We start from the raw sequence: 144,179 nt of genomic DNA, 5'->3' as shown, positions 1-144,179 counted from the left end.
AAATACGATTAATATAACATTGTAGTTTGTGGTCCGTATCCAAAACATTATTATATTAGTGTTTGTTACGAATACAAAGTTTGCAAAAATTTATTAATACTTTTTAAAAGAGAAGACTTGTTTAAAAGAAAACTATTTTCCTCTTTTTGAGACAAAACAATAATAATATTTAAGCATCAGTTGATATTTTAAATTTTAATTCAATTAATTTAAAGGTGTAAAATATTCTATTGTTAATGTATGTAGATTGGACCTAAACAATACTTATTATTTTTAATTTTGATTTGGATAATTCTAGTTCAAATTATTAAATTAATTTTACATGTTTAAAACGTAACAAAGTAGAAATTTGATTTTCTATTTAAACAAAGAACTACTATTTTTTAATTTTTGGTGAATGTTCTTGGTTTAGCTCATTTTACTTGTCATGTTGTCCTTTGCACATTTTTTTTTAAGGAAACGTCAATTAGAATTATATTTTGACTAATTTACCTTATTTATTATTTGATCTCCATTTAATATTATTTTTTCTTTTACGACATTAATCTCTTTTCGCATTTATTAGAGTAAGAAATATATATGTGTGTGTGTGTGTGTGTATATATATATATATATATATATATGCATAAAAACAGTGCAAACTTATGTATGTTTATTAGCAATATAAAATATATATATTATCATTATCCAAACACAACTACACACACATAGATACACTATAATCCAAAGTGTTGGACCTGTGCGCAGCATGAGCATACGCCGTTTAGTAACTTATAATATCAACTCCTTAATTATGAAGGAACATTAAGAATTTATGTAGACTTTTCCATAGCAACGTGTTAACAGCATGTAATACATATCCAAATATTGCCACCTAATCAATTTCAAGAAAAGATATCAAAACCAAATTGGAAAACAAAGAAAGTAAAATAGGCATCCTTCCATTAGCTTACACGTAACTAATTGTACATGTGGGCTTGGCCCACTTCATTTATCACCTTTATAAAAACAAATCACAAAGAGGCTTAGGTTTTTTGTCATAAGGAATTTATGTCCAAGCTTTAAGGCTTATAAGCACAAGTGTGCAATGTATGAATTTTTGTGAAATGACTGTGATGCCCCTCAAAATTGCCAAGCAAGCATGTTGACGATCCTGCTAGGTGTTCATAAATTCAAGCTAGTGTTTGGCTATAAATTTTGGATCATATTTTAAAAATATATCTTTAAATATCTGTTTGGTCATAAATTTTGGATTAAATTTTGAAAATCTTGTCTTCAAAAGAATTTTAAGTCCCCAAAACTAGTCTCCGCTCAAAAAACTGCAAAATTTTCCAAGTAAAATGCATGTTTACACAACTTAAAAGTTTAAAAAACTCAAATTTTTCAATTTCAAATTTCAAATTCAAAATCTATGGTCAAATGGAAGCCAATTTTTTTAAGCGGAGCTAATTAAATAATTTTAAAATTTATGTTCTAAAATAAGTTATATATTTGTGTGCTATTGAATCATGTCGTTAAGAATCAAACAAATATCTGATAAATATTATTAACATTGGTGAAAATATTATCCAGAACAACAACAATTTAATAATCAATACAAATTTATTAGTTGCTTCTGAATAATGTGTGATAAAGATTTTTAAAAAATTGGGTTAATCTGATTTATTGAATAATATAATTTGTACTATTTCTGAGCTGTCTACCTTGAATGTTGTGTACTCGAGCAAAGCGTAAATGAGTTTGTTTCTTTAATCTATTTTTTTATGAGTTTTTATTAATTTTTGAGAATATATAGTTAGTACTTTGGTTTGAGAAGTTAAAAAAGAAGAGATATGCACTGTCATTACAGTGACATCAGCAACTTAGGGGAATGAAACGAAAAAGAACAAAATGTGGGCCCACCATAAAATGTGATCTTTCAACGTGCTAAATGACGCTAAATGACGAAAATGCCCCTTAGATATATAGAAGGACGGACGACGATCTCTGATACCAAACCCATGCTTCTATATAGTAGAAAAGTAGAAAAAAGGAGAAATGGCATAACATAGCCGACCTAAGTAACTTCCTACTATTATTTCTCTTTCTTTCTCCATTCAATTTTTTAAGATTTATCATTTGACATCTGTAGTCTATTGTTTCAATTGATCCATATTCATGTTAAATAGGTTTATTTTATTTTAAGAGAATAAGTGAACAAAATGCACTTTATAAAAAAAATCATTACTCGAATGCAAAACTCCTAAATAAAAATAAAAAACTAAATGAACCATGACTTTCACCCTTTTCTCCATGAATTTATGGGCTGCTAAAAACTAAATGACACATAAGCAGACAAATTTGGCACCGCTGAGGCCGTATTTGTTTTCATTAAGATTAAGACGTCTGAAGTAATATACATTTGAATATTAAAATGTAAGATCTAGATATCTGAATTTGAATACACATCTGAATGTTAAAATGTTGTAAAAATTTGTGAATACTAAATAATTGATACTGTTTACTTTTTCAACATCAGAATGAATAAATTTTTATTTTTATTTTAAAATTAATAAATATAAAATTTAATAAAATACTAAATTAACCTAGTTCATAACAAAAATATTTTTAAAAAATCATATGACAGTTGGTCGTGCGGATGGCTAGTGGTGGTGGTTGTAGGTGTTGATTGAGATGATGTTGGCTAATGGTGATATTATGTATAGTAGCTAGTAGTGGTTGATAGTAATGGTTGAGGGCGGTAGTTGGTGGAGGAGGCTGAGAGGTGTGGTGGATGATAGTGATATCTAATGATGGTGGTTGAAAATATATAGTGGTGACTAATGGTGTTGATTGTCAGTGGTGATTGGTGGTTGTTGTGTGTAACACTCCATAAATCCGGATTAGGTGTGAATGTGTTAAATGAGTGTTAACGTGACATTTTAGCCATATGAAGTCCCATCGGAATGAGTTTGGGTGGAAATAGTTATTTTGGAATCAAGACGGATAGTGAGGTGTATAAGACTCGATGCAAGGTCTGTTTTCTAGCCTGATTTCGTGAAAATCTGTTAAGAATTTGAGAAAACTTAAACTTGAAAGTAGTAGACCTTTGAAATGCCTTTCCAACGATATATTGTGAAGCACAAACGGAGTTCTTTACAAAACGTTATGTCTATTTTACTGAAGCACACTCGACAGGCGCCAATGCGAGCTGGGAGCTCATTGAGCAAGGACCAAAGCAAGGTTTGAGCTCGCCCTGGAGCTCGTTCAGCAAGGTCCAAAGTGAGGGGTGAGCTAGCTTTGAAGCTCGCTCAGCGAGCCAAGGGGTACTTCACCCCATGCCTATAAAAGCGCATTTAGACGATTTTATGTCATTTTTGATGTTCCAACTTCATTCTAAATCCCTAAGCAGCCATTTCTCCCCTCTTCTCATCCTCTAAAGTCAAGGTAAGATCTCTCTAGAAATTCCTAAGCAATTCTAAGATTAATTTATTATTAGTAACATGATTCTTCAACCAAAACATAGGATTTCCAAGGTAAATCCTTCTCAAGCGATTCAAAGCTAGAGTTTTGGTGTTCTTCGTCAGAGAAGCAGTTTAGTTCGTTAGATTGGAGCGATTACAGGTATGTAAGGCTAACTATCTACGTGTGAAAATGTTCTTAATCTTTCCCACGCCACGTTCTTCATGATTATTACTGCATCAGAAATAGAGATTATGCCCTAGTTCATGAAAAGTTCAGAATTACTATCCTTTGAGAATATAGTTTCGTAGTTATTCATGATTATCATTTTGAATATTGTGAACTCAGTACGTATTCAATATAGACTTGTGTTTGTTACCCATGAGTCTCAGTCTAAAATACTCAACACGTTTATAAATAGTTAAAGCTTCAAGTCACATAACCAGTTCATGAATACATGTCTCAGTGAGTCATTGCTCAGTATGTTAGTGTTGTACTTTTCAGCATGATTCTCAGTTCTTTTATGTAAATTGTTTTATGTTAAACACTTGTGTTTTGGGCCTGAGGCCACAGTTATGTATATGTATACTTGGGCCCGAGGCCACAGATTTGTGCACATATATTGGGCCTAAGGCCACTGGTAACGTCCAAATTCACTCTTCAAAGAGAAAGTGTACACCGTCATATGCAATATAATTTACCCAACTATGAGTCGGGATCGATCCCACAGGGAACAATATGTTAGGCGATTTAAACAAGTAAGGACTTATCACTTTCTACGCTGAGCCAAACACTTGATAATAGTATTTGGTTTTTGATTATAATTATAACTAATGCAAAAATATAAACTAACCTAGAAAACGAGTAAAATGATCAATGACCACAAGTTTGGATACAAAGGAAATTACACTCAAGTAACGATCTAATGTATTTCACGATTTTACAACTAGGAACGGGTTTATGTTAATAGATAATGATTTCTAAAATCTCATTGAAAGTCTGCCAACCAAATCAATGAATTTCACTCTAAGATTTTCCAAGCCTTAGAGTGTGATATTGGGCACAGTCAATTTAACCTCAAGTAACTATCCTCTTCCGAGCTCAAGTTATTAGATGGGTTTAATGACCCAAATTCTTGCTATTAACTCTTTTCCTAACCTCTACTTTATTTTCCAAGCAAAGTATGGGTATTTAGGCACAAATAATGTTGTACACCATTAAATGACATTAAAGCTTGAAGATTTAATAGAGAAACAATAAACCCACTTCATTAGAAATAACAATCATTCAATGCATAAGCATAACAAGAGGTTTCATCCAACTTTGCAAATGAATATTTTCATAAACAAGATGAAAGTTATGGAATAAAATTCTACACACTTAGATATACAATACAAAGCAAGGAATTTAAGAATTGAATTAAAGGTTTAAGAAATGCTCAACCAAATCTTCAACCCCAAAGTGTGGTGTAGGAACCTAGTCTCCAAAACTTGTATGAAAATGGCCAAAGATGAGTTTTACAAACCCTAGCATTCTATTTATAGAAGTGCCAAAACGGGAACAAAATTTGGACAAAAATACCCTGCGTGCACAACATGCTACTCGCATCTTGTGTCGCAGGTGCAACATGCGAGTCGCATGTTGTGCCAATTTCTCTGTCAGCACATGCTGCACAACATGCTGCTCGCATGTTCAACATGCTGCAGCAAGTGCTACAAGCATGTGCTACCAGAAAGTTCTTCTTGTTCTATTTTTGCTCCGTTTTGCTCCGTTATGCTCTCTGGGCATCTTATCCTACAAAACAACATAAATACACAAAAAGTAACAACAAAAGTGCTTGAAGAGTCACAAAAGCTTAAGGAATTAACATCGAATATCCCGTAATTTCACGGCACATCAGCCACAAATTTTGATTTCAGATAAACAAGTGATTCCATATTCAGAATAGGAAGTATTCTTATCTTTGCTTCTTTTGTTCACTTCAGTTATCAGTTATCAATTCAATTTCAGTTTCGGTACTCACAGTTCTTTCTTTCAGTTGCTTTACATACCAGTACAATTCAAATGTATTGGCATCCCTTTTTCCCGGGGGCTTGCATTTCACGAAACAGGTATAGATTTACAGGACGACGAATCTGCTCGCTAGGAGTCTCGTATCAGCTTCTTCGTGAGCCCTAGTTCCTTCGGGGAGTTATCATATTTTCAGTATTTACAGTATTTCAGTCAGTGAGGTATGCTGGGGGCCTTGTAAACAATCAGTATTTCAAAACACTTTAGAGGCTTCATAGACTGTAGTCACAATCTTTTATGTTAGCCATGTTGGGCTACAGTTTATGTTTCAGACTTATATCAATGTATCCGCACTTATGATTCATTTCATTTTGACTTTAGTTGATCAGCATGTGTTAGTTTTATTTCCTTATTCAATATGTTTTGATATCACATGTTGATTCAGCCAGCCAGTTGGATCGCTCGATCACATGGAGTCAGACACCGAGTGTAGTATTACGTCCAGTCCCAGGTTCGGGGCGTGACATTGTGATGATGATAATTGGCAGTGATGATTTTAAATGGTGGCTAATAGTGGTGACGACTGATTGTATTGATTCGTAAGCTGGTGGTTGAGGATAAGGATGGTACTTGTAGCTAGTGGGTGGTGGTAGTTGATAATAGTGGGTGGCGCGGCGGCAACTGTAGTTGATAATGGTGGGTGATATATGGCGGTAATGGATGAAATTGGTGAATTTCTATCTTTATTGAATCCTTAAATGAACATCTTATTGACATTAAGACTTTGTTACAAATTTTAGTCATTCACATAATGGGTAAGTTCTGAATGATTAAGATTCAGATCTAAAACATAAACTAATTTAATGACTAAAATTTAAATGATTAAAGTTACGACCTTCATTAAGTGCAACAAATGAGGCCTTATAACCTGTTTGACCAAGCTTATTTTTCCCCAAAAGTATTTATTTTCTTCTATATGTGCTTACTTTAAAAAAGGTGTTTGACGCAGTTTTTTGGAGAAAATAAGTGCTTCTGGAGAGTAGCAGAAGCTGTTTTTCAGAAGCTAAAAAAATAGTTTTTGCCCAAAAGCACTTTTAAGAAAAATACATTTAGAAACACTTTTTAAAAGCTTGACCAAACACTAATTGCTGCTCAAAAGTATTTTTTAAATAAATTGGTCAAACACAAACTGTTTTTCGCCAGAAGTACTTTTCAAAATAAGCTGATTTTAGAAGCTTGGCCAAACATGCTAGTCTCGTTGACGAGTGTTATTGGCTTTGATAAAGATCAAATAGAGGAAACTCGAGAAAATATTGAATACTTAGAAGGCTAAAAAAATCGAGGAAGCAGAAATAAGTAATAGAAATTAAAGAACAATCACATCAATGATAATTTAAACACTATATTTTTCATGGTTCAATAAAATTGTCTAGCTTCACCAAAATAGTACAAATTTTGTAAGGGGTAGCTATTTTATTTAATAAAGACGGATCTATAATTTAAATTTATAAATTGTTATAGTAATTTTGTTAATATCTAAATTTATAAATGCTTGTTAATTTTTTTTAATACATATATACTTGATCTAGAAAAGAGTAGTTGTATTTACAAAAATTCATTAATTACATTGTGACCTCGCCTCTAATTATCTAGGGAGGAGAGAATTTTTTCTTTCTATTTTTCATTAATCTTTTATCTTTTCTCTCCCTTTCACCATTAGTTTCTTCCATCGTACATCTTTTCTCATTTCTTTTTCTTTTTGTCTTTTTTTTCTCAGAGCAAACATTTTGGTCATTTGGTTAATGATTAGTGTTATGCAAGTATTAGTTATATAAAAATTAGTTATGTAAGATTAATTATATTATATGATTTACTTACATAGGAATAAGTAATATTGCATGTATTAGTTATGTAAAAATTATAATGCTAAATTATTCCTTTGGATATCTGGTTTGTTGTATTAGAAATTAATATGCGTTATATAATTTTAAAATAAAATGTTTGCTTATAATTATCCAGAACGTTGCATATAAATGAATCTGATAGTTTGTTTAGAAAAGAAAAGCCTTTAAGTGTGGAGCGGTATAGAGTGAATTTGTTATTTGAATATTTTTACTCATGTATTAGTAGTAATCACTAATTCCATTATCGTTTATTCTATTTTCTAGAAATAATACATAAGTTGACTCATAACTTAAACCTATTTGATTTATATGAACCTGTAAATTGATGACAAAATACCATTGGTGTTAGGGGTGGGCGGATCGTACGGATAACTACACTTAACGATTCGGCTTATCGGTTATCGGCTATGAAATGTACTAATCCGCTAGCCAACCGATAAGATATCGATTTGTTCAGTTTTGAATTAGCAATTATCGGGCAGTTATTGGCGGTGTATCAGTTAAAAAATACAGAAATATTGGGTGCCACAAATTTGGTACAAATTAAGAATTATAGGTGAAGAATATAATAACATATAAACTAACTGGGAACAAATAAAAGTTCAAAGAGAACTGAGCCATAATTGGATAGAATTTCACTCTGAAAACTTTAGACAACATAGTAAAATAGACTCATTTGCACTGTCCTGCATTTTCACGATGACAAATCGAAACGAACTGGATCACCAGTATCAGTTAAAAGTAGAAGATTTCACCAACCTGTTTTTTCCCGGGATCCAAGTACCCGTAATAGAATATTGAATCTGAATGGGACTTTAGCTTTAGGGTACACAATAGATACTTTATATACTTAGGGGTAAAAATGTAAATAGAATAATTCTTAACGGGACGGTTTACCCGATAAGGAAATTGAGTAATTCACCCCCACACGATAAACCGTTAACTATAAATTTTTAATCCGTCGCCAACCATTAATCCGATAACCCATTACCGATAAGTCAATTTTGCGGTTGGGTTATCGGTAACGGTTAGATTTTGAACAACCCTAATTGGTGTGGGGAATTATATACAAAGCAGATAAAAAGCTAACAAACATTTCTACTATATTAGAAGAGCGGGTTTGGTCGTCAACCACCCACTCTTCTAATATAGTTAAAATAATAATTAAAAAAAAACAAACCCACTCTTCTAATATAGTTAAAAAAAAATTAAAAAAATTTAAGGTAGGGTACACGTAAAGAATTAGGAGACAATTGGAAAAAAAAGTGGGATCCACGTGAAGAAGCAGGAGACAATTGCAAAAAAAAAATTAAAAAATAGGACATTTAAATAATGATAATAAGTTCAGAAAATGGTAAGGGTACACTTAGAGAAAATTTAAAGAAGGAAAATTCAGGAAAAAAAATAGCGATTTAAATTGAACACAAAAACCGCTAAAGAAGTCATAAAATCAAAAGATTTAAAACTTATACCTTTGGGTAAGGATAAAAAAGCACTAATTTTAGACACATACGTCTCACACAAATAATGAGGAATAACATCAAGAAGACGAAATATAAACGGTCAAGAAACGTATACACATATTTTCTTAAAATGATGAAGTTGGTCTATACTTAAAAATTTAAGACTACAACAGATGCTAACACATGAAAGTGTTTTTCAGTGTTGTTGAGTAGAAAGAGACGATGACATGAAATTCGGTAGGAGAAGGTATATTTCAAATCTTTCAATTGGAGAACCAAACCAGAAAAGTCATAAATGGGAGAAGCAGTTTAAGTAAAATAACTTATTGATATTTTCAATTAATTGAATTATAATACCTTCTATAATAAAAATTTCATAATTATATTACTAAAAGGTACTCTCTTTGTCCTAATTTATGTGACATAGTTTGACTAGGCATGGAGTTTAAAAATGAAATGAAAGATCTTTGAAACTTGTGGTCTAAAATAACTCATAGATATTTGTGCGGATTTAAATCATTTCATTAAAGGTAAAAGGAGAAGTTTCAAATTAAATGATTTCTAAACATAAAAATATATCATTCTTTTTTAGACAGACTAAAAAAAAAAGTGTGGTACTATTTTTTGCGTTGGGCCCGTGCTTTCATCATCTAGTTATTTCTACTATATTAGAAGAGTGGTTTGGTCGTCAACCACCCACTCTTCTAATATAGTTATATATTAATTAAAATAATAATTAAAAAAAATTAAGGTGGGGTCCACGTGAAAAAGTAGGAGCCAATTGTAAAAAAAAAAGTACATTTAAATAATGATAATAAGTTCAGAAAATGGTAAAGGTATGGTTAGAGAAAATTTAAAGAAGAGAAATTCAGGAAAAAAGAAAAAACGATTTAAATTGAACATAAAAATAACTAAAGAAGTCATAAAACCAAAAGATTTAAAACTTATACCCCTGGGTAAGGATAAAAATGCACTAATTTTAGACGCATCCGTCTCACACAAATAATGAGGAATAACATCAAGAAGACGAAGTATAAACGGTTAAGAAACGTATACACATATTTTCTTAAAATTTGAAGTTGGTCTATACTTAAAAATTTAAGACTACAACAAATGCTAATACATGAAATGACTTTTCAGTGTTGTTGAGTAGAAAGAGATGATGACATGAAATTCGGTAGAAGAAGGTGTATTTCAAACCTTTCAATTGTAAAATCAAACCAGGAAAGTCACATATGGGAGAAGCGGACTAAGTAAAATAATTTATTGATATTTTAAATTAATTGAATTATAATATTTTCTATAATAAAAATTTCATAATTATATTACTAAAAGGTACTCTCTCTGTCCTAATTTATGTGACATAGTTTGACTAGGCAAGAAGTTTAAAAAATAAAGGAAAGATTTTTGAAACTTGTGGTCTAAAGAAGTCATAAATATTTATGTGGATTTTAATCATTTCATTAAAGGTAAAAGGGAAGTTTCAAATTAAATGATTTCTAAACATAAAAATATATCATTCTTTTTTAGACAGACTAAAAAGAAATGTATGGTACTATTTTTTGTGTTGGGACCGTGCTAGCACGAGCTTTCATCATCTATTTCTACTATATTAGAAGCATGAGTTTGGAGGTGGTTTGGTCGTCCACCTCTAACTCATGTAAAAAAAAAAGTGGACCGCATATTAAAAAATCAAACAATATAAAAAAAGCGTGGACCCCATATTAAAAATTCAATTAATATATATAAAAAAAGTGGACTCCATATTTAAAAAATCAAGCAATATCAAAAAAAAAAAAAGTTGGACCCCATATTAAAAAATCAAGCAATATCCATGTAATTCCCAAGTATCCCCCGTTCAGTCAATAATGGTGGATTTATTCAGTTGGATTTCTATACCACACGCTGCATTTGCAGCATTTTTGAATGACTGTAAAAACAAAAGTGGCCCCCATTAAACTTTAATGTGGCAGTCTCTTACTTATCTCTCCCTCCAATCTCCATAGCTTTTTTAGTACTCCGTTAGTACTAATATTCAATAGACAAAGAAAGTACTGGTAAGGATTAATTTTTCAAAAGTAGTTCTGAATATATTATTATCAAGCTTCATTTTTTAAAATTTACTATTACAACTTATTACATTTAGTAGTTCGATGGGTGATATCTTACCTCACCAACTGTAATTCTATAATCAAATTAATTGAATATTGTTACAACTGATAAAATAAATTACTCGGATGTTTATTGCAGTACTGTTTAATATCCTAAAAAGAAACTAAGATGGGTATTACATTCTCAAAAGGCATTTTCCAATGTATTAACTTTCTAATTATATACGAAGCACCATAATAGCCAAAATAATTTATTAGTACATACTTATGATAGGTTAAGTGAAAAAAAAAGGATAGAAATCTTATACCGCATCTATGCCCATGTTATATGACACAATATACATATTCATCATATGTATAAAAAGTTTCACTTTTTAGCCTAGGGGAATGGTAGTTCAAAGGACTTGGGCCCGTGCTGGCACGTACTCTAATATATCTAGTCTCTACTATATTAGAAGAGTGAGTTTGGTCGTCAACCACCCACTCTTCTAATATAGTTACAGTTAAAATAAGAAATAAAAAGTAAAAAATAAGGTGGGGTTCACGTGAAGAAGTAGGAGACAATTGAAAAAAAAATTAAGATGGGATCCACGTGAAGAAGTAGGAGACAATTGTAAAAAACAAAAAGGACATTTAAATAATGATAATAAGTTCAGAAAATGGTAAGGGTACACTTAGAGAAAATTTAAAGAAGAGAAATTCAGGAAAAAAGAAATAACGATTTAAATTGAACACAAAAACAGCTAAAGAAGTCATAAAACCAAAAGATTTAAAACTTATACCTCTGGATAAGGATAAAAATGCACTAATTTTAGACACATCCGTCTCACACAAATAATGAGGAATAACATCAAGAAGACGAAGTATAAACGGTCAAGAAACGTATACACATATTTTCTTAAAATTTGAAGTTGGTCTATACTTAAAAATTTAAGATTACAACAAATGCTAATACATGAAATGGCTTTTCAGTGTTGTTGAGTAGAAAGAGATGATTACATGAAACTCGGTAGAAGAAGGTGTATTTCAAATATTTCAATTGGAGAACCAAACCAGGAAAGCCACATATGGGAGAAGCGGACTAAGTAAAATAATTTATTGATATTTTAAATTAATTGAATTATAATACTTTCTATAATAAAAATTCCATAATTATATTACTAAAAGTACTATCTCTGTCCTAATTTATGTGACATAGTTTGACTAGGCACGAAGTTTAAAAAATAAAGGAAAAATCTTTAAAACTTGTGGTCTAAATAAGTCATAGATATTTGTGTGGATTTAAATCATTTCATTAAGAGTTAAAAAAAAGACAAAACTTCTCTCTAACGACGCTTGGTAACGTGCTCCGTTGGTCGGAATGGGGAGGGGCAGAGCGAAAAAATAGACTACCACGACTCTGGCAGAACCCAAAACAAAAGTCGGGTCAACAGTGTCGCCTATTGGTCAAGGATGTGGTGGATACCTCACACCACATAATCAAATGCCTCTGAATGTGCAATCTCTGACAAAGGAGCATACAGAGGAGGAGGGGATGCAAAACAAGGGGGAATCACAGTTAATTACAAACCCTAATAACACAGAGGCAAACGGCGACGAACACCATGGATGCCGTGGTGACAGTGCTCGAGAACCCTACCCTGACAACATCGGCTACTGTAGCAATGGCAGTGGAAGAGCAGCAGGACATGAATAGCACCCAGGAAACACAACAAGTTGGAATAACTTAAGGGAAGAATGGTCAAACTTGGGCAAATGTAGTTGCAGGGAACCAATTTACGGCAAGAGGTATGAACCTAAACTACTACGCCCCAGTATACAAATATGGGAAGTGTGTTGTAGAACTGGAACAGGAGGACATTGAAGAAGAATGTGTGACATGGCAGAAATCCCTAATCCTGTACGTGATAGGTGATTCACCAATATTTGGGGCAGTTGAGAGATTCCTCAAAAGTCTTGATATATGCAAGGAGAGACCGCACATGTACTACCATAATGATAATTATTTCATCATTCGATTCCAAACATTAGAGGAACGTGACCAGGTATTGTTGTCTGGCCCCAATACCATCAATAACAAACCAGTTATAATGAAGCCTTGGACATCAACATTCAGCTTTAAGGAAGAGGTGTTGAAAAATATGCCAATTTGGGTGAAATTCCCAAATTTACCGGTAGAATGCTAGGGGATAAAGGCTTTGAGTAAGATTAACAGTGGCTTAGGTACGCCCATATACGCAGATGATTGCACTACCCATATCACTAGGATCTCGTATGCTAGAGTCCTAATAGAAATGGATATAACAAAGCCACTTCCTAAGACAATGCCAGTAAAAACCCCTAATGGAGAGATGTTTGATCAAATGATTGCTTATGACTGGGAGCCACAGTACTGTAGAAAATGTTTGCAAATTGGCCATGACTGTCATGCCAATCCTAGACTAGCAAAACAGCCAATAACACAACCACAGCCAAATAATATAAAACCAAAAGCTCTCCATAACCAAAGAGGAGGGAAGAATGTGCAACATTGGAGGAACAAGGGGAAAGAGCATCACCGGGGTAGAGTGACTGCCAATACAACACAATTACCTAACAAAGAAGGATGGGCAGAGGGAAATAACAAGGCAGCTACCAGGTCACCAACCAAAACAAGAAGAGATGGGAAAGGGTTATCCATCGAAAATGGGTTTCAAGCCTTGACAGACCATGAATTGGTTGGGCTAGATGAATTGACACACATAGGAAAGAGATCAGAACAGGGGCAAAGTAGCAAAGGAGATGGGAACTATAACAATGCATTTCCCCCAATCCATAAATGAAGATCATCACTTGGAATGTGAGAGGAATAAACAAAGTCTATAAGCAAAAGGAGTTGAAGGAATTTATAAAGGTAAACAAAGTTAATGTCCTTGCAGTAATTGAACATAGGACACAAGATACCAGGGCTAGGAAAACCATAAATAACATAGAACCCGGATGGGAATGGATCACCAATGCTGGTACCAATTCTAGAGGAAGACTTTAGCTGTTATGGGACCCCAGAACAGTGGTAGTAACAAAAGTAAAAACTGATACACAAGTTATACTGGTGGATATTATGTTATATCCCGTATTTTTGAACGTCAGATTATTTTCTGAGGTGGGGCCCACACATCGAGATTTTTTTTTGGGACATCTGAAAAGTCATATGAATCACATATGTGAAGTTAAACACAACTCAAGAAGGACCCTTGGGCCAAATCAAAGTGGAAGTCCTCCAAACGAATATTTTTAAGAAAACGTTTTCGGGTAATCTGACTTCTAGGGGCAAAAACTGTATTATAAGTTTGGAATTTGGAAAAATACCAAGAAATATAAGTTGTAGATAATTGAATTATCTTTCCAACCATAGGTCGTGGGTTCCCAGGTGACGTCGGGACAAGGATATATGGACGTTTTAATGCAGAAAGGTTAGTGGGCTAGGCCCAATCCGAGCCCAACCGGGTTAGGCCCATTACCCAAGTTTTTATAAGTGAAAATTTCGGCCTTCCTCCTCATTTTAAGACCTGTAACAACCAGAAAATTCTGGAAAGAGAGAGAGAGAGAGGAGCTTTGGAGAGAAGAAAAACCAATTTTGACCAAAATCCGAGCCCCGAATCCCGAAGCCCATGAAGGGAAAAGTGTTGTACGCTGCGTTGTCTTCAATTTAAGCTAAAAATCAACCAAGGAGGAGGGTGATAACGTGGTGGCTGAATTCTTAAGGTATGGATAAGGTTCCTTTTCATTGCTAACAAGTTTATTTAAAGTTTTAACGGATTAGAACGGGAAAATAGCGATATAAATTCGTCCGTTGGCATTGTGAATTATGGAATGAGATTTGAAGAGAATTTTGGATGAAAATAAATGTAGTTCACTTGTAGAATGTGGAGGAAAAATGGTTTAAGATGGCATGAAAAATTGTTGGAAAATGATTATAGGAACTTATGTGATTTTAATGTAATTTTATGTAAATATGGAAATGAAGTTTTAAATGTGAATGGCTATGTTGGTTGGTGGATTTGGAGGGATGTAAGTCCATATTAACATGAAAGGTTGGTTGTTAAGTTGTTATGGGAAGTTTTGTGATTTTATGGTAGATTTATGTAATTATGAAAATGAAATTGTTAAGGTGCAAATTATGATTATGGTTGATGAAATTGGAAGGTGGAAATATGTTATGAATATGTATGTTGAAGATTAGAAGTTTTGGATGGATTATGGTTTGGTGGGAAATTTGTATATTTTGTGAATATTTTGTAAAATGATATGAAATGTTCCGAATTGTATTGGAGTGATTTTGATTAGTAAATGAATATGAGAATGTTGGTATTGAATTGAAAATGTGAAGTTGGAATGAAAGCTATTGCACTATGTTGGAAAGAAGACTAGTTATGCTATATTGTGTTTTGTAATGATTGTTGGTGTTGTTGTTGAATTATTTTGGCCGAGTTAAATTCTCGGGGATGCTATATGTATAGGGGAGATGCTGCCCAAATTTCTGTAGACAAGTATTGGTTAAGATTGAACTTTTAAACCTTATGATTTATATTTGGTAAATGTGACCAAATGTAGATTTTGGACGAAACGGGATTTGAATTTGGAGAGGCGTAAGGAGCGAATAAGGTATGTAAAGCTTTACCTTTCCTTCTCTTGGCATGTCCTAGGTATGATAGGCTTTGATACGAGCCTCGGGGACGACTCTACTCTTCGGAATCTACGTTCGAATTTGCCCCTTTTTCATTCAGTAGGATTGAATTGAAAATGTTATGAATAGTTAGAAAAGGTGCCTAAATGTCTAGAACTTGCACAAATAGGACCCGACTACCTTAGAACTCTCACGGGTAACGTTATGAAGTGTAACATACGTAAATCATGTGCGCCACCTCATTTGACCCGAGGTGGGCCCACTTTCCCGGATTTTTCTGATTTGTTCCGTTTGACTTATTTTGGAAATTCAAAGGAAAACTCTTGGCTACTCTTCTAACTACTATATGCCATTCGTTTGACTCATTTTGTTAAGTCCCATAATATATTTTGAAACATGAAAATGATTTCAGAAAGCTTATTTTGACATATGCTATTGTGATATCCGAAAGGCATACGCTATGACTACCGTTCAATCTCTTTTATGTGATATGCCGTCTGAGTTATGCTATCGAGATTCTGTAAATGTTTATATTTTGACATGTTCAAACAATCCCAAAAGCTTTAATTTGATATAAATCCCCTGCGACATCCGAAAGGTACGTGCTATGATTATCGTCTGATTTCTTTCCTAAATGATCTGTCATTCGAATTATTCTGTCGAGTTTTTGTAAATATTTTATGATGCATAAGTTTCTCACTACTCCATTCGTGGATGCCTTAATGTTTCCTTCACTGAGCCCGGGCCAGGATATGTTATCACGCGTATTCTACTGCATTGTTCGCCGTGCCTCGATGTGAGGGGGTAGGTATACATGTACATGGGTTGTGGAGTATGTTGTGCCATGTACACACATTCTGATATATGATAATATGATATGATATGGCCATCTGATATGTTTGATATGTGCACATTCTGATATGATATGATATGTTACGGAGCTATTCCCTACTCTGGAGTATGCTGTGTTGTGGCGCCAGTGACGGGGTGGCGACCACGTTCTGTTCACCGAGTCCCATGACTGGGCCAGATATGGCATATGTTTTGACATGCATTGATAGTTCTGTCCACCGCGTCCCTCACGGAAGGGCCGGGATCTGTTATACGCACATATACGACATACTATCCTGATATGTACGGTTTGTGTTTGGAAAGTAAGTTCTCTGGCGTTCTGTATCCTCTGTAATTCTTCTGACCTATGATATTGATATACATGATCTGTGTCTGGAAAAACGAGTATTCTGACATTCTGGATCCGTACTTCTTCTGACATACGACTTCGGCTTATATGATCTGTGTTTAGGAAACAATCATTCTGATATTCTGAGTCTGCACTTTTCTGACATATGACATCTGCTTACGTGATTAGTGATCGGGAAATAACGCTTTGATAATCTGGATAATGTATTTACCTTTGTACTGTTGATCCGGTATGTTCTGTTTTCTGTATTTCATGCTTTACATACTCAGTACATATTCCGCACTGACCCCTTGTTCTTCGGGGGCTGCGTTTTCATGTCGCGCAGGTACACCCAGATGATGCGAAGTTATTATAGAGGATGTTCCATCAGAGTTGGTAAGCTCCATTTGTTCCTGGGGTGCCACTGAGTTAGAGTTTGTATGTGTACTTTTCTGGTTTGATGTTAGAGACTTTGCAGACAGAGTCGTGGGTATAGTATGTCAGTTGTGCATGCGGCTTCATCAGCCTATATGTCATTCTGCATTATGTGTTAAATTCTGTATGATCACAGATTCGGTTTGATTTGGAAAGCATTGAACAAGCATATTTTGAGAGTTTATTGTATATTTTACTTTTATTTGATTTAAAAAGTCTACTAAGATTATGTGTGTCCCAAAGGTCTGTGGGTTCGCTCGGCTTCGGATATGGGGTCGGGTGCCCATCACACCCTAGCGGAATTGGGGTGTGACATATTAGATGTCCAAGAACTGGTGAACAATTTTTCTTTAGCGCAATATATGGGTTGCATACTATACAAGACAGGATGATTATGTGGAATGAGCTAAGGAACCATGACAGTACAATAACAAAACCTTGGCTCATGATGGGGGATTATAATACTGTGCTTGACGTGGAAGATAGAGTAATGGGAATACCTGTTCAAGACTGTGAAACAAGGGATTTCCGAGAGTTCATGGAAGACACTGGAATAACTGAACTGCAGACTATGGGAAGAGAGTACACTTGGACAAACACTCATGTTTATAGTAAGATTGATAGAGCCTTAGTAAACTCTCACTGGATGCTCACAATGCCTCTAACAATTGTCCAGGTCTTAGAACCAACCTTCTCTGATCATTCACCCTTATGCTTAGAAATGGGCAGACCAGAGATGAATCGTGCTAAGCCATTCAGGTTTTTTAACTGCCTGGTAAAACACCCAAAATTTGGTGAACTGGTAGAAGAGACATGGAAAAATGCAACAGTGGGAAGGAGCTCAACCAAACTACAGGTGGTGTGGATCAAAATGAAGCAGATTCGGGTGGCATTAAAAACTCTTAACATGGAAGAGTTCATTGGGGTGAAAGACAAAATTCAACAAACCAGGGAACAACTACAAAATATACAAGAACAGATGAGGGATTTCCACCACCATCCTGACCCGTTCATAGAAGAAAAAGGACTTAAGCAACAATTAGAGAAATGGCATTTGATCGAAAAAAACATTTACAAACAGAAGTCAACGGTTCAGTGGCTGAAATTAGGTGATGACAGGACATCCTACTTCTTTGCAAGTATGAAAAATAGAAGAGCACAAAATCAGATCAGTACGTTAGTCGATGAATCAGGCAACGCGCTGCATCATGAACAGGAGGTTGAACAAGAAATACTGGGGTTCTATAAACAACTCCTTGGCACGACCAGTGAAAACCTACTATTAATTCAACCAAATATCATGAATAGAGGCCCTACACTATCAAGGAACCAACAACTCCAACTCATTGCCCCATTTACTGAGAAGGATGTATACCATGCATTACAAGGTATTGATGACTCAAAAGCCCCGGGGGTGGATGGATTTAACTCAGTCTGTTTCAAGCAATCCTGGCATACTATTGGTACTGAGGTAACACAAGCGGTTCTACAATTCTTCCACTCAACAGAGATGTGCAAGGCTATTAATTGCACATCTGTCACCCTAATCCCTAAGATAAAGAACCCTACTTCCATTAGGCAATATAGACCTATCTCATGTTGTACCATCATATATAAATTGATCTTTAAAATGCTTACTACTAGAATGCATAGAGTGATGAACAGTATTATAGACAGTGGTCAGGCTGCATTTGTCCCAAGTAGAATAATCCAAGATAACATCATTTTGAGTCATGAGTTGGTAAAAGGATATGGGAGGAAGGGGGTCTCACCTAGATGCATGCTCAAAATAGACAAGCAAAAAGCCTACGATTCTGTAGAGTGGGTGTTCCTGGAACAAGTACTTAGGGGTCTGAATTTCCCAGAGATGTTCATAAGATGGATCATGCAATGTATTACAACTGTGTCAATACTCCATACTTATAAATGGACAACCTACCACCTTTTTTCCGGCTAAGAAAGGAGTTAGGCAAGGGGACCCCATGTCCCCCTTCCTATTCATAATTACCACGGAATACCTTATCAGGCTTATGAAGACATTGAAGGATGATCCCAACTTCAACTTCCACCCAAGGTGTGAAAATTGGGATTAATACACTTAAGCTTTGCTGATGACTTATTGCTATTTTGTAGAGGTGAAAAGCATTCGGCCAAAATGTTGTATGATTATTTCCAACTGTTCTTCACTGCTTCTGGCCTGAGAGCAAACCAAGGTAAAAGTAATGTGTATTTTGGAGATGTGGCACATGAGGAACAACAGGCTATACAGGAAGAACTAGGGTTCACTATAGGGTCTCTTCCATTCAGGTATCTTGGAGTTCCATTAAGCTCCAAGAGACTGACCATTGGACAATGTCAACCATTAATTGAAAAGATGATAGGGAGAGTCACCACTTGGACTGCCAAATTCTTATCATATGCTGGGAGGCTTCAGTTGGTGAAAAGTGTACTGATAGCAGTCTAGAACTTTTGGTCACAGATTTTTGCTCTGCCTAAGGAAATCATAAGCAAAGTTGAATCTATTTGAAGGAAATTCTTGTGGACAGGTAACACTGAGTGCTCAAACAAAGCTTTGGTGGCATGGAACACCCTATGCTTGCCAAAAGTTGCGGGAGGGATGATTATTACTGAATTACATACCTGGAATAAAGCTGGCCTTATGAAGCACTTCTGGAAATTGTGTATGAAAAAAGATGCCCTGTGGATAAAGTGGGTGCACCAATACTACATAAAGGGTGCTGATATATGGACAAAGATGGTTCCACAGGCTTCCTGGATTATTCAGAAGATATTGAAGTCAAGGCAATACTTGGAGACTACCACACTTACAAGAGAGGAGTTTCTCAACCAAGAAGTCGATACTATCAAACTAATGTACAGGGAACTGAGAGGAACATATCCAAAAGTCATGTGGAAAAAGCTCATTTGCAGCAACCAAGGCAGCCCTAGATGGATATTCATCCTATATCTGGAACTGCAAGGGAAGCTATACACAAAGGACAGATTGATTAAATGGGGGAAGCAATATAGCCCTACCTGCCGACTATGTGTAGCAGCTGATGAAAGCATACAACACCTTTTCTTCTTATGCCCAATATCAACAGGCATATGGCACCAGGTACTACAGTGGCAAGGGATTATAAAACCAGTGCAAGGATGGATGGATGAGCAAGCATGGGCCAAACAACATGGTACGGGTAACAGCGCAAAAGCAGAGCTATATAGGGTTACCCTTGCAGGATGTGTTTACTATACATGGCAGGAGAGGAATCAAAGGCTATTCCAAAGCAAACAAAGGACAGAGGGAAGTATACTGAGGCAGCTAATACAAGACATTCACTACAGAGGAGCAAGACTACCTAGACTAGCTAAACAACTTGATGTACTTAATTTCTATCCCTAAATAGAGGGCATAGGTTCGGTGAGAGAAGAACTAGAAGCTAGGTATTACACGATTGGAAGCTAGAAGTACTAGAACTGGGGCCATCTGTCCAGTATCTAGCAGTACAACATTGAACATTGTAATTATTTCCCTGGTAATACAACAAATCAGTTACAAAAAAAATCATTTCATTAAAGGTAAAAGGGGAAGTTTCAAGTTAAATGATTTCTAAATATAAAAATATATCATTCTTTTTTAGACAGACTAAAAAGAAAAGTGTGATACTATTTTTTGTGTTGGGCCCATGCTAGCACGGGCTTTCATCATCTAGTATAGTACTATATAGAAACGAGAACGCCAAAGATTTGTCGTCCTTACGGCCTTCGCAGGGGTAATATTGAAATTTCATCTCTTTGATGCTTATATGTGGGCACGTGGCTGTTGTACTTGGCTATTCTGTGTATTGCCTTTTTTGTCCTCATTCATTTTCTTGAAATGCCTTTGTGATTGGACTAGAGTGGAGTAGTAATTTTAGTTCATACATATTATATACTACCTCCGGATTAAAAATAGTGTCTACTTAGTCATTTTCACAATCCTTAAGAAAATACTAACTTCTAGATAAAAATAGGTAATTTAACTAAATTGGCCCTAATTAAATAGGTATTGAGATTTGATCACATAACACTTAATAGGGGCGAATTTGAAAAAAACAAGGTTAATTCTTTCTTTATTTGATAAGTGGACACTCTTTTTTACCTAAGAAAAAAAGGCTAAGTGGACATTCTTTTTTATCCGGAGGGAGTATTCCCTCTACCTCAATTTATGTGATACTTTTCGCTTTCCGATTTTCAAACTGCATGAACTTTGACCTACAGTTTAAGATGTATTTTTTCACGAAATTGATATGAGAAAAGTTGCGACTTATAGTGCTTTTCTTGTAGTTTCCAATATATAAATTTTAATCTTAATATATTGAGTTAATCTAATGCGATTTAGCTTCAACATTTAGTCTAATTGACTCCCAAAAAGTAAAAAGTATCACATAAATTGGAACGGAGGGCATAATAACTTTAGCTTGGCACAACCTTTAAGAAATCACCCACCTCTCGAAATTAAAAAGTATTCAAATTATCTTAATTAAATAGTATATAATTTTTTGGTTCTATAAAAATTCATTTATCTATAATAAATATAGTGTTAAAATCTAAAAATGAGTTCAAAATAAGCAAAAGTTTGAAGTAAAAATTCCATCATCAGTAAAAGTTTTTTAAACATACTTATTTGAAATTGTAATTATTATATAAGATTGTTAGTTTATGTGGTTTTTAAGTATTTATTTCATCCACGACTAATTTCTTGATGCACCTTACTTTATGTTTTCCTTTAAAGAAAATCAAAACCCATTCTTTTATGGGTTTAATAAAATAAAAAATAGTTGGGAAAAAATACTTGAAATTACTTAATTAAAATATATTATCATGAATAAGATTTTTTCAAGAAAAATATATTTCAATTTTGGTTTTGGTTTCAACTTTAATTCCTTTGTATGCACAAGCCAGTTTGTTTTTTTCTTCTTTTGTAAAATTTGAATTAAGAAAGGTTTGTGCAATGAATTTTAGTAGATTAACCTAGAGCGTATAAAATGTTATCAAGAATCAAATAATTGGCATCTTTCGGGGGAAAAAGTACACAGATTTTTTATTTTTTAAAAAATATTGTTCAATTACATTGGGAGTGAAGAAGAGGTTAAAACTATATATCCTAAATTTTGATAATTGTATAGTTGTATGAGGTTATATATTATTCATGTTGAACCAAGTACAATCCTCACGTAATTAGTTGTTTTTATCTAATTAATTTTTTTTCAGAACTGAATTAAAAAAAATTATGGACAATTTTATCCCCTTTCCTTTAATATATTTAAGATGCATTACAAATATTAAAAGTCGAAATTATTGAATGGTGCGGTATAGTGTTTGAAAATGAAGGTAGCGTCATCGGTCAATATCAAATTGTTTTTGAAATCTCTTATTTGGTAAGAACGAAAATAATTTCGAAGGTTTATTTTAATGAATATAAGTTTTTTCTTGAATTTTTCTTAAACTAAAGCTTAAATCACCACATTTAACTAGCATACTCCATGACACATAAAATAATGCGCCAAAAATTTATAAGTATCAAAAGAAATTTTCTCTATCTATAAGAATCGCATGCTCACAGGTTCATAAAAAATGCCAAGTTGCAATTATCATAATATACCTTGTTGGGTTATACAGTATCAAATCACTTGTGTCCTTGTGGTATTTTGCAAATTTTCCTGCTAAACTTGCTTACTTATGAATAATGTTTTCTTTTTGAGACTTATCCAATTATTTGGCTAAGGAAGTTTAATAATTATGAAATTTATCAAAAAACCATGATTAATCACCACTAAATTAATTACGTGGTAGAAAAATATAACATAGCATAAATTATACTTGCTTAATTAAATTTTTATTTTTATTTTTATATATTGAGTTAAGCCCGGGCCTCGTGCAACTATTAGTAGTATATGCTAGTTTTAATACATAAATAACTCCCTTCCTAACTAGCAATCCAATTACCCCTAAGATTATTTTTTAATGCTTAAACCAAGCTGGCTTAAGGAATATTTTTAGATGGAATAATAATTAATAACCTTTCTAAGCACATAAATTTGCATTGAGGATTGGAGTCACGTGATCAATTTATCGTTATTGAATGCTAAAGTGAGCGAGGAGACTTTTGTTTTTCCTATAAGATCTTTTTCTTTGCACCACTCATCTCCTTAAAATATCTTTTCTCTCATACTTTATTTCTTTTTCTCATTTTCTTTTTTTTTCTTTTTCTTTTTGTCCTTTCTTTTTTGTCCTTTTGACTACGAAAAAATAAAAATTGTTACAAGAATCTATCACAATTCAGTCACAAATTCAACTTTGTGACCATTTTGTGACAAACACAAATTCGCTGGTCGTAAAAATTTAGTGACAGAATAATAACTCTGTTACAAATGTTTGACGAAAAGTCTGTTTCAATTAGAGAAGGATTTACTAATCGGACATAAAATATCTGACGTAACAAAAGATAAATCCGTCACAAATTGTGACAGACTAGAAATAGATAAGTTTGTCAAAAAATATATAATATTGTTTAAACATATAATAATTAATATTATATTATGATTCCATAATATTTAATAATTTATTAAATAAAACAATTATTAGTTATTATAAAATGGTAATTAATAATTAGTAATTTAATTACAAAAAGTCATATTTCTAAAGTTTTCCTCACACTTTTATACTAACCACTACTTGGGCTAGATATTTCATTGCCTTCAGATGTGAGACGCTTGCGCGCCAAAATTTAGCCATCAATCACATAGACAAATGAAGATGGACCCCAACAATTAATATGGTTGATAGTATTTCAACACAAGTACCTATAGAATTCATTTATTGCACTGCCACCACTCCTAACTTCTTCATAAATATTTGCAAGTTAGGAAGCAAAAAAAACACAATAATTTCCAAATCCATGGCTTCGACATTCTTACAAGTTCTTGCAGTAATTGCAGTGCTATATTTTCTTCAAGAATTACATAACAAATTCATGAAAAAGAAGAAAAAACTTCCTCCTGGCCCAAAAGGGCTTCCAATTATAGGAAATCTCCATATGATTGGCAAAAATGTTCATCAAGATCTTCAACAAATAGCCAAAAAGTATGGTCCTATAATGAGCATGAGACTTGGTGTAATTCCTGTAATTGTTGCTTCATCTCCTCATGCTGCTGAACAATTCTTGAAAAACCATGATGTTGTTTTTGCTAGTAGACCAAATAATAGAGCTATGCAATTCGTCGCGTACGATCAGAGAAATTTGGCATTCGGAAAATATGGTCCTTATTGGCGAAATATGCGTAAATTGTGCACGCTAGAATTGCTTAGTACTCTCAAAATCAATTCATTTCAATCCATGAGAAAACAAGAAGTTACAAATTTTGTGACTTTTATCAATCTGGCAGCTTCTAGTGGTGTGGAAGTTGATATTAGTGCTAAACTTTCTACACTAAGTGCCAACATGGCTTGTTTAATGGTATTTGGGAAAAAATACACGGATGATGAGTTTGATGAAAGGGGGTTTAAAGATGTGATTCAAGAGAGTTTGGTTATAGCAGCAACACCAAATATTGGTGAACTTTTCCCCTTTCTTGATGTGTTTGATTTGCAGAGAGTTGTTCCTCGTATGAAGGAATTGACAAAGATTTTTGACAAATTTTTGGAGAGAGTTATTGATGAACATGTTCAAGATTCTAAGGAGGAGAAGCAAACCAAGGATTTCGTTGATACTATGATGAATATCATGCAATCTGGCGAAGCTGGATTCGAGTTCGATCGTCGCCATGTCAAAGCTATTTTACTGGTAATGTTTTCTTCATCATAACATGAGTAGAGTTGTAAGTCAATTTAAGTTGAGTTAACGAATATTTGTCGATGTGTAAAAAGATTTTCCTAGCAAAATCATCTTTATTTGTTATAGTAGGCAACTTATAGTATTTTCAAAATCACAAATTCCACTTTTATGTAGGGCTACTTGTAGATATTTTTGGATGACTTGACAATTCTTTTACTCCATCGTGTGATATATTCTTAGTTAAGTTTAACTTATATTAACTGAAGGGTAAAAGAAGTTTCACTCGCAGTTCATCTTGATTTATAGTAGCAAGTAACTTGTCTTGTTTTTAAGATTACAAATCCTACTCTTTATGCGCGTTACTTGTAGATATCCTTGGATGATTTTACATGCACCATCCATATATTATTTTTAATAGTAATTAATATCACCATCATTGAAGGCGGTTAGGCCATGATCCCTACATGTATATTAGAAGCCAATCGACAAAAACATGGAGAAGGAGAACATAATTTAAAAAAAAAAAAAAAAAAGAGAGAGAGAGAGAGAAAAGGAGAACATAATGGCTAACCTCTCTATCTGTGTCAAGTAAGTTAGACATCCCTAACTTTGTAGGAAATTTGCTTGAATCCAAAAATTACAAGTAGTGTATACATCCTTACCTATGTAATATCCATACTAATACTTGATCCTATTGTGAGAAAAACTTGACAAACACAACTAAGCTTCCAGAAAAAGAAAAAAAAAAACTTCTAGGAGGACACCTTAACTATGTGCAAAACACTAAACCAAAGTTTGTCCTTTTTTCTGTCTCTTAATTCTAGAATTAGGCATTTGAATTTGGTCCATAAAATGATCTTATTCCCTCTTTAATTTTTTTATGCCGACGGTTTATATAATTTAAATTAAACTCAATTTTAAGTTATACACACCGTTAATATAAGAAATTTTTACAACGTCCAACCATCTTTACCTATTATAGCAGGAAACTTGTCTTATTTTCAAGATTACGAATCAAATTTTAAGGAAGCTTGCCTGTAGATATCCTTTGGAGTGACTTAATAGTGTAAAAAGATCCTTATTTTAATGATGCACATAACTTTTTATGTTAAAATTTTATCCTTCGTAGAGTTACTAGGTAAAAGTACTGATAATATACTTAACTTAGAGTAACATAGACGTGAATGTTATTAATTTAGCAACTGAAAAAGAGCTCTCTATGCAGGACCTGCTAATAGCTTCAATGGACACCTCATCAACAACGATTGATTGGATTTTCTCTGAACTTTTAAGGCATCCAATAGTAATGAAGAAATTACAAAACGAATTGGAGCAAGTAGTTGGAAAAAATAGATTGGTGGAAGAGTCAGACTTGGAAAAATTAGAGTACTTAGACATGGTCATAAAAGAAGGCTTTAGGCTTCACCCTGTTGCACCACTACTGATTCCTCATGAATCCATCGAAGATTGCACAATTGATGACTTTGGTATACCTAAAGGTTCAAGAGTTCTAGTAAATATTTGGGCAATCGGAAGAGATCCAGAAGTTTGGTCCAAACCCGAAAAATTCATGCCAGAAAGGTTTGTTGGTAGTAACATCGATCTTCGTGGACATGATTTTCAACTTTTACCATTTGGCTCTGGGAGAAGAGGGTGCCCCGGATTACAATTAGGGCTCACAATCGTTCGTTTGGTGCTAGCGCAATTGGTTCATTGTTTTAACTGGGAGTTACCAAATGGTATGATGCCAAACGATTTAGACATGACTGAGAAATTCGGTTTAGTTTTAGCTAGAGCTCGGCATCTAATGGCTATTCCTACTTATCGATTGCATGTATAGTTAATATTAGGATGTCTAATGAGTAGGTTATGCTGAGTTGATATTAAGATTAATTAAATGAGTTTGGGCTGAATTTAGGTAGATCATAATGGATTAAGTTAAGTAAATGAGGTAGGTCAATGTCGGTCTAAACAATGATTCATAGCCCGACCACCTTACTCTTACCAAATTTATTTTCTTATAATTTGAGTGAGTTAAAATGGATTGAGTTAATAAATGATTCAAGATTATGTGTTTGTGTTTATATATTGTGTTTTAATCTCTTCTATGGATGGTAATAGGTATAATTTCTTACGGTTCGTATCAGAGTCACCATAATTTGAGAATAAGATCAATACTTAATCTTAAATTTGAGCTTACAAAATTATTCTTGTTGTAATTTTATCGTTGGCAGCGACCATAATTTGAGAATAAGATCAATACTTAATCTTAAATTTGAGCTTACAAAATTATTCTTGTTGTAATTTTATCGTTGGCAGCGACAATTATTTTTCCAATTGTATTTTTATGTTAAGAAAAATTAAATGGAAAGAGGTACACGTTTGTATGAAAGCAGAGCTAGAAGAAGCCTCAGGGTGAATCCATTGTATTGCAAATTTGCATAAACTTATCCATTGTGAGGTCAGCTATTTATTCTTGCAAAAGGGGCCTAACTGGAAGCTAAGTTATTAAAACAATAAACTAAAGCAAGAATAATTGTAGAGAAAGAGATAACAGAGTTCTTATTTCTTTTGAAGGATGAAATACAATGAGGGAATATCTCTATTTATAGGAGAAAATTGACTTGATCCCAAAGTTATTAGCCCTAATATTTCTCTTAAAGATAAACATCCACAATTTATTATAATATCTATAACACTCCCCCTTGGATGTCTATTTTGATAGATAATATGCCTCATTAAAACCTTAATAAAAAAAACCCAGTGGGAAAAATTCTAGTGAAGGAAAAAGAGTACACATTTCTAATAATACACATTTTGGCTTCATTAAAAACCTCACAAGAAAAACCCACTGGGACAAATCCTTGTATGGAAAACAAGAGTACAACATGTATTAACTCCCCCTGATGAGAACTTCAGTCCAAATGCTTGAGTCTTCGCATTCCAATCTTGTGCACCATCTTCTCGAAAGTTGCAGTTGGTAGAGACTTAGTGAACAAAACAACCATATTATCACTTGAACGAATCTGTTGCACGTTGATATCACCATTCTTTTGTAGCTAGTGTGTGAAGAACAGCTTTGGTGAAATGTGCTTTGTCCTATCACCTGTTATGAATCCTCCCTTCAATTGAGCAATGCATGCTGCATTATCTTATGCTGCATTATCTTCATATAAGATTGTGGGTATTTTGTCACATTTCAAACCGTGCATTTTTCTCGAATGAGATGTATCATCGACCTCAGCCACATAACTTCTCGGCTTGCTTCATGAATTGCTATTATCTCAGCATGATTTGATGAGGTAGCTACAATAGACTGTTTTGTAGATCGCCAGGATATAGCAGCACCCCCACATATAAACACATAGCCTGTTTGAGATCTAGCTTTGTGTGGGTCAGATAAGTACCCTGCATCGGCATCACCAACAAGATTGAGACTAAAATTATTAGAATAAAATAAGCCCAAATCGATAGTCCCTTTTAGATACCGCAATATGTGTTTAATTCCGTTCCAGTGTCTCCTTGTAGGAGCACAACTATATCTTGCTAACGCATTAACTGAAAATGCTATGTCAGGCCTTGTGGTATTGACAAGATACATTAGCGCACTAATTTCACTAAGGTATGGTACTTCAGGACAAAGAATTTCCTCATCCTTTTCTTGGGATCGGAATGGATCCTTATTCACATCAAGTGATCGAACAACCATCGGAATACTTAATGGATGTGCTTCATCCATATAAAATTGTTTCAACACTTTTGCTGTATAGGCAGATTGATGGACAAAGATACCATTTGTCAAATGTTCAATTTGTAAACCAAGGCATAATTTTGTCTTTCCAAGATCTTCCATCTCAAATTCCTTCTTTAAATAATCAATTGCCTTTTTGAGCTTGGCAGGAGTTCCAATGAGGTTTATGTCGTCAACATATACAACAAGTACAACAAACTCCGATATTGTTTTCTTTATAAAAACACATGGGCAAATGGAATCATTTGTATAGACTTCCTTCAACAAATACTCACTAAGGCGGTTATACCACACACGTATGGATTGCTTCAATCTATACAATGATCTTTGCAATCTGATTCAACACATTTCACGAGAGTTTGAACTACATGCTTCAGGCATCTTAAATCCTTCAGGAATTTTCATGTATATTTCATTTTCAAGTGATCCATAGAGATGAGTAGTAACCACATCCATTAAATGCATCTCAAGTCTCTCATGTATAGTGAAACTAATGAGATAACGTAACGTTATTGCATCCATAACGGGTGAGTACGTCTCTTCATAATCCACACCGGGCCTTTGTGAAAATCCTTATGCAACAAGGCATGACTTATATCTTTGTATCTCATTTTCTCATTTCTTTTACACACAAAAACCCATTTATAACCAACAGGTTTAATACCATTAGGTGTTTGAACTACTGGTCCAAATATTTTCCGTTTGGTAAATGAGTTTAGCTCTGATTGAATTGTCTCTTGCCACTTTGGCCAATCACATCTTTCTCGGCTTTCTTTAATAGATTGGGGTTCAAGATCCTCACCATCTTGCATAATTCTAGTTGCAACATTATAAGCAAAGACATAATCCACATTTATTTTGCAACTGATTCAAATTAGTCCCAACATCAATAGGATTTATTGATATTTCCTCATTTTCTTGAGTCTCGGGCTCATTGATTTCTTCATAAACATTAGAATTTTTCAAATCTTGCATTTCTTTATAAGATTCTTTCGTAGTGTCATCTTGATCATTTATTTTTCTTTTTCTAGGATTCCGGTCCTTAGAACCCAATAGTCTACCACGCTTCAGGCGTGCTTTGGACTAATTTGCTATGACACTAGTAGATGGTCCTATAGGGACATCAATCCGAACTGGGACATTCTCTGCAAGGATATGTTATTTGGTAATCCTTTTCAAATCTGTAAATGCGTCTGGCATTTGATTTGCTATTTCTGCAAGTGAATAATCTTTTGGACCTCTTGCTCACAAATAGAATCACGTGGATCAAGATGAGACAGTGATGGATTATTCCACAAAATTTCCCTTTTTATTTCATTATTCTCTCCCCTAATTTTGGGAAAATTGTCTCATCAAAATGACAATTTGCAAATCAAGCAGTGAACAAATCTCCTGTTAATGGTTCAAGATAGCGAATACTGGAGGGCGATTCAAACCCAACATATATTCCTAATCTTCTTTGGGGACCCATCTTGGTGCGATGTGGTGGTGCTATAGGCACATATACAGCATATCCAAAAATTCTTAGATGGGATATATTAGGTTTTTTGCCCAAAACCAATTCAATGGAGAAAATTTATGATAATTTGTCGGTCTGAGACGAACAAGTGTTGCTGCATGCAAAATAGTGTGACCCCAAACGGACGTGGGCAACCTTGTTTTCATAAGTAATGGTCTTGCAATCAACTGCAGACGTTTAATTAATGATTCTGCAAGGCCATTTTGAGTGTGAACATGAGCTATAGGATGTTCAACTCTTATCCCAATTGATAAAGAATAATCATTAAATGCTTGGGATGAAAACTCTGCAGCATTATCAAGGCAAATAGACTTTATCGGATTATCGGGAAACTGTGCCCGTAATCAAATTATTTGTGCCAATAATTTTGCAAACGCCAGGTTGCGAGATGACAATAGGCACACATGAGACCATCTAGAAGAAACATCTATTAGGACCATAAAATATCTAATTGATCCAGTAGGTGGGTGAATAGGTCCACAAATATCCCCATGTATGCGTTTCAAAAATTCAGGGGATTCAAACCCAACCTTTGTAGGTGATGGCCTAATAATTAACTTGCCTTGATAACAAGAAGTACAAGAAAATTCATTATTTAAAAGAATCTTCAGGTTCTTTAATGGATGCCCATTTGAATTTTCTATAATTCGTCTTATCATTATAGATCCAAGGTGTCCAGTCGATCATGCCTAAGTACAGACGTATTGGAGTCAGTGCACTTCTGGTTTACGACAGAATAGGCCTCAATTACACCAATTTTTCTCCAATATAAGCCAGAAGACAAGGCAGGAAACTTTTCTATAACAACTTTCTGGCCAGAGACATCCTTGGTGATACCAATATATTCAAGATTCATCTCATCCATTGTTTTAATATGGTATCCATTTTGACGGATATCTTTAAAACTTAATAAGTTCCTTCGGGACTTAAGAGAGAATATGGCATCGTTAATAATGAGTTTTGTTCCCTTAGGCAAAATTATGGTGGCTCTTCCGGAGCCTTCAATCAAATTGGCACTATCAGAAATGGTATTAATATTTGTCTTACCCAGAAGTAAATAAATGAGATAAATATTTTTGTTTTTGAATATTATGTGTGTGGTAGCAGAATCAATCAAACAAATGTCTTCATAATTAGATTTTAGTCCAAACTTGTTTTGAGAGATATCCATATCTTCAAATCACATACACAAATAGAATAAATACACTCTAAATATTAGTAAAGTACCTTGTCCCCAAGTACCGGCTTGTAAAGCTTAACCATCTATAATGCGAACGTGACAAGTCCAAATAATGTACAAGGAGCAAATAACAACGGTAACCATAATTAACATGCAAATATACATATATCATATCATATAACAGTCTGTTGTATCACTGTACTTACACTAAAAATTAATCTTAAATAAGAGTCAATGGAACACACGCCATATAGAGTACTTACCCATATCTCCTTTATTTTAATTAGAAAAAATAAAGACTTACTATTGTAAAGCAAGTAGGATATATAAAATAAAATAAATTTTATATATGCAGCATTCCTAAATCACATGAGATTCTTTTCCCTTTTCATACACATAAGATTATTTTCCTTTGTTGTTTATTCTTAATAAAATACATGCAACAGTGAACTATTCAAGTAGGAATCAAATTAAATTAGACCATGCATGAAGGAACAATAAATATTAAAATATTTGGAAAAGCATAGTTGGTTTTTTTTATCCAACTCAACCACTTTGTAATCTCCTGAAGCCATTCAAAAATGATCTCTATAATATTGTTGTATACAACTTTAATTACCTTTCACTAAACGTTCCCCTTTTCTTGCCAATTAAAACTAACAATACAATATTTATGTGATTTCTTTATTAATTGCCAACGGCATTTGCTGAGTATTAGAATATTAACCTTAGACATGGTCAGTACAAAATAAATAAAAGAGGTTTACACGTAATAATTCAAATGGTCTTTTGGCAACAAAAATAAACGTCCTCTGCCTTGTAAACAAGCAAACTAACTTCAATATTAAACCATTATTTAATCAAGATAAACCAGATTAAAATCTTATTAATAACTAACTATAACAATGGGACTAGATCTAGACTAATTAATACTAATTGAAATACTAGTACTCATGTAAACAACTATAGTTACATGATCTTTTGTTCACTAAAAACTATGTCTAGCAAAAATTAAAACAAACTATTCAATCATCTCTCACAATAGATCCAACACCAATTAAGTGATCTATCTTTCCTTCAGGGTGCTCAAAGAAATCTGCTACATCCAAGTGTGTGATGTCAACTTGATTTTCAGAGATAAAATTAGCTTCGGGATTTTTCTCTTTCCCTTTCATTGATGTCTGATAAAGCTCAACCAAGTGCTTCATCGTACAACAGGTACGTGCCTAGTGTCCACTTCCACCACATCGATAGCATTTATTTTCCAAGCTACGTGCTTCTGGCACTTCATGCCTCTCATCCTTCTTTTTCCCCTTTTGGCAGTGATTTTTCTTTGATGAATGATTAACACCAAGAAAAGAAGTTCTTCCTTGACCATTATCACGACCATGACCACTATCACGACCACGACTATGACCATGACCGGAGCCACAACCTTTTCCACGCCTACAGTAGTGGGCATACACCTTATTCACTTCGGGGAGTGGTGTAGCGTCAGTAGGTCGATTCTTGTGATTTTTCATCAGCAAATCATTATTTTGTTCAGCCACGAGAAGATGCGCAATCAAATCACAATACTTTGTGAAACCTTTCTCTCGATATTGCTGCTGCAGGAGCACATTCGAGTCATGAAAGGTGGAGAACGTCTTTTCCAACTTATCAGAATCACTAATCGTTTCTCCACATAGTGTCAATATAGAAGTAATGTTGAACATCGCAGAATTTTACTTCATAACTGACTTGAAACCTTGTAGTAGATCCATTCGTATTGTGCTTTTGGTAGGAAGACCATCTTCAGGAGGTCATACTTTCTTTCAAATTTTTCCATAAAATGAGCAGATCCTTAATTGTAAGATATTCAATCTTCACGGCCTCATCAAGGGGATGACGCATGAATATCATAGCCTTGACATTTTCTTGGTTGGATGCTTTATTTTTTTTCTTTAATGGTGTCTCCAAGACCCATAGCATCCAGATGGATTCCAGCATCTAGCACCCATGATAGGTAGTTCTGGCCTGAAATATCGAGGGCAACGAAATCAAGTTTTGTAAGGTTAGCCATAAAATAAAGAGAATAAAAATAGTACCGTAGCTTTCGAGAATTTCTTGAGACGGCAGAGTCTCGTGCTGATATCGCGTTATAAAATAATAAACTAAAGCAAGAATAATTGTAGAGAAAGAGAGATGAGAGTTCTTATTTCTTTTGAGGGATGAAATACAATGAAGGAAACATCTCTATTTATAGGAGAAAATTGACTTGGTCCCAAAGTTATTAGCCTTAATATGTCTCCTAAAGATAGACATCCACAATAAATGATAATATCTAGAACAAAATATTTATACTTATTTATATATAGGATCAGAGCCAAAGATATTAAATTTAGGTTACACGAGGGAGGAGATAAAAGTTTTCCTTTTTTTTTTTTCTTTTCTTATCTCCCTTTTACCGTAAAACTTTTTTTAGTTTAAGCTAAGCTTTATACACTGTCTAATTTTAACACCATCAAACTATTCACTTGATAAAAAAATATTTAAACCGACAAAATATATTACTTTATCCCACATGCATCTTCTCTTCTTTTGTCTTTTATTTCTTGTTCCTTTCACCATTCATTGTTGTTTATGGGTTGCCCTTCTTTTTCTTGTTCTTCTTTTTTTCGTCTTTTCTTTCTGGGTTTTTTTCTCATTTACACAAATGAAGATGCCCCAACCATTAATATGGTTGATATTTCATAACAAGAACCCATAAAATTCATTTATTTCAGAACCACCGCTCTTAACTTCTTTATACTCCCTTCATTTTAAATGATTTGTCGCTTTTTTGTTTTACACGTCTCTTAAGAAATATTAATTAGGAGGTGTATTTGACTAACGTTACCCTTATTTATGTCTAATTTATAATCTTGCTCCATTAAGTTTTCTTTATTTATGTTTCATATCCAATAATGAAAAATTCCTATTAAGGGTAAAATGGGAAAAAATAATTAATTGTGCCTTGAACTTCTAAAACAACAAATAATTTAAGACAATTATTTTTAATAACCACAACAAATAATTTGAGATGAAGGGAGTATTATTTGCAAGTTGGGAAGCGAAAATCACAGCAATCTCATTTCATGGATTCACTATTCTTACCAATTCTTGCACTACTCGTAAGATATTATTAGGGCTCACAATCGTTCTCTTGATGCTAGCACAATTGGTTCATTGTTTTGAGTGAGAGCCACCAAATCATACGATGTGAAATGATTTAGACATGACTAAGAAGTTTGGTTTAGTTACTGCTAGAGCTCAACATTTAATAATTTTTCCTACTTATAGATTGCATGTATAGTTGATATTAGGATGTCATATGGCATGTTGAGTTGAATTTAGGTGGGATAAAATGGGTTGAGCTTAACAATTCTTTGTTTATTTTCTTATAACTTGTTTGATTACTATAAGAAATTAATAATACAATTTGCTTTATTATAGCTACATATAATATATCAAACAAAATTAAAAAATTTATTTTAATTTTTTGAGACTTTTTATGGGTCAATTTGGATTTCATACTTAGCCCCAAATCCAACCTTACTTTTAGATGGACTGAATTTGAATGCGTCAAAATGAATTGAGCTAATAAATGCACGGATCAATAACCCACTCCAATATAAAGGAATTAGGTGAACCATAAGGTTAATATTGTTACGTCTAATTGATACGAGTCTTACTATAAGCTTAATTAATGAAAACATGAAAGGAATTATCTATGGGGCAAATACATATATATATATACATAAATAGAGGGTATATTTACAAAAAATACCAATACTTTCAAGTTTGCAAAAAATAAGATTAGAAAACTTACAAACCCTATACAAAATAACAAATACAGTAAAAGAAGTTAATATACAATACAAAAAAACCCAAAGATCACGGTGTAACCGATTAGTATCCTGCTCCCCAGAATTTCTCTCCCCTATTTTTTCTCCCCGATTTCAGCAATCCACGACAATTTTAAATAGAAACCATATTTTCCCCATCACGGTTGAAGAGTCTTGAAAATTCATTTAACTGTAGTTGAAAATTTCAGAATTCATAAAACATTCAATATCATCAAAAATTTCGTATGTTTCAATAGCAGATGACACAATTCATTCAATAATGATACAACACAATGGAAGATGGGACGCATCAGGTGTTCATATGTTAATGCTAAGTTTCTTATTAATTTTGTTTTTTTTTCATGTTACTTTTTTATTTTTTTGCAGTTTAAAACCATATGATATGTATAGTTGTGTATAAAATATGTATGAATGATGAATCTAGTATGTATATATTTGATTATGTAATGTGTCGTTACTATGTATGCACTTATTATATTTGTATCATAATCGTCGTTCATATAATGTGTATTTTTTTTTTTTTTGACAGGTAGATACGTAAATTTTGAAGTTGAAGGAATATTATATGATTCCAAATCAAAGTTCAATGGTTTGGTCACAGTGATTGCTGCTCAACTAGGAATAGATACAACAATTCAAGGATTGGAGATTAAATACATTGGTAGTGACAGATGCCCGCCAATGACCATACACAACGATATGGGTGTCCATGTATATTTAGACCAAAAAAAGGAAAACAAAAACTTCTTCAGTAAGTATCCTTTATGTATTACATTGAGGGATGCAGCTTTGGATTTAATTGAAATTCATGACGATGGAGGCAGCGGTTCGAATTCTATACAATCCGTACCTTCACACAATGGAAAAACTCTTCAGTTGAATGCCATGGTTCCCAGTGTTGATTTTGAGGCTGTGGAATGTGAAGGAAATGGAATTATAAGCGACAATCGATATGAATTTGTTGCTGAAAAACAAATTTATAAGGACAAGGAAACAATTGTTGCGGTTATGAAGAACTACGCCTTTTCTTAACAATTCCATTTTCGGGTTAGAAGATCTAGTTCTAAAAGGTATGAAAATTAATGTTATTTCAATATGTTGAATAATATGTAAGATATAACTTTTAAACAATCCTTTCAATTATTTAAGTTTAGGATTGTTGTATGACATATGTATGAAAACTGTATATAAAATTTGTTTCTGATTTTTTTCTTTCTTCCAACAATAGCTATTGTCTTGAGTGCCTTGCAAACGATTGCTCTTGGAGTTTTAAATCGTCAAGTTTGAATGATTCGGGGCTTTTCAAAATTAGATCATTTTATGAACAACATTCATGCTCATTAAAGGATAGGATTTATTCAAGACGTCAAGCAACTACGGTGGTTGTTGGAATTATGATAATGGATAAGTATGAAGATCCAAAAAGAGTATACACACCAAAGGATATAGCATCAGATATGAGGAAACAACATGGTTTAACAATGACTTACATGCAAGCTTATAGAGCCAAGGAAAAGGCATTAAACATGTTGCGAGGGGATCCAACTGAATCATACAATAAGTTACCCAACTACTTTTACATCCTGGAAAAGATATATCCGGGGTCAGTTGTTAGTTTGGAAAAACCAGCGGAAGACCGTTTCTTGTATGCATTTGTAGCATTGGAACCTTATATTAGGGGATGGGAGCATTATAGGCCTATAGTAGTTGTTGACGGCACTCATCTAATATCAACTTACGAAGGAACTATGCTAATAACAAGCACACTAGATCCAGGAGGTTTGTAATTTTTTTTTTATTTTATGCTTAAATTTCAATTATATATGACCGTATTGATTGTGTATAATTTTTATACAAAAACATGTAGTATACTGCCACTAGCATATGCAATAGTTGATTCGGAGAATGCTGCATCTTGGACATGGTTCTTTGAGAGATTTAGGATAGCTTTTGGTGAAAGGTAAAATATGTGCATTGTATCAGATAGACATGATAGTATATGGAAAGCTTCTGCATTAGTATATCTCGGGCTGACTCATTATGCATGTATTTGGCATTTGTGGAATAATTTTCTTAAGAAATGCAGGGGAAATAAAGAACAGGTCAGGAAATTATACTTTGCATTAGCTAAAGCATACACTCTTCAAGAATTTAGTGAACTCATGGGAAGGCTGGACACAATAGATAAGAAGTTGGGCGTATACTTATTTGATAGTGGGTATCATAAATGGTCTCGGGTACATGCAACAGTGAAGAGGACATGGACGTTGACTTCTAACATTGCTGAATCTATAAACAGCAGTATTGCCAAAGCTAGAGAATTTCCAGTCTGTAAGTTAATGGATTACATGAGACAATTGATTGAAACTTGGAATGAAAAACACAGTGAAGAAGGGAGAAATACATTCACTGATCTTACTAATGAGTACAATGAAGCTTATGAGGATAACAAGGAATTATCACACCGCATGACTGTAAGTATTTAAACTGTATGAATAGGGTATGATTTATGTATTTATGTTGTATGTTTTTTGTTAAATTTCTGAATTTAAATTGTGAACCAACTTTTTTATGGTAGGTAAGGGCTTCCACTTAGGGGTGGGCGTTCGGTTTTTCGGTTCGGTTTGGCTATTTCGGGTTCGGTTTTTTGAAGGTGGACACCAAACACCGAACCAAACTAGTTCAGTTCGGTTCTTTCGGTTTCAGTTTTTTAAAGTTCGATTCGGTTCGGTTTTGATTTTTTCAATTCGGTTTTTTTAATATAATATTAGAAGCAATTCCATTGACACTAATTCATATTCTCAAAAGCAATAAAGCATAAATCTGATAAATTGAAATCAAAATCAAACAAACAGGATACACAAGAACAGAAAACTATAATCATGACATAGGATTACTGTGTGTTATATACATACTGCAAGAATAATTAAGAAAACACATAAAGAACATACATTAATCCTAAAGAGACATCCTAATTACCTTTCTTTGTTAAGGATATTTGATTTTTTCAATTGAAGTGGAAAATTAGGGATACAAATGCAAAAGAGGACTTATTACAATTGGATTTTTTTTTGCTTTAAACTAATGGGCCTAGACTATTTTAATTTTTTTGGGTAATGTATTAAATTTCGGTGCGCGTTCGATTTTTCGGTTCGGTTTTATCAAACTTCGTTCGGCTATTTCGGTTTCGGTTTTTTGACGATGGACACCAAACACCGAATTCCTACTTCCACTGAATTCCTACATACAGTGACAGATGGTATGAAGAGATTTAGTGTGTGTCTTCGAAGTAAGATTTGTAGTTGTGGAAGGTTTCAACTTGATGAGATACCATGTGGACATGCTTTGGCTACTATAATGTACAGACACCAACATGGAGAGGACTACTGCTCTGCCTACTACAGCAATAAAAATTTCAAAGACACATATGCCATACCAGTGGAACAAATTGTTTTACCACCAAATTCTAAAAGATCTCCAGGGAGGCCATCATTGAAGAGAATGAAACCATTTTATGAGGTGAAATTTAAGAGGGCAAAGATGACATGTAGCAAGTGTGGCATAGAGGGGCACAACAAGAAGATATGTAGCAATTTGCCCAAATGAAATTAAATTCCATATAGCCAATTTTCTTATTTTTTTACATTCACTGTTAGTAGACACTCATTACTTTATAAATTCTAAATTTATTTTGACGCTGCATTGTCTATATGAATATGGCTAGCAAGAAATTATTTTTTATTTTATCTGACATACACATGAATATGGCAACTTGCACTGTTTGTTCATGGCTGGAATTTATTTTATTTTTGTTCCATGTTGTTGTAGTAATAAACTTGTTTTTCAATGTAATTTGTTGGAGGTTTTTTTTTTTGGCATATTTAATGTATCAGATATTATTCAATGAGTTAACTGTATGAAATAGCTTGACTGTAAAATTTGTATCAAAACCAATGAAATATCATGGCACTCTATTTAACAACTCAATATTGTATAAATCTTCAATTGGTAGAACTTTAGTTGTTTAGTGTATCAATATTGTATAGATAATGTATGAAGAGCTTTAGTTGGTAGAACTTTAGTTGTTTAGTGTATCAATATTGTATAAATAATGTATCACATAACATGTTTCATATAAAAGGAACGTGTTATGTTATTGAATGATCAAAATTCTTGTTAGTGTATCAATATTGTATAAATAATGTATGCACCATATATATATATAACACGTTTCATTATGTATAAATCTTATATTGTTTAGTGTTTCAATAATGTATGAAAATGCAGTTGGTAGAATTTTATTTGTTTAATGTATCATTATTCTATAAATAATGTATGAAATATGTATGGAAATTGTATACATTATTGTATAAATAATGTATGAAACATATGTATATATAATGTATGCAACATTATGTATGGATATTGTATCATTTAGTGTATCATTATTGTATAAATAACGTATTAAACACAACAAGTTTCATATCTTTTTACTGTATCAATATAGTATAAATAATGTATGCAACATATATATATATATATATATATATGTATATATATATATATATATAACACTTTTCATGATGTATAAAATCTTATATTGTTTAGTGTATCAATAATGTATAAAACTTAAGTTGGTAGAATTTTATTTGTTTACTGTATCATTATTGTATAAATAATGTATGAAATATGTATGGATATTGTACATTTTGTGTATTAGAAGATCAAATTTGGTGGATCATTGGTTTAATGTCGTTTATATACTTCATGTGAAAACATGTGTATATTATGGATACTGTATATTTTGTGTAGTAGAGAACAAATATGGTGGATCATTGATTTAATGTTGGTTATATACTTCATGTGAAAACATGTGTATATTAATATATTTAAAATTAAGAACTGTATTAACATACCTACATTCGTAAACAAATTAAAAACTAATGATATAAAGTGTAAGAATAATAAAAGTATCATATTAAGCAAACTTAATTCACCAACAAAAACAGTCAACTACTTAGGCCAACACCAACAAAAATCATCTTTCTTACACTAACAAACTAAAGACTAGTCACTAATTCTAAAAATTCTAAACTTTTCGTTTCAGTCACGGTAATTTCTCCCTTTCAGGTACTGGTTCCTTGCAAATTTTTGGACCACCCAATCTGCCGGTAACATTTCCTGTTACTTCACTCTCACTAATAGCTCCATCTGCCTGCTTTTTTCTTGCATAATCCCACAGCAGGGCACCATACCTCCGACGATGAAGAGCGACATCAAAATCGTCTTCAGAAATTTCAAATACACCTTGGCTGATATATTCAGCAAATGCACATGTGTGTAACCCACAATCACTATAAATACCCACAAACATAATGTATGAGTTAAATATTTAATATGTATGAACACTATTCAAATATGTTAAAAACATTATATAAAGTAGAGATACATACTTAGACCCTGGATGTTGTTCTGGCAAATAATCCACAAAGACATATTCCAAAGGATCATCAAAGCTCTTCCCAATATATGCTGGTTCAGTCATCCAGTTTATGTCATTTCTTTTCCCATAAAATCTAGTGCAATTGAAACAAAGAGGTATCATGGTGGCTAGCCTTTCAACAACTTCTCGAATTGAATTAGTATGCATAGCCCCCACCCGGTTCCGTTTAGAGACTTTAGCATATACCCAAGATGTAAATTCATTGAGCAGTGCATCATCAACTTCGAATCCATTGTAATTTGCAAAAGGATGTTTTATGTTGAAATATATAGGTGATTTACCCGAGCTGTTACCAGCTGAACTAAAACCAACATACGAAGATGATTTGTATTTTCCAGTCTTTCTGAGTCTTGGCTATTGTTCAGGAGTGACATTGTTAGAATAGTAATTGTTTTCAATCGCAACAATCTGGGTCTCGCTATATGCAGGCAATTCAATGTCGTCTAGAGTAGGGGTTTTGGAGACAGAATTGCAGAAACTACCCATTTTATCAATTCCAACAACCACATCATCTAAAGAAGTATTTGCAAAATTCAAAATTTCAAAAAATTTAATACAATATATTTAATAAATCTTTAGAAACTGTATGAAACTAACAGTGTTAGCATCTATACAATTTATCATCTCCATCATGCACAATAAGTTCATGATTCAGACAAATCACAAGTCAAACATGAATGTACATGAAAGCTATCAGGTAGTATTAACACATATACTATCAGATATATATATGAAAGTAAATGGAAAGCTACTGCATGAAACCCTCTGTCAAACAAATGCATTCAATTAACAGTGAAGTCCTTACCTAAATTAGGAACATGTTCAGTATGAATCATTGAGGCTTCTTGATGAAATAGACAATTAACACCGGCTCCATCAAACCCGTCATGCACACCAACTACATTTTGCATCAATAGATATGTCCAGAAGTTAAATACTGATTTGATAATTAAATACTTTTTTTGCTACACTTTTTATACAGTTTTCATAAATGGATTTATGGGTGAGAAATATGATACATACTAAGATAATTAACACCGAATGGACTACACTCAAAAGATTGAGCTAAAAGTCTATTTAGATCATACATTCATACAAAGTAATTTCAATTGTCATGTAATTAAAATGAAAAAGCCTAGAGAAATGATGCCAATATGTTCTCTACTAATTAAAAGCTATGTTGATATATACACTTTATATATAGTTTTCATATATGTTTTTTAGGATGTAAGTATGGCAAATTCTAAGAAATTTATATGAAGCAAAAGAATGACCTTGAATCTTCAATTGTTCTTGATCATGTAGAGTCTTCAATGCTTCTAGATCATCTCGATCATTATCACATGCTTCACCAAATGCATACCAGCTACACATTTCATACAAAAATATGTATGATAATTAAGTAAAAAAAATATTAACTGAAAAAAAAATTCATACACATTTTATACATCTATGATATATCTATTTAAGGATGTGAAATATAGACATTAATGTAATTTACTTGACATTAAAGGATTACTTTGGGTCTTCAAATATGTTGCAGCTTGACCAGATATTGGCACACTTCCATCATGCCCACCAACCGCACCCTTAGCCGCTTGTTCATCAACCTCAGCTTGTATGTCATGATACTTGTCATTCTGGTCACCACTATAGGTTCTTTTTCCATCTACAACCTTAACACCTCCGGTACCCTGTATATTAATGTATGCTTTATTAATTTAAAATTGGATTGATAATATAGAGGAAACCCCATCTAAGTTTTTTTTTTTAAAAAAAATACCTCATATTCATTATTTTCCGTCTGCCTGCCATGTGAGGACTTGATCTCTGTAAGTATGTCCAATATTGATTTATCCAAGTGTTGCTTCAACTGTTTAAAATCATCCTCTACCTGAAATAAGCAGTAAACAATAAATTTATGATCATTTGTTTATTTCAATAGAAAAAAAATAATGAACTTTATAATTTATAATATCCGACAAATACCTTCTTCTGAAATAGTTTCAAATCTTCACGAACCTATAAAGAAGTAGAATACAATTAGTGACTGTGTTAACCGAATCATAATCATTCCATACCTTTAAAAAAAATAGTGAATTCGATACGTACATTTACAACCTCATTCTTCAATGCCTCAAACTCAGAACCATGTACAGATGGTGTATCACTTGTGGTAGTATGTGGTCGTGGCACATCTGGTAACTCAGTGAGAAGTGGCAATTCATCGTTTGCTGGTGTGATGTTAGAAAAAAACCACCTAACAAAAACAGAAAATTACACATGTATTCATACAGGTTAGCAAGTCTATTAAAACATTTAGCAAGTCTATTAAAACATTTAGATTTAAAACGTGTATTAAAAGTGAATGAAAAATGTATGTATGATGTTGAAAGTGTTCTTGTTTACCTGATTCCCATAAGTTTCGAACATCCCCCTCTTCAGATAGTCAAAGTACAATATATCCCGAGATGTTTGCCAATTAAGAATACGAAGGATGTGGTTTCCAATACGAATAGCAACAAAAGGATCAACTTTCGAGCAACATTCATAAAACCAAACCTTCAAAGCAAGTGGAAAGCCCCCAACCCTATAATACGATGGATCACCACTCAATTGGTGACTAACAGAACCAAGTGTTTCGTTAAAACAATCGTTTCCCCAAGGATAGTTCCTATATTCACCACTCTCAACTAAGTCAAAGTGCAGCCTAGATACGTAAGATTTGGAAGGCTCAGTTGAGAATAGGAATGTGCTAATAAAATACAGAATGGAGATTTTTACAAGATCGTCATCATCCACGCAAATGCTTCCTTCATAAAAACTTATCAACTCACTCTTTAGTACTCTTTGTTGATTGGGAAAGTAACTATTCATTAACCTATTTGGTGAATTATGGTCCGGAACAAATTCACTCGGCATGCCGCATTTCAAACCACTGATAATGGCAAACTCGCTTATCCCAAAATAGATCCTTCTCCATTCAACTTGATGATAAACATATCATCTCTATCATTATCAGTCTCCGCATACATCAAGCTGCGAATGAGTTGTGGGTGAACCTTGATATTCGGTAAATCAAGAAAATATCCAAATGGGGACTCCCTAAACATCTGCAATTGCTTCTTAGACTTTAGTCGCGACTTTATATGCTCAATAGCTTTGATGTTGGTGTAAGTACAAAATCTCGTTTGCACCTTCTTTACCTAAATATATAATAAATAACAAATTACTAAACAAACTCGAAACTATGAGAAAATCTGATACACTGAAAAGGTCTTAGAATAGTAGCATTTTATTCCTTTTCATAGGCATGTTATTCGACTCAGAATTAAGAATATCGATGCATAACTTTCCAAGAAATGATTAAATAATACACAATTAAGCTTAGAACTTTATATTTATTTAAAGGTTACAACAGTGAATGTATTTTAAATGTGTATGAAAAGAATATGTATTACCACAAAGGAACAAATACTGAAAATTTATAAAAATTATGTTTGTTATATATGGCTCAAGTATATATGCAAAAAAAAATACCTAAATTATACAACATTCATACACAAATAATAAAACCCAAGTTTAAAAATGAAACATACCATTTACTATACACAATTCATACCAATTATTTTGCCCACAAACAACAATTAAAGTATATGTATTTTAAGCTTAGTACAGTATATGTATTTTAAGCTTATAACAATGAATGTATTATTGGTGTATAAAAAGTGTATGTATTAACCAGATGAACAATATACTCAAAAAATATAACAAAATTATGTCTATCATATATGGCTCAGGTTTATATACAATAAAAATACCTAAATTATACAACATTCATACACCAATAATAAAACCCAAATATAAACATGCGAAATACCATTTTCTATCCAAATTTCATAACAGTTAATTTGACCATAAACAACAATTAAAGTAATAAATAATTGCTTTTTACCTTCAATTTCGGTTTTGCACGGGTCCTCTTTGATGTTTGGCCTTTTTAACCTCTTTTTGTAAAACAATAGGAACCTCATTTTCTTTTTTTGGATTTGATGTTTTACCACTGTCAACCTTATTTTTCTTAGAAGAAGGAGAAGCGATTTCATCTTCAAAATTAGAATCAGAAGCGATTTCGTTTGACATTCCAAGCGAAATTTCTTTCCCCTTCCTTTGGCTTTTGCTTCGTGTAACCATTTTTTGTTGAACTACCTTGGGGGTAATAATAAGTTGTTTTCCAGCTTCCTTAACAGGAGATTGAGTGAATGCATGCAAGTCGAAAGATGGATCCGGACCAATCTTCGGGCTTGAAGAAGCAAAAAGCCTATTGATTTTAGGAGTTGGAGTCCCCATTTGAAGCTTTTTACTATGTGCTTCAAACAAGAAAGATGAATAAACAAAAAAAAACAATGTGAGTTGTAGAAGATTTGATATCAGCAAAGAAACAACGAAACTGGTGTATAATTTTTCATCTGGAAGTTGAAAATCGATAGTTACTAGGAAACAAAGAATAAATTTTGATTTTTAGTAATTATTTTTAAAACTCAGTATAAAATAGAAGAGAGGGAGTTTGTGTGAGAGAGAGAGAGACAAAATAGACCTTTTTGAAAAATGTGAAAAACTGATCGTATGAAAGAGAGTATCTTTTTGATAAATGTAAAAACTGATCGTATTCTACAATAAAGTTAAAAATTTTAAATACAGATTCTTTCCTTATTAAAAGCCTAAAATCAAGGCACTACACATTAAACTAAAATCTGGTATATGTAGCAATTAAAATTGTATATTTTGTAAATAAGGAAAAGTATTAATATAATTTATAATATTTAACCTCAAGTGGTATTATTATGTGATTTTCCCATTATCCATTTGTTTTTCGTTGGTCTAGTGTTCTATATAGGACACTCGATGAAGGAGTTCCTTTTTTCTTCTTCCATTTTTGTAATTTCTCTCTCTCTCCCCCCGTCCTATACGAACTTTTCATTGGCATTTAGACTTATGTAATTGACTGTAGCCTGAAAAAGCATAGTAACATGGAGCAAGTAGTGGATAAAACAGAAGGTCTAATTATGTTCTAGTTGTGTGTGGGGGTAAACAATGCCTAAGATTAGTGGTGTACAAAGCAAACCGACAAACCGCACCAAATCGATAATTCGAATCAAATCGAGAAAAAAACTCGACTAGTGGTTTGGTTTGACTTGGTTTGGTTTTAAAAAGAAAAACCCGAACACTATTGGTTTGGTTTAATTGGTTTTAACTAAAAAAAGTCAAATCGATCAAACCAATCCGACATTACATTTATAAAATTTCAAACACATTTTATACATAAAAATATTTATTTATAATGTAATTTATAAATGTTTCTTTAACTTTTTCATAATTTTTTGTCTTTTAACATATTATTTCAAGCTTGGAATTAGACTTTTGAATGGTTTAATAAGTTTTATAGCCCAATGTTATTAGTAACTCAAATAAAACTCAACAAAAATCAAATCAATACTAATGCTAACAAAAGAAATTCATATCTAACACTGGAATGACAACAATTTTGATCTCTATTCTTTAGTTTTATATTAGTTTAGAAAGTGAAAATGCATAACTTAATTTTATTTTTTTCTTTAATACTTAGTCATGTAATTAATACTTAGTAGCCGTACTTATTTTAGCATGACTTAGTACTTTTAGATTATGATCATTTTTTTTACATGCCTTATAAATTAGTTGTATTTATTGTAGCATGACTTAGTACTTTTAGATTATGATAATTTTATTTTATGCAATTTGATTAATTTTTTTCGTTGAATATTTTAGTACAATGTCATCTCACATCATGTTTTGTGTTATTTTCTTAATAAATATCTTAATTAGATCGTTGTATCTTACTAGGACTAAAGAAATATTTGAAGTATAAGTTATATATTTTGTATGAAGACTTTACCGGAAAAAACCCGAAAAAATCGAGAAAACCAGAGGTTGAAAAACCCAACTTTTGTTGGTTTGGTTTGGTTTATAGATTTAAAAACCCGATGCAATTGGTTTGGTTTGGTTTTTAAAAAACCCGAACCAACCCGGCCATGCACACCCCTACCTAAGATAGTGATGAATAGACACTCTTTATGAAAAAAGGGTAACCTGCCTTTTCCGGCTATTAGAAAAAAAAATCCTAGGGTATGCTATTGCATCACGAGTAAATTACCTAGAGCCCGTTTGGATTGGCTTATAAGCTGTTTTCAGCTTTTTTGAGTGTTTGGCTGGCCAGCTTAAAGTCATTTTGTGCTTAAAATAATCTCAAAAAAATAATTGGGCCTATTTGACTTAGCTTATCTAAAGCAGCTTATAAGCCAAAAAAAAATAAGTTAGACTACCCCAACTTATTTTTTTTTAGCTTATAAGCTGCAAACAGCTTATAGGCATAAGCCCATCCAAACAGGCTCCTAAGAAGTCACCCATGTATGAATTTCCCTCTAATATCACTTTTGTTTCTTTTAGACTAGAATATCACCCAACTTTCATTATTTTTTTCAGAATGTACTAAACACACAAAATTCCCCTTCTCTTCTAGTTGATATGCCACATCACATAAAATTCTATTTTTTAATGATAAATTTATTTAACTCATTCAATCCATTTAACGCAATCCAGACCCATTTTAACCAACCAACCCATATCTTATACCCATTTAACCCATCAAACAAGCATAACTTATAGAAAACAAACTCAAACACCTAAAATTAGACGCGCTCTTACGACTGAACCAAAGCCTAAGGACGGACTGAACTTATTATTAATCGATAACTTTGTATATATTTGAAGCTTAAAGCTGACTGAAATTATTTAATTCAGTGTGATTTTAAACTGTGGGCCTTTGGTAGTAAATAGACATTAGTGAATCTAAAGTTTTTATTCATAACGGTACTACGTTAGTGTCTGAGTCAGTTTACACGTGCATGACTAATGTCTGCTTCATAAATATAAGACCAAACTCATCGGGAGCCACCTGAAGTGGTTAAGATTTTTCACTTAAACATCTCAAATACCTCATGTTCCATTTAGACACCTGAGCTTGAGTTAAGATGTGTTATTAGACACTTTTTGTTGATGTGCCAATGTGCGTGTACTTCACATTTTTTGAAGCACGAAAGAGAATAATTTTGTTTTTGTTTTTGTTTTTATTTTCTTTCTCCTTCATCCTCTCCCCCCTTCCTACCTCTTTCTTCACCATATCCACCGCATCTTTCAAAGCCACCAAATGGATTCCCAGTCACAGCCATAAAAATCACAAGGATTCTTGTAATTTCAACCCAATTTCTTACACAAGAACCATCAAATCTCCATCCTTCTAATTGAGACCCAATTTCCCTCAACACTATTCTGGTATATCTGAAAATAATGTGCCTGGTGAACTTAAACCTCAATTCACTACAATCCAATACACGTTAAACCCGCAAAATCCGGATTCGATTTCGGTTTATTTGTTTGTTTTGGATACCTGTATGCTTGAAGAGGAATTGGGGTTTGCGAAATTGGAGTTGAAAAGGGCTATTGGGATGTTACCTGATAATGCTATGGTGGGGTTTATATCGTATGGGCACAGGTGCATGCCGATGGTAAGGAATTTTGCTTAAGAATTACCTCGTCGGAGTTATTGGTAACGTCGGCGGAAGACAGACTGAAATGCTTGAGGAATGGAGATTGAAGAAAATGGGGGCGGAAGCATTGACAGATTCAGGATTTCAACTCTATGGGTTTAATCCTATAATTTGTAGTATTAAACCCATTATATTTTTAAAGTTATGGGTTCATATCTACTATTTATAATAATTTTATTAATTTTTTTACACATAAATTTATACTTCGCGTCGAAAGTTAGGAGTTCAATGAACCTCATCTAACACGCTAGATACGCCTCTAGGTGGAAGGGGGCAGGGTGGGTGTGGGACGCTTAGAAAATAGGATTTTTTTTTAATTAACTAAATAGTTTAAATATTGTTTCTACTCATATTTTTAATTATTTTGAATATAATGTGTTATACTCACTTTACATATTTGGTTGATTATACAAAAAGTGTCCAATTGAAACAAGTTTCAAATAGTATAAGTACTCAATAAAAATAACCTTTAGTTGAGGTGTCTAAATGAAAGATCTTGACCACCTCAAGGGCTTCCGATGTGTTTGGCCTTAATATAAGGCAGTAATTCTTCACACAAAATTTGGATAAAATGGAGAAGTCACCTACTGTCGTTTCGGTTGGAATTTGAACCATAATTTTCCAGATTGCCATTCCAATTCTTTGATAGTTTAGTCACCCTAGGGTGTTGGGGCTATGCTATTTAATGACCCTCTTTCTAATGTTGTTTCTTTAGATCGTATAATCAATCTACCATTGGTTACAAGCTAATCCCATTTTACTGTTATTGCTGTTACTCAGATCTTCCAAAAGACTCAGTGGAGGTATGAAACATTTCGGTCCTTAACAGACAGTGTGTGTATTGCCTTTCCTAAAGGTCCAAGTGCTTGTATGAATTTAGCAGAACTGATTTTTATTTTCTATAAGTTACACTTGGTTGATGGGTTAAATGAGTATAAGATACGGGTTGGTTGGTTAAAATGAGTTTGGGTTGAGTTAAATGGATTGGATGAGTTAAAAATTTATCATTAAAAAAATAAAATTTTATGCGACATGATATGCAACTAGGAGAGAAAGAAAGTTTTGTGTGTTTAGTATATTCTGATGAAAATAGTGAAAATTATGTGATATTGTAGTCCTAAAAGAAATTAAAGTGGTAGTAGAAGAAAATTCTCAATATGTGAGTGACCTTTTAGAGACTTCACTCTCAACACAGGTGAACGGTACACTACCATAACTCGAAATTATGTATCTTATCGATATAATTTATTATTAGTTGTATCTATGCCACCATAGTTTCATATGTATTTATTGTTTAATTTTGGTTAAATGATATATATTTTTAATTAACTATTAAATTAGAAAAAGTCTAATTCATATAAATATTGAATACGAATAAGTATTTAATGAAATAGCACTTCTCCCAAACGACAACCCTCGCTTCACTACTTTTATCCATCATAAATTGGACCAGGGGAGTAGAGGCAAAGCAACATTTGGACGTTATGCGCCATAAGAATAACACATCAATTGTTAGTAATTTAATTTTATATATATTTGATAAATTTCTTAAATATAAAATTTGAACTAAAATTAATGAGTTCAGTCGAACCCTTACGTCAACTTCCAGCTCTCTCATGTAAGGCTACCATCTTTATGAAGTTCATATCTATGTGGTTATGTCTTCATGGGTCCTTTTGGTACGATAATTTAGGTGAGATTGCTACAAAATTTATGGCAATTGTTGACCTACTAGGTGACATCTCTTGTATATCTATATAACTAGACGGTCTATGCCCGTGCTGTGCACGGGCCCAACACTTTAGATTATAATGCATTTATGTGTATGTAATTGTCTTTGAATAGTGGTTTGTTACGAATACAAGCAATATTTAAGCATCAGTTGATACTTTCAATTTTAATTCGATTAATTTAAAGGTGTAAAATAATTATTATTTTTTATCAAATTTTGATTTGGATAATTCTAATTCAAATTCTCGGTTTAGCTCATTTTACTTGTCATGTTGTCTTTTGCATGGTTTTTAAGAAAACGTCGATTAGAATTATAATTTGACTAATTTACCTTATTCATTATTTGATCAAAATAAAAAAGTAATTAAATTCTATGTTATTTTAAAATATAAATATTTTAAGTATATTTATTTTAGTGAACATAACAAATAAATGACATGGTGGAATAGCAAATGCAACAGTTTAATATCTAGATTAGATCTCAGGCTAATATAAAAAAAGAAAGAAAACTGTATGGTTTGACTACTTAACTTTTTGAAGAAAAACAATTTTATTTGCTCCCACTAATGGATTGATACGCACGTGGCAATGAATCCATCATTATTGACTTAATGAGATACTTTGGAAATTACATGAATATTGTTTGATTTTTTAATATGGAGTGCACTTTTTTTTGACATTATTAATTTGCACTATTTATATATATATATATATATATATATATATATATATATATATATATATATATATATATATATATATATACACACACACACTATGTTCAAAATACGATTAATATAACATTGTAGTTTGTACTCTGTATCTAAAACTTTAGTATATTAGTGTTTACTACGAATATAAAGTCTGCACTTTTTTTTTTTACATTATTTTTTTTAAATATGGGGTTCACTTTTTTTTTTTTTGTTAATATGGGGTCCACTTTTTTTTTTTTTTACAGTGAGTTTGGAGATGGTGGGTTCTAATTTTTATTTTTTTTATATTGGTTGATGTTGTTTAGTATGATGTCCACCCTTTATGGGATGCACTTTTTTTTTTGACATTATTAGTTTGTACTATTTTTATGCATATAATAATATACATATACTATGTTCAAAACACGAGTAATATAACATTGTAGTTTGTGCTCCGTATCTAAAACTTTATTATATTAGTGTTTTCTACGAATACAAAGCCAACACTTTTTTTTTCTAACATTATATTTTGTTTAATATGGGGTTCACCTTTATTTTTATTTTTTTGATATTGCCTGATTTCGATAATATAGGGTCCACTTTTTTTTTTCCATGAGTTTGGAGATGGTGAGTTCCACTTTTTTTCTTCCTTTTTTTATTGTTCGGTGTTATTTAGTATGGGGCCCACCCTTTTTTTAAGGGACAACGGACGACGAAGTATGGGTCTAAACCCATGCTTTATATAGTTTTTTTTTTTATATTGCTCGGTGTTGTTTAGTATGGGACCTACCCTTTTGGACATTATTAGTTTGCACTATTTTTATGCATATATATATATATATATATATATATATATATATATATACACATGGGATACTATGTTCAAAACACAATTAATATAACATTATAGTTTGTGCTCCGTATTTAAAATTTTATTATATTAGTGTTTGGTACGAATACGCACGTGACAATGAATCCATCATTATTGACTTAATGAGATACTTTGGAAATTACATGAAACACGATTAATATAACATTGTAGTTTGTGCTCCGTATTTAAAACTTTATTATATTAGTGTTTGCGACGAATACGCACGTGGCAATGAATCCATCATTATTGACTGAATGAGATACTTTGGAAATTACATGAATATTGTTTGATTTTTTAATATGGGGTGCACTTTTTTTTTACATTATTAATTTGCACTATTTTTTTAATATTAGTTGTTAGTAAAGTAAAATTTATAACTTGCACCCAATGTTTATATTAAATCAATAAATAAATAAAAAAATATTTTATATATAATATATTTATCATGTAACTATAGCTAAGTGATATATATCCTTACTTTAATCTTTAAATGGTAAAATTAAATTGCTTGATTAATTTAAATATTTTATTCGTCACCATAAAGAGTTTGAAGTACTTCCACGGGTGATATTCATTCTCTAAGATAAGATTAGTGATCGGACGTAGAGACGGATTTAGATTTAAATTGGAAGGGTTCAAATTTTAATTATTTTTTTTACTAAATTCATCGACTTTTGAAATTGAGGATTCAGATTTTATACTTATTACAGAAATAGTAATTTTCACCTTTATATTTAAACTATATATCAAAAATACTAAGTTTGAGACGCACGACACGAAGGTTGCATCTAGTACTATTTGGACGTAACGATGTTTTAAAAAGCCACAACAATTTGAGAGGTTCTCTCTGACTTGTTCAGAGTTTTAATAATATTTACACATCAAATGTGTAAAAAATTATTACATTATTTTTTAAAAAAATTATATGTAATTGTCCATAATAAATGAAATTATCAACTTAGATAATAAGCTAAACAACATATTATAACATATTAAGTTATACTACTACAACAACATATTCAGTTAAATCCCATAATGTGTGGTATGGGGAATATTAAGTTATACTAATAGTATAAAAATTATAATGATATATATAAGTTCACTTCCGCACAAGTATATCAATATGGACAAGCCGCTATCCTGAAAAAGAAAGATTTTGAGGTTCCAAAAGAACGAAGAAAAAAATAGACTAAAGATCTTTCTATGCATTGGTTTCATCACTTGATGTCTTGTCACTCGTAAGACAACACCAAATTCTAAGTCATACGTACACACTGATCTCCACTAGAGGTGTATTCAAAATTTTGAGTTCATGAGTTCTGAATTTTTGAAAGGATGATTTATTGAATCCTGAAAAAAAGTATATACAATATACATATTGGGTCAATTTTTAATTCGTAAAAATTACTAAATTTTGCCGAATCATAGTTAAAATTGTTGGTCTGTCGCGGATTAACTCCTCACTAAGCTCTTATAACCTTTCAACACTATGTACAAATCCAATTCCTTTGGTCCTTGAACCTAACACCTAGCTACCCATGCTTTATTTTGGACAACATTGGCAATTTTGTCAGCAATATTAATTCTACATTATAATTTCTGCATTACTCATTCCAGCTTAATTTGTCTTCCAATTAAACGACCCCTAAGCTCTTATGACCTGTTAACACTATTAGTAAATCCAATTCCCTTTATCCATTGAGCCTAACTCTTAGCCATGGCTTTGTTTTGGACCACATTGGAAAGGTAAAGTCTTCATTCGAATTTCGAAGCTAAGGTCACTATTCGGTCATTCACAGGCCTTACCTGACTCTTTACTCTTTAGGGGTTTACTGTTCTACTTAATTAGTAGTTTTAGTCTTTTCCACTTCCTTCATGAGCTATGGAGGAACAACAAAAGAAAGTCACTTCCACCAAGTCCAAAAGATATCCCAATTTTGGGACATCTTCACTTGTTAGGCGAAAACCCTCATCAAGATTTGAACTTAGCCAAAAAAAAAAAAGGGTCCAATCATGTACTTAAAATTAGGATTTGTTGACAACATCATTATTGCTTCTTCTTCTCATGCAGCTGAGCAATTTCTCAATACATATGATCATACTTTTGCTAGTAGACCACCTCATGAACCTCCAAAATACATTATGTATGACCAAAAGAACTTGTATATCGGTACATATATATGGTCCTTATTGTCGAAATATGTGAAAATTATGCACATTGGACCTACTTAGCTCTCTAAAAATCAATTCATTTCAGTCCATGAGAAGGGAAGATTTGAATCTTTTGATTGAAACACTCAAGAAAAAATCTCATTAAAAATTTGTAGCAGTTGATTTGAGTGTTAGTGTAACACGTTTGTCGATCGATATGAGTTGTAGAATGGTTTTGGAGAAAAATGATAGAGATGATGAATTTGGTGAGAAGAGATTTAAGAGTGTTGTTAATGAAGGGATGCAATTAGCAGCAGCTCCTAATCTTGGAGATTTATTTTCATTTTTCTCATGTAAATTGGATCTTCAAGGATTAACAAGGAGACTGAAGGCTGTTAGCAAGGTGTTTGATGAATTTTTAGAGAAAATTATTGATGAACATGAAGAGACAGAGAGATATTTTGTTGATATTAAGGATAATAAAATAAGGGAGTCCCATTTTTTTTCAAAAAATGGTCAACTTTTTGTTTTTTGTTTTTAAATGAGGGAGTCACTTTCCCCCCATTGCCCTCCTGATGAAATTTTATAATGATCAATTTAAATACCACAAAATGACTTCATTATGAATTGTTTTTTTCTCTGAAAAATGACTTCAGATATACAAAACACGCCAACATTTTGTCCAATAATATCCATATACATAGCTAGCCCACAACTTTCTAATTAACACCTTCTTCTTTTTTTTCTGTTTCTTTTTAATTTGTTAACGGGTTATGCTAGTAGCTTCAATGGACACTTCAGTTATATGACCACTCATATTTCTTTCATTCATATGATGGGAATCTATAAGTTCCTCATCCAACAATAAAACACAAACCAAAGATAAATTCGGCAAAACAAAAAATTATTTAATTCTGAGCCCTGGTCCCGGCGGGGCTCGAACCCGCGACCTTCGGCTCATAAGACCAACGCTCTAACCAACTGAGCTACGGGACCATTTATTGTTTGTCATTCATATAAAGCATATGCTTAACATATTACTAATAAAAGATTCAATAAGGATCCACCCGTACTCATTTACACTAAGCCAATTGATGCATGACATGTATTTGTAAATAGCTTTTACACTTAATCGTGATTAATTAACATGCACGCTCACCTCATCACATCACTTAACTATAGTAAAGTTTACATGGTTTGATGTAAACACCTCATGTAAATAAGTATTTACAAGAAGATTTTGTGTTTAACACGAAAAGAAATAAAAGAAAAAATTGGGTAATTTCTTTGGATTGACTTTAACGAACATTAACCGAAAAAGGATAATCAACCATTAAGTTTGAATTTGTTAAAAGTTATGCATAAATAATACATGAAAGATGTGAAAAACATAGATATATGCTACATCACAACAATTGTCACCTCATTTTTCGTGGATTATAAACCTCAACACCCTTTAATAGACATAAATATATCTTCTTGGTGGTAACTACCAAATTGACATAACAATGGTCGGGTCTACAACAGGGCTACACTGATGAAACTTAAAGATGTTGCCTTAGTGAACTACCAAATCACAAGGGAGGCTAGAGGTACAATGATATATATAGCACATAAAACATAGTACGTAACATTGAGTTATATAAAGAATCCACTGTTATTGAAGTTTTGTTGAACCCACATAACAGCAAAGGGGCTCCTAACAGTGTGCTTTTCACTTTCCCATGATACGGAGCCAAATGCCATTTGCTCAGCTATCCTCCTGCTGGTGTTGAAAACATAATGGCTCTCAAATTTCACCATATAGCTTTGTTTCTTCAAAGTTTCATTGAACATCAGCTTCATTGGCTCTATACTTAAACTAATCTTTTCGGAATTCAGATTAACTATCTTGACTCTATACTCCTCTGGCTTAGTCGCCGCGACGTGTGTTAACGTCCGCTTGAGTACATGAACAGAGGAATCAGGCCTGAACATAACGGAGAACGATGGATAGTTAAGATCTAGTGGAGTAATTCCACAAGAACCAGAGCACGGATTTGCCTCATATGAGAAAAATTTCATCTGTTTTTCAGTGTAGTTCAAGCTGCATAGAAATTTGACGTAGTCTGATGTATCAGCATCGTATATTAGCCCTGGATCAATAGCTGATTCAGGGTTCACGTGACCAGCTCCAATGCTGATTGGAGTTGCTAGCTCCATGTCTTCGTGTTTCACTATAGGAAGTTGTCCATTGTCAAATGATATGGATGTTGTCATCAGTGCTGATTTTATAGCAGCCGGGGACCATTCTGGATGAACGGAGCGGACTAGTGCAGCCACCCCGGCGAGGTGAGGGCATGCCATTGACGTACCCGAGAGTATGTTGAACTTCACTCTCCTTGGATCCATCTTGAGACGTGTCGGGGAAATGTCACCTGCAGAGATGGATGGAACAATGAAAAATCACTAGAACAACGATATACTAGTGTGATCCCATAAGTGGGGTTTGGGGGATGGGGTGTACGCAGACCCTACTCTTTCCTTTGTGGGGTAGAGAGACTGTCTCCGATAGACACTCGACTCCAGAAAACCGTTTACAAATCAGGTTTGAAAAATAAAACGTGAAAAGTTACTAAGGTTTAAAAAATAGCAAACTCTAAACATATAATTTTGAAATGACACGAGTTCAATAGTAAAAAATTAAAGATTGAATGCATGAAGTATAAATCCTAGATCCGCTTCTGCTTACCTGGCCACGCTGCAAGAATGTTCAAACCCGGAGCAATTAAGTCCGGTTTGAGGACTTCAGGAACAACACCTTTTGGCCCTCTTGAAGAAAAGCTAACAACACTTGGAGCTCTCTCTGTTTTCCCAACAACAGTACCCTTTCGACGTACGAATCTTGCTGTTGGATAAGCATTGGATTTAATGAAAGAAACAAGTTCTATCCCTTCTTTATAACCCAATGTTGCAGAAGGTAATGTGTAAGCCATTGCTCTCAGGCCCTGTCCTTCAGTGGCAAGATTTAATTGAATCAATCCAACACCATCTGCTTTCTGAATTAAAATCCCATTTGTTGGAGCTTCAAATTTACTAGTGTTGCAAACTACAATCCTTCCTTTAACTTTATAACGAGCGATAGTCATTCTTGAACAATTCCCAATATAAACAAGAGGGTAATTTTTACCACTTATTTTCCCTGGATAAAGAGAAGAACCAACAAAAGTCTTGTTGTTTGATAACTTGATTTCAACGGGGAAATCGCGATCGAGTGATCCAGCTCCAACTGTTGTCATCCAAGGTGCTGTATTGTGAACTGAAAAGTTATATGGTCCAATATTTCCAGCTGAACATGCAACAAAGATGTTCCTTTTAACAGCAGCAAATGTTCCAATTGCCACTGGATCTTCATAAAACGGATCGCGCCCGTATCCCAATGAAAGTGAAAGTATGTCTACACCATCCTTTATAGCACATTCAATAGCTGCTAAAACATCAGACTCTGCGCAAAACATCTTCCCACAGGCTTTATACATTGCAATCCGAGCCTTGCTCGCAATCCCTCGTGCTTTCCCCTTTGCAAAACCGAATACATTGGCACCAGCAACCTGTGCAGAAAATCGGAACGAAAAACTCTCATATAAATTTCAGGTAGTCACAGGTGCTTTATGTAGGCACATAAACAAAGTAGTAGACTCTTCCTACAGCTAAAGTATTACTCTCATTAAAACAAGGAAACTGAACATTCTACTAAATAGTAATTATTCTACAGATACAACATCCAACACCTACCTCTGCCCCTGCTGCAGTTGAAGCAGTATGGGTTCCATGCCCGTCTTGATCTCGTGGCGATTGGATATTATTCCCTTTAACGAAATTCCTAGAACCAATAAGTTTTCTGTTACAACTCCTCGTGGCATTGAACGCGATTCCATCGACACATTTGCCTTTCCACCTTGATGGAATAGGACCATCATCCTTGAAGCTCTCACTTTCAGGCCAAATTCCAGTATCAACAAGGCCAATTATAACATCATCTCCAAAATTAGACTCTGGCCACAGCCCATAATTTGTGTTTAGTCCAAGAAATTCGGACGAATGCGTAGTATCAAGCTTAATCCTAAAATGGTCTTTGAAAATGCCATTGATTTCTGGGAAGTCACTTAATTTTTTGGATTCTTGATCAGTCAATCTTGCTGCAAAGCCTTGTAAGACTACATCATATGAGTAGAACATCCTTGGAGAAGTAGAATCTGAGTCTATTTTGTTATCAAGAACTGATTCAATCATTGAATTGTACCATTCATCATGAGTTAAGTAATGAGATGGTCTTGTTTTGGTATCAACATGGACAACATAAGTTGACAACAGAGGCTCAGATGCAATTGGTAAAAATATAGATGTGAAGATTATGAAGAAAGTGAGTGTAGCCATTGTTAGTCAAATAGTGAACTTCACTAGGTAAATTATTTGGCCATGAAGAAGGGAGAGAACCAAGTGCAAACACTAGGGAGAGACTGAAGAAATGATTTCCTATAGCACTTACAATTTGAAGAGAAGAAAACGCTCCTTATAAAAGATCTCATGGGTCATTTTACTTATCTCTTGTGTTATATTTTACTGATCTTCAGTGGAAAAAGATCGAGAACGTAATAAAAATGATCCCTTATCTTTGGTAGTAAGTTCAAAATGGTCCCATAAATATTACTTGAGCAGTTTTGGTCATTTAATTGACAAAGGTGAGCATGTTTGGACTCCCTTAGATATTTACCAAACTCTGATCATTATATTTAACCAGAATTGCGAAAATAAAAACATTTAATGGGACTCACATTTGGAAGTATTATTTTATAATTAATGTTACTTTTGATCTATTTCAAGAGTCTAGTGCAGTTATTTGAGGTGGGATTTATGTTATTTTTGTGTTTGACATTGTTTTTTATGTTGCGGTTTTTGGGATTTTGACAAAAAATTTAGTGTTTCTGGTTCAATTTTCTTCTTCACATTTTCAGTTAAATTTAACAATCAGAGTTTGGTAAATATCTGATGAAGATCAAAAGTGCTCACTTTTGGAAAAAAAAAATTATTCAATTGATACTTAACGGACCATTTTGAACCTTCTACCAAAGATAAGGGACCATTTTTTGTTATTTTCTCGAAAAAGATCATATAACTAAAATAATTTTTGCAACGAGACTGATTAGAGTGTATGTGAGGCCGGGTTAAAACTGAAAATTTTATTATAAATAATAATTATTGACCCCATTAAATTGAATAAGTTATGGTAAAATTCTAAACTCGAACATATAATATTTAACTACTAAATTCGCCTCTGGGACGAGATACAGATGAAGCAATGGTTCATGCATTCACGTGACTTCTTTTTATGATATATTGCACTTAAAGTCGGTAACTTTTGCTGGTCTGATTCAAGAAAAGCTTTCAACACTCCAAAGTAACCACCTTGTCCACATTCATCAACTACAAAAGGCCAAATATTTGCTAATGTAAGCTGAACCTTTCCTTTGTTTGTTTGCTTTTATTCTTTTCCATAACCTTCCAAGAGTTTTCATTTTTTCTGCATTTCTGGCGTATCAGTTGCAGTAGATGTTCGCCCCAAAAAGTAAAGCAGACAAAACACTGTTCTTGTGATAAGTGCTTAGTTTCATTGTGAAAACCAACGCATGCAAATGTCATATGGACTTTCTCTAGCGCTACTTCTAAAGATAAGATAGAAAAGGTCAAAGAGAATGACTTTATGAAATTCTTCTTTCTAAAGCTGCGCAAGACGGCTCGGTTGACGAATGAATGCTCTGATTGTAGCAGTGTTGAATGAATGACTAATTTGGAACCAAACTGGGTAACTTTAAAGGTAGTCCCAATGTTGAGATAGTAAATTTTAGCATTTTCGAAGAATCATATTGAGAAAAAGAAAGAAGCCCCACAAAAAGAGTTGAGCAAGAACTAGAACGTTTACCTCGTAAATATGTAAAGCGGAAGAGTTATCTAAAAAGCCTTACTTGATCATGATGTTTTTAGCATGTACTCCTTCCTTTTATATAGTTCAACGGATTCAAAATTTAAATTTTATGAGTTTGAAATTGAGATTCTACCATAGATAATTTAATTTATTGGGTCTGCAATTTATTATTTATATGTACTAGTCCGGTGAATCTTTTAAACATATGTATAGGTCTAAGACACAACTGCAGCTTACCGACCCTAAATAGGAGGATATGGAGGTCGAGGATTAGGGTAGAATATTAGTAGGTAGTCGAGTGTTGTATAATTTTCTTTATCAGTATTTGTCACTTGTTGTTTCTTTTACTTCAGTTACCATATTATTTGTAGTTCCACTGTATTTCCTTTTCATGCTTGATTTTAATATGTTTTACTTGAGCTGAGAGTCTATTGGAAACAACCTCTTACCTTCACAAGGTAGGGGTAATGTTGCGCACACACCACCCTCCACAAACCTCACTTGTGCGATTACACGGGGTATGTTGTTATAATATATACAAGGTCTGAGCCCAAAGTATATCCATACTACATCCACCTCTATTATTAGTTAATGTCTTTTTCATACAATAACGACTAATATGGTTCTTTCTAAACAATATAATGTCGACTATGCAGGTGGGCTAAACATAGTTAATGTAGAGGTGTGGAATAAGGCAGCAATTGCAAAACTATTGAAGAAGGGGTGCCAGAAAAAAGATAAGTTTTGGGTTCGTTGGGTGCATGCCTACTATATAAAAAAAGATTCTGTATGGGATGTTAGTCCCTCATGGATGGTTCGAAAGGTGTTCAAAGCCAGAACATACTTAGCAGCTGCTGGGATAACACAAGATGAACTGATTCATATGACAACATACTCTATCAAAGCAGTGTATCAATGGTTACAGGGCAACTTCCTGAAGGTATCATGGAGGAAAATCATTTGTAATAACCAGGGGGCGCAAAAGTGGATATTCATACTATGGTTGGCTATACAAGGTAGGTTAACCACAAAAGATAGGATTGGTTCATGAGGCATAGATATTGATCCAATCTGTCCGCTATGTGGACTTGCTGATGAGACCATCCAAAATTTGGTATTTGAGTGCAATGTTAAAGGGGCCATTTGGAGGTGCTTACTAAGGTGGCAAGGCATCCCAAGAGCCAATTTATTATGGACAGAAGAAGTGAAATGGGCTGAGAGGTACTGCAAAGGAAGAAGCTTGGGTGCAAGTATGCACAAGATCACACTTGCTGCTACTGTCTATCATGTGTGGCTTGAACGTAATGGGAGAGTTTTTAAGCAGAAGCAAAGATGCCGGGAGGCAATAGTGCGATTGATAATCCAGGAAGTTTACTATAGAGCTAGCTTATTTCCAAAGTGAACTAGCCAGTTGGCTAAATTAGATTGCTATCCAAACCTAGTATAAGGGAGGTATATGCATAGGCGAGTGGTATAGAGGCTTGGTAGATGAGGACAGTGTGCACTGGAAGCTGGGGAATGTCCAGTTCCCGTGGTGATTGACTTGTTTTTCTTTTCTTTGAGCTGTATATACTTGGTAAATAATACAATGTAAGTTACCCAAAAAAAAAAAAAAACATTTTCACAGTTTATGAGTTTGTTTCTGTCCAATGTTAATAAACAAAATTGTTTTTCTATTAGCATAAAAATCTCTAAGAACATTATACAACACCTAAGAATTATCGGGAACTAAGTGAACGTACATAATCATTAAAAGACCTTTAAAGTTGCAAACATAAATGGTACATGACGAAACTTGGATTAACAAGTTACCCTTAGAATGAACACATGAGGAGATTTACATACGTTAGTTGGTGTTTTAGGTGCAAATATTCAAAGTGAAGAAGCAAGCCACCTCCCGCTAAATTGCAAGATGGCTACACCATTGTGAGAAGGCTTATGAAGTGAATTTTTGCTCCATCAACAAAGTAATTCACTTGCCAAATATGAAAAAGGAAATGTAACTACTAGAAGGGAGAAACTTAGATCAATGTGCTAAAACTATAGCTTTATTTTCTGGTTCCTGGTCTCTTCTGACATAACACAGGCATCATTTTCATCAAAGCAACAATACAAGTAAAATTATGAAATACAAATAGATTAAAAATAATTAAAAAAAAAAAAACAACAACAACAACGACGCCCCTATCTTTGCCACGCACTTTTGAAGCCTATAAGATCAAAAATGAAAAAAACTGGCAGCAAATTTTCAAGTAAACGTTCTTACTCTTCTTCTAAATCTATAAGATGGCCCTTGTAGGCCATCAATATTTCCTCTGCATTTTCTTTAAACCTCGATACATACTTTTCCAAGAACAGACGCTCTGTTAAACACATCACGTAATAAAAACTTGGGTCTTTCTCCAAAAGCTTTTTTGACTTTATCAGCTGGAAAACTTGATATCTGGGAATCACTCTATCCTCCATGCTAAACATCAAAAGTGTAGGATGCTGTACTACAGTTGACTTCTTTAACTTCACTGTTTCCAAGAAGAACTCTAGTCCAAGCCTTATTTTCTCCTCTGAAGTTCGGAATAAACCCGGCGCCCTCCTAAACATTTCCATGCACTCATTTTTGGAGAAACCAGTACTCTGAAACAATAGCATTTTCTTCGAAAAAGACTCCTGACTAATACAACCAAGAGTATGAAGGCCATGCATTAACATTCTTGAATCAGTAGAAAACCCAATATCTGTTAGTCTAGACACAAGCTTTTTAAGCTCAGGTTCAGGCACAACAAAAAGATGAGGTTGCCTCTTCAAGAGTGATGATAGTTGAGTCCCGACAATCCCAACGCTCTCCAGATATGAAATATTAGGAATCAGTCTCAAGTGAGGGGATTTATGAATAACCCAATCGCACCTTCGTAGGACCCTTAACCAATCGCCATTCTCAATACCGTTTATAAGGACTTTATTGAGAACATCAATGGAAGGCTTTAGTATTTTCTCCAGGCTACGCGTTAATATAATCGCCTTTGTGGACATAAGCCTACCCAGATCAGAACCAGTGATACCCAATTCTTGTAATAACTGGATCTTCGGCTTCAGTGTCTTTTCAACATCAGCAAGGAGGATTTGTGGGACGTTACTAACAGCGGATTGGATTTGTGCATCTGTGAATCCAATGGACTTGAAGAAATGTACAGCCAATTGAGGTTTTTCAACACTTCTTACCCAAGGAAAACGATTGGATACTGCCAGGGCTTTAGGTTTTGGAAGGTCCAACGTGTTTATTAGGTAGTTGAGGAGAACCGGACTTTCTCGGTTTGCACTTTGAGCGGACTTTTTGGTTACTACCTTTGGTAGAGAGGAAAGAGAGACGCGGAAAGAAGAAAAAGGACCAGCAGATAGGGAATGAAAATGATGTAAGTGAGTAGATAAACAATGGCCGCGTAGTTGGATGGTGATCATGGGTCCTTCTCAATCTGTTCACAGGCAACGCCCAGAAAGACTTAAAGAGACAAAAGAATAAACGAGTTTTAAGGATTTAAGAGAAAGCTTTGAACAAAGCTATTAAAAGTCACAGATAGGCAGAGGTGGAACACAGAAGCAACCCATGCTTTTCTCCAAACTTCATTTCCCTAGAAAGAAAAGGTGAATAAATATTAACCCCTCAATTAATTTAAAGAAAGGAGTAACCTATTGTGTTGTGTGAAGCCATCCTTCTCTCAATGAGTGGAAATTTTTGAGACCTACAAATTTGAATATAAACAGTAAAGGGAACTGATCTGTAAATTAATTCGAATGGAGTAACATATTGCCAATAAAGTTCACAGATAATACAAAGTTACTCCCTCTATCTTAATTTGTGTCCCCCTATTCATTTTGGAAAGTCCCAAAATGTTTAACATTGTCTTATTTAATAATGTTCGTACTTTCAAGAATTCATACCCCTTACAGGCTTAAACTACTCAAATTTAAGTTTAACAATATGTTTTCCCAATTAAACTAACTTTTCTTTGAGAAGCTATTAAACTACTTTTTATCCATGAATGTAATATTCTTCCATCAAAATTTCTATCATGGAGGGAGTATTTATTATTAAGATAATAATCATCACGTTGGTTAACACACCAACTTCAAACTCAAGCAACCATGTGGATAGAGTTGAAGACAAAAGCATGAAATTGTAAGCAACTCCAAATTGAAAAAGGCCAAAAACCCACAATTTACAAGCCAGTATCACATAGAATACAAATGAGAATGCAAATAAATTGCTTTAAAAAAAAAAAAAAACGAGAGGCATTCACTGAAGTTCATAATCCGTACTACATCACTAAAAATGATTGTAAAACAGGGGTTAGGGTGTTTGTCTCACTAGAAATAGAGAATACGAATCCCAAAGAAGAAAGAGAACGAGACCCTGAGTGAATTTACTACTAGCTTTCGACAGGGATAGATATCGCCGAGGAGTTCGCCGGAAAAATAGACGGATTGAATAGTAACAGCGCCAAAAGAAGAGAACCCAGTGTACTTTGACAGTCATCACACTAGCATGACATTTTTGCAGTAGGCATCTTTAAACTTCGAGGAAATAGTAGGGCAGCTTGAAGCCTAGTAAGATAGCCAACATGTTTTACGTTGAAAGAAAATGAATGCTGGTAGATTCTCAAGGAACATGCTTATTCTTCTCCTACATCTAGAAAATGGCCCTTGTAGGCCATCAATAATTCCTCTGCATTTTCTGTAAACCTCGATATGTACTTTTCCAAGAACAGATGCTCTGACAAACGCATCATGTAATAAAAACTTGGGTCTTTCTCCAAAAGCTTTTTTGACTTTATCAGCTGAAAAACATGATACCTGGGAATCACTCTATCCTCCATGCTAAACATCAAAAGTGTAGGATACTGTACTAAAGTTGACTTCTTTAACTTCACTGTTTCCAAGAAGAACTCCAGTCTGAGTCTTAATTTCTCCTCAGAAGTTCGGAATAAAGCTGGTGCTCTCCTAAACATTTCCATGCACTCATTTTTGGAGAAACCAGTACTCTGAAACAATAGTAATTTCTTCGAAAAAGACTCCTGACTAATACAACCAAGAGTATGAAGGCCATGCATTAACATTCTTGAATCAGTAGAAAACCCAATATCCATAACTCTAGAGACAAGCTTTTTAAGCTCAGATTCAGGCACAACAAAAAGATAAGGTTGTCTCTTCAAGAGTGCTGATAATTGAGTCCCGACAATCCCAACGCTCTCCAGATATGAAATATTAGGAATCAGTCTCAAGTGAGGGGATTTATGAAGAACCCAATCACACCTTCGTAGGACCCGTAACCAATCGCCATTATGAATACCGTTTATAAGGACTTTATTGAGAACATCAATGGAAGGCTTTAGTATTTTATCCAGGCTACGTGTTAATATATTCGTCTTTGTGGACATAAGCCTACCCAGATCAGAACCAGTGATACCCAATTCTTGTAATACCTGGATCTTTGGCTTCAGTGTCTTTTCAACATCAGCAAGGAGGATTTGCGGGGCATTACTAACAGCGGAATTGATTTGTGCATCTGTGAATCCAATGGACTTGAAGAAATGTACAGCCAATTGAGGTTTTTCAACACTTCTGACCCAAGGAAAACGATTGGATACTGCCAGGGCTTTAGGTTTTGGAAAGTCCAACGTATTTATTAGGTAGTTGAGGAGAACAGGATTTTCTTGGTTTGCATTTTGAGCAGAATTTATGGTTACCACCTTTGGTAGAGAGGAAAGAGAGACGCGGAAAGAAGAAAAAGGACCAGAATTTAGGGAATGAAGATGATGTAAGAGAGTAGATAAACAATGGCCCCGTAGTTGGATGGTGATCATTAGTCCTTCTCAATCTGTTCACAGGCAATGGCCAGAAAGACTTGAAGCGAAAGAACATATGAGTTTTAAGGATTTAAGAGAAAGCTTTGAACAAAGCTATTAAAAGTCACAGATAGGCAGAGGTGGAACACAGAAGCAGCCCATGCTTTTCTCCAAACTTCATTTCCCTGGAAAGAAAAGGTGACTGAATATTAACCCCTCAATAATTTAAAGAAAGGAGTAACCTATCATGTTGTGTGAAGCCAGTCTATCTCTATGAGTGGAAATGTTCGAGACACTTGAATGGATATAACCAGTGAGGGGAACTGATTTGAAAATTAATTCGAATGGAGTAACATATTGCCACTAAAGTTCACAGATAATACAAAGTTACTCCCTTTTATCTTAATTTGTGACCCTCTTTTCATTTTGGAACGTCCCAAAATGTTTAACATCATCTCATTTTATACAATTTTCGTATTTTCAAGAATTCATACTCCTTAAACTACTCAAATTTAAGTTTATTTCAGTAATATGTTTTCCCTATTAAACTAAATTTTATCCATGAATTTAAATTTTCTTCATCAAAATTTTCTATCATGGATGCAGTATTTATTATTAAGATAATAATCATCGCATTGGTTAACATACTAACTTCAAACTCAAGCGCCCATGTGGTTAGAGTTAATGACAACAACATACCCAGTGTAATCCCACAAGTGGAGTGTGAGGAGGGTATAGTGTACGCAGACCTTACCCTACCTCGTGAAGGTAGAGAGGTTGTTTCCTAAAGACCCTCGGCTCAAAGTTGATGACAAAAGCATGAAATTGTACACAACTCCAAATTGAAAAAGGTCGAAAACTCACAAGCAATGGTAAAATATACGGCTTTTTTTGTGATAAGGGACGACATCTATATCTTTGTTTTCATTCCCATATAAGTTTGCAGAAACTTTGCAATAATCAAAAGCAGATAAATAGATCAATTTACAAGCCAGTATCACATAAAATACAAATGAGTAGGCAAATAAATTGTTAAAAGAATTCACCGTACTACATCACTAAAAATTATTGTAAAGGGAGTTAGAGTTTTTGTCTCACTAGAAACAGAGAATAGGAATCCCAGATAAGAAAGCCAACGAGACCATGAGTGAACTTACTAATAGATTTCGACGGGGATAGATAACGCCAAGTAGCAGTGCCGAAACAAGAGAATTCAGTATGATTTGACAGTCATCACACTAGCACGTCATTTTTGCAAATAGTAGGGCATTTTAAACTTCGAGGAAATAGTAGGACAGCTTGAAGCCTAGTAATATAGCCAACATGTTTTAATTTGAAAAACAGAAAAAGAACGCAGGTAAGTTCTCAACGGACATGTTTATTCTTCTTCTACATCTAGAGAATGGCCCTAGTAGGCCATGGCCACCAATAGTTCCTCTACAGTTTCTGTAAACCTTGATACATACTTTTCCAAGAAAAGATTATCCGGCAAACACATTACAGAATAAAAAAATGCTCTGGCAAACACACTGATGACTTCCTATCAAGATTTATTTTCTTTTTGGAGTCAACCTGAGGCTACAGTCGCAGATAATTGGTCCGCTCAAGGATGAGAGATCACCTTCAGAAGGCACCTGAATGATTGGGAAGTGAACAGGTTGGCACAACTCTTGCAAGAAATCAGCAGTTTCAAAGGCACCGCTCTAACTCCTGACACAATCAGATGGAAATATGCAACTGATGGGATCATCACAGTGAACAGAATATATAAAAAAGAAGTGAGGGAGCAACCAGGATGTGAAATATGGCCTTGGAAGCATATCTGGAAAAGCATAGCACCTTCTAAGGTTAAATGTTTTTCTTGGTTGGTGGCTAGGAAGGCTTGTTCCACTCAGGAAGCTTTGAAAAAGAGGGATTCCAAATTGTGTCCAGATGTTTTCTAGCAATGAAGCAGAAGAGACCAACAGTCACCTTTTTTTACATTGTAAAGCAACTTCACAGGTCTGGTCTTTGTTCATAAGCCTAATAGGAATCAGATGGACAATGCCAGAACATACTGCTGACCTTTTGAGTTGCTGGATTAGAAGAGGGGGAAGCAAAAGTCAGAATAAGTGGTGGAGAATAGTCCCAGTCTGTATTTGGTGGACAGTGTGGAAAGAAAGAAATGGTAGATGTTTTGAGGATAGGTTTAATTACATCCAGAAAGTGAAATGGAATTGCATTGTGTCTTTTTATTTTTGGTGTAAAGAAAATAGTCTAGAGGATGTAGAATGACTTTATCAGCTGAAGAACTTGATATCTGTGAATCACTCTCTTCTCCATGCTATACATCAAAAGTGCAGGATACTGTACTAAAGTTGACTTTTTTAACTTCATTGTTTCCAAGAAGAACTCTAGTCCGAGTCTTATTTTCTCCTCTGTAGTTCGGAATAAACTTGGTGCCATCCTAAACATTTCCATGCACTTAATTTTGGAGAAACCAAAACTTTTGAAACAATTGCAATTTTCACAAAAAAGTTTCATGAGTAATAATATTCTTGAATTAGTAGAAAACCCAATATCCAGAAGTTTAGAAACACGCTTTTTAAGCTCAGATTCAGGCACAGCAAAAAGACGAGGTTGATTCTTCAAAAGATATGATAGTCAAGACCCAACAACTCCAATGCTCTCTAGATATGAAATATTAGGAATCAGTCTCAAGTGAGGTGATCTCAGAATAAAAAGACCTTTGCAGAGCCCGGAACAAACCACCATTATCAGTACCATTTATAAGGACTTTGTTGAGAACTTCAATGGAAGGCTTTATTGCTTTGTCCAAACTACGTGTTAACAAATTCGCGTGTGAGGACATAAGCTTACACAGATCAGAACCAGTGATACCCAATTCTTGAAATATCTGAATCTTTGGCTTGAGTGTCTTTTCGACATCGGCAATAAGGATTCGTGGGACAGAATGAACAGTAGATTGAATTTGTGCATCTGTGAATCCGATGGACTTGAAGAAATGGATAACTAATTCAGGTTTCTCAACAGTTCTGACCCAATGCAAACTATTGTGTTTATTAGGTAGTTAACGAGAACAGGATTTTCTTTGTTTGCATTTTGAGCAGAGTTTTTGGTCACGGCCTTAGATAGAGATGAAAACAGTAGGGAAACTAATATGAAAATTAACTCAGATAAACATCTTGCCATTAAAGATCACAAATAATACAAAACATTACTCCCTGAATCCTAATTTTTGTGAGTCTTTTCATTTTGGAACGTCCCAAAATGTTATATTATGTTCTCATTTTTTATATAAGTTTCACACTTTCAAGAATGCAAACTTCTTATACTAAAATGTTTAACTTTGAAGTGATTTTTTCTCTAGTAAACTAACTTCTTATCCTTTCTTACCGGTAGTAGTAGTAGTACTATTACTCTTGTAGTTTCTCATCCTTCGATTTCTATTACTGTCTGTTGTTTCTTATACTTCAATTAGCTGACTATTTTGTTGTAGTTACATTTCATTTTTTCTTCCAGCATACTTTGTCATGCTTCTTTATTTTTTGACATGGCCTCTTCACTTTTGTATTTCTTTTTCCGTACTGCTTTATTACGCTTTTCCTTGAGCCAAGCGTCTATCGGAAACAGTCTCCCTACCTCTCAAGGTAGGAGTAAGCTCTGCATACACTCTACCCTCCCCAGACCCCACCCATGGGATTACACTAGGTACGTTATTGTTGTTGTAAACTAACTTCTTAACCATAACTTTAATTTCTTTTTCCAACAGAATCTTATAAGACGGAAAGAATATTATTTGTTACAAAGACATAATTACCGCATCTCGTAACGTACTAACTTCAAACTCAAGTGCCCGTATGGATAAAATTGATGACAAATGCATGATATTTTTATCACCTAAATTTTTATTTTTTTTCCAAAACCCAAAAACTCACAAGCAATAGTAAATATTTCGTCTTTGACACATCGATATCTTTTTCTCATTCCAACATAAATTTCCAGAAACTTAGCAATTTTCCCAAGGCGGGGAAATTTTCAAAAATATTACGCCAGGTAGCCCAATATACAATATTATACCTGGGGGGAAAAGCATTATACATAATGTATCAACCTTGTATAAAAGGTGTATACACAAATATGGGCTAACAAACACAATGGGCTAAAGCGTGTAAATATTTTCTCCCAGTGGACATAGAGTGTAATTTTCCCAAGGGGCACTAATAGAACACCATAATTGTACGAGGTATTATAACATAGAATACAAATAACAACACAAATCAATTATTAGAAAGCAAAAAAAGTAATTGTAAAATGGGGGGTTAGGGTTTTTAACTGAGTAGAATAAAAAAATAAAAAAGATAGAGAGTAGCATTGTAAAATGTAATTAGTGAACTTACAACTGGATTTCGCCGGAAACAGAGTAAACGGAACAGTAGCAATGTTTTCTAACTGTGCATTACTACTATTTTATCAAACCCGCTAGATAGGGTTCCGGCTTATTATATTAGTTTGAAAATAAATACAAGACTTAAATAAATACAAGACTTACCTTTTAATTAGGGTGATCATGGTTCGGTTTGGTCGGTTATTGATTAAAATCATAACCAAATCAATTTAGTCGGTTTTTAAATGTGTAAAATCATAATCAAACCAAATAAAATAATAACCACCGATTTAGTTATTGTCGGTTTGATTCGGTTTGGTTGAATTTTTCGATTTATGACTAGCAGCCATGAGACTTATCAGTAAACATTAAAAAGTTAAAAAAAACATGTCTTTTTTTTTGTTCAAACGATATATTTTATTTATAGTTTAAGGTGGAACATACATCATAGAAATATTTTCACTATTAGTGATAGTGTCGTACTCAAGCTACCCAAAGTTGCTAAACTATTACATATAAAGCTAAAAACTAACTAAGTAGTGGCTGCACCATTTTTGTCATCTTAATATACATACCTGGAAATAAAATAGAGCATAGGAGCTTTTAGTTGTTGTTATAAACATACATATTAATTAAACATAAAGACTACCTAAAATTAAAATGAAAATATATGAAATAAAAAGAACTTTGTGTAATGATCCCAAACTTTGGGGCAACACTTGCATTTTGCCCTCAATTCTCCCATTTTATTAAAAAAACTTTCTGTAATGATCCCAAACTTCAGATGTTTTTCTATCATTATCTCCAAGGCTAGGGTCTCGACTACAAGGAGTTGTTCTTTTCTGCTTTTTAGGAGGATTATTCACGGAAGAAGTATTAGGACATTACCATGTGCTTGAGTTGCAGCAAATGCTGATGTTACCGAAGTATCTTCTATAGGAACCTCCAAATCTACAACCTCTGTCTTTTTCATATGAAAAATATTAGAAGTTTAGGACTCATTCAGACAAGAAAAAAAGAAAGGTATAAATTCGAAAAAAGAAGAAGAAACAACCTAAAATCAAATGGCTGACAAAGAAAGGCTAAAAATTTAAGTTAAAGACATTAGACTCTAACGTGAGCTTCTATTAGTAGATTTACACTTAACACTTAAAGAGTTAAAAGACTTAAAGACATGGGCTTGAACATATTCTTAAAAACACGGGTCTTAAACAATCATGTGAAATAAGTAGGCCAGAAATCAAATTAATGATTAAAAGGTATAAAATATTTATAATTATTTATGAAAAACTAATATTATACATATAAATAATTATAAAATTTATGTATATAATTTATCGGTTTGGTTCGGTTATTTTTTAATATAACCATAACCAAACCAAATATTATCGGTTTTTAAAATTTAAAACCAAATCAAACCAAACCAAACCAAATGTCGGTTTTTTTATTCGGTTTGGTTAAATTTTCGATTTGGTTTTGGTTTTAACCAAAACCGTGAACAACCCTACTTTCAATGAGTTCAAAATATTTTGCTTATTTTAAATCACAAAATTCAAAAGTAATCCTTCATTTAAACTTTATATCTAATCAAATTAAATCATATAAATTGACATGAAGGGAGTAAGTAGATATATTGGGCCAAAATATTCTCTTTTGCCAAAAATGTTATTTGAATTTACATGGTTAAAAACACATCCGAATTATCAAAAAATTGTGCGGATGGCCCTTCACATGGACTAGTCGTTAATTTCCGTCCCTCAAATCGTTGGTCGTTAGTTTTTATCCCTATTCTCATGGCCAAAGTACTCTTATTCACTGGTTTATGAAATTAGAGTTTCGGGTTCGAACACCAGGAGAGGCAAAAAAAAATAAAAAATCGCAAGACAAGATTTCATGGCAAAGTATGCCTAACTATTCGGGCAAATATTATGCCTTAAGGCATAATTTTGTAGTATAACTTAATTTCTGTAAAACTATGTCGGACAAGCATAGTTTCTATGTAACTACATAGAAACTATGCCTTAAGGCATAACTTTTGTCCAAATAGGCATACTTTGCTATGAAATTTTATCTTGTGAATTTTATATTTTTTTGACTTTGCTGGGGTTCGAACTCAGAATCTAGAGGTATTCCGGCCATTTAAAGTGTCGAAAGGCAAATTTAAAGGCCACCCTTAAAATAGGGCATTTGTGCGAATGATCCCAAATTGCACTGTTTTCGCTTTAAATGGGTTGGCTTTAATTGTTGTCCTTCAAATGAGTTGGTATTTAATTCTTGTACTTCAAAATCTAATTTATGTCTGGCGAGATATAAATTATTTAAGGGATCCAGTATAATTTATGAGATATTATGAAGTGAAAATATAAATTTATGTATCTATCTTGAAAGGCAAAAATTAAAGACCACCACAAATTAGGAGAAACTATTTCCTTCTGCCAAAAATGTATTTTTGATTCTAAATCTGATTTACTTCTTGAGTTAATGGTCAAAAACACACATGAACTATCACTTTTTCGCGAGTTTCACATCCCAACAATCAGTTATTTCCCTTTCCTATCTGAACTATCACTTTTTCGCAAGTTTCACATGCCCAACAATAAGTTGTTTCTTTTTCTTACCTAAACTATCACTTTTTTTGCGAGTTTCACACCCCCAACTACGGCTGTTCAAGGTTTTGGTTAAAATCAAAACCAAACCGAATAAAAAAAACTGACATTTGGTTTAGTTTGGTTTGGTTTTAAATTTTAAAAATCAATAATATTTGTTTTGGTTATGGTTCTATTAAAAATAACCGAATAAATAACCAAACCAAACCGATAAATTATATACATAAATTTTATAATTATTTATATGAATAATATTAGTTTTTCTTAAATAATTATAAATATTTTATACCCTTTAATCAATAATTTAATTTTTGGTCTACTTATTTCACATGATTGCTTAAGACCCATGCTTTTAAGAATATGTCCAGGCCCATGTCTTTAAGTCTTTTTACTCTTTAAGAGCCCGTTTGGATTGACTTATAAGTTGCTGAAGACAGCTTATAAGCTGTTTTCAGCTTTTTTGAGTGTTTGACTGGCTAGCTTAAAGCCATTTTGTGCTTAAAATAAGCCCAAAAAAATAATTGATCCCGTTTAGCTTAGATTATCTAAAGCAGCTTATAAGCTGTTTTCATCTTATAAGTTGCTTTTTTTTAAGCCCATCCAAACAGGCTCTAAGTGTTAAGTGTAAAGCTACTGACAGAAGCTCACGTTAGAGTCTAATGTCTTTAACTTAAATTTTTAGCCTTTCTTTGTCAGCCATTTGATTTTAGGCTGTTTTTTTTTTCCCAAATTTATAACTTTCTTTTTTCTTATCTGAATGGGTCCTAAACTTCTAATATTTTTCATATGAAAAGGACTGAGGTTGTAGATTTGGAGGTTCCTATAGAAGAACTTCAGTAACATCAACATTTGCTGCAACTCAAGCACATGGTAATGCCCTAATACTTCTTCCGTGGGTAATCCGCCTAAAAAGCAGAAAAGAACAACTACTTATAGTCGAGACCCTAGCCTTGGGGATAATGATAGAAAAACATCTGAAGTTTGGGATCATTACACAGTTTTTTTAATAAAATGGGAGAATTGAGGGCAAAATGCAAGTACTGCCCCAAAGTTTGGGATCATTACACAAAGTTTTTTTATTTCATATATTTTCATTTTAATTTTAGGTAGTTTTTATGTTTAATTAATATGTATGTTTGTAACAACTAAAAGTTCCTATGCTCTACTTTATTTCCAGGTATGTGTATTAAGATCACAAAAATGGTGCAGCCACTACTAAGTTAGTTTTTAGCTTTATATGTAATAGTTTAGCAACTTTGGGTAACTTGAGTACTACACTATCACTAATACTGAAAATGTTTCTATGATGTATGTTCCACTTTAAACTATAAATAAAAGTTATCGTTTGAACAAAAAAAAAGACATGTTTTTTTAACTTTTTAATGTTTTACTGATAAGTCTCATGGCTGCTAGTCATAAACCGAAAAATCGAACCAAACCGACAATAACCAAACCGGTGGTTATTATTTTATTTGGTTTGGTTATGGTTTTAGACATTTAAAAACCGAGTAAATTGGTTTGGTTATGGTTTTAATCAATAACCGACCCAAACCGAACCATGAACACCCTTACCCCAACTATCAGATGTTCCTTATTCCTACTTGAACTAGCACCACTTATCTATTAAAAAACACACCTTAGGTATTAATACATAAATGGTAATAAGTCAGGTTGAAAAAGGGAACATCTGATAGTTAGGGTATGAAAAGTGATAGTTGAGGTGTGCATTTGACCATTATCTCTTCTTTTATAAAATGTCAAATACATATATAGATATTTAAAATTGGTATCTACTGTCAGATAAATATTATAATTTTGATAGTGATCAAATAGACATTCTCGGTAAATATGTCTCGTGAATACCCGAGTCCAACAGACTAGGCACATGATATACAATCGCAGATAATTAGTCAAAAGAACGAATTAATTAATTGTTGAATAGCGAGTGTAATATAAAAAAAAAATAGCTTTTGCAATACTTGGGAGGCAGATGGTGTGTTGAACATTGCATTATTGATGTCAACCATAAATTTATGTAAAAATGTGAGTTATTTAACGAAATAACACTCATATATATATTGAGCTCGTAATAATATCTCACAATTCAAAAGTTTCTCTATAGCCGAAGAATGAATGTGTTTTTGATACTAAAATTATAATTAATAGTAAGTTTGAATTCATAATTTCAAACTTTTACTAATAAATTCAATACTAAAATCCTAAAAATTAAATCTATTAAACTTAAAATCTGGATTTGCCTCTCCCTCCTCGCTCTTTTTTATTTTCCTTCTTAATCTAAGCTTCACAACTTTTGGGTGGCATTAACTATCATTATCCCTCTATATCCTCGATATGCCTCCCATGTTGATGCTTTGATCACAATAAGGTCTTCAATTTCCAAATTAGAGGCAGAGATAGGGGCACAATGAGTTGTTCAAAATTTTCTTAGCTTGAATATTAAAATGCAAATATAAGTTCATTTTTTTTTTTATGTATTATAGTAAATTGAATTATCTTGATCTTTTCATGTGTTTACTTTTTTACATTTTAAATCTCTTTAATGAAAATTCTAGCTCCGCCACTATTTCTTTCATGCCCAAATCTACGCGACCGGATACACTCCCCCCAAGAGAACCAAACTCATATGAAATAGCGTGATCATATGCATGAAAATCATATTAACCACGAAAGCCATTTGAAAATTATAATACATTTTCTAATCAAGAACGTTTTCAAATCTGGAACCATACATAAACCATTTCATAAATATAATGAATCAAATAAAGGAAATGTTATTTCATGTATGTCGTGTATAATTTCATTATGTCAACCCAATTTAACGATTTATGGAGCCTCTATGCCAAAGAAAAGCACAAACCACATGGGACAATTCCCGACTGAATATAAAAGAAAAAAACAACATAATAGCTACCCCGAACTAGAGCCAGTGCTTCACCAAATAGAATGAGTTCTCTAATCCTTCATTTTACTTTGGAGGCTAATGTTTATATTCTCCTCCGTATATTTTTGGATAATAGTATAGACAAGTAGGATCTAACCAAACCCCTTATCATCTCAAATCAGAATATGGTGAATAGTTTCATAAAAAAAATTACTGAAAAAAGTGATTTCAACACAATCAAGTTTAATTTGGAGTCATAATTTTGAAGAAACTACTCCTCTTCTTTTGCAATTTGGAAACTTTAGAGGTGCTGATGAGGTGCTGATTTGCTGTTATTGCTCTTCTCAACTCATCATCTATCTCGTCACTTGTCTCAATTTGTTGACTCGGTCATTATTGTGTACATGATATTTCTAGTTAAATCTCTTTTCTGGGGTCATAGTTTCTCACATATCTAACAGACAGAGGTTGTTAAGATTCTTGATGATAATCGAAAATTCTTATTTTTGACAAATTTGAAAGATCAAAACTGCTCAAAAATATATTTACAAAATTATTTTAAATAGATCGTTATACATAAGAGACCCTTTTTGTCTTTTTCTCAGGAATCTTTCACTACATGCCCCCAAGTCAAATTCTTAATTTTACCATACCATTATTAGCTACTTGATCTTGGAATGACAATATCTCTACGGGAAACTCACACTCTTCTACAGAGGGATTTGTTGATGTAATTTCACCTAAACCATTAAAATCACAAGCCTTTTCATTTTGCTGTTTCCTTTGGAAATATGCATTAAAAGCATAAGAAATTTTGGATTCATCAGTGAGTTTACCACACGAAGGTCCTTCTTCCATTGTTGTACAATCTGCTGCTTCACATGCAAAATTATAATTCTTCTTCACCAAATCCATGTCACTTTTGTCCCCAACGAACGTGCACCATCGATTTGGCATTGTCACAATTCCCTTAGCTTGAGTGGGATATTCGTCACGGTCCTGTAATTATGAGTGACAACTCGTTTAAGTTTGGGCAAGTTAATAATCAACTCATTTATTAACTCAACTCATCTTGACCTGCTCAAATTCAATTCACCTAAAAATTGGAATGATGTGAGCTAAGTATGTAGTCCAAGTTGATCTATGAAATTTTTATCAAACTAATTTTTGTTAGATATGTTATATATAGTTATAATAAAGAAGAAAAATTCTTTTATTAGTTTTGTTTCATAATTAAATAAATTATAAAAAAAGCAGAAAAATTAAAATTTGTTAAGAGGTGGTTATTAAATAAACTCTACGACTCGTTGTTCAGTTCATCTTGGCCCGGCTCATCTTCGCCCCAACTAACTTTAGGTTGCAGAAATAATACCCATCGACCTCTTTTTGATGTTGTAACTGTAAAACTAGTCACTGTTATGGACTTTCAAATTCCGCAGATGAAACTGTGTGACAATGTCTTATAGCTAAAGTTTCACTTGTAAAATTTGAAACTCCATAATTAACAGGTAGGGGTGTCAAATTTGGCCCAAAAGGTGATGACCCTCCCAACCCGCCCAAACTTTTATGGGTTGGGTTCAAGATAATTTTATATTGGGTTGATTTTAGCCCAACCCAACATAGCCCATTTAAAGTGATCTCCAATTTAGCCCAATACTGGCCCAATTCTAGCCCATTTTAAAGATTTACTTAAATTTGGTTTTATTGCTTGAGATTTAGTTTATTTGTTTAATATATATACTTTTCTTGTATCATGTATCTTATAAGTTTGTGGTGTGTTCAATATGAAGGGAAATATTTTTCACGAAAAATGTTTTTCTCGAAAAATATTTACCACGAAAATAGTTTTCTTAAAAAATATTTTCCACGAAAAATCCATAAAAATAATTTTCAGGAAAATATTTTTAGCGAAAAATGTATTTCTAGAAAATATTTTCCAAAAAAAATATTTTTCTAGAAAATAGATCCTTCAAAAAAACTGGGTAAAGTTGGGCGGGTCATGACCCAGCCCATTTTTAGTCCATTTCAACCCAACCCAATTCAGCCCAAATAACTTTTGGGCCAATGTTAGCCCAACCCATTTATTACATCAGCCCATTTTTATTGAGTCAATTTCAGCCCAACCCGCCCATTTGACACCCCTATTAACAGGGATTAATTTTCAATTACAGAAGCTGAAAAGTGGTTATTTGTGTATTTTAATCCCTTTTATAGAGTTGAGCAGTGACTGATCATTTATTAATTCACTTCACCTAGTTACCACCCAGACCTGTAATGAGAAATCAATCTTGTACTTTGGATTCCCATCTGCCTGATAAATGCCCCAATGCCTTTGAAATGCACCAAACATCGTTTTAAACTCATTCTCATCTGACAAGCTATGGAGATATGCGTCTATAGGCCCTGGCCTAAGTGGTGTCCCTTTGTTTGATGCTAAAAATTTCAATAACCCCTTGTGAAATCTCTCTGCATTTTTAATATGGGCATGTGGATATCCATCCGTAGGCCATCCAATTTGACCAATCATAATTTTCATATTGGGATATCCCGCTTTCTTTACTGCCCATGCAATTGAATCGATCATTAGCTCTACTACGTTTGTGTACGTAAAGTTACCATCTTGTATCTTGAACTTGCTTTTGTTATCAAAGAACGCAAATTCTATGGGGTAATTCAGTACTTCCTGGATCATTTGGATGGGGAACAAGTTCAATAGAAAGGTTGTGCCCGTTCGATTGAAGAAATTTAACGATTGAAGCATCAATCCTTTTATGTCGTCACGAAAGTCGGATTCAGATGGGACTTTTGTAACCTTTAATACGTCCATGCCATGGGCGGTCGTTGTTATGACATGCCCTAAATCCATCTCATCGAGACACTCTCGAAAGATTTCTATCACGTTCACCACTTCATAGTTTGTTGCTTGTTTCAAGAACGTATTCGAAAATGGCTCAGCCCCAATAGATAGTTCCCTAAAGAAATTTCAATAATAGGGACAAAGAGGAAATTAAATAATGAAAATCACCACAAAGTCTAAGAAGATTAATGGTCTATGTAGCGAAACTTTCAAAATCTGTTCATTTTAAAAAGTACTTTTTGTTAGAATTTTTTTTTTGAAAAAACACTTTTGAAAAGTAGTATAGTTTGTTTTTGATTCATCAACTTGAAACACTTTTACCAATATTAGAACAATAATTTGTGATTGGTCGAAATCGCATAAGTGCTTTTGAAAAAAAAAACCCCTATATTTTCAGCTTTTGAAAGACGTATGCCACTACTGAAAAACATTTATTTTTTTCTCAAAACTTGATCAAATGCATCAACTCTCTAAAATAAAAAGTTTTGGCTTCTCAAAAAAGTTTGACCACACATGTTATACAATAAAATTCAGGTAAAAGAAAGAATGGATCACATACACTAGTTTTACACCTTTTTTGATAGGTTCGTTGACTCTATCATTTATCCATGTATAGGCGAGGTCCTTCCTGTTTAGATTGTTCACAACTCTATTTCCAAGGCAAATAGAGATGCTAATGTTAGTGCCAGAAAATATTTGAATGATATCAGAGGCTGAAGTAAATAATCTCAATGCTGGAATCTTGTTTTGTAATAGCAAATCAACAACCATTGATGGAACCAATTGTTGTGATTGTTGCCTGCCCCATGTGATGCCCACAAAGCTATATACACGAGTTGCCATGAACAAAACCATGAAACATACACCTATGGTTAGCCTCATCATAGGCATGGTACCTTGTAGCGGTTTCAGGAATTTTAATAAGGAGATTCGAAAAAAAATCCAAAAAATATTCAAGTGAGATTCAGACCTGTGATATAAAGCAATTCTTGAGTCAGCTCTGCTGTCGGCTAGAAGTTTTCTTTTCCCAAGGAGAATTAACAATATGTATATGTAAAAGTTTATGTTTACCTAATTTGCGCGGTTGATTTTCTGACGAAAGATTGAATGACGCCCTTTAGATCATGTAACTAGATTTGCCATAGATGGTACCAAAGCAAATTTTGAATCACCTTTGCCGTTGCATGCGCCAAAGGTGTTCGTTATTTAAGGAAATATAACAATTTGTATATATGTAGTTTTATTTTTTACTTTGTATGTGGCGTATAATTTACTCCCTCCGGATCATGTAACTCTGCCATTGATGGTACCTGTGTTATCACCAAATGAAATTTGAAGATCCCAAAAGAATGTTGCTTCTACATGGATAAATTAAAAGGTAGAAAACTGTAAATTCTTTTTTTTTTTTAAGGATCAGCTTTTCATAGAAAAAGGATGAAAAAACAAATAACGTCAAAGCTGGCTACATATATCCGCTTATTATGGGCATGCGTCTAATTAAGGCCACAAGTTGATAGAGTTAACATCAAAGTATGTCACCCATGGATAAATATTTATTCGTACTAGGTATTTAGAACTATCTAATAATTAATCCTAAAAATTAACAAATTAAAGTGAAATTACATATTACTTAACCATATTTAAGTGATATAAAATATAAATATAAAATATATATCTTATATTAATTAACTTGGTGTAGATACCCAATGTACAAATAGATATTTACCATCATGCATTTGGTTCAATTTAACAATTTAGGGTACGAATATATATATATATATATATATTATAAAAGGATGAATATAAATGTTGATTGACCAAAATATCCTTCAAATATTGAACTACTTCTATACCCTCAAAAAGTTAAAATGTGTTATTGAAAAATAATTACTGATTGAATAAGATTGTAATATCTAAGCGTCATGCTAATACAAATTTGCATGTAATTCGTCTACCATGAAGTGCCCTAATACTAATATACTACCCGTCAGATCTTGAACTTGTCTTTTAAATTTATATTATGTTATAGTTTAAGTTTAATTTTTTTCTTATCGATAAATAGTTTGGGTTTCAAATCTAAGGCAGTCGGCTGACCATCTTCTATTTGCATATTATACAATAATTTTTGCTGCTAGGACTCTTCTTTTATTTTCTTTCTCATGTTTAATTAATACAAGTTTTTCAGCACTTCAATTTTTCCGAAAGATGTAAATATTCCTAGCCAAACTTGATTGTGAGGTCCTCTGATGATCAATTGGATTTTTTTTAGAAGATTCTACACAATTTCATTTCGACTTTGAAATTTTTTGGAAGCTTTCTTTTGTCGGAAACTGTAATTACTTTTGCTTAATTTTAAGGAAAATTTAATAATAAATTATTATAATTACAAATTATATTATCTAATATTTCTTACTATGATTGAGATTGATGGGGATAACGTGCTATATCACTAAAAAAAAACTGATAATTTGCAGAGGTTGAAAGTTCAATTCCTAGAAGTTATACACCTCCACTATTTACTATCAGCAGAAAATAGCGGAGGTCTTTAACCTCCACGAGTTGCACTTTCAACTTCCGTAAATAACCAGTTTTTTGAGGATTATAAAAAGCATGAATATTGAACGACTTTTATGCCCTTATTTTAAATATAGAATTGCATGTAAACAAGAATTCTAATAAACACAACATCTATGTAATCAGAGCGCCTACTACCGATACAAGTAAACAATGAGGAAAAGTATGGATTAGCCTCTAAACTCTGTTCATGCGTTTTTCTTATGATCCTTTTTATTTTTTAATAGAAAATATTTTGTATCATACTTGTGTGATCAACTATTATTTTTTTAAATAAATAACTAAATAATTTTAAAAGTTGTTGATATTTTTTAATGTAATTTTGTTTAGTAATGATTTTCAACACTTTGTATCTGTAAATGACAGTAAAGAAATAAATGGTTACTTAATCTCTAATATTGGATTATCATAGTCACAATATGTTTTATGTATGAGGAAAAGAAGAGAAATATCAATACCGTGAACATCAATTTCAAAGTAGTATTAAGTAGATACAATTCTATATTATAGTAATATTTTTGTAACTCATAAGATGAATATGTATAATTCACTACAACAAATTCGATTATCAGGGACAAATAATTTCGTCACTTATAAGTCATATTTTGTCACCAAAAATCTTGTGTGACGAAAAAAATTTCGTCAATCATTCGTCCCGAAAAGCGGGTCGCTAAAAGTATACAAAGACAACTTAGTGTTTCGTCACTAAATAAAGTTTATTAACTACGAAATCTTCCTTTCGTCCCCAAATGCATAGTATTTGTGACTAACATATTTGTCATAAAAAGGATAGATTATCGTAGTTGATAGTGTGTTTTTGTCACTAAAGAGACTATTAATACCGACGAAACTACCTTGTCACTAACTATTTAGTTTGTTCAATGACGATATCAATTGTCTCAAAAGTTATATGTATTTTGTAGCTGAAATAATGTAATTTCATCACTAAAGACTACCTTTTATATACAAAAAAATGTTTCGTCCCTAAACGTATAGGGATTAGTGACAAAATTTGTTGTTATAAACAAAGTTTACAATTTTGTAGTTGAATCTATCATCTCGTCACTAATAGTATTGCTTTTGTTGACAAAAAAAAATTGTCACTATAAATTGTCATGATTAGTGACAATTACAATTGTCATAACATACAACATTAATTCGTACCCAACAAGGAGGAGGATACTGGGACAAATATATTTTTGTCGCTAAATGTAGTCAACTTATGACGAAATAATTTGTTGTGTGACGAAAATATATTTGTCTAGAAAAATTTAGTTTAGTCGTCGCCAAAAATTAATCCTTTAATGACAAAATATTTGTCACTAATTATAGACATTCAATGACGTTTAATTATTTTGTAGGTAATAATTTTTAAAATTAGAATTGCATAAATTTAAAATAAAATAATAAAACATGCCAGATAATGATACAATTCACCCATGATCATACAATTAACAACTAAAATTGTACTGAGATCATATCTCATTACAAACTCCTAAATAAAAGTAAAATATGTCTACTAACAAGAAAATCCAACTGAAATATACTAAATATTACTCCTAAACTAATTTTAGGAGTAATATACTAAATATGTCCACTTAGCTTGCAATTAGTCTTGATTCAATTCCCACATTTAATACCTGCGGAAAAGAGAGAAGAAAAATAAGATTAGATTTAAAGTGTAGAAGTTGAAGAATTCAAAGCTCAATGGTTATGAGCGCACAATCCAAAGCTAAATTGAGTTCATCAAAATGGTTTATCAATTTGGAACATCATCAATACATAAGCAACATTATAGGTATGAAAACATTGAACAACTCTGCTGCTTTCATTAGAAGAATAAATAGTATTGGAGTAGAAGGTACAAAACAAATTTTGGAACATGAAAGCTGCTATTGGTATTGCTTTTCCCAAATGTGATACTACATTGTCTCGGTTCAAGCTTTGTAGATTCGTGGTCTTTGAGACCTGTTCTTAACACTAAACAGGTTATGTGGAGTAAGAATAGCAATATTCTTAACAGTAGTGATTGCTTTTTTTTCTTTTGTTTGAGTTGTACAGACTTACTTGGTAAATAATACAATGTTAGTTACCCGAAAAAGAAAAAAAAACTAAGAGTTTGCAGAAGCTTAACTGGAACATATAAACTAATTACTGCAAATCTGCAATCATGAAAATAATCAACTATTCCTAACTTCAAGTCTAGTTTAGTATATGAAAGAGGACCACCAATTAATGAGTATTATCCTGGATAAATAAATATCTCAAAGTTTAAAGACTGCTGCAACAACAACAATTCTAATATCTTCTCCTAATAGCAGTAACTCTTTTTATGTTTCAAGTGTCTAGCTAGATTTATGAGGAGTACTACTCTTTCCTTCATGTTTATTCCAGTTTTGATGAGTACAGTTGTATAAGAGGCATATATAATAAAAGAACAAAAATAGAACTTATCATGTAAAGTTGTGTTACTTCTAACCTTGATAGCGATGAGCTAGCAAAATGTTGCATTTTTTTTAAACATTTCCTCTTGGCGTGCTGCTAAAGTAACCAATTGAGAATTTAATGCTTGTATCTGGGCCTGCTGAGTTTCTATCTGGGACTGCTGGTTTTCTATCTTGGACTGCTGGGTTTCTACCACAACTTCAGCTGCATTTAATCGTTTCTGTAAATCATGTTGGGCACTAGCAGCTTCCTCTTTCGTCTTTCTAAGGGAGTCTTCTAACTCTGCTGTTCTTCTTTGTGTGGCTCTGGTAGTATCAGGTTTCGGACCATAACCGAGACCTTTTACGTACCCCGATTTTGCACCAAGTACAGTATCCATAATTTGATCAATAGTCATGCAAGGCTCTCCTGGCTCTCCCGAAGTATATATATCTTTCAAATCTTTCATGGTATTCTGCATAAGAATAGTAATATTATTTAAATTAATTATAAATCTAGAAGCAAATACAATTATATTGCAGTGAAAATCATGCTACCAAATAGCAACACAACACACAAATTCTTTCAGCGAACACAACATCTAGATTGGAAATCAGTTTTCTGGGAAGACTATAACAAAATCAACATTCCTTGGTAAAATGGAATTCACCAAACTCGCTCGGGAATTGACTTGAGTAGTTGTTTCTGTTGTAAAGTAGAATTTTCACTATTTTAAAGTTCAATCACAAGAAAAAATTTATTATGAATTATTCAAGGCTAATCTCGATTTCTAAGACAAAAAGAAGGAAGACACAACTTCTGAAGAATATTTACCCGGACAAATGCAATGGGTATGGTATTAAAATAATAATTTTCTTACATAGTTTGTCTCAGCCTCTAGTGATGACCATCCTTTTTCAGTCGAGTAATGAGTACTCTTGTAGAACTCGATTCTATCAGGCTCTACTCCATTTTCAGCCTATAAAATAAAATATTAATATGAAGTAGAACTAAAATATTGTTAGTAAAACTAACAAAAATGGTATAACTTACAAGTTCAGCACGAGCCGGTACAAACGCTTTTGACCCCATGAAATGATTAGTTTTAAGCTTACTTCGATTGGCCCTATTTATGTCGCATCGTTTCTACAAAGAACATATAAATATATGTAACTTAATCAACAAGGATAATAACATGAATATAAATTACCTTATGCTCTGGATCAGCCCACATGTCACAAAGCTTATTCCAATTTTCTCGGGTCAACTCTGGCACTTCAATTTTACGAGCTTCTTCCTCCGAACGTGCGCTTTCAAATAGCTGTTTTAACTTGTACCGCCATTGCCGGCTTCTATTTTTCAAAATATCCTCACAACTATCTTTCACGTAATGCTCGTCCAAATCAATTTCAAACTTCTCCTAAAAAACAGACATGTTATGAAGAAACACACGAACAATCAAAATTCCTTTTATATTAAAACAATAATTAATCATCACATCGGCTAATATATCTGAATGGGAAACATCCTGTTAATGTGCAATGGTCAAAAGGGGGTTCTTATTCTTGGAAAGCTTTTTGTGGTATTAGAAGTGAAGTTGAATTCAATATCAAATGGATTATTGGCAATGACTTTATTGTTGTGAACCTTCTAATATGACTAATGAGCTTGAAAACATACTGACCATTTATTTTGTGCAGGGGAACATGCTAGAAAAATGTGGGACTACTTTGCAACACCATTGGTCATTGAATTCAGGAACATGAATCTAAAAATGCTATTGCTCAACTGGTGGAATATCAAAAACAAAAATCCTATTGCTGATTATATCTTGAAAACATTACCACAAATAATTTGTTGGGAATTGTGGAGTACAAGATGTAGCAACAAGTTTGATTTCGAAAAACCTTCATTCTATAGAACTAGTACTAATATCCTGAACACTGTTTTGCAGGTTACAAAGAAGGAATTTGGAAATGCAAAGCTAGGAAACAGCTGGAGCTGTCTATGCCAAGCCAGTAAAGCATCCATACAACATCATACTATCACTAGAGTCAACTGGTACAAATCCGAGGCCCCTTATATTAAACTCTATTTAGATGGAAGCTGCTTGAATGGAAATTGTGGAGGAGGAGGAATTATCAGAAACAACCAAGGAAAGGTCATTTTTGCTTACTATATCAAGATAGTGCCTGGCACCAGTAACCTTGCTGAGGCAGTGGCTTTACTCTATGGATTGCAATGGTGCTCCAAGAATGGTTTCACAAGGATCTGGGGAGAAACAGATTCCATGTTGCTTACTAAGTGCATCAAAAGAAAATGGAAACCTCACTGGAGAATTCTCAATCAAATTATGGAGATCCAAAGAATTTTTGAAGAGCATGATTTCCTAATTAGTCATTGCTTCAGAGAAGCCAATAAACCAGCAAACAAACCTGCAGCTTTGAGTCATGATTTTAATGAAGACCATACCTTCAACTCTTTTCCTACTCTCCCTAGTTTTGTTAAAGGACTTGAAAATATGGATAGGTGGAACCTTCCATCATTTAGAATCAAACTCACTAAACCATCCCACATTAGATATGAACCCCCATGAAGCAGATCACTTTTCAAACTTTGGGTTAGGACAAATTACACTAGCTTCATCTTAATGATCATGTATCAAGTTTGGTATGCCAAACTCAATATGTACATTTTTTCCCATCAATGATCAAAGGAGTCCTAGTTTGAATTAAAAAAAAATATGGACAAACTGGACGATAGCAGGTCACAGGAAGAGTGTGATGCTAGATATTAAAGAACTAGCTAGAATTACCCGTTGTGAAAAACTTTGATATGTCCTGGAAAACAGGGATTTCACCTTAAAAGTAATTTTAATTCATATCTTGTATGGATAAAATTGCCTATGTCATATTTAAGTAGTAGTCATAAGGTTCTTGGTGAAAAGGAGATTGAGTTTAAACTAAACTCTTCCTTTTTTCATACAAACAGGCAAAAAAAAAAAAAAGATAATGCAAATAGATTATTTTAAAAAACTTAGGGAAGAATAAATTACAGTTCAAAAAATTTGTACTACATCACAGAAAAAGATTATAGTTCAGGTGTGAGTACTCTAGAGCCATACGTAGTAAGCGAAGGATACATGAGTTTACTACTAGCTTTCGATGGAGATAGATATAGCCGACGAGTTTGCCAAATAAATAGATGGATGAGTAACAACAATACCCAAAAGAAGAGAACTCACTATAATCACTACCATGTAATAAAATTCCAAGAGTATAGAATCCTTACGTGGCATCTAATTAGTGCTGCATCTTTGTCCTCTCTTGTGAGTTCCTTCCACTTGTTTGGAAGCGAAAGAAAATTTCTGGCAATTATCCCTAGTTCATTGGATAATTTTGCCGATTGAGTTGGCTTAGTTGGCCTCCCTTTACCAATTGGGATCTCAATTTTCATCTTGCTTCCCATAGTCTTCCTCATCCTTTCAAGACCTTTCCCTCTAGTCTTGCCACGACCATTCCTGATCCTAGGGGAATCATCTGAAGGAAAAAATTCAGTTCAAAATACCACATATGAGTATCGCACAGGAAAAAGAAAGCAACAACTTAGGGACCTTATTTCAATTCGTTACCAACTTATATGAGCAATTTCGCCTCCAGATAACTTTCACTCAAGTGCAATCCAGTTAGAAACTGTTACATAATACTTCAACTCATCCTTCAGTTGGTCTTGTAGCAGGTTTTCACACAAGTCTTATCCCCCCAAAAAAAAAAAAAAACCACACAATTCAACTTTTAAGCCCTTCTTACAATTAAGTATATGCACATAAGTTACAGGAAAGAGGAGTAAATGATAAGTGAGAAATTACATTTTTCCTTTCTATGTCCCGTCAAGAATTCAAGATACTATTACAAACAAATATATATTCTTAGCAGCTTCTAATGTTAAAATAGTATCTTCTTCTCTCCTCTTCCAAACATTCTCTGCTACATAAGTAAGATGGCAAGACCTTAAGAACATTTGTAGACTTTTAAATATTCAATAACATTCACCATGAAAACAAAACGTTTTACCCGCTTAACAGTGTGCATCTAATACTTGGAGAAAGAAAAGTACATTAGCTTTATCTATTACCCAGTATCAAGGAAAATGAGTGCACAGTACATTAAGATTATGTCCAGTTTCACTTGATGCCGAAGGCAACAACTTCATTGGCATCTTGGAAAATGAACTCTTGATGAATATATATGGCAAGGTATAAAGGAATTAGGAAACGGGAAAGCTTCCATCATTTTTTTGCTATGAAAAATGCCCTGCACCTAACCATAAATGATTTGCACATACAAAATACAAGGAGAAACAACCAAAAGAAACTTCAAAAAGCTACTTAAAAAGGGATATGTTAACTGAGAATGGTAACTCTACAAGCAGATGCTACTTCAAGTTTTTAAACCTCACTCACTTTTTAAGCCTCACTAATAAAGACCGAGTGTGAAGACAAACAATAAAAGAGGTGATGACAAGCTTAATACTGAAATTTCTCTTCTTTGTGCAGAAAATACACAAGGCATGGATGGTTTAGTTGTAACAGGTTAGTTCCAACTTAGCACTACTGTTAATACAATAATTTTTGCTTATCAAAAGAAATAGTCATGGATGGTTTAGTTCAATTTCTAGCTGTTTTGAAGACAAAGGAAATTTTTTGGTCTCAAGGTATAGGTTTCCCCAACTATGCCACAACTGAAATTGTAAAGGAACAGTAAAAAAGCAACAAAAAGAAGCAAAAGATGTGAATTGCTTGCATAGATGAGGACAATCCAACTCCAAAGGAACAAGGAGTTAAAAAAAACTCAGACAAAGTCTCAAGGAAGAAATTCACAATTTCAAGCAATCTGATAATGTGATATTACATGTTTTGTATTTAAGATGATTCATTTGAACCTTGTCGCGCTGTTATACATTTGAAACGATCATACATTGATATTGCATGTTTTATACTTGCACCTCCTAAAGATTGTCTATTTTCCTCAATATGTACAAAAAATAGGACAAGGTTCAGATGATGCATCCAAACCTTTACTAGCAAACAGTAATTAGCACAGAAACATTTATCGTTTTCATCCTAACCTCCTAATTCGGGTAGCGAAGTGTCCTATAAGCCATTAATTTGAACTAGTTCAAGGGGCGGCGCGTGGATTTGGTGTAAACTATCCTTTATAATCTTGTCAATTTCTCATCCCTTTAAAAATACAAACCTATCCCCATACCTTCAGCAAGAAAAGAAAATGGGGAATACAGCCACAATAGTTACCAAAAAAAATAAAAAAATAGTCGGAGGTTCCAACAAAAAAGGAGGAATAGCATGACCATCTTGAAGGACATTGCACAGGAACTCCCTATCGATGGACAAAAACAGTACAAATGGACAGGAGTATTGAATACTGTGCAAGCATATCCGTAAAAGCATTATATAGCTATAGATAGGAATCCTTGTAATACAACTTAGTTTTCATTTTAATCTTGCCTTGAACTGGTTCCTGGAGTCACAAAGGACCAGTAGTGTAATTATGCTCAATTTGGTTGAATGAAATTTACACATTTGACCCAAAAAAAAAAACTTGCTTATCATTCCAATCATTCGTGGTTGAATGATTTTCGCTAGAGTGAACTGAATCAACTTCATTTATCCTAGTACTTCGTTTGCCCAATATCACTCTCACCATCCTCAAATACTGAGCTAATGTCTATCTCTTTCTTTACTAGTTTAACATAAATGAAAGTTTCAAAGGTTAATGTTTTTATTCCCATTTGGCCAATAACTAAATAATTTAATTCTAACTAATATAATAAAACGTATTACCTGTATTAACAGCGGGAGTAAGGTTATTTGATTCATCCGGGGATTGAGTAGCTTGAATAGTTTCCCCTGTAAGTGTAGTTTGTTTGAAGATACGTCCTCCTGGTGCCATTGATTTGCAAAATTCTACAAAACACAATATCTAATTTTAGTATGTTCATAAGATGTAAACTGGATTAACAAATTAGTAGTTATATAAAAGCACCAAATCACTGATAACTAAAGGAAAATCCAGAAAGAACATAAATCATGAAGCTGGAAAGTCTCACACACGTCATTTATTAAGAAGAGTTCACTGCCTTCTTGTCGTATTATTAATTGAACTTTTGAAGCATCACTAGCATACTGAAGAATCAGTATAACATGCCAAAGATATATATATTTATGCTAGAAATTTTCAAATTTGAAGGCACAGAAACTTTTCCATAAACTTATATAAGCTACAGTGTTAACAAGAGGGTGTGGTCTGATAAATATCGAGCCTTGTGAAGAAATACCCATTGGTTTCAACACAATATTTAGTTAACCTACAGAATATTCATCTCAAAAGATATCGGTTCAATTCATCCGGATTCAATGTGCCATTACCCCATCCGAATTCTAATTATTTGACTCAAACACATGCTTTAACACCATGTTTCACAATCAATCCTTCACTCGAAACCCGAGTGGAAAACGCCAATATGAACAAAACAGAGGAGAAATTATTTCAATAGATGCCTTGAATAATGTCATGCTTCACTAGTTATGTGCCACACACCAACTGTAAATATACACACCACGCGAAACTGTAGTCTACACAGTAAATTAGAGTCTTTTTGTTTCAAAAACTCACAGTAATTGATTTTCTCGAGCTTCTATATTGATTAAATGAGACAAAGATAAAGCAAGATCAATGGATATTCAACAAATAATCAATGAACAAATCATTCAAGATATGATTGTCACAAATACCTATCTATTTAATCTTGTTTAAAGATAAAGAAGGAGGAATGATACATACCTGTTCTTCTTTCTCAGGTGCAGAAATTCTGCTTCACTTTCCAATGTAACTTCTTCGTTTATTTTCTCATATATATGGTGGTTATCCTGAAATTCTTTTGGAGCCAAAATTGTGAAAAAATGTAAGCGCCAAAAAACAGTTTCTTTTTCCATTTTTCAGCTTTATGTAATTCTCTTTGGTGGGAATTAGAAGGACAACGAGTTTGAAGGAAGTAGTGCTTCTGATTAACCCAAAAACTTAGGAAGTGGAGAAGTGCTCAAACCCAGCACTAGATCTTCAATTGTTGAGCTAGATTTTAGGGTTTTGGTCTTATGACCTGATGCCCTTTCCCCCTTTTTTTTCTTTTCGTTATGTGTTGCCTGAAACACTTTTTTTTTATTACTTGGTTAATATAATAAATTACATACTAAACTTGCTTAGTGGTATATAACTAAAAAAAAAATATACTCCGTATGAAAAAGGAGATATACAAGGAAACAAATACTTTCATATATGATCTATGAAAATAGTAGCTAGAAGATCAATGAATATTGATGAAGAGAATTTGGAAAGGTTTAGAAGTTTGAAGCCAACCAAATAAGTATAACTACAAATAAATAAAGAGACCAAAAAAGAAAAAGGCTCTTGGCATTAATAATATGACTGAGCATTTTAGGTATTATAAATGTATTTAAGTTTTTGTATATTATTAACATTAATTATTTCATTATATTTTAAAAGGGGAGAGATGTTCATCAATATTTTCGTCTTTCAATACCGAGCCGAGCTCAACTAAGCTTTGTCAAAGTATCACCGAGCTCAAGTTGAGCCGAGCCAAGCCCGAGTTTGCTCTTTGATGTTTTGTTCTACGTACTGCTACACCATTGAAAAAATTAAAATTATAATAAAGTGGTTGATTGAATTTCATTAATTATTGAATTCTTAAATTTAAAATGTTAATTACATTTCGCACCACCAATCACAGAGATATAAATGCTCTTCCGTTAACTAATAACTCCTAATATTGGATTATTTTAGTTCTAATATATCTTTTCATATGTAAAAACTTAAAGGATGTACAACATTTAGGGTGTGTTCGGTATGGTTTTTCAATTTTATCATGTTCGTTGGAAATATTTTCTTTAGAAAACAAGTTCTTTAAAAATAAGGAAAATGACTTTCCTAATGAAACTAGGGAAAGCAAGTCCACAAGTGACATTCTACCAACCACCACACTCGATCGAACCCCAACCACTCCATGCACACCACCCCCACCCACTACCCCACCACCTCTTCACATTTTTTTTTCAAATAGACTTTTTTTTTACACCCCCCCCCCCCTCAAAACCCCGGTTGTTTTACTTTTATTAAACATGAAAAATTTGTGTGTAAAATTGGTGTGGGGTGGGTGGTTGTGGGTAAGGATTTTTTTTTTATTTTTAATGATTTTTTTTTTAAAAGTAAAATAAAATATATGAAATAGAATTGGGAGGGGGTGAGTGGGGTGGTTGGGGGGTAGCAGTGGTGTGGGTGAGGTGGGGTTGGGATGGGTGGTGGTATGGGGTAGGGGTGGGTGAAGATGGAATGCGTTCAAGGATGATGGTTGGGTGGTGAAGGGTGGGTGTGGGAGATAGGGGTGGGGCTGGAGCTTGGGTAGGTATTTTCCGAAAAATATTTTCTACGAACTAACCGAACATGAGAAAATAAGTGAGAAATTCACTTATTTTCCACTATCCAACCGAACATGAGAAAATAAGTAGAAATTCACTTATTTTTCAAGAACAGATTTTCCAGGCAAACATTCTTCGTGGAAAATATTTTCATGTGTGCTCTGTATGGAGGAAAACATTTTTCAATTTTTCCATGTTCGTTTGATCAAAATTTTTGGAAATCATTTTTTTAAGGAAAACAAGTTTCTTATAAAAGGGGAAAATGACTTTCCTAATCGAAGTACGAAAAATAAGTTCACAAGTGACATTTCACCAACCACCCTATCACCACCAACATACCCCAATCATTCCTACAACCCCACCTAGCACTCCCCACCACCCCCACCCCACAATTTCCCCTACGCCCCCCTTCATTTTTTTTGAAGGACGAGTTCGGTATGGAGGAAAATATTTTCCGGAAAATGTTTTCCAATTTTCTCATGTTCTTTTAGTCAAAAAATCTTAATAATATTTTCTTTAGGAAAACAACTTCCTCAAAAATGGGGAAAATAACTTCCCTAATAAAAGTAGGGAAAACAAATCCACAAGTGCATGCCACCACCACCACCCGACACACCAACACCATAACCCCCCGTCCTAAAAAAAAAATTATAATTTTGTTTTGAATTTTTTTTTTTGTTTTTTTGCACCACCCACGCCTACCCCCACCCCCAACTACCAAACTCCAACTACTCCTGCAACCCATGCACCCTCGCCCCCAACCATCAAACCCCAACCACTCCCGCAACTCATGCACCACCCCCGCACCCTACCCCCCTCCCCACTTTTTTTTTAAAATTCTTCTAGGTTTTCTACACCAACACATCCCCCCTCCCCCCCCCCCCCCCCAACCATTTTTTTTCTTTTTTTTGTTAAAAAATGTTTTAAAAGTTTCCCTTTTTATTTTTTCACCCCCCCATCCCCACGAACGCCCCCCCTCCCGATACCCCACCACCCCCTCCAATTTTTTTTTTTTTTAAAGTTTTGAGAAGTTTTCTTTTTTGATTCTCTACACCCACCGCATGCACCCCCTACCCCCTTCCAAATTTTCTACTTCCTATTTAATTTTATCTTTATTAAAAAATTATAAAAATTGAAAGTTTGTGTGGTTAAAACTTAAGATTTTGGAGGGGGTGGTGGGGTGTCCGGGGGGCGGGGGTGTAAAAATCCAAAATAAAAAAGTAACTTTTAAAACTGTTTTTAAGAATTTTTTTGGGGGGTGTCCCACGGGGCGGGGGGGGGGGGGGGGAGTGGGGGTTGTGGTATAGAAAACCAAGAAAAGAAAATAAGTTGAAATTCACTTATTTTTCAAGATCACATTGGGTTTTCTACACCCACCCCATCCCCACCAACCCCCCCCCCCCCCTCTAAAAAATATTTTTAGATTCTTAAAAAAAGTTTTTTTTTTATTTTTTACACCATCCCCCCTTCCTCCGCCCAACACCCCACCAACCCCTCAAGAAAATATTTTTTTAAAACATTTTTGATTTTTTTTTTTGGTTTCCGACAACCCCCACCCCCTCCCTCCCCGCCCCAACACCAAACCACCCTATCAAAAAAATTGACCTTTTTTAATTTTTTTTTTAAAGTTTTCTTTTTTGATTTTCTATCCCCGTCCCCTTGCCCGCACCCCTATCGCTCCAGAATTTTCTGCTTCATATTTAATTTTACCTTTATAAGAAATTTATTAAAATAGAAAGTTTGTGTGGTGAAAATTCACTTATTTTCCATAACACACTTTCCATGAAAATGCGTGAAAAACATTTTCCTCCATACCGAACACACCCTTAATGGGAAATATTAAGTGGACATGATCAAGTAATATTTTTGTACATCATAAAATAAATATATTTAATTTCAAATAATATCTTATATATATATATATATTTTAACTAAGATTGAGATCGATTGACAATAACGTGCAACTGCACGTTTATAGACACTAGTTATATTAAAAGTATAAATGACCTTAGAAATGTTGATTTGAACTTTTTGTCCTTCATTAAAAGACTCTATAATAGACAAAATAGTTATTTAATATTTTCCGAATATTGAAAACTCAAAAATTCATTAAAATTTGATTATTAAACCTTTCCTTATTTGAATTATGTAGCTAAAATTTCGTATTATTATTATTATTATTATTATTATTATTATTATTATTATTATTATTATTATTATTTCTTTGGTTAAACTTGGATTATAATTATTACAGTATGAAGTCCTATTATTTAACACTTGTAAATCAATTACTCCTTCCGTCTCAAAATATTTGTCGCATTTTTCATTTACATGCTCATTAAGAAAGATCCTTTTGAATGTCCATCAAAGGTGATCCGGGAAGAGGATTTCCGACAGGGCAGCTCGGCTGGTAAAAAAGGAGATGGTACCGAAGACTTTCCTGGGGCTTGCCTTACCTCAACATCTAAATAACTAAAGGGCGGCATTTATTAGGTTAGCATTTTGACTATTTTAAAAAAGCTACTTAATTTAACTTGGTTAAATAAAATGATAAATATTTTAAGATTAGTATTTTTAGTAAGGACGACAAATATTTTGAGACTGAGGGAGTAGAATTTTACCTCATATTAAAAAGAATCTCTACAATTCTATTAAGTACTAACTTCCTCATTAGGAGTGTGTCACCGTTTAACTACTTTAGATTCATATAAAAATTAAACTCTAAGACTGAAAGTTTATTGGGTTTAGGAGTTTTTTTCCTGTTTAAGGAATTGTGCCGCAAGTCTGCAGCTTCTTTTCTTTCTCCTTTCAAAAGAAAAATAGCTGCAGCCATCGCTCCACACTGCATCTCTTTGCCCTTCGTCTTCTCTGGTAAGTCTTCTCTTGTACTTCAATCTAGTTTTCTCCTCATACTTTCGCTTTCCTTTTCCTCTCTATTTGATTCTTAGCATCATAATACTGAGTTTTGATTTATGAATAAGAATGTATTGGAGTTTGATTTTTATATGTGGATTTGTTGGTACTTATTTCATTAATTTGGTTGCGATTCGGAGGAAGTTAATAAATAAGAAAGTTATAAATAAAACTCTTATTCACACCTGAAGCACAAGCCAAAGTTGAAACCCAAAAATCTGGCCGCAGCTTGCATTTTTGTTCTTGCAATAATTACTGGATGGAGTTTATCCACTGATTCCAGGCGACTCATAGCAGTAGTTTAAAGGCGTTTTGCCTTTTGGATGAAATAATACATCTAAAGGAAGAACAGATATGTAACAAAATTACCCATACATGGGCCATAGTTTAATGGAAACACAGATTCACCTTTGGGTTCAATCAATGCATCTAAAGGAAGAAAAAAAAATTAGGACTTGGACTGCCAGTTTCATTAAAAATATAGTTAAGAAGTAGAAAACCATGACAAATATGGATTTTGTTTTTCTATTTCTACGTTTAAAATTAGCTTAGACAAGCTCTTAACTTTTCATCAATGAATACTGTATACAAGAATGGGAGAGCAACATTTTTCAATCCATTGGAATCCCTAGTAGCTACTTTTCGCTAGTATTCCAGCATTTATGAAATGTTTATTTTGGTAGTTATTTTATCCGAAAGAACATTGAATGTGCTTCTTCTATAATATTTATTGGGTAATTGATATGTTTGTGCAGTTGATCATGGATAAAGGCTGGATGCATGAACAAAAGTTCTCCAAAAAATATGTTGAGGGTGTCCAATCTTTTATGCGACTTGTTCGGTCTCACTTTGATCGAAAATCTAAAGTTCGATGCCCATGCCAAGACTGTTTAAATGTAATTTTTCAAACGCAAGAAATAATGCATGACCACCTATTGATCCAAGGAATTATGGGAACTTACGTGCAATGGATACACCATGGGGAACAATTACAAAGGAGAGATAACAATGATGCGATTTACAATGAAGATGAAAATGAAGAACATGACAACGATGATGGAATTCACACTATGTTAGAAGAGGCCAGTGGAAGACCGTTTGCCAATTTTTCAGAGGAGACAACAACTGGTAGTAATATATGTGGTAATATGAGTGAGAAGGAAGCTAAAAAGTTTGACAAATTGCTGGAAGAAGCTGAACGCGAACTATACCCAGGATGTAAGAAATTCTCGAAGCTTTCGTTTCTTGTGAAGTTGCTACACTTGAAAGTGTACAATCAATGGAGTAATAAATCGTTTGATATGTTGCTGGAGTTACTAAAGGAGGCGTTTCCTAATGGCGAGACACTTCCTAAGTCATATTATGATGCTAAAAACATGCTGCAAGGTTTGGGATTAGGATACATTTCCATCCATGCTTGCAATAATGATTGTGTGTTGTACTGGACTGAACATAAAGATAAACAAGAGTGTCCACATTGTGGTACTTCGAGGTGGAAAATTGGTAATGGAAGGAATAAAAAGATTCCTCATAAAGTCTTGCGCTATTTTCCGTTAAAGCCGAGACTTCAAAGGTTATTTATGTCTAAAAAAACAAGTGTGGACATGAGGTGGCATAAAGAAAAACATCTTGATGAAGAGAATGTGTTACGGCATCCCGCTGATTCTGAAGCGTGGAAAGAGTTTGACAAGAATCATAAGTGGTTTGCATAGGAACCTCGTAATATAAGACTTGGTCTTGCAACTGATGGTTTTAATCCATTCGGTAACATGAGCACATCGTATAGTATGTGGCCTGTCATTCTCGTTCCTTATAATCTTCCTCCTTGGAAATGTTTTAAGGACCCATTCATGATGATGTCATTGCTTATTCCTGGTCCTCAAGCACCTGGAAAGGATATTGATGTTTATTTGCGTCCTTTGATTGATGATTTGAAAGAGTTATGGAGTGATGGTGTAGAGACACTTGATGCGTCAATTGGGGAGTGCTTTAAGATGCATGCCGCTGTTTTATGGACCATAAATGACTTTCCAGCTTATGGTAGGTTCTGAAATTTCTTACTTTCACAGATTTTTAATAATCTATACTATTTATTATTAGACTAGTGTAGATTTCAGCTTTTGAATTGTTTCCTGTTGCATTGCTCGCCCAATTCAGTTCTTCCAACCACCCTTGTACTGGTTTTGAGATGCCTTGCCAATGTAGTATCTTTTGCTATATGAGTGCTGATATTGGACAGAGGAAGAATAAGTGCTGAATGTTTTCATCTGCTCCTTCACACAATGGACATGTAGGACTGTAGTTCCTACCCCATTTTATCAATCTATCTTTGGTGTACAATTTCCTTTGCAGAGCTAAATTTAGAATGAACAACCATTTAGGACTTCCTATGAGAAGACCAAATGCGGATTTAGGATCTAAAATTTATAGGCCGAGTTGAATATGCAACTCATATTACACAATTGGTTAGATAATAATATATTGATAGAGCTTACTTAAAGAGGAAACTTGCCTCCCTGTAAGTCTTTTTTCCGTTTTCATTTTGGAGACCAACTTTATTAGTAAGACCATGAAGAACAGAGAGAGAGAGAGAAAAGTTGCGCAATCATTAATTGTATTTTCTCAAGGAGAAGAACTCTTCTTCTGCTACTGAACATATATTATCTTTTTTTTATGAATTAGGTAATTTATCTGGATGGAGCACTAAGGGATACATGGCATGTCCTACTTGCAATAAGGATGCACCTTCACAGAGGGTAAGAAGTAAAATCTGTTACATGGGTCACCGTCGGTATCTTGAAGCTAGCCACCCATGGAGAAGAAGCAAGAAATTTGATGGGAAGACAGAAAAAAGAATAAAACCAAAAGAGCTCTCAGGAGATGATGTCTTGCAACAATTGGATTTACTCAGTACTTATAAACCAGGAAAACACTCAAATAATAAGAAAAATAAACGTCTTCCTGAAGAGTTGAATTGGGTGAGGAGAAGTATTTTATTTGAGTTACCATATTGGAAGAGCTTGAAGTTGCGGCATAATTTAGATGTCATGCACATAGAAAAGAACATTTGTGAGAGTATTCTGGGGACTTTATTAAATATTGATGGGAAAACTAAGGACACATATAAAGCAAGACAAGATCTTAAGGATATGAACATAAGAAAAGAACTATGGTTGCAACATGATGGTTCTAGTTGTACAATGCCAGCTGCTTGTTATAATATGTCAAAAAAAGAGAAAAAAAAGTTTTGGGCATTTGTAAAAGATGTTAAATTTCCTGATGGTTATGCTTCAAATATCTCAGGGTGTGTAAGTGAGGATGACGGTAAAATAAGTAGACTCAAAAGTCATGACTATCATGTCATGTTACAACGAGTGCTACCTATTGCTATTCGTGGATTTGAAAATAAAAATGTCTCTTCATCATTGATTGAGTTAGGCGATTTCTTCCAACGATTATGTTGTAAGACATTGAGACGAGATGACTTAGAACAACTTGAAAGGGATATAATTGTTATATTATGTAAGCTTGAGATGATCTTTCCACCTGCTTTTTTCGATGTTATGGTACATTTGGCTGTGCATTTACCACGAGAGGCTATGTATGGGGGACCAGTACAATATCGTTGGATGTACAAAATTGAGAGGTTCTTGTGCAAGCTTAAGCGTTATGTGCGAAACAAGGCACGACCTGAAGGTTCTATTGCAGAAGGCTATATTATTGATGAATGTTTGACATTTTGCTCTATGTATCTTACCGGCATCGAAACTAGATTTAATCGTGAAGATCGAAATGATGATGGATCTAGCAAGAAAGATGAACCTGTTCTAGACATATTTTCAAAGAGTGCTAGACCATTTGGAGATGGAGATTATGATGCCATACCAAGGAAAGATCTTGATATGGCTCGGTGGTATGTGTTGAATAATTGCGAAGAAGCAGAATCTTTTCTTCAGTGAGTAATTTATCTATTTATATATTGATATTTTTATTTTTTAATACTATTTCTAAATAATTTTTTTTTACATGCAGAGAGCATAAAGAAGAGTTGGTGAAACAAGATGTTGGGAATATAGAAGAGAAACACAGAGAACAATTTCCTTTATGGTTTAAAAGGAAAGTAAGTGATTTTAAGATAATAATCATGTTGTTGTGTTTAAATTTTAATCTTTTTCTTCTTTACTAATTGAACGCTATATTTTTTTAATCATAGATTTTGAAATTATATAATAAGGACAAGTCAATGTCTATCAAGAAATTATATCCTTTGGCAATAGAATCTGATGTGCGTGGAAGAAAACACACTGGCTGTGTTATAAATTGTGTTTGGTATCTTATTCAACGACGCGATGAATTACGTAAAAGTCAGAATTGTGGTATAGTTGTTGCAGGCTATCATGAAAATGAGTTTATTGATTTTTATGGTATTATAACTGACATCATTGAGTTAGAGTATGTTGATGAGAATTGAGTTTTTCTATTTAAATGCAAGTGGTTTGATCTTCGCAAGAAAACAGGGATGCAAAAAGATAAACATTTTACGAGCATATGTGTTAAAAGATTTTGGTATGAACATGATTCTTTCGTACTAGCTATTCAAGCAAAACAAGTATTTTACATTGATGACCCAAAATTGGGGGAAAATTGGCGAATTGTGCTCAAATTTCAAGATAGACACTTATATGATGTCCCGGAGAAGGAAAATTCAGAGACAGAAAGTGATGAGTCGCATATTACAAATAATGATGTGTATCAAGACATGTCACTTGAAAGTAATTCGATTGTCAATGATACGGTGGATATGTTGAGTAAACTGCATAGAGATGATGTTGAACCGATTACCCTGGATACAAATGTAATTGAATTGGAGGCTCAAACAGAACCAAAAGTTGAAGTTGATTATATCGAAGAAGATTCTGACCAAGAGGATGACACTATGGTAGAGTACATAAGTGATAATGAGGAGAATGAAGGTAATAATAGTACTAATGACGATGAAGCTGATAGCACAGGTGATGGCGACGACATTGGCTTGTGATGTAATCTCATAATTGTAAGGTCAGTTACCTGTTAATAGTTCTTCTGAATTTTGTATCTTGTTTAGCGCATTTCAGGGAGATGACTTTCATAAGTTATTTGCAGATTTTGTCTGATTGAATTATGTATATATTCTTATGTTTGAAAACTGTAAAAGTAGCGACCATATATGGATTTATCCGCTATGACTGCACTTTTTTTATCCCAAAAAAAAAAAAAACATATCGAGCAGAAAGAAGAACCAGAGCAGTGAAAGAAATTTTTGGCTGATAAAATGAGCTTCTGGTTGCTATGTTGTTAGGAGGGTCCCTAATTTCTAACTTGGAGAATTTGAAGGTGCATCACCAAGATGCCACTCTTGACTATGTGTTATCGTTTAAATATACTATTTGCTACTTCGGAGTAAATAACTCTATATTCCCAAAGTTACTATTTTGAATTTCCTTTGTAACGTCTCTTTTTATCGTTTCGTAAATGAATCATATAATAAATGACTTGAAATATGAAGGTAAGAGTGTCTTTCTTTTGAAAATTCTTACTGAATATAACTTATATTGTTCCTGAAACGTAGGAGTTGGGTTTAAATATTTTGAATAGAGAATAAAGCTTAGGAGTTGGTAATAATCAGGTTTTTATTCAAAGATCTTATTGCTTATTTTCTTTTTGCAGCCAAGTGATGTAGATGGTGAACCTACATCACCCATGGACACAATAAGATCATCCGGTGGTAGTAATCCTAGTGACAACTATTAAAGTTTGTTGTATTTGGATTAAATCTATGAAAATGTGATTGTGTGGTTAGAATGGATGTTAGAATGGCTGGAGTGAATATTGGGTTTAAATTTAGTTTGTAAGGCTGATGATCGTACTTTATGATGATATTTTTGTGTTGTTAAAATATGTTGATATTTCTTATAGTTAATATGCCTTTTTGGGTTTGATTATGAGGTCTATAGGTTAATATGCCTTTTTAGATTTGAAATGAATTTGGGGAGCCATTTCTTATGCTCAAAGTGGCGAGAAATGTGATAAAGTTGAATCACGTCGTGCCACGATGTTAAATGTGGCACTTGGTGGGAGGCAACCTATCGATTTCAAAATTCTTAGTCGTTTTTTGAAATTTTCTGTTTTAGAATAGTTTATTATATTATTTTTTACTAATATACCAAGTTTCATGTTATTTGGAATTAATTGGACAGGTTGAAGTTGGTTAAAATAGTGCAAAACTTATCTTGGTTAAAATAGTGCAAAAGTTTTCTTGCTTAAAACAGTGCAAAGTTCTCTGCCAGTTACATGGAGTGCAGGCACAAAGAAGTCCCAAAGTGTTTTGTGGTTCAGAAGGTTTGCCTTATTTTGGGTCCAGGTAAGTGTTAGACCATTCACCTCTCCTATTTATTTCACTGTAACTCCCAGTTCCCCGACTCCCCTACACGTTTCACGACCACCAGGTATGCTCCTCTTCTCTTCTCTTTATCTCCCTCTCCCTCGCTTTCTCTTTGCTGGCAGAATTTTGTTTTCATCATTTCTATACCTGTGGTTTCTTTGTGTGGAATTTAGATAACAAATCGTGAGAATCGGGTGCTGTTGTTTGATCGTGATGAATATATGATTGTTGAACTATAATTCCCACTTTTTGGGAGGGTAACTCTATTATCCCATTGTCACAAAAAACTTGGTTAAAGTTATGCACATAACGAGTTCGATATATTGTCTGAAAGACGATTTCATTCGCCAATGAAGTCTAGGTAACCAGGTGAAATTAGGAGATGCGTAGAAGTGCGTTTTGGATAGTGCCGGTTGGCTTTAAAGTGTTCTGTTAAGATTTGACCAATTTATAAGGAAATGAAAATTGGGGAGAGGAAAAGTGTTACACGGAGCATTATGCTAATCTATAGCCATGAATTTTGAATTGCTGAATTGCATTGTTTTATTTGTTTTGTTGAGTTGAGCCTTTGATAAACATGATCTTCATTTTATTGTATGATCAATGAATTCTGTCAGTAAACTGAATGGTCAATCACTGTTATTCTGATGTAATATGGCAGGAGTTGTTATTTTATACTAGAATTGGGACAAGACACGTGAGGCTAGTTAAAACTGAAATTATGTGATGAAATGCTGGGCCTCAATCATCCACATTGTTGACCATATTGATCTTGATGTGAGTAAATGTAGTTGGTTAATTATTGAGCTTTGTTTGCACCTGGATTCCTTCTTTTTGAGCAAATATTTTTGGTGTGCAGGCTTGCAGTGTTCTCGTCAAGCCACTTTATGAAACGTCCAAGAGCCTTGCTCAGAAAATGATAATGGCTGTAAGAAATTTCTTATGTTTGTGCCTCAACAACTGGCTATTTTAATAAGTCAACTTACCTTAAGATATCTGTGCAGGCCTTCCGATACATAAGGCAGATATCCCAAGAAGCCAATAGAGAAATCCAATATGCTGGAGGTCGGCAGCCTGCTGTGTTGAGGGCATTTAGTCAGAGATTATGCAGGTAAAAACTCAGATGATTGTCATGTACTACTGTGCTAAGAGTCGGAATCTCGCTTTTGGCTTTGATGTTCTTATATTATTTTTAGCCTACAAGTCATGCGATTAGCTTGCTACTGGAAATCTTTCATTCTCAATATTTACTGCAGGGGATTCAATAATGCGGTTAGTGGATTTATTGATGATGGTTGGACAACTATGGGTAGTGATGGTGTGGAGGATGTAACAAGTGCTGTAAACTCATCGCCAAGTAAATTCCTTGATGCACAATAGAAGATCACCAAAAGATTCATTCCACTGGAGCTGAAATCAGTTAAGTGAAGTCTATCTATTACGTTTCCTACAACTTCAATGTGTAATAAATTTTGGCCGTAGGAGAAACCTACGAATGCAGAAACTTCTAGCTTTTAATCACAGCTTTTTCTGCCTTTCATCTTTTAGAGAATTTAAGATTATTTTGGTGCTTTAAAAAGTTAATAAGCACCTAGCATCTGAAAACTGCCATAAATATCTAGACTAAATTATCACATGAAAAGCAGGGCCGCCGCTTGAAGATTGCAGACTTTTGGTGGTCTGTACAATCAAGAAGCAACAGACATACAATGTGCAGAACTCTGGACTATCTAGCACCAGAAATGGTGGAGAACAAACCTCATGATTATGCAGTTGACAATTGGACTCTAGGGATCCTCTACTACGAGTTTTTATATAGTACAAGCAACCATCGATCTTTGCTCTGGTATCTGGTGTTAAGAATTCACTGATGCTACTAATCCAAATTCGTGTAGGTTAGGCACACTTAGGGGGTAGAGCTCTTCCAACCGATATGTTCTCACTTCCTAGGGGTCGAACCCCAAACCACTAGGCGACAGTAAAGGTATTCCAACCATCACACCATATCCCTTGAATGGGTTACAAAGGAAATGAACTGATTAGAAGCCTAGGGTGCTGAATAAGTAGGATGACGCATCCTAACCTCTACTCCCCGGAAGGTTTTTGCTGTTTTCCGCTAAAGAATTATTTGAAGAATTAGCGCATGATTTATTGTTTTTTACTCACGTATATAGGTGTGTGCTAGTGTATATATCATGAAGTATGTAGTAGGTTTCCAAATTAGTTCTCTCTTTTCAGAAAGTTAATTATGCACATGTTTTGAATGGAAAGGACCGTTCAAATCTTGTTGTTTCGCCCTTTTTTTATACTTAAAAGACAGCAGACAACAAATGCTTTTGGTTAACATGTTTGAAACTCTTGGAGCATAATGTGTTTATGATACTAACTCTGACTTATAACTTGTCATTTCTTGTTGTAGATGCTTATGAGCACCACATGCTAAAGAATCACCTACAAGAGTATACCCAACGATCATCCCTAGATTTTCCTGTTTATCAGACTTTTAATTTAGGTTCACCCAACGATCATCCCTAGATTTTTCCTATTTATCAGACTTTCAATTTAGGCTCTCCGCATGCACCCCTCTTTAGATCAAGTGTTTTCGTTGATGGGCGTTGGTATACCTCTCCTGGCATATTTTCACATCTAAAGACTACAGAGAAGGAAGCTGCGAGAGTTGCCTTGATTAGCATGAAAGAGAAGATGAAGCGTGACAGATGACCTCTCATTCCTGAGGTATGTTGTATTATCGCAAAATAATATATTTATAACGTTTAGTTTTATAAGAGTCTAAATGACTTATATCTTTGTAGCGAGGTGTTTTCTCATTCCTGGTTCATCGTTTGTATATTTCTCAAAATCTAAATCTTAGGCTCCAAAGATCAGTTAATCAAAGTCTGTTTCTCTCTTTTCTCATATTACTAATACTGTTTTTACATGGTGTACTTTGTCTAGGATACTGTGTTTTGCAAGTCCATCATGAAGAGTGGTTAGTTAAAACACATACAGTGCATATAGAAAATAATACTGGTGTATATAGGTCAAAGAGTTACGTTTTAAAACACTTGCAAAATTTCTGGTTGCACGCCTTCTTTCTGATTGTTTCCTTTCTCTTTGCAGCTTCTTGTGAAGGACTCTTCAAAAATGCTTCCTCTTCAAAAGATCATGGAGCACCTTTGGATAATTATGAATGTCACATGACACAATAATCTGAGTCGCTTCCCCAATTTTCATCGTTTAGTTAAAGCGCCCTATCTAGTGAAACTGTGAAAGTAACCGATGACATAATGTTTGTTTTTCACCTGCTGGTGTTTCAACTCTTTTTGCTATTACATATGATATGTAAATGTAATCATCTTGGTTTCAATAATTTGTATCGGATGGAGTGTGAAGCTATGTTGGTGGAAATTGATATAGTTTCCTAGAAATAGTTGTATATGATTTACATATGACTTTACTGGATTTTCTATTAACTTCGAAATTAGTTTCTTACCTTATTCTCATAGTTTACTACTGTTACTGTTTATGATGCAGGATTCTCCCAGTGCAGCTCAGAATTTGGATTTAGATTCAACTCTTGAGGCTAGAACTAGTGGGACACGACCCGCTGGTGAAGTTGAAGGAAGCAATTACAATCATCATTCAATCTTGACGCATTCTAGTTTGCTTTTGAGAATCACTATCGAGAAAATGTATTCCACTGCCAAGATATCCAAGCGACCTGCACAAGTTATTCTAGATTTACGAAGGAAGCAGTAATATGCATCCTATAGAGATCGCTAGATTTATACTCTTTACTGGGAAGTTTGACAGAGGATAAGCACTAACGAAAGTGTCTGTTCACCTTATTGTAGCCCTAAAAGTAGACTAGAACTTGAAATGGAAGTATTTGGTAGGCCTGGTAGATTTTCTTGGTTTCGTATTACAAGATTGAATTGGACAATGGGGATTATTTCATGTCATTGATTGGGATTATCATTAAACTTACCTCTCAAAATAAGTTATCTTTGCAGTTAATTATAGAATTTTATTTTTCTGCAAAGCACAACTACTTTCTTTTTGTAATGAACTTCGTTATTAATAAAATTCGCTGCTAAGCTCATTGCGCAGTTGTATATTAGTTCAGAAAATAACCATGTATAGGCATTTTATCTCTTTTATTATATAATATGGTCTATGTCGCTTAGCAGTAGTATAGTCTAGTATTTCAAAGAAAATTATGCTTGTGTAGTGTATAATTGTTGATGGAGAAAATTCTAATTTTTATTTTGTTTAAATCGAGATGTATTTGAATCTTTTAATTTGTAACAACATATTTTTTGTAGCCAATAATTGCACTATTCAACTACGAAATTTAAGTTGTCACCATTTGAAAAATATATTTTTTTGTGACAATTTCGTTGTGATTAAACTATAGGTTGAGTAGAGATAAATAATACAATTGTTACTAATTGTTCGAACTATTAGTGACAAAAATTAAAGGCACAATTAAATATAAAATTCTGCAGCTAAAGTTTGGAATGATTAACTACAAATTCTAATTTGTCCCTAATGTATCAACATAGTTTTTGCGACAAAAGTTTTCGTCTCCAAATTTTAGTGGTATATTAGTTAAAAATATGTGTATAGGCATTTTATCTCTTTTATTATGTAATATGGTTATGTCGCTTGTCACTAGTATCGTCTAGTATTTCAAAGAAAATTATGCCTGTGGGGTATATGTATTGACGGATAAAACTCTAATTTTTATTTTGTTTAGATCGAGATGTGTTTGAATATTTTTCTTTATAACTACAATTTTTTTTGTAGCCAATAATTGCACTATTCAACTACGAAATTTAAGTCGTAGCCATTTAAAATTTATATTTTTTGTGACAAAATTGCATTGTGACTAAATTGTAAGTTGAACAGAGACAAATAATACATTTGTCACTAATTGTTCGAACTATTAGTGACAAAAATTAAAGTCACAATTAAATATAAAATTATGTGGCTAAAGTTTACAATGGTTAACTACAAATTTTAATTTGTCACTAGTGTATCAACATAATTTTTGCGACAAAAGTTTTTCGTCTAAAAAATTTAACTTATTTTAGGATGAAAATTAGTTTGTCACAAATTGGGTACATCATTAATGACAAAATAATGTGTCACTAATAACTTTAAATTCGTGGCTAATAGTACTCAATAAATGGCGCCAACGCTGTTTTTTGGAGGGAAACTTTAGGGGACAAAACTTTGCTACGAATTTTTGTGTTTCGTCACTAAAAATATATGCCTCATGTATTTAAGGACGAAATGGAACTTTTGTCACAAAAAGTGAACATTTAGTGACGAATTTTGCGTTGTAGCTAGTATTTTCGTAGCTAAATATCATATTTCTTGTAGTGATTACAAATAATATTATCTAATATTTTCTTACTATGATTGAGATCGCTTGGGAATAGCGTGGTCGTACACGTAGTTCACACCGATAAAAAATAAATAAAAAGAGAAACCGACATTTGAATATTCGTTGTTATAAAAATATCCACATAAATTGAGGTTATACAAGGTGCTCAAATCGATATGTTGTTATAAAAATATCCACATAAATTCTGGTACTTTAATGTATTTGTTTGTGATTTCTCATTTATTTTGCGCATCATATTAGAACCGAGATGACTCAACTAGTAATGCCAAATAATAAAATCATTAGAATCTGTAAGCTTCTTATTTACCGTGGCATGTGATTCGACCACACTAATACTTATGTAGTGAAAGCTGCATGAAAGACGGTAACCTTTCATATTCGTATATGTTTCCCTCTATTTATACGGTGAATATTTTTTTCACATAGAATGTCATTGTCATTATAGTCATGGTCAAAATTATATATACAAGATCCTTATCTTGCTTGACTTTTGGCCGTCAATAATATTTATGAGGCCTGACAATATATTTTTGACGTACGATAGGTACGCGACCGATGACATATTCTTTCGACCATACAATGACATTCATTCTCTTTATTTCTCTCAAACCTTCATTAGAGGTGAATGTGATATGTATTCAACCATGAGCATGTCTAAGTTCAAATTTATTATTTCATATGGCCACATTCGCTTCTGGAATAAATTATAATCATCAAGAAATGTGTCATGACTTTTTAGTATAATCTTGCTATTTTGTCTTTACACGTATCATAATTATTCATACGGCCCTGTCTTAACATCATTTTGAAATGTCAAGTGTGGCCTCACTTTGTTTTCCTTTATTTTGATGGAGAAGTGATAAAGTGTGACAAAATATTCGGCCGAACGATAATCATGTGCCCGATGTCCTCTCATACCACATCGATGGCCAACATTGCCTTCACATTTTGAAGTACTATTATGAGAAGCCTTGTTGTCTATTATTTATGATTACTACCATGGTGACGATTATTATTTCGTCCTTTGCCGCCCGCACATTCATTCATACGACCTTGATAATTATTTAGTCTTCTTTCTGACTTTTGATCTATCGCTCCTACATTCGCTTCATGAAATGGAGCAGATCCAAGGGGACGAACTTCATAATTTTTCATCAGAAAGGGATAATTTAACCTTAATCATCATATCATCAATGTGGTGCACGGGGACGCAACCCCACGTCTTACCCATATAAGGCATGTTAGGCCATAATGCACTGGGACTCGAACCCAACGCCTTATCATCATGGAGCACTACGACATGAACCATATGTCTTACCCTCATAAAATGTGTTGGGACCCAACCCGACATCTTATCATCACAGCACGTCAGGATTCAAACTTGATGTCTTACCCTCATAAAGTCGTGATAGGCTTCTATAATGTGTTAGGACCTGAACCCAACTTATTATCATCACGGTGCATCAAGACTCGAACCCGATGTTTTACCCTCATGGTGCGTAGGGGCTTAGCTTGAACCCACTGTCTTATCCTCATATAATGTTTATCACGAGTTCTCTCATTCACTCCAAGGAGTGGAACGTAATTTATCGTAGCCACAACTAGGCATAAAATAATCTCATAATATATCTTCAAAACTTTTTTTTTCTTTCCCATATATGCTGCTTCAGGAGCACATTTGAGAGCATAAAATAGAGAATGTTTTCTTTACATTCTCGTGATTGATCTCAAATCTATTCAAATGAATATTCATGTATTGAATGTCATATCTTAAAAGCCAAAAAGATTGAAAATATAGCTTGCCACTTAGCTGATAACGGCTTTCAAAACTTATTCTTTTCTTGTACAGTTGTGAGCTAAAAAAATTTCACATTACTAGAAAACATACAAATAATAATTTTCTACAAGCAGTAGAGTAGTTCATCTTCAAATCAATATTCATGTATTGAATGTCATATCTTAAAATCCAAAAAGATTGACTTAGCTGATAACAACTTTCTAAGCTTATTCTTTTCTTGTGCAGTTGTGAGCTAAAAAAATTTCACATTACTAGAAAACTTACAAATAATAATTTTCTACAAGCAGTAGAGCAGTTCATCAGTAATAAACATAACAAGCATTTGAAATTATTTTAACTTTTTTTGTGATCATAATAACCAATCATAATTAATAACACCTTGAACGTATTATCACTTAATTTAACAGTTATAAAGTATAAAATTATATAAAAACTCGCCTTTTATGAGTCTTTATGGTCTTCAACTCAATTGGCAGTTCTGTTATACTAACCCGACGTTTATACAACGCTTACGGGTGATTTTAAATTTCAAGTAATATGGTACACATTTAACATAGTTATGAGACACAAGTGCTAAATTACTTCTCCACATTGATACTTTTAGCTCTAATATACTTGTAAATGTTATAATTAACTTCATGCGAATCCAACAATAGCATAATTATTATCTCAATCAATGTAGTTTTTTCTCATCTAGCATTTCTCTTATTACTTGTAAATCCGCTAAAAGGTTATTCCAATGGGCTAGCTATAGGTATCTGACGGTGCTGCCTTGTCCTATAGGCTATAGGGATGGACTTGTTCATTTCAATACGTGAAAATCTAGGGTAGAAAATAATTTCTCCGAGCCTATCAAATCCATTTAAATTATAACAACCATTGTCGTCAGTGTTGCTTCATGCTTATGTCTTGAGAATTCAAGATATAATTAAGTTCTAGACTGGCGTGTAGTAGAGTGTAACTATAACTATAATTTTGTATGTATTTCACAACCAAATTAAAGTAAATCATTTGGAAAGGTACCTCGCTTGACGTTCGTAACACAAAAATGAAAAACCATACTGAAACCTTCTCAGTTGATTAGAGCTTCATGCTGATAACATGTTGTAAATTGAGAGCAAATGAAATAATATAAATAAGATATATTTAGACAAGAGACGTAGAGGGGAGGAAGAAAACTTTTCTTCTTCTCTCAAGTATGCATTTCCATGGGCCAAAAGAGTGCCGTATAATATAGTTACAAATAGAGTCGGAAATTTCACTAAGGAGGTTCAAAATATAAAGAAGTAAACACAAAAAGAAGCCAAGGGGATAAAAAATCTACTATATATACATACCAAATGATTTTAACATTGCATATATAGTGTAATCTTTCGATGAAGGACGTTCATCCGAACCCTCTTGCGGTACCCTAGCTCCCCCCGTAGTTACATATAAGGGTGTCAGAGGAGACGGGACAGTCCCCGTCCCACCCCGTGTCCGGCTCGGTCCGGCACCGGACCGTCCCTGTTCCGGTCAATGATGGGGGAGTGGGCAGAAGGGGAAGGGGGACGGGTAGGGGGGCGGAAAGTCCCGGCGAGGCCCGGTCCTGTCAGGCCCAGTACCGGACCGACTGACCGGTCCCGCCCCGCCTGAAAACATTAACTCTTATTTTTTATTTTTTTATAAAGGTGATCACTGGTCAGCGTTTGACCGTTGGAGGTGGGGGCCCAGCAGCTGGGTTTGACCACTAGAAAGTGGAAACAAAAGTTAACGTTGGGACTCCAACGGTCTCATTTTCAGCCGTTGGAGTCCCCTTTTCCCCCAAAAAATAAAAATACCCCCAAAGTTTAATAAATTGCATTTTAATCCAAATTCTAAACTATAAGTACCTCTTCATTTTATTCATTTTCACACAAATCATCCACCAATTATCTCTCTCTAATATTTATTATCAATTATATCTCTCTCTAATATTTGGTGAAATATTATTATTATTATTATTTTGGTGAAGTGGGCAATATTTGAATTTTGGAGCAACTTTCAAGCTTCGAGTAACATAATTTCAATTTCAACGTTTACGGTTACGTCTGCTTTTACGCAGACGTTTGGTACACTCGTTCCATCCTTTAATTTATTTAATTCTTGCATTTTATTTGCGTCTTTTTTGCAATTAATTTTCATATTTTATTTTATTATACTTTGATAATATGTCTAAAAAAGTTAAGATCCCGGTCCTAGGTAAAACTGTCGAAATCCCTAACCCTTTTAGTCGTAGTAGTAAGGGTAAATCTGGTTCTTCTAGTAAATCTAAAATTCAATTTAGAAACAATACGGAGGATTTCATTCATGTTGATGAAACTGAATTTTTTGTCCCCCCCGATTTTCCTCCTATTCCAGAAGATTTAGAATTACAAATTGAAGCCTTGGATAGAGCTTATGCTAATTTAGAATTTGATGATTTGGAAAATTTAGAAGTAGAAGAAGGCGAGGAATTAGATTTAAATGAGACACCTACTAGTCCCGTTACCGAAGCTCCAACTCAGACTACATCTCAGTCTGGAGCTAGTTGTCCCCCTATACCTCCTACTCGGGGTACGACTAAGGCGCAACGTCCTAGAACTAGTGTCGTATGGAAATTCATGACTTTAGATGATACTAAAACTCAGGCTATTTGTCACAGATGTAAACAAATTTTAAAACACGGAAGCGGTGGAGGGGCGGGTTAGACGGGTGGTTTAACTACACTTGAGAACATGTGTTGAAAAACCATACTTAGATGCTCGATTAGCAGTCGGACTTAAAAACACACTGACCGGCGCTAGTAGTGCCGCTCCCAGTGGATCCGTTGTGGGATCTAATATGGTCCAACAAACTTTAAATCCTTCTAACCCCGCTGTCACTCAAATGGCTTATAATAAAGATAGAGATTGTGAAGAACTAGCTAAAATGGTTGCGGTTTGTGGCTTGCCTTTTAGTTTTCCTTGTAACCCCGATTTTGTGCATTATATTAGAGCTATGTATAACCCTACTTTTCAAGGCATACCTAGATCCACTGTTAGAGCTGACGTTTTTAAATTTCAAAGTGATTATTGTCAATATATGCGTTGTGTGTTCCATCACCTAGATTCTAGAGTGTCTGTCACTTCTGATATAGGTCGTAGTGTTAATGACAATGATTATTTATGTGTTACGGCACATTGGATTAATCATAATTGGAATATGCAAAAGCGTATACTTGGTTATAAATATATTGATGAGAAAAAAAATAGGTTCTTATATTTCTACAAATGTTCTAGACATTTTGCAATTATATGGTCTTGTTGACAAAGTATTAACTGTTACATTTGATAATGCTTCTTTCATGACTAAGAGTGCTGAACTTATGGCTATAAGAATTTTCCCAATTAACATTGATATTTTTCATGTTCGATGTGCATGCCATGTTTTTAATTTAGTTGTAAAAGATGGTCTTGATTTATTTGAGGGTTCTCTACAAAAAATATGATATGCTTGTCAATATGTTTTTAGCGCTTATAAGCAAAGTAGAATTAATTTGTTTAAAATATATTGTGTTGAGCAAAATTTGCCTATTAGAAAAATTCCAAAAGAAGTTTGTACTAGGTGGAATTCTTTATATGAAATGCTACTTGTTGCTTACCAATATCAAAAACCCCTTCAATAGGTTTTTAATGAACATCATTATCATCCCCATGAACAAATACAAGATAGTGATTGGAATGAAATTGAAGGACTATGTATTTTTTTTAGAAATTTTTTATATTGCAACAAAAGCATTTTCCGGTCAATACTATCCTACAATTGCATGATATGCTCAAATTACACCTATTAATGGTGTAAAGCGGACGTTGTCAAATATAGTAACCCAAACAAGGTTGGGGTCGAATCCCACAGGGAGTATGAAGAGAAAAGGATACTAATCGTATGCGATACTAGTCTTTAAAGGCTTTAATCCTATTCCTGATAGTTTGAAATATTTGTTGAATAATGAAATTGAATACTTTGACTAGAATTGTACTTAATGCGAGATAGAGACTAAGGTTGTGTTCCCCAACTTGATTAGATATTATGCTTCAGGTTTCAATGTGATATGTTTCTAATGGTTGTTCTATGAATATGCACTTGATCTCTTAAGGACTTCCTAATGTTTCCCAACAGTTAAGCCGTATTTCCTCTTTATGATTCTTCCAAATATAAAAGAGTTGCAATCGAAGAGCGACCAATAATGCCAATTTAGACTTGTTCTTATTCCTAAGTTAGTCTATTAAACGAGGGTTAACGCCTCGAGTCATTGTTATTCAATCTTACCAATATTGACTCTCTTTCCCAAGAAAAGTTAATATAATGGCTTAGGATAATGCTTGCAATCATTACCCAACGATAACGCACAAAGATAGAATAAATAATAACAACCATTATGCATATATCAATAGTAGAAACCCATTTACATAATATCCATCATGGGACCCACAACCTTAGCGTTAAAATTAGCTACTCATACTTTTTGCTAACAAAGAAAGCTTGAAAGTTAACATAATATACTTACGATGCGAATACAATATGGAATGAAGGTGAAGTTGTTGCCTTAAATGCTCCAACCACTTCTAATATTAAAGACCTAAAGTTAATGCTCCCAAGAGAAATCTGAATAATGAATTTAAAACCCTACTTTAAGTATTTATAGGGCCAAAAATCGCGCCATGTTTCTGGACAAAAACACCCTTACGCGGCATCGTTACGGACAGTAACACAGGTTACGGTCCGTCCTTCGGTTCGTCCTTTTGTCAGCATGATGTCACGGCCACTATGCGATGGACCGTAACACAGGTTACGGTCCGTATCTCCCAGCGGATCATGGCCTCAGTCTTCAGTGGCCAATGCGTTACGCCCCGTAACTCAAGTTACGGACCGTCCTTCTGGGCGTAACCTGTGACACTACTTGGCAACTTTCTGGAAATTTTCCTCAGTTTACGGTACAGGTTACGGCCCATAACATGAGTTACGGACCGTCCTTCATAGCGGCACGTATCCTCTCTGGTACGGATCACGTTACGGTCCGTATCATGAGTTACGGACCGTCATTTTAGCTTCAAGTTGTCCGTTTTTCAGCATTTCTTATCATTTCCGATCCTTATTCGACCAACCCTATAAAACACAAAAATAACATAAGAAACGATGTAAAAACACTTAAAAACAAGCAACACTTCTAGTTACAAAGGCATAAAATGTGCCGAAATTCACGGCACATCATTGCACAAATGTTATTTTATACACTACTAAAAAAACAGGATTTTCCGACCCAAAAAAATGGCAATTTCCGACCTCATGAGGTCGGTTTTGGGCAAAAACCGACCTCAAAATCAGGTCGGAAAATAGTGGGTCGGAATTATTACCGACCTCATGAGGTCACAAAAAACCGACCTCATGAGGTCGGTAAAGTTTTTTTAGCCGGGTATTAATTAAATAAAATACCGACCTCATTAGGTCGGTAAATTATATTAATAATATAATGATATGAGTTTACCGACCTCCTGAGGTCGGTAATTTATAATTTTTGGGAATTTGTTTTTCCAGAAAACCGACCTCATGAGGTCGGTAATTTGCAATTTCTAGATAATTTTGCAGAAAACCGACCTCATGAGGTCGGTAATTTGCAATTTCTGGGAATATTATGCATAAAACCGTCCTCATTAGGTCGGTATTCTGCAAAAAAATTGGTAGGATCCAACTGCTCTTCCAGCTGCCCCCCTGTCAAGATGAAAACAATTTGATATTCAACTAAAACCAGCTCAAATAGCTGCCAACAATTCACCAAACTACTAAAAAACATAAAACATTAAGCTACTTCAACAACCACATATATGACAACCAACAATACGTCAAATTCAATTCGAAACTACTTCAACGTTGAATCAAAACGTCATTCAAACATTCCAAAGAGACATTAAGCTACTTCAACATTCGTAAACATCTACACAACATTAAACTACTTCACAACCTTTGCAAACATCCACAAAACATTAAACTAGTAGATCTACACCAAGTTAGTCTACAACTTTAGACTAAGTTAATCTACAACATTAGACTACTTCACCCCTCGCAAACATCCACAAAACACTTACACAATCCACAAATCCACCACAACATTAACATTCAAACATAATAAGAGCTGAGCTTTCTTCTTGAAGTTTTGAGCTAGCTGCGTCTCATGTTCCGGGCGCCAGACACATTTTTCCTGCAATGAAAAGTAAATGAGTTTATTAATAAGGAATAGATCAATATAAGTGGATTGTTTAAATAAAAATAATAAATGCATATACCTTAAAGGCATTATAGATATGTCTCTAGCGTTCCCTATTCAGATCCATTTTAACAATACCAATTGATTTCCCTTTAAAAGGCAAGCTAGGAGTTTACTAAATCTCATTGTCTTTACATACCTAATCAGTTGAAAAAATGAATCCCCTGCTCTTTTGACTGCTTCAACTGTATTTTCTCTCTTTTGCCGTTTGCTCTGTTTTCTTAAAGCTCCATTTTTATCAGATTTCAAATGGCAAACATTATAAATTAATGAAAAACAAAATATATTCCTTCCCTTCTTTTCAAATATACAATCTACCTAATCTCCTTTAACAGTATAAAAGCATAAAAGATAACTTTTTTGGAAAAAGTTTCTCTGTTGACTTTTTGTGAACCTGCAGAGCCTAGATTATCTATTTTGATTGCCAGCACTTCTACATGCTATTTGCACACAATGCTGGAAGAGCAGATTATGGAACACATTGATTATACGCAAAGTAGATGGAAGCATGATACTCAGATATGTAAAGGGAGGAAACCCACAACCCGCCCCACACCAGCACTAAATTCTTAAAAAGGACTTTCAACCCACCCCGCCCGGCACCGCACCCGCACAGAGACGGACCCGCACCGCCCCGCATAAGGCAAAACCCGCCCTGCCCCGCACCCGCCCTGCCCCGTTGCCATCCCTACATACTATAATGGCATACTATAATGGTTGATTCTCAACAAAATCTACTTCATCTCCCTACTAGCTCTTCTACATATAGAATGTAAAAATAAAGAACAAAAATATAGATACTTCATAATCCCAATACTCTTTTGGTTGAGTCAAATAGATGAATGTGTAAAATCCTTTAAGAAAGTTAACAAAAGAGATGGAATATGTGTCCACTGTAACAATCTCAGTCCATCAGACCCCTTTTATATCTCCTTTCATGATCAGTACATACTTAATATATGTCTATATGCAAGATATTCTGACATGGTATGATAATTTCATCAATAAGTATTTAGAGAGATGAGGGAAATATAAAGGTCTAGTGTGCGAGGGTTTACGACTGACACTGGTGCACACGTTATAAACAAGAAGCGATTCGCAAACCACCTCTGTAAGTTCATTGCATTTTTTTTAAGAATCTGCTAGAATGAACCAATGGTTTCTTTCTTCTTTCACTGCATCATTCAATAAAAAAAATTATGAAAGGATTAGCATAATGCTCCATTTCACTTATATGAAAAATCATCGACTTTCAGTCCCTAAAGTCCCACCCAAGTAAAGAAGTCATAGAAGAACATTTACCTTACTTTTATACATAATCCACGTGAAAACTCATCAGACACCAATAGAAAGCTTTAGCCTTTTCCACAACAAAGTTTGGGTAATCTTTTCTTTTTATTAACAAAAGTAATCTAATAAAAAAGAAACAGTGGCCACCTAGTACTAATACTGATTCAGTACAAGAAAAAAGCCTGAGTAAAAGTTGGGACATCTAAACCTGGATAGTTAGAAGGGCAGAGCAGAGTGACTGCTATTGTTTTCTTCAAACGTTGTGGATACCAACTTATTCAGTGTAGGCAATCTGAAAAGATTAAATAAAAGTATGTTTGGACTACTTGAAAATGCTAAACTTGTCCTTGCTATATTCAGAGCAATGTTAAAGTGTACTCTGAAAAATCTAAATAGATTATAGTTTTAACGCTCTCTATCTAAGAGATTAATTTATTAATTTATGAACATAGAAAACACAACGGTTATGAAACAACAATAGCACATGACCAACATTAAATATGATAAACACATCGTAAAGGATATATATATTTCTTATTTTTCTTTACCGCACAACTGCACTAAATAAAAATATATTACTCAAGAATCCACATATTGAGACCAAGTATGAGACTAAGTTTATTAATATGGTCATACGATTTCATGACAGTGAAAGTTTCATGGCCTATAAAAGTAGCTTAGTTGTTAAAGTTTCATGGCCTATTCTAAAGTATTTGATGATTTCATATGATCTGTTTGTTAAGTTAATTAATCTGGTCATATGATTTCATGACAGTGACGTTTTAACATCTAACTATGAGTTGTTATTACAACAAACAGAGTAAAAAAGATCAAGTCTTTATCTTCATAACATATTTTTATCAATTTGAACAAAACCCAAGTCATGTAAGAGGTAACTGTTGACACCCAATTTTGTCCCTCCTTTATTTAATTTTATTCACTCGGGCGTCTAAATTTATTGACGAGCTAAATACTTTATTTTCACTACTATTATTCTCGCTACTTTTATTTTTTAACATTACAAGTATTACTTTACCACAAATTTTAGATGATTCGTCATCATTTCATTTTTTGGGTTCGGACTCGTTAAATTAATTACAAGACAACACTTTGCAAAATATTTACTTTTTACGTATTAATTATTTATTGTCTTTACATAATATATATTATACCAGTTATTAAATTAGAATCCCAAAAATGATTAAATAGCGGAGGAGGGATCAATAATTTTCAGCCAAATTAATGACCCAAAATACCAATACAATATTATTTCCCTAAATAAACAACCCACATTTTAATACCCAACCCATTTATATCAGCCCATATTTAAATTAATAGGCCAGCCCAAAACGGACCAGCCCAATTAACTCCTACCCGGCCCAACCCTCATTATCTTTACCCTAATCCCTTATCCCTTCTTCATTCCCTTCTCCTCTCCTTTCTCTTCTCCGCCGCATCTCCCCGCCTCCCTTTCTCCTTCCTTCTTCGTCTCTCTCCTCACGTTCTCCCCACACCCACGCCTCTGCCATCTTCCCTGACACTTCCACCACGCCTGTTCCCCGCTTCCTCTCTCTCATACGCTCTTCTTCCATTTAAAAAATCCCAATCGCAATCCTATAAAGGGGGGGGGGGGATTCAGTGTTTAGGAGGACGGGCAAGAAACGGGGGATTTTTGGGGTTTTGAATGGTTTATTCTTAGGGATAAGAAACCCGAACCAAGAGAAAAGATTTAGAACCAAAAATTCCCTACAAAACATAAATTTTAATCAACAAAGACAACGAACAATTGCTCCATTTTCCTTTCGTTTTCTGTTCAAAACGTTGGTTACTTTAATCGACTTCGAGCTCGTCGTGTTCAAGTAGATTCGAGGCCTTAACATCCCGTTCACTGCCCCAACAAAAGGTGAGTACTATCCCTTCTTTCCTCTCTTGCCATTTTGTTCAGATCCTAATGTGTATTAATGGCTCTGTGTTTATGCGTTAGAAGTATTTTTAGTTCCTGAGTTGAGAGGTCTCCTTCTTGTTTAACTGAAGTAGGAATCTTTAAAGTGTAAAAATCTCCCATGATCATAGGTATTAAAGTGATTCAAACATTGTTTTGGTGTAAAGTTCATTAATAAACTTATTTAGCTTTCAGGAACTCAAATACAGTGTTTCCAGTTTTGAAACCTCATTGATACAACTTTTAGTTCAAAGTCTTCTCTTATGATTGCTAGATTGTCTATGTGTGGTTATGAAACTAAGATGTAGTTGAGCCCCTCTCCTTTCTTTCTGAAATGCCAATAGCTTAAAGTTTGGATATGTGACAACCTTGTATATATGTGTTTTGTTATGACCCAACTGCTATTCTTTATTCAAAAGTGTTGGGAAGTCATCTTTGTTCTGGTTATCTGATATGACAATACACCAGAAATTGATAAATGGTTTGAAATAAGACTGTTTGGTTATTAAATGGGATTCTGTGATAAAACAATAAGTTTAAGGCCACACTAAACATCTAATCTAATCCCAAAGACTTTAGGAGGCTGTCATTTAGCTTTAGAATGAGGCTAAGGGGAAGTCTTGAGTCTGTTAATAGTTTCTGGGATCTAGCCTAAATAGAATTCACAATTGGCTAAAGAGTTGCTTTTAATAGTGATCATTCTTCTCTTAAATATGAGGTTGTTTCCCAGTTTGAATTGTATCAAAGCAGTATGATCTTTGAGTACTTAAATAGGCTTTAAATATGCAAGAATGTGTTTTATTAACTATCGTTATGAGTTATTAAATTGGTTAGCTCTGTGTCAAAGTAATTATGTGCTATTCTAAGCTTTAGTAATTCCCAAACATCCTGTAAGATGCAGATGGACATTATGCAGTTATAACGATATACATTTATGATGCAAATTGGTAAAGTAGAACTCTTTGGTTTAATTTTGGTGCATTGCATAGGGAAAACTGTTTTTCCGAATCAAGACCTTGCTGTGCATTGGTTAAGTTTGTTCTATGTGTGTATGAAACATAGATATTGGACTCAACTATGTTTAGTCATTGCCTTCAAAAGAGAAAACCTGTATAAGAATAAGTATGATAAGTGTGAACATAGCCATGCTTAAAAGAAATGAGGGAAGGAACTTTAACTATGAATTTTGTATGATTACATTAAGTCCTTAAACTGCATAACCTATGTTTGTTGGTCCTTCATTGTTTCCTCTTTCCCTGATCAGTCGTCTCTGTCTAGAGGAATTGAACATTCTCCATGATAATTGAGGTTTAAAGTTAGTTACTATTTTATAAGTTGAATGACATGTCTGTGCCTCTATTCCTTCCTTCTCTTCTTCTTGATGCACTGCTAAGATAAGGATAATTTTCCTAAGATAATCCCCTCAAACACATAGCTTCCAGTTACATTCCTGGCGAGCATTAGTTAAAAAATATCATCTTTTCAGTTTTATAATCATTGTGTTTGGTTATCAGGAAACGTGAGAGCAAGTGTTTGCTATAATCAGCTAGACTGATTCTTTGTTTTAGTGCAAATTTTGAGACGAGATTGCTGTTGGTGTTTGCTATACTGTTTTGAGGGTATATTTTACGTGTTTAGTCTTATTCGTCGATTATATACTAATCCTTTTCTTTTCATTTTTTATGCACGACATCTCGCATACGAGTCCAAGCGACTCGTCATATCCTTCCGCATTTGGCGTTGGGCTAAAGCCCAACATGACTCCTCTCGTGTCCACCCCCTGTCGGCAGCAATATATAAATCTGGGCCGAAGCCCAATAGCATGAAGAGTTTGCAGCTGTTGGCCTTAATAAATGGGCCAAACCCATTTACTCTTTTACTCTCTTTATTTTATTGCTGTATATTTTATTTGCTTTGTATGACTAACATCTTATCTTATTTTATTTTTCTAATTCAGATGAATTTTAACAAAATAGTGGGGCTTAGTTTAACAATGGGTAATTAATTTAAGGAAAACCGATCAATATATTTTTCGATAGATGTAAATATAAATTCAAGTATATTTTATGAATACATTTTCAAGAATTATACATATTTTTAGTCAAATTTATTAAATAAAGAATGAGAAAACGAAAGAAAGTCATGGCCTTTTCGTTGTATTTAAGAACATAAGTCTAGACATTTACATTCACATAATATCATTTTATTTAAAGATCATTTTGCGTCAAATTATCTTTTTTTAAAAAGACTATTATTCATAGGAAAATCACCCTATTTTACCTACAAATCTTATTTTTTGGATAACATTACTATACTTTTACTTATTTATTTAGGGACTTAACAATATCCTTAAATATCATTTAATATTTTCCTCTTTTACGCAAAATTATTATGTCTTCCACAATATCATTCTAAACAATACCATTTTACTTTCGTTTAAAATCTTAACAACATTTATAAGTCGTATTTCAAAACAACATTATAAAATACTCTTTTATACAAATTATTATTATTTTTACAAGTTCTATTTTAAATAGCATTCTTACATATCTATCTATAACTTTAGCCATACTTACAAAACTGTTTCCTTTTTCTATAATACTATATTTACATTTAGCCTAATTAATTCTAAGTCCGGTCGGTTAACCATTGTTAATGGGTCTTACAGGGTGCCTAATACCTTCCCTTTAGACTAATTGAACCCTTACCTAGAATCTTAAGTTTCGCAGACTTTAAACACAGCTAACTTTAAACATAACTTTAATAAACTTTAGGTGCCCTAATTCACCATAAATAATTAGGTGGCGACTCCTTAAAACAAATAAACAAAAAACAGGAATCTCCAATATGTCGTACTTCTAATTTAACCCGGTTAAAATCGGGTATGACAGCTTGGCGACTCCACTGGGGAATCACTTAGGTTCTAACCATAACAGACTTAGATTTAATTAGGCTTTGTGTGCTAACTTAATTACTTTATTTGCTTAAACTATTTTTACATACTATAAACTGCTTAATTGTTATTAATTGTTTGTGTGATATAAACTGTTTATATGTTACTGCTTTGATAAATTGTCATTCCGTTCATATTTCTTCCACTTCTGGAAACTCACACTATCACACGTACACGCGAGGTGTGTTTTGCGCACCCGCAAATTTCTTTCGTAGAATCCAAATTTTAAGAGAGTTGGCGTATGCGCGGGGTGCCCGAGTAACGGGGACCGCGTAGCCTTCTCACTCGAGTTGTCCGCTCGGGAACCTTGCGTCTAGTAAACCCACTCCTAGTCAACCTAGGATAGAGCTAAACCAACACCTTTTATTAAGAGCATACATTTCATATCCTAGGAGGTTTAATACCCTTGGTGTATTAAGCCCATTAGATGACTTTACCCAAAACGTCCAAGCGGGTTCACGACCCCGAGTGACACCAGTCATACTTTATGTGCATATTTGAAGGATAACTGTGCCTAAATATTGACTACTTGCTCTAATTAATTAAACTTTAGGAAGGAGGGAATGATTAACATTTCTATGACAGGTATGCATTTGCATCGGAGTGCAACAAATGACGAAGATCAAGGACATCGCAAAACGGAGCTGAAATTTAGAAATTAGGAAATTTTATTTAGATTAGGAAACACTTTGCGTTGTATTCATTTGACATGTAATAAATATTATATTATTTTGTACTTTATTGAAATAGAATTTGTCTAATTAATTAAAAGCAACGGGTTGACATATTATGTCACACTTTACCCTTCAAACAAACGTTAGGCCTACCTCTGCCACAAAGAGGTCACATGCATCTTATGACGCATTATTATTGTTTGATATAATCGTCTACATTTGTTTGACAACTTGTTGACTCTACTTGATAAATTATTTGCTACATGCCTTACTTGACTTTACGTGATCATGACTTTACCTAGATATGTTCATGAGATTAACATCGTTTATACTGTATGTCTATTTTATCTTATTCCCAAACAGAGAGTTGATTCGTGTTGACACTCGATGGCCGACCATCCTTACATCACGAGGTCAAAGACGTCATCGTTACCTGAACGTAGTTGGGTTGTCCAAGGAAATGAAATTACTATGTCTGATCCAGCCGCATCTATTCCAACTGGTGTAGAAAACATCGTGACCTCTAGCGATCCGCCCAAGACTTCCGAACATGGAACTGCTATTCAACGGGATGAAAATATCGCCCGCCTGACTCAAGAAATTGAGAATCTACGTGGAGAACTAAATCGGGTTAGGGACTTGACCAATTTATCCATCACACTCCAAAATTCACCTCCTGAACCTAGAAATACTGCAGCAGACCCATCTCGTTTCCCATCACTCGAATCCCCAATTCCTGAGCATTTTCCTCCCCAAAACAATGCACCTACCAACAACAACTTACCTCCGATCACCCCCGCAAATCCACCAAATCCATCATCCGCCTATACTCCCCCACAAAGTCAACCACCCACTTACACTAGCTATACTCCTCCACAGAGTCAATCACCCACCTACACTACCTATGCTACTCCTGATCCACCACCCGTCAACCCACCAAATCAATCACTAGGTCATACTCCTTACATTCCTTTACCCATCAACACTAACCCACCACCTACAATTACTCCTCTAAACCAAGCCATTACATACCTTGACCATCCACAACAACCTTTCTACCCTTACCATTACGTTGAACCCTACCAGATTCCACTATTCCCTTACCCCGTCTACAACACCCAAGCAAATTACTACCAACCTCGAGCACCTCACTATCAAAACCCACCTGTCCAAGTTTCCACTTACCAAAATCGACCACATACCACGCATAAAGCCCGTCCAAACCCTGTCATAAAAAACACCCGTAGTTACACTCGGTTCGCTGAACCTTTGGCTCAACTATTTGAAAGACTGAAAGCAGCAGGCGTGGTACAACCTATTGAAGGGAAAATTCTCAATCCTATTCCAAAATGGTTTGACAGTTCCAAGTATTGTGCATATCATTCTGGAGTTCCTGGGCATGCCACTGAGGATTGCTATGGCCTCAAAAACAAAATCGAAACCTTGATTAAGGAAGGAGCCATCCAGCTTACTGGAGCTCGACCCGATATGGATCACCATCCCTTTTCCTACTCACGAAAACGTCAACGTGAACATGATGATTATCGGAAGGAGGCCGTTGCGCCAATTGGGAAAGATGGTGAGAGGCATGTCATCAACGTTCGTTGCGCCTGTGGGGATGATCCGAAAACAGGTGCCAATAAAGATTGCTGCAACAACTACTGAGACACCAACCATCCAGGGTGCAGAACCAGGAGAGACTCTGAAGAACTGGACTTGTACTCCGTCCCTGATTCGTCAGGAGTCTTGGTGGACTAAACATGTAGTGAACTTTTATTTTTTAAAAGCTTGAATCATGCTCAAAACTTTTGTTTGCTTTGCTTCATCTTTCGGAAGCTTAATCGCGAAAACTATGAATGCATTTCTAATTTTCCTTAATCATCTATTATTGTTATTTTCTACTATAATTATCAAATCTGCCAACTCTACGATTGTGACATGAACAAATAAACAAACATACATCCCGAAACTAGGGACAAGACGAGATTCTGCTCAAAAGAATTGAAATAGCCGATAGGTGATAACATAAGCCTGAAAGCTAGCAATCTAAAAAGAGATCAAACGAAGACATTAGGAAAGACAACCTAGTTTGCGACCTTTCCTTTAACAACCGGTGCGAACTACGTGTGAGGACCCACAGCTGGGCGCTGACCATGCTGTGAACCTCTGGGTATCTGACCCCATAACTGACTGCTGTGGCATCTGCGCCCTGCTGACTAGTCATGACTACTGGAGGTATTGTACGGCAGGAAATCACAGACAATTCGAGATAGCACGCTGCAGCGCCTCGAACCCGTGACCTCAAGCCCTTTACATTCCCCTGAGGGAATCGACTCTTACCAATTGAGCTGCAGCTCAATTGGTAAGAGGCGCTCCTTCGGGGGACAAAAGGCTTGAGGTCACGGGTTCGAGGCGCTGCAGCGTGCTATCTCTAATTGTCTGTGATTTCACCGCCACAATAGCTCAGTAGTCCATGCGCAGATGCATGTCAGCTAGTCAGCAGGATCAGATACCCACAGCAGTCAGTAGAGGGGGCAACCTACAGTGCAGATCACTGTGGATCCTCGACAAAAAGTCGCCTTTTTTGTGAGGACCCACAGCTGGGCGCTGACCATGCTGTGAACCTCTGGATATCTGACCCCATAACTGACTGCTGTGGCATCTGCGCCCTGCTGACTAGTCATGACTACTGGAGGTATTGTACGGCAGGAAATCACAGACAATTCGAGATAGCACGCTGCAGCGCCTCGAACCCGTGACCTCAAGCCCTTTACATTCCCCTGAGGGAATCGACTCTTACCAATTGAGCTGCAGCTCAATTGGTAAGAGGCGCTCCTTCGGGGGACAAAAGGCTTGAGGTCACGGGTTCGAGGCGCTGCAGCGTGCTATCTCTAATTGTCTGTGATTTCACCGCCACAATAGCTCAGTAGTCCATGCGCAGATGCATGTCAGCTAGTCAGCAGGGTCAGATACCCACAGCAGTCAGTAGAGGGGGCAACCTACAGTGCAGATCACTGTGGATCCTCGACAAAAAGTCGCCTTTTTTGTGAGGACCCACAGCTGGGCGCTGACCATGCTGTGAACCTCTGGATATCTGACCCCATAACTGACTGCTGTGGCATCTGCGCCCTGCTGACTAGTCATGACTACTGGAGGTATTGTACGGCAGGAAATCACAGACAATTCGAGATAGCACGCTGCAGCGCCTCGAACCCGTGACCTCAAGCCCTTTACATTCCCCTGAGGGAATCGACTCTTACCAATTGAGCTGCAGCTCAATTGGTAAGAGGCGCTCCTTCGGGGAACAAAAGGCTTGAGGTCACGGGTTCGAGGCGCTGCAGCGTGCTATCTCTAATTGTCTGTGATTTCACCGCCACAATAGCTCAGTAGTCCATGCGCAGATGCATGTCAGCTAGTCAGCAGGGTCAGATACCCACAGCAGTCAGTAGAGGGGGCAACCTACAGTGCAGATCACTGTGGATCCTCGACAAAAAGTCGCCTTTTTTGTGAGGACCCACAGCTGGGCGCTGACCATGCTGTGAACCTCTGGATATCTGACCCCATAACTGACTGCTGTGGCATCTGCGCCCTGCTGACTAGTCATGACTACTGGAGGTATTGTACGGCAGGAAATCACAGACAATTCGAGATAGCACGCTGCAGCGCCTCGAACCCGTGACCTCAAGCCCTTTACATTCCCCTGAGGGAATCGACTCTTACCAATTGAGCTGCAGCTCAATTGGTAAGAGGCGCTCCTTCGGGGAACAAAAGGCTTGAGGTCACGGGTTCGAGGCGCTGCAGCGTGCTATCTCTAATTGTCTGTGATTTCACCGCCACAATAGCTCAGTAGTCCATGCGCAGATGCATGTCAGCTAGTCAGCAGGGTCAGATACCCACAGCAGTCAGTAGAGGGGGCAACCTACAGTGCAGATCACTGTGGATCCTCGACAAAAAGTCGCCTTTTTTGTGAGGACCCACAGCTGGGCGCTGACCATGCTGTGAACCTCTGGATATCTGACCCCATAACTGACTGCTGTGGCATCTGCGCCCTGCTGACTAGTCATGACTACTGGAGGTATTGTACGGCAGGAAATCACAGACAATTCGAGATAGCACGCTGCAGCGCCTCGAACCCGTGACCTCAAGCCCTTTACATTCCCCTGAGGGAATCGACTCTTACCAATTGAGCTGCAGCTCAATTGGTAAGAGGCGCTCCTTCGGGGAACAAAAGGCTTGAGGTCACGGGTTCGAGGCGCTGCAGCGTGCTATCTCTAATTGTCTGTGATTTCACCGCCACAATAGCTCAGTAGTCCATGCGCAGATGCATGTCAGCTAGTCAGCAGGGTCAGATACCCACAGCAGTCAGTAGAGGGGGCAACCTACAGTGCAGATCACTGTGGATCCTCGACAAAAAGTCGCCTTTTTTGTGAGGACCCACAGCTGGGCGCTGACCATGCTGTGAACCTCTGGATATCTGACCCCATAACTGACTGCTGTGGCATCTGCGCCCTGCTGACTAGTCATGACTACTGGAGGTATTGTACGGCAGGAAATCACAGACAATTCGAGATAGCACGCTGCAGCGCCTCGAACCCGTGACCTCAAGCCCTTTACATTCCCCTGAGGGAATCGACTCTTACCAATTGAGCTGCAGCTCAATTGGTAAGAGTCGATTCCCTCAGGGGAATGTAAAGGGCTTGAGGTCACGGGTTCGAGGCGCTGCAGCGTGCTATCTCGAATTGTCTGTGATTTCCTGCCGTACAATACCTCCAGTAGTCATGACTAGTCAGCAGGGCGCAGATGCCACAGCAGTCAGTTATGGGGTCAGATACCCAGAGGTTCACAGCATGGTCAGCGCCCAGCTGTGGGTCCTCACACTACGCTTGACCTGATTCCTGGTGGATACGTAGGCAGCCCACATAGGGACTCGGTCATACTAGGTTAGAATTTTTCCCATTTTTTGCATGCTTACGAACTACGTTCCGACCTGATTCCCATGGTGGGATACGTAGGCAGGCCACATAGGGTTCGGTTGCTTTATAACAAAAAAATCCAAAATATCTTATGCGTACGAACTACGCTTGACCTGACTCCTAGTGGATACGTAGGCAGCCCACATAGGGACTCGGTCATACTAGGTTAGAATTTTTCCCATTTTTGCATGCTTACGAACTACGTTCCGACCTGATTCCCATGGTGGGATACGTAGGCAGCCCACATAGGGTTCGGTTGCTTTATAACAGAAAATCCAAAAAAAAAAAATGCTTATACAAGGAAAACCACATAGGGCCTGATTCCCTCGGCGGGATTCGTAGACTACCAACATACAGGTCCGTCACACTTAGATAAAAATCCAACAAATCTTTTACCATTTATATAACAGAACTACGCTGACCTGATTCCCTTGGCGGGATACGTAGGCAATCCACATCGGGTTCGGTCCCTTTATTAGAAAACTTCAGACCATTTTATGTTTCATGAACTACGTTCTGACCTGATTCCTTGGCGGATACGTAGGCAACCTATACAAGGTTCGGTCACACCACAACATAAGTTTAGCATACCCTTTTGAACCCAAAACTGGGGCATATTTTGAAAAGATATAGACAAAAGAACGGTTGGACATCGACAAGATTAAGGCTACCAGATAGGAAGTATTATAGACCAATTACTTTAGAAGTGTCACAATCTGAAGTTGGCAGAAATATTTTACAACTTACATACACATATTTACGCATATATATTTCCTTATATACATATATTTACATATATATCTTTCCTTACATACATACGTTTACATATACATATTTCACAACTTATATACGTATAGTTACATTCCCTCATACATATACTTACATACCTACCTTTCAAATGAAATACTTTCTTTCAATTATTTCACTACTGTTTATCTACCGAGGCTTAAACGGAGATCACAAGATCCAAACAAACAAGACGAATGGAGCGCCAACCACGTCAAGCTTCGAGTCAACACGAATCAACTTCCCCCTCCCAAACTAAGAATTTTTCTTTGAGTGCAGGAACTTAAGACCGCGAGATCAACAGTCAAGTCTATCAATCATGGCAGAAAAGCATCATCTGGCTCAATATGACCTCGCCTAAAAAGCCAAACGGCTTTATTTCTAACTCTATCTTTAATTTTTATTTTATCACAATAACTTTATGACTTTATATACCTATTTTGTAGGTTGACGAAGTTGGAGGCGAATTAAATCAGGATCGCACGTCATTAGTTCAGCCTGTCACGATACCATCAACATCATAAGCCAAACGGATATTCTACCGCTTTGTTCCATACTTTACCAATTACTTTATCATATACTTCACTAGCTTTAACCATTTTATTCTGAACTTTGCAGGAATTATCATCAAGTCCCCGAAGACAACCGGAGACACGTCATCAAATCTCTGAAGACAACCGGAGATGTATCATCAAGTCCCCGAAGACAACCGGAGACGCATCATCAAATCTCTGAAGACAACCGGAGACAGATCATCAAATCCTGAAGACAACCGGGCATCACTCGGCTATACTGCCCCATATGCATAAGCCAGACGGCTACACATCATCAACTCTAATGATTTACCTTGAACTTTACAGGAATATCATCAAGTCCCCGAAGACAACCGGAGACACAGCATCAAGTCCCCGAAGACAACCGGAGACACAACATCAAGTCCCCGAAGACAACCGGAGACACAACATCAAGTCCCCGAAGACAACCGGAGGCACAACATCAAGTCCCCGAAGACAACCGGAGACATAGCATCAAGTCCCCGAAGACAACCGGAGATGCATCGTCAAGTCCCCGAAGACAACCGGAGACATATCATCAAGTCCCCGAAGACAACCGGAGATATCGCATGGCTACCCGGCCTCACCTGCATAAGCCAAACGACTATACACTTACTTTACTCCCTACTTAATTTCTTTATTTCATCATCTACTTTACCTACTTTAACGAATTTACCTTAAATTTCGCAGATATCATTTATCATCGAGTCCCGGAAGACAGCCGGAGGCCTATCACTATCATCTTCAACTGCAACTAGAGAACTTATCACATCCTCGGCATACGCATCACACATTCATTCAAGTCCCTGAAGACAACCAGAGACAACATTGGCCACACGGCTTCATCTTCATTCTCACACTCATATTTAATATCATTTACACTCTTTGAAATTTTACACTTTCAACTTTATTACTAATTTTGACATGAATTTCAGTTTTGGCAGAAAATACAACCTGCAGGGACGCAACACAACGTGGAACTTTATCTTACGCAGTGAACTGGGGCAAATTTGCTGAAGAGGAATATCAAACTCATAAGCAAGGGTCACAAATCTACTCTCGAACTCAATTCCGCCTATGTGCACAAACACGTGATACGTAGGTTAATTTCTCTTTCACATCTCCCGCTAAAACTCTACTGAATCTACTCTTTTCACAATCTCATATTCCTTTCTACATCCCCAGCGTTTCCATAACTCAACACTGGGGCATCTTTGAAGAATTTACGCCGTGTCTAGTAGAGTCCTACTTATGGGTGTGTTGTGCACCACATTTATAATTAGGAGGCTATAAGCATATGTTCTATTCTTGAACGTTCTCGTCACCTGTCTACAACCCCCTGCTAGATTGTGAATCCACAAAAACTTTCGAACTAGACATGGCCTTAGTGCAACCCTAGATATGTAGGCAACTCGAAACCGAGATTCGGCCATAATTTTCCATAATTCCTTCGGTCCTCACAATATTTTTCATCAATTTTTCCTATAAATTCATATTCGTTGGCCCAAACAAAATTGGCTACTACGTCAACTTCTTCGCCCGAAGATTCTTACATCATCTCCGGTCGAAGAGGGGCATCTGTTGACACCCAATTTTGTCCCTCCTTTATTTAATTTTATTCACTCGGGCGTCTAAATTTATTGACGAGCTAAATACTTTATTTTCACTACTATTATTCTCGCTACTTTTATTTTTTAACATTACAAGTATTACTTTACCACAAATTTTAGATGATTCGTCATCATTTCATTTTTTGGGTTCGGACTCGTTAAATTAATTACAAGACAACACTTTGCAAAATATTTACTTTTTACGTATTAATTATTTATTGTCTTTACATAATATATATTATACCAGTTATTAAATTAGAATCCCAAAAATGATTAAATAGCGGAGGAGGGATCAATAATTTTCAGCCAAATTAATGACCCAAAATACCAATACAATATTATTTCCCTAAATAAACAACCCACATTTTAATACCCAACCCATTTATATCAGCCCATATTTAAATTAATAGGCCAGCCCAAAACGGACCAGCCCAATTAACTCCTACCCGGCCCAACCCTCATTATCTTTACCCTAATCCCTTATCCCTTCTTCATTCCCTTCTCCTCTCCTTTCTCTTCTCCGCCGCATCTCCCCGCCTCCCTTTCTCCTTCCTTCTTCGTCTCTCTCCTCACGTTCTCCCCACACCCACGCCTCTGCCATCTTCCCTGACACTTCCACCACGCCTGTTCCCCGCTTCCTCTCTCTCATACGCTCTTCTTCCATTTAAAAAATCCCAATCGCAATCCTATAAAGGGGGGGGGGGATTCAGTGTTTAGGAGGACGGGCAAGAAACGGGGGATTTTTGGGGTTTTGAATGGTTTATTCTTAGGGATAAGAAACCCGAACCAAGAGAAAAGATTTAGAACCAAAAATTCCCTACAAAACATAAATTTTAATCAACAAAGACAACGAACAATTGCTCCATTTTCCTTTCGTTTTCTGTTCAAAACGTTGGTTACTTTAATCGACTTCGAGCTCGTCGTGTTCAAGTAGATTCGAGGCCTTAACATCCCGTTCACTGCCCCAACAAAAGGTGAGTACTATCCCTTCTTTCCTCTCTTGCCATTTTGTTCAGATCCTAATGTGTATTAATGGCTCTGTGTTTATGCGTTAGAAGTATTTTTAGTTCCTGAGTTGAGAGGTCTCCTTCTTGTTTAACTGAAGTAGGAATCTTTAAAGTGTAAAAATCTCCCATGATCATAGGTATTAAAGTGATTCAAACATTGTTTTGGTGTAAAGTTCATTAATAAACTTATTTAGCTTTCAGGAACTCAAATACAGTGTTTCCAGTTTTGAAACCTCATTGATACAACTTTTAGTTCAAAGTCTTCTCTTATGATTGCTAGATTGTCTATGTGTGGTTATGAAACTAAGATGTAGTTGAGCCCCTCTCCTTTCTTTCTGAAATGCCAATAGCTTAAAGTTTGGATATGTGACAACCTTGTATATATGTGTTTTGTTATGACCCAACTGCTATTCTTTATTCAAAAGTGTTGGGAAGTCATCTTTGTTCTGGTTATCTGATATGACAATACACCAGAAATTGATAAATGGTTTGAAATAAGACTGTTTGGTTATTAAATGGGATTCTGTGATAAAACAATAAGTTTAAGGCCACACTAAACATCTAATCTAATCCCAAAGACTTTAGGAGGCTGTCATTTAGCTTTAGAATGAGGCTAAGGGGAAGTCTTGAGTCTGTTAATAGTTTCTGGGATCTAGCCTAAATAGAATTCACAATTGGCTAAAGAGTTGCTTTTAATAGTGATCATTCTTCTCTTAAATATGAGGTTGTTTCCCAGTTTGAATTGTATCAAAGCAGTATGATCTTTGAGTACTTAAATAGGCTTTAAATATGCAAGAATGTGTTTTATTAACTATCGTTATGAGTTATTAAATTGGTTAGCTCTGTGTCAAAGTAATTATGTGCTATTCTAAGCTTTAGTAATTCCCAAACATCCTGTAAGATGCAGATGGACATTATGCAGTTATAACGATATACATTTATGATGCAAATTGGTAAAGTAGAACTCTTTGGTTTAATTTTGGTGCATTGCATAGGGAAAACTGTTTTTCCGAATCAAGACCTTGCTGTGCATTGGTTAAGTTTGTTCTATGTGTGTATGAAACATAGATATTGGACTCAACTATGTTTAGTCATTGCCTTCAAAAGAGAAAACCTGTATAAGAATAAGTATGATAAGTGTGAACATAGCCATGCTTAAAAGAAATGAGGGAAGGAACTTTAACTATGAATTTTGTATGATTACATTAAGTCCTTAAACTGCATAACCTATGTTTGTTGGTCCTTCATTGTTTCCTCTTTCCCTGATCAGTCGTCTCTGTCTAGAGGAATTGAACATTCTCCATGATAATTGAGGTTTAAAGTTAGTTACTATTTTATAAGTTGAATGACATGTCTGTGCCTCTATTCCTTCCTTCTCTTCTTCTTGATGCACTGCTAAGATAAGGATAATTTTCCTAAGATAATCCCCTCAAACACATAGCTTCCAGTTACATTCCTGGCGAGCATTAGTTAAAAAATATCATCTTTTCAGTTTTATAATCATTGTGTTTGGTTATCAGGAAACGTGAGAGCAAGTGTTTGCTATAATCAGCAAGACTGATTCTTTGTTTTAGTGCAAATTTTGAGACGAGATTGCTGTTGGTGTTTGCTATACTGTTTTGAGGGTATATTTTACGTGTTTAGTCTTATTCGTCGATTATATACTAATCCTTTTCTTTTCATTTTTTATGCACGACATCTCGCATACGAGTCCAAGCGACTCGTCATATCCTTCCGCATTTGGCGTTGGGCTAAAGCCCAACATGACTCCTCTCGTGTCCACCCCCTGTCGGCAGCAATATATAAATCTGGGCCGAAGCCCAATAGCATGAAGAGTTTGCAGCTGTTGGCCTTAATAAATGGGCCAAACCCATTTACTCTTTTACTCTCTTTATTTTATTGCTGTATATTTTATTTGCTTTGTATGACTAACATCTTATCTTATTTTATTTTTCTAATTCAGATGAATTTTAACAAAATAGTGGGGCTTAGTTTAACAATGGGTAATTAATTTAAGGAAAACCGATCAATATATTTTTCGATAGATGTAAATATAAATTCAAGTATATTTTATGAATACATTTTCAAGAATTATACATATTTTTAGTCAAATTTATTAAATAAAGAATGAGAAAACGAAAGAAAGTCATGGCCTTTTCGTTGTATTTAAGAACATAAGTCTAGACATTTACATTCACATAATATCATTTTATTTAAAGATCATTTTGCGTCAAATTATCTTTTTTTAAAAAGACTATTATTCATATGAAAATCACCCTATTTTACCTACAAATCTTATTTTTTGGATAACATTACTATACTTTTACTTATTTATTTAGGGACTTAACAATATCCTTAAATATCATTTAATATTTTCCTCTTTTACGCAAAATTATTATGTCTTCCACAATATCATTCTAAACAATACCATTTTACTTTCGTTTAAAATCTTAACAACATTTATAAGTCGTATTTCAAAACAACATTATAAAATACTCTTTTATACAAACTATTATTATTTTTACAAGTTCTATTTTAAATAGCATTCTTACATATCTATCTATAACTTTAGCCATACTTACAAAACTGTTTCCTTTTTCTATAATACTATATTTACATTTAGCCTAATTAATTCTAAGTCCGGCCGGTTAACCATTGTTAATGGGTCTTAAAGGGTGCCTAATACCTTCCCTTTAGACTAATTGAACCCTTACCTAGAATCTTAAGTTTCGCAGACTTTAAACACAACTAACTTTAAACATAACTTTAATAAACTTTAGGTGCCCTAATTCACCATAAATAATTAGGTGACGACTCCTTAAAACAAATAAACAAAAAACAGGAATCTCCAATATGTCGTACTTCTAATTTAACCCGGTTAAAATGGGGTATGACAGTAACAATTTGATTCACAGATCCTATTAGTAATTTAACAGGAAAAAAAAAGCAACCAAGCAACCACCAACAACTTCAAAACAATCAAATTTTGATAACAACCAAAATCTGTCATTACAGCCATGGGAAACCAACAACTTAAAAACGAACCCTAAACTTGTCATTACAGCCATGGGAAACCAAAATTGTGATAAAATTACAGCCAAAATTATAACAGTAATCCCTTTTCATTAATATTAATTTCGTTTAACTATAACCTAGAAACTATAATCAACGAAACCCACAATAGGGAGCAAAAAACCAACGCAGAATTAATCTAAGAGAAACTATAATCAACCAAATACACTAACCCATAAAACCAAATCAGTGAGAAACCCACAAAAGAAACAAAAAAGTAAATGTCTTGAAGAACCCTAAACTAGATCCCAAACAATTAAAAGAATACCTGGAATAGATGTTGGCAACGGCGTACTGGATGCCGAACCTGGCTGGGTGGCGACGGATTTGGCTAGCGGCAATGTGGGCGAGGGTAGAAAATGAGGGAGATATTTGGAAGAAGTATTCAATTAGGCAAACTCTTTTTTCAATGTCATATCTGAAACAAGCTTTTTTCAGCTGGGTAGGGACGGCGGCGGCGGTGACTGGCAGGAATGATGGTGACGTCGCCGGCGTTATTAGGATTAGAGAGCGAGGGGGGGGGTGGGGGGGGGGGGGGGCAGAGAAGGTGAGAGGAAAAGAGATAGAAATGGGAAAGAGACGGGTTAACTGGGTCTGTGTTGATTTTATTAGACTGAGTAATTATACCGACCTCATGAGGTCGGTATATTTAATAATTTTATTTTTAATTTAAAATAATACCGACCTCGTGAGGTCGGTATTCTTTTAAATTAAAAATAAAATTATAATATATTTAGCATCAAATAAATTTCCGACCTAGTGAAGTCGGTACATTATTATTTTCAAATTTTGGTACAATATTACCGACCTCACTAGGTTGGTTTATTTAAAAAAAAAATAAAAAATAAATTTTACGTCTTTACCGACCTCATGAGGTCGGTTTTTTGAGGTCGGAAAATCCTGTTTTTTTAGTAGTGATATTTGTGGGCTTACAAAACTATTTGCGGAATATAGAGAATCAAACGAACATGAGGAAGCCGTTGATGAAATGATTTTCAAATTTAAAAAGTATTTTTTTTTGCTATTCCCGATATTTATTTGATTGCTTGTATACTTGACCCGTCTTTAAAATTAAGAGGTGCTCATGGACTTGTTGACAAAATTTATTTGCAGTTAGATATTCCTCCTAATGAACATCCAAATGTTGAAGAGTGTAAACGTAGCATAGAATTAAAAGCTAAATTAATGTATAATAATTATAAATCTGAAGAAAGTAGAAGTGGAAATCAACGTCCTTCACAAAAAAATAAGGGTAAATTTAGCAATAGAAAATTTGATAGATCAATGGATGCTGCATGACTTGTTATTGCTAATACTCAAAATGAAAGTGATCTTGAATCTTATCTTGATCAGAGTTTGGAAAGCATCACTGTGGACGACGACGACAATGAAGATATTTTAGGATGGTGGAGGAAGCGTGGCAAGGCATTTCCATTACTCTCTAAAATGGCTCGAGATATCCTAACTATTCAATCATCTTCAGTAGCTTTGGAGGCAGCTTTTAGCGCGGCAAGATTTCAACTCGGAGATTATAGACATTCATTAGCACAAGATAGCTTGGAGATTTCTGTCTTATTCAGGGATTGGATCAACGCAGAAAGAAGAAATCGTGGGCTATCAAAATTAACCCGTCAGGAAGAAGAAGAATATGAAGAGATAATCAACACTAATAGCGATGATGACATGGAACTTATGGACCGTCAAAGAGATATACCAATTCCAGAATTGAATGCAACGGAAGCGATACGACAATTAGAAAAAATGTACATAGATCCGTACAAGTTTTAGTGTGATTATTTATAATTAACTACTTAGATGCCTAGTTAAAACAGAACCCTTCCTAGAAGGTAGCTGTGTAGATTAGGTGATCTTATTGTAACTTAGAGGCCTAATTAAAAAAGAACCCTTCCTAGAAAGTGGCTGTGTAGATTAGGAGCTCTTCGTGTATTTGAGACTTTGAGTCAAGTTTTATGAAATTTAAAAGATCTATTTTGAATAAATAAACATAAAGTTCTTACTTGAAATTATTTTTCTTTACATAACTACAAAAAAGAATGCAATTCTGAATAAAGATTATAAAGACTTGAAAGTATATTTAATATTATGTAATAAATTAAAAATAATAGCCCTTAGAAGTTAAAAAAATAGCCGTTGTTAAATACATCTAAACACTTTAAAGTTATAAGTTATAAAAAATAAATAGTTCTTACTTGAAATTATTTTCTCCTATTATAAAATATAAATACCTAAAAATAAATCCAAGTCTTTATATTTTTTATAAAGACTTGAAAATTTAATATTAGCTAATAAGTTATCAAATTAAATGTTAAGTTTGAAGTTTTATAAAAAAAATCCCCCGCCTCACGTCCCCCCAGGCCCGTCCCGTCCCCCTTGGAGTGGGACGGGATGGGCCCCCCAACAAGTCACCCAAAAGCCCATCCCCCCAAAGTCCCCGTACCCCCAAAGCCCCCCTTTAAGAAGTCCCCGTCCCGTCCCCCCAAAACGTCCCTTACCGTCCCCCCTGCCACCCTTAGTTACATAGTTTATCCCAAAGGTTACAAGAATTAAGTGGCCATAATAAATTGACACATGTATACTTGTAGTTCATGGAATGTAAACTATTGGTAAACGAAAGCTTTAATGTATTCATAGCTTTCTTCAAATTTTTAAAAAATAACCCTGTTAGGTCCATTATCTTGGAATGCCAATGTCTCAATGGGAAACTCACAATTTTCTAGAGACAGGGGCGGACCCACGTACTGATTTCCGGTGCTCTAGCACCTATTGACCCCGACAGGAACTATATTTATTTATATAGAAACTTCTTGAAAAATGGATATATAAATTGAGTAGCACCCATAAACCAAAAGTTGCAGTGGGCGCTTTGGTTGAGAGCTTGAATTGGAAAGGCATGATGGGTTTGGTAGTGGATCGATTCCCAGGTGACACAATATTTAAGAGTTTTCCGTCTTTTGTTTTTACTTGACTTTTCCTTCTTTTTCTCCCATCTAGCTTGTCCTTTTTTTTTTAGTTAAATACCACTAAGAAAGCTTTAGTGGGTTTTTTATTAATAAAATAATAAAGTAAAAAATAAAACCAAACGGGTCCAACAAAACAAAATAGACAAACAAAAGGGGATTTGGGATTCCTAAACAGAGAAGCCCTAAATCTTAAAGCAAAAAAGGGCAATCTCGCTCAAGTTGAAAAAATCTTGTCCAAATCAAGCTATACGAGCCACCGTTGGGATCTGTATGAACCATCGAAGCAGCAACAGAGCTGTACGAGGTTGGATTCGTTGTTCCATCACCGGAGTTGTTGCTTAATCGGAGCTGCACGAGGTTGACGAAGCTGTTGCTATTTCCATCAATCGGAGCTGCACGAGGTTGCATTCGAGCTATGCTATCAGCTGTTCATCTTCCTTCACTGCTTGAGCTGCAAATATTGATCCTGAGCGGCATGATTTGTAAGTATTCTCCTTCTTCTTCCAAGATCTTCTTATGTGTTTATATGCTCAAGAACTTCATCTTGAAATTGCGTGTTTTGGAGTAGCCTAGAATTTCTAAATATCTTGCTGCGATAAATGAATGTCTTCCTTCTCCTTGCGGTTAATATCATATATAAGCACCCTAAGCTCTCACCGGGTACTATGAATCTTAACCAACTAGAGTATTTCTCAAGGATTAGACGAAACTTTTCACTTTAGTTAGCAGAAATTTTGCAGAACCTAAGCAGTTCCGAAGCAACATTAATCTTATTGCTGCTACAAGGGTTACTATCTGTTAAGATTTGTTAAATATTGATAAATTTCCAATAGGATGAGCAAAGCTAATACCACACATTTGGAAATCTGTCAATATAAAGCAAATGCCTCCCATACAGAATCCTCTTCTTAACCTGGATCTCTTCTCTGAATGTTCCTATTCCTTAGATTAGGGATATGAGCCTTATCTAGGTTTAGGATTTTTCTTCCTGTGGAGGGTAAGTCGTAAAATGAGTTGAAATCTACTTCACCTGCAAAATCAAAAGCATAGTTAGTTAAAAAATCTGCCAGTGAGTTTCCCTCCCTAAACACGTGTTGAATTATCACATTGCCGGTGCTCATTTTCTTCCTTATCCTTTCCACTTCCACAATGATAGCCCAAGGTGGATCCCAACTTACCTTCCACTAATTTCTTCAACATCAATGAATCTGTTTCCAAGATCAGTGGAAGTTTCCCTTGTCTCATACAATTTTCAATTCCTTCAAGCAAAGCCTTAGCTTCAGCCACCGCATTAGTATCATCATTAATTAACTTAGATTTGGCAAACACTAAGTCACCTAATTCATCCCTAATACATACCCTAATAGAGCTAGGTCCTGGATGCACCATCTGTGTTACACTTAGGGGTGGGCATTTAGTTTTTCGGTTCGGTTTTATCAAACTTCGGTTTGGCTATTTCGGGTTCGGTTTTTTGAAGGTGGACACCAAACATCGAACCAAACTAGTTCGATTCGGTTCTTTCGGTTTCGGTTTTTTAAAGTTCGGTTCGGTTCGGTTTCAGTTTTTTCAATTCGGTTTTTTAATATAATATTAGAAGTGATTCCATTGACACTAATTTATATTCTCAAAAGCAATAAAACATAAAACCGATAAATTGAAATCAAAATCAAACAAACAGGATACACAAGAATAGAAAACTATAATCATGACATAGGATTACTAGGTGTTATATACATACCGTAAGAATAATTGATAAAACACATAAAGGACATACATTAATCCTAAAGAGACATCCTAGTTACCTTTCTTTGTTAAGGATATTTGGTTTTTTCAATTGAAGTGGAAAATTAGGGATATAAATGCAATTTGTGATCCCCTGGGTGGTTTTCGGTATTTATGCCCAACCCTAGTTACACTTGAACCATCCCCTGGGTGGTTTTTGCCATGTAACAATTTGTGATCTCACTGAAGATGTATTTTCTTCTAAATACTTAATCAAATCTGGCCATAGATATGGAATCTGCAACCATAGATATTTCACCTTTGCCAAATAATACAAGTTATTATTAATCTCATGTACCACCCTCTTGAAACTAACATGACCTCCATGTCTTTGGGTATTCCTCCTTTTCCATATCTCCCAAATAAACATTGATGGAACAACTTTATAAATAGGTTTGAGCTTGTTACAACAGTCAGCATCCCACCATGCCTTGACCACTTGATGCACCTGAATTAAGTTAATATGCAGACCTGCAGCTGATATAAACACTTTCCAAACTTCAGTTGCAAAGGAATAAGTCAAGAATACATGTTTAATTGTTTCTTGTTGATATTCCCTGCAACACCAACACCTTGAGGCTATGGAAATGCCCATATCCCACAACTGATCATCTGTAGGTATCTTTAGCTTCCATAGCCTCCATAAAAAGAATGAAATCTCGAAGGGAACTCCTTTTATCCACATATGAGAATAACATTCTTGTATAGGGGCCTTCTGTCTTATAATATTCCAAGCATTATTGAGAGAAAACTTGCCTTTGCTAGTTTCCATCTACCATGGTTTGTCCCAATTCCCTTCTAATTCTTCAAATTGAATTTCCCTTCTAATGTGTTCTGCAATATCCTCAGGAAAATTTTGTTGTAAAAGTTGATCATTCCACTTTCCATCCACAATTAATTCAGCCAATTCTTCAATGTGTTCATTAATAGGAAAACCAGCAGGGACAGTATTATATAGAACTCCCAGTTTAGTCCAATTTTCATGCCATATATTTGTTGTTCCTCCCTTAATTTGCCACCAAGTTTCCTGTTCCACCATTTCTCTAGCCTCTAACATTCTCTTCCAAACTTGAGATCCAGATTTCCATTGAATTACATTTGGAATAGTTTTTTTTTACAGTACTTATTCCACATGTAATTAAACCACAAGGTATTAGCAGTTCTAAATCTCCACCACAATTTGGCAAATAGAGCTCCTGAGACATCAAACAGAGATCTAAACCCCAAACCTCCTTCCTGTGTAGGGAAACACAAATTTTTCCAAGAAGCCCAATGCCTACTTCTGCCTTCTTCTTTATTGCTCCAAAAAAATCTAGCAAAGATTTTATGTAACTCTACTAGAATGTATTTTGGAGGAGCAACCACTGACAACATATATACGGGCATACTTTGAAGCAAACTTTTAATAAGAATTGCCTTGCCGCCATAAGATAAAAGCTTTCCTTTCCAAGAATGTAGCTTAACCTTTACTTTCTTGATCATATCTGCATAAAATGTCTTCTTCCTCCTTGCATAGAAAATAGGACAACCTAGATACTTAAAAGGAAATTGTCCCCTGGAAAAAGTTGTTATGTTCCCCACTTCTTGAATTAGATTAGATGACACCTTGTCATGCATATAATAACAACTTTTTTCTCTGTTAATCATTTGTCCAAATGCCTCTTCATAATTTCTCAATATTCTCATGATTCTCTGCAATGACTCTGACTCAGCAGATGAAAAAATAATAATGTCATCTGCATAAGCCAAATGATTAAGGGGAGCAGTCCATTTTGGCATTCCATATCCAATGAACCTCGTATCTTCAAATAAAGCATTCAATGCCCTGGATAAAACCTTAGCTGCCAAAATAAATAAAGCAGGGGACAAAGGGTCACCCTGCTTGACTCCCCTACAGGATTTGAAAAATCCTATAGACTGCTCATCTATTAAAATAGAATACTAGTTATTAGACAAAAGTTTCCAAATCAAATTGGTATAATGTTCTGCAAAACCCATCTTTCTCAACACATGTCTTAGGAAATCCCAAGAAACCCTATCATATGCTTTAGCCATGTCCAACTTCAGCACTACATTAGCTGGCTTACCTCTTATCCTTATGTCTGAAACAATTACCTGAGTTAATAGGATATTCTCAAAGATACTTCTACCTTTCACAAAACCTGATTGATTAGAAGAAATTAAGGCAGGAAATAATCCTTCTAATCTGTCATGCATCACCCTAGAAATTACTTTTTTAATGAAATTTGACAAACTTATGGGCCTCATATCTGCAAATGTTTCCACTTCTACTTTCTTTGGTATTAAAACCAAATTAGTATGAGTAATGGATTTAGAAAGATAATCACCATCAAAGAAAGCCATCACCAATTCATGAACATCATTCCCCACAGTATCCCAACATTTCTGATAGAAAATACCAGAAAAACCATCAGGCCCCCCTGTAATATCTCCACTTAAACCATATACAGCCTGCTTCACTTCCTCAATAGAAGGATGCTTGCACAACTCCTTATTCTGGTATGAGGTAACCAAAGAAGGAAAGTACTGCAGAATATCCAAGTTGTTCTGATTTCCTTCCTGAGAAAATTGATTTTGGAAGAATCTTATTGCCTCATTAGAAATCAACTCTTTAGACTCCAGCCATTGACCATTTCCATCTTGAATTCTATTAAGCTTTAATTTCTGTCTCTTCCCATTTACATAGTTGTGGAAAAAACCAGTGTTTTTATCCCCCTCAGTGTACCAGTCTAATCCTATTTTTTGCCTCCAATAATAATCTTCCAAATGCAAGTATTTCTTCAATTCATCTTGAGCTTTTTGAAGAACAATCCTATTAATGATACTAGGATCTTCCTCAAATAATCCTTCTTTAATCTTCACAACTTCTTCTCTTACTGCCAATTCTTTAAAAATATCACCATAAGTATCCTTACTCCATTTTGACAGGGCCTTTTTGACATTCCTCATCTTCTGTTTGAAAACAAGAAAAGGGTTTCCAACAAAGTCTGCTTTCTAGTTATTCTTGATCACCTCCTGGAAACTTTCATGCTGAGTCCAAAAATTTAAAAACCTGAATGGTTTTGAAATTGGTATAGCTTCTTCACCACAAAATAACACCATAGGAGAATGGTCTGATCCAGTTTTGGTTAAATGCTCCACTTCAATATTAGGGAAAGAGTTTTGAAAACGAATATTCACTAGAATTCTATCTAGTATTTTTAGAATGCAATCCCCTGCAGCTCTTCTATTCCACCAAGTGTAAGGACTTCCTTTGAAACCCATATCAAATAGTTCACTAGAATTAACACAGAATGCAAAGTCATCACACTCTGATGGATCTACAGGTAAACCTCCAATCTTTTCCTCTTCTGATAAGATAACATTAAAATCCCCCCCAACCAACCAAGGTAGGCTCATATCATTAGCGAGAGAATAAATATTATCCCATAATTCAAGTCTCTCCACTGCGCTGCATTTTGCATACACAAAAGTAGCAATCATCTCTATGTCAGTAGCAATATGTTTAAGTTTTAGAGAAATCTGTTGATTTGTATCCAACAATATTTCCCACTGAACCACTGCATCAATAAATACCCATATCTTGCCATTAATATTTGTCAAAGCTGTTTCCATCCCTATCCTCCTCCTGTATTTTTGTAGGTGTTTGCTGTGTTGAAAAGGCTCCATCAAAGCCACAATAAAACTATTATACTGCCTTTTCAAATTAATGAGCCTTTGAAAAGCATGTTGAGATTTAACGAACCTTATATTCCATATAATTGCTGTAATCATGACTTGGTCATACTTGCAGTCCTCTTTGGTAAGATCCTCTTGGGTGGGGATGAATTTGTATTCTTAGCTTTCTTTCCTACCTTTGATTTGGCTCTAGGTATACCATCAGCTTCATTTGTATTGTGTTGAGTTAATTTTGTATTGTCTTTCTCACCCTCTACCTGATTGATTTCCTTTATAGCTTTTTCCACTTCTTCCTCTGTTACTTGATGTGTAACAATGTCAATTAATTCTCTGCTAGGAGATGAGTGATAGTGTACTGAAATAGACTCAACATTATCAGGTCTCATTGTGCTTGATTGTGACTTTTTTGGTTGTATTCTATTATCTCTAACTTGATGTTGATGTTCTTGCAGAATATCAGGTGGCTTTGGATATGATGATTGAACATGCTCCTCAATTATGCCAATTGATGTATCCCCATTCACCTCAGGTAAATTCCCATCTTTCCTCTCTACCTTTGTAGTAGTAGTCATTTCTGCACCCAATTCTGCATTACCACCATTGTTGTCAGTAGTATTTCCTTTACCATCCACTAAATTATATGCTTCACGATCCTTCTTTTCTTCTGCCTCTCCCACATCTACTGATTCCTTAGAAGAAATATGATTATTTAATTCTTCACCTACTACCTCCTCCACCCTATCTTCCCATGAAACCTTCCCTGAAGATGTTTGAGAAATATGACTAAAAGAATCATCTACGTCAATATTGCCCAAAATTTTCCCAAAGGAAGACTCCACCAACTTTGTTGCACTGCCTACTTCAATTTTCTTCATAAGAGAGCTTTCTTGTAATTCCTTCCTTGATTCTGCATCCTCCTTTGACTATACTTGTGCCGATTCCCCCTGTACATCCTTAATGTTTTCCTCATATTCTCCTGTATGTTCCTCTTCAGTAGGTTTTGTAGATTCTCTTTCTTGTTTTTCTCCCACTGCATTATCTTCCTCTCTATGATACTGTTGTATTTGCCCTTCCTACTTTTCTCCTTTATCTGCTACCAGCTCTCCTAAATGTTCTTCCTCTGCCAATGCTGCAAATTGGCTACTAGTTTGCACAGAGCTGCTAGGATTTGCTTGATTCTTATCCCCATCCTTGCCTTGTACCTTGGTCCCTACTTTATTGGGATACACTCTATTATCCTTTACAGGATTCCAATTTCCAGGATTTCCTAATATTCTTCCACTGGATAACATCCTGGCTGAATTATGATATCCCCTTGGCATCTTCTTCTCTGGATTCTTTTGTTTACCGTCTTCCTTATCCACTTGCTTTTGTTTACCATGTATATTCTCCTCCTTGTTGCTTAATTGTGAATCCTTGTGATTTGGCTGCTGGACTTCTATATTTTCTTTTTTGTTGTTCCCTTGTCCTTGATTACTTTGCCCCTGTTTACTTGTTGCATTACTATTTTCCTTTGGTTGTGCTAGTTCTGGATTAATCACTCTACATTCAAACTCATTATGCCCTTGTAATTTGCACTCCTTAGAGTATTTTGGAAGATAATCATAATGAATCTTCACATCCATTGCCCTTATGGTTCTTGTGTTTTCATTTTCTATATCCATCCTGATTGATGTGGGTAAATCTGCTAACAAGTCCGCTAATACCTTAACCCTAGCACAATTAGGTCTAGTCTTATTGATAGTTGTCATATCCAAATGAATAGGCTGCCCAACTGATGAAGCAAATGTGAATAAGGATTCCTTCACAAAATATGTAGGAAGCAAATTGGGAAATGAGTTCCGTGCCATTGCCTTTGATGTCTCTTCATCAATTTTGAATTTTGAATCATATATCAGTGGTCTCATTTGATAAGAATATCCCTCCTTATCAGTAATATAGTATACTAGTTTTGATGTCAAATTCACAAAGTCCTCTGCTAGAGTACATCTACTT

At 34.6% G+C, this 144,179-nt stretch overlaps 8 protein-coding genes, 2 long non-coding RNA genes and 1 other non-coding gene across 19 annotated transcripts; 4 read left to right on the top strand and 7 right to left on the bottom strand.

The window, feature by feature from the left end:
• The first annotated feature begins 24,080 nt into the window (after nucleotides 1-24,080).
• Nucleotides 24,081-27,110, top strand: LOC132614806 (cytochrome P450 71AU50-like). The gene is made up of 2 exons (XM_060329351.1): nucleotides 24,081-25,035; nucleotides 26,252-27,110. The coding sequence occupies exons 1-2, from the start codon at nucleotides 24,151-24,153 to the stop codon at nucleotides 26,864-26,866; spliced, it is 1,500 nt and encodes a 499-aa protein (XP_060185334.1). The 5' UTR covers nucleotides 24,081-24,150; the 3' UTR covers nucleotides 26,867-27,110.
• Nucleotides 27,111-36,763: 9,653 nt separating this feature from the next.
• LOC132613338 (uncharacterized) lies at nucleotides 36,764-37,959 on the top strand. The gene is made up of 4 exons (XM_060327354.1): nucleotides 36,764-37,142; nucleotides 37,245-37,323; nucleotides 37,450-37,837; nucleotides 37,942-37,959. Exons 1-4 carry the CDS (start codon nucleotides 36,764-36,766, stop codon nucleotides 37,957-37,959), a joined length of 864 nt encoding a protein of 287 aa, XP_060183337.1.
• Nucleotides 37,960-38,564: 605 nt separating this feature from the next.
• On the top strand, nucleotides 38,565-38,969 carry LOC132613337 (uncharacterized). Its single transcript, XM_060327353.1, has one exon. The coding sequence runs from the start codon at nucleotides 38,565-38,567 to the stop codon at nucleotides 38,967-38,969; it is 405 nt and encodes a 134-aa protein (XP_060183336.1).
• Nucleotides 38,970-42,648: 3,679 nt separating this feature from the next.
• On the bottom strand, nucleotides 42,649-43,111 carry LOC132614934 (uncharacterized). The gene is made up of 3 exons (XR_009572510.1): nucleotides 42,979-43,111; nucleotides 42,856-42,888; nucleotides 42,649-42,760 (listed from the first exon to the last, which is right to left on the bottom strand). It is a non-coding gene; the product is annotated as an uncharacterized LOC132614934 (long non-coding RNA).
• Nucleotides 43,112-54,879: 11,768 nt separating this feature from the next.
• TRNAI-UAU (transfer RNA isoleucine (anticodon UAU)) lies at nucleotides 54,880-54,953 on the bottom strand. Its single transcript has one exon. It is a non-coding gene; the product is annotated as a tRNA-Ile (tRNA).
• Nucleotides 54,954-55,363: 410 nt separating this feature from the next.
• LOC132615415 (subtilisin-like protease SBT1.7) lies at nucleotides 55,364-58,518 on the bottom strand. The gene is made up of 3 exons (XM_060330019.1): nucleotides 57,732-58,518; nucleotides 56,689-57,547; nucleotides 55,364-56,374 (listed from the first exon to the last, which is right to left on the bottom strand). The coding sequence occupies exons 1-3, from the start codon at nucleotides 58,371-58,373 to the stop codon at nucleotides 55,596-55,598; spliced, it is 2,280 nt and encodes a 759-aa protein (XP_060186002.1). The 5' UTR covers nucleotides 58,374-58,518; the 3' UTR covers nucleotides 55,364-55,595.
• Nucleotides 58,519-61,947: 3,429 nt separating this feature from the next.
• On the bottom strand, nucleotides 61,948-70,290 carry LOC132613943 (transcription termination factor MTERF2, chloroplastic-like). Of its 4 annotated transcripts, none has more exons than XM_060328249.1 (2): nucleotides 70,157-70,290; nucleotides 61,948-63,653 (listed from the first exon to the last, which is right to left on the bottom strand). In XM_060328249.1, the coding sequence occupies exon 2, from the start codon at nucleotides 63,370-63,372 to the stop codon at nucleotides 62,182-62,184; it is 1,191 nt and encodes a 396-aa protein (XP_060184232.1). In that variant the 5' UTR covers nucleotides 63,373-63,653; nucleotides 70,157-70,290; the 3' UTR covers nucleotides 61,948-62,181. The 4 variants fall into 4 exon arrangements, with proteins under 4 accessions (XP_060184232.1, XP_060184233.1, XP_060184231.1 ...); XM_060328250.1 differs by having other exon boundaries at nucleotides 61,948-63,542; nucleotides 70,157-70,264; XM_060328248.1 differs by lacking the exon at nucleotides 61,948-63,653 and adding an exon at nucleotides 64,078-65,941 and having other exon boundaries at nucleotides 70,157-70,260.
• A 5,902-nt stretch (nucleotides 70,291-76,192) lies between these two features.
• LOC132615316 (glucan endo-1,3-beta-glucosidase 8-like) lies at nucleotides 76,193-79,906 on the bottom strand. Of its 2 annotated transcripts, XM_060329895.1 has the most exons (4): nucleotides 79,580-79,906; nucleotides 79,068-79,478; nucleotides 77,921-78,623; nucleotides 76,193-76,650 (listed from the first exon to the last, which is right to left on the bottom strand). In XM_060329895.1, the coding sequence occupies exons 2-4, from the start codon at nucleotides 79,397-79,399 to the stop codon at nucleotides 76,282-76,284; spliced, it is 1,404 nt and encodes a 467-aa protein (XP_060185878.1). In that variant the 5' UTR covers nucleotides 79,400-79,478; nucleotides 79,580-79,906; the 3' UTR covers nucleotides 76,193-76,281. The 2 variants fall into 2 exon arrangements, with proteins under 2 accessions (XP_060185878.1, XP_060185879.1); XM_060329896.1 differs by having other exon boundaries at nucleotides 79,068-79,906.
• Nucleotides 79,907-82,503: 2,597 nt separating this feature from the next.
• Nucleotides 82,504-90,758, bottom strand: LOC132614224 (uncharacterized). 5 transcript variants are annotated; one of them, XM_060328627.1, is made up of 8 exons: nucleotides 90,367-90,753; nucleotides 89,367-89,489; nucleotides 86,798-87,045; nucleotides 84,717-84,926; nucleotides 84,560-84,652; nucleotides 84,387-84,485; nucleotides 83,562-83,981; nucleotides 82,504-82,722 (listed from the first exon to the last, which is right to left on the bottom strand). In XM_060328627.1, the coding sequence occupies exons 2-7, from the start codon at nucleotides 89,473-89,475 to the stop codon at nucleotides 83,577-83,579; spliced, it is 1,164 nt and encodes a 387-aa protein (XP_060184610.1). In that variant the 5' UTR covers nucleotides 89,476-89,489; nucleotides 90,367-90,753; the 3' UTR covers nucleotides 82,504-82,722; nucleotides 83,562-83,576. The 5 variants fall into 5 exon arrangements, with proteins under 5 accessions (XP_060184610.1, XP_060184613.1, XP_060184614.1 ...); XM_060328630.1 differs by lacking the exons at nucleotides 89,367-89,489; nucleotides 90,367-90,753 and adding an exon at nucleotides 87,138-87,609; XM_060328631.1 differs by lacking the exons at nucleotides 89,367-89,489; nucleotides 90,367-90,753 and adding an exon at nucleotides 87,142-87,609.
• Nucleotides 90,759-99,266: 8,508 nt separating this feature from the next.
• On the top strand, nucleotides 99,267-102,437 carry LOC132615277 (uncharacterized). The gene is made up of 3 exons (XR_009572631.1): nucleotides 99,267-99,986; nucleotides 100,635-102,126; nucleotides 102,209-102,437. It is a non-coding gene; the product is annotated as an uncharacterized LOC132615277 (long non-coding RNA).
• Nucleotides 102,438-141,500: 39,063 nt separating this feature from the next.
• On the bottom strand, nucleotides 141,501-142,280 carry LOC132613335 (uncharacterized). Its single transcript, XM_060327352.1, has one exon. It carries the CDS (start codon nucleotides 142,278-142,280, stop codon nucleotides 141,501-141,503), a length of 780 nt encoding a protein of 259 aa, XP_060183335.1.
• Nucleotides 142,281-144,179: the final 1,899 nt, after the last annotated feature.

This window comes from Lycium barbarum, chromosome 10, assembly GCF_019175385.1.
Source record: "Lycium barbarum isolate Lr01 chromosome 10, ASM1917538v2, whole genome shotgun sequence".
NCBI classification, from domain to species: Eukaryota; Viridiplantae; Streptophyta; class Magnoliopsida; order Solanales; family Solanaceae; genus Lycium; species Lycium barbarum.
This window is presented reverse-complemented; position numbering and strand designations above follow the sequence as displayed.

Coding starts and splice junctions, on each gene's coding strand:
- LOC132614806 (XM_060329351.1), top strand. CDS start 24,151: ATGGCTTCGACATTCTTACAAGTTCTTGCAGTAATTGCAGTGCTATAT. Junction 25,036..26,251: donor ATGTCAAAGCTATTTTACTG/GTAATGTTTTCT, acceptor CTCTCTATGCAG/GACCTGCTAATAGCTTCAAT.
- LOC132613338 (XM_060327354.1), top strand. CDS start 36,764: ATGGATAAGTATGAAGATCCAAAAAGAGTATACACACCAAAGGATATA. Junction 37,143..37,244: donor AAGCACACTAGATCCAGGAG/GTTTGTAATTTT, acceptor TACTGCCACTAG/CATATGCAATAGTTGATTCG. Junction 37,324..37,449: donor AGGATAGCTTTTGGTGAAAG/GTAAAATATGTG, acceptor TAAGAAATGCAG/GGGAAATAAAGAACAGGTCA.
- LOC132613337 (XM_060327353.1), top strand. CDS start 38,565: ATGGACACCAAACACCGAATTCCTACTTCCACTGAATTCCTACATACA.
- LOC132615415 (XM_060330019.1), bottom strand. CDS start 58,373: ATGGCTACACTCACTTTCTTCATAATCTTCACATCTATATTTTTACCA. Junction 57,548..57,731: donor CAACTGCAGCAGGGGCAGAG/GTAGGTGTTGGA, acceptor TTTTCTGCACAG/GTTGCTGGTGCCAATGTATT. Junction 56,375..56,688: donor CATTCTTGCAGCGTGGCCAG/GTAAGCAGAAGC, acceptor CCATCTCTGCAG/GTGACATTTCCCCGACACGT.
- LOC132613943 (XM_060328249.1), bottom strand. CDS start 63,372: ATGATCACCATCCAACTACGCGGCCATTGTTTATCTACTCACTTACAT.
- LOC132615316 (XM_060329896.1), bottom strand. CDS start 79,399: ATGCCTATGATGAGGCTAACCATAGGTGTATGTTTCATGGTTTTGTTC. Junction 78,624..79,067: donor AAAAAAGGTGTAAAACTAGT/GTATGTGATCCA, acceptor AAATTTCTTTAG/GGAACTATCTATTGGGGCTG. Junction 76,651..77,920: donor AGATTGATTTCTCATTACAG/GTCTGGGTGGTA, acceptor TCATAATTACAG/GACCGTGACGAATATCCCAC.
- LOC132614224 (XM_060328627.1), bottom strand. CDS start 89,475: ATGGCACCAGGAGGACGTATCTTCAAACAAACTACACTTACAGGGGAA. Junction 84,927..86,797: donor CAGCACTAATTAGATGCCAC/GTAAGGATTCTA, acceptor TCTGTTTTTTAG/GAGAAGTTTGAAATTGATTT. Junction 83,982..84,386: donor TAGAGGCTGAGACAAACTAT/GTAAGAAAATTA, acceptor ATTCTTATGCAG/AATACCATGAAAGATTTGAA.
- LOC132613335 (XM_060327352.1), bottom strand. CDS start 142,280: ATGATTACAGCAATTATATGGAATATAAGGTTCGTTAAATCTCAACAT.